The sequence below is a fragment of the Lepidochelys kempii genome, chromosome 5, assembly GCF_965140265.1.
Source record: "Lepidochelys kempii isolate rLepKem1 chromosome 5, rLepKem1.hap2, whole genome shotgun sequence".
Taxonomy (NCBI): Eukaryota; Metazoa; Chordata; order Testudines; family Cheloniidae; genus Lepidochelys; species Lepidochelys kempii.
In genome coordinates this window covers 123,782,595-123,926,773 of record NC_133260.1, presented here as the reverse complement: position 1 = coordinate 123,926,773, position 144,179 = coordinate 123,782,595, and positions in this window count along the sequence as shown.

The following is a 144,179-nucleotide window of genomic DNA, read 5'->3' as shown; positions in this document are numbered from 1 at the left end:
ATAAGAGACAACCGTTGGCAGGGCCGGTGCAAGGAGGTTTCATGCTCTAGGCGAAACTTCCACCTTGTACCCTCCCCTCCCTGCGGCAACTCCCCCTCCACCCTGAGGCGCCCCCCCTGTGGCAGCTCCCCACCACCGCCCCCCCAGCCCAGGGAGCCCCTCCTGAGGCAGCTCCCTGCTGCCCCCTCCCCTCAGCCTAGGGAGCTGCGTGCAGCAGCTCCCCACCCCAGCTCACCTCTTCTCCACCTCCTCCCCGAGCACGCTGCAGCTTCTCCTGCCTCCCAGGCTTGCGGCACCAATCAGCTGTTTGGCGCGCAAACCTGGGAGGGAGAGAAGCAGAGTGGGGTGGTGCTCAGGGGAGGAGGCAGAGCAAAGGTGAGCTGGGGCAGGGAGTGGTTCCCCTATGCACCGCCCCCACCCCTGTTACTTGCTGCAGGTGGCCCTCCCCGTGCCCCCCCTGCCCCAGCTCACCTCCGCTCCACCGCCTAGTTCGCCTAGTGGTTGCACCGGCCCTGATTGTTGGATCCAACAAACGGGGAATGGAAGGTAATGATGAGACAATACCGTTCAACATTCAACATGATGAACACTGGTCACAGCACACCAGTTGCCTACCATTGTCAAGTTGTTTTGTTTTGTTTATTGTTGATGAAATGGCAATGTGTTGGAACTTCGACAGTGCAATATCTTTATCAGGAAGCTGAAATTCAGGATGATTTACCCTGGCATCAGTAATCCCCTCCCTTCAGGAGAGAGCGTGATTTGCGGTTCTCGAGGCGAAAGACGCGTTTCTATGTGGACATTCGCCCATCGCACCAGACGTTCCTACAGTTCAGGACTGGCCAGCAGCACTGCCAGTTCCACATCCTCTCCTTTGGTCTTGCAGCGGCACCCGGGTTCTTCATGAAAGGGCTTGCAGCAGTAGCAGCGTAGATGCCGTGCCAGGGACATACGGTGTCCCCCCACTCGGATGATTGGCTTCTGGTGGGACAATCCTGACAAGAAGTGGTCTTCGTAATAGTTTCTTTGGTGCCTCCTTGCCACCTTAGGTGTCTGCATAAATGAAAACAAGTCCATTTTGTAACCCACACAGGTAATAAATTTCATTGAAGCAAGGCCGGACGCGATATCAGCATGAGCTTGCTTTCTAGTGGAAAGGTTTTACATGATGAACAGCCTGATCACTTGCATTGCCTGCAAGCCCCGAACTACGGTGCGTTGGTGCTGTTCCCTCTTGGGCTATATGGCTGCATGCACCTATGTGACATGTTCCACCAGGCTCTACTTGAGGTGCCCACAAGCTTGACTCCCTCAACCTACCAGTCGACCAGGGACTATATCGACTTCAGAGTCACTGTTCCCTCAGGAGTTCTGACCTCTCTTGCTTGGTGGTCCAATCTGAACAGGGTCATGGTGGGGATCCCCTTCAGGCCTCCCATGGTCAGGGGCACCATTGTAATGGAAGCCTCCCTTGGGGAGTCACTCATTTGAGCTGCTATACAGCCCAGAGAACATGGACACCATGGGAAGGCAGACTGCAAACGTACTGGAACTCAAATCAGTCTGCCTAGCCTGCAAGGCCTTTCTTCCCTGCATACACTCACTCAGCATGCAAATCCTATCAGACAGTATCACCACGGTGGTACATATAACGAATGAAGGAGCAAGACCTTGTCCCCTCTGTCTGGGGGCAGTCAGATTGTGGAACTGGTGTGTCAGAAGTCACGTTTCTGTGCCTCTCGGGCACTATACCACTAGGAGACAGACTAAGCAGAAGTCTCTCCACAGACCACGAATGGGAAATACATGACACAGTTCTGACCAACATATTTACACAGTGGAGTTCTTCTCTACAGCACCTCTTTGTGTCCCAGGCGAACAGAAAGCTTTCCATGTATTGCTCCAGGGGAGCCATAGGCAGCAAGTCACAGGGCAATGCTCTCCTGCTCCCTTGGATGGGCAACCTCAGATTTGCCTTTCCCTCTCCCCCCATATCTTCTCCAGAAGATTCACTGAGATGCAGCCCCCATCCTCCTCCTAGCACCTTATTGGCCCAGTCAGTTCTGGTTTATGGATCTCCTAAGGATGTCCACATGCCCACCCATTCCTGGGTCTCCTAACCCAAGACCATGGGAGGCTGAGGCATCCAAACCTAAGCTCACTCTATCTCACAGCCTGCTGTTTCGATAGACATCAGAAATAGAATGCTCATGCTCCGCCTCAGTCCACAAGATCCTTAACCAAAGTAGAAAAGATTCGACCAGCACATGCTACCAAGCTAAATGGTCACCCCCAACATCCCCTCACCACAGTGTGCATTCCAGTTATCCTGGACCATCTCCTTGACCTAAAAACATCAGGGCTATCCCTTAGCTCACTTTGTATACACCTAGCAGTGATTAGTATCTTCTTTCCCTGGTGGAAGGATACTCTATCTTCATGCACCTGACTACAGTGCATTTTCTGAACCCAAGCCCTAATGGGACCTTAACCTCATTCTGTCAACGCTCACAGGCCCACCCTTTGAACAATGTGCCGTGACCCACCTGTCCATGAAAGTGGAGTTCCTAGTAGCCATCACCTTGTCCAGAAGGATTAGTGAACTCACAGCCATGATGGCACACCTGTGTTACACAGTATTTCATAAAGAGAAAGTCTTCCTCTGGCTACACCCCAAATTCCTTCCCAATATGGTGTCCAAATTCCATATCAACCAATCATTCACTTACCTGTATTTTTTCCAAAACCTCACGATTCTCCTGGGGACAGGAAACTGTACTCCCTTGATGTCAGATGTGCCTTGGTGTTCAGAGAACCAAACCCATTAGAAAAATCTCTGAGACGCTCTGTTGTCATAGCGGAAAGGTCAATGAGCCAAGCCATATCGTCACAGAGCATTTCTAATTGGGTTTCTGGATGCATATTAAAATGCTATAAGATAGCAAACCTTTGCCCTCCTCAGGAGCTTACAGTAAGGAAAAATCATACACTGTAGCTAAAGATGCTTCAGAGGGTTTTTTCTGTGAGGCTCACAATCCCTCTTTGAATTCTTCTTCCAATCTCAGTCAAAATTATGAAATGCTGCCTAAAATTGTATGATAAGCTCTTTAGAATAAGAAGAGCATAGAGGACTGTACAGCATTTGAATATAAACCTGTTGTGTTAATACAATATTGGGATTGGTTTGCTTCAAGATGCAGACAGTTTATAATCAGAGATCACTAATAAATGAACGTATTTTAACTCCAGCATTTACAGTGCCAGAAAAAGAGATTGTTAATAGAGATGGACTGAAGTGAGACAGTAGCAAATGTGAATGGCTTTCTAGCACTTGCTAAATGCTTACTGCTGTAGAAGGTTACCTTGGCATTCGTTACAATTACCTTGACCTATTCTATTTATTAGAATGATACCTTGAGGCTGCTGCTTGTTTATGAGTAAGTAATCTTATCCTGGGGTGAATAAACCCTGAGAGTGAAAGCCTCTGAGTTTATTGGCTCAGGATATAGTTATTACCACGTTAACTGAAAGAAAATGTAGACTACCTTTCCGGCCCATCCCTCTATAATCCCCACGTCCCAGTCACCGTCAATTTCTTTCTGAGGCCATTGAGGTCAATGGAAGCTGTTGAATGCTCAGTACTTTGGGACAATGGAAGAGTGACGCTCTTTCATCTGTGAAGTAATATGCTTTAGCTCAGTGTTTCTCAATGACCGGTCCGTGGACTGGCACTGGTCCCTGAGATATCCTTGACACCGTTTAGGAAGGCAGCAAGCCGGTTCCTGGTATCAAAAAGGTTGAGAAACACTGCTCTAATTAATCTAAAGTCCATAATTTTAGCACTATTAGTCAGAATCACTTATTTCCCACCTTATCTTCTTTCCTCGCTCCTGAAGGTAAAGGCATTTATCTTCAAACTGTGGTTTGCATTTCTGAACTGAACCAAATTAAAAAAAGCTGCACGCAAACAAGTACTTAGCATAGTATTGTGAAGACACAAGATTTGTAGGCTCTGGGGAAGAGGGCCAAGAAGAAAGCTCTTTTTTTCCTGATCTGATTAACGTAGGTGGAGAGAGAGTGGTGTGACCCAACAAACCCTCATTTGCTTTGATGGGAGCGGGATCAAGCCTGAAGGAGGGAAATTAATAACAACACTATTTGGGAGGGGCCAGGATTTGATGGATATGGCACTAGACCTAGAGTTAAGAGACCTGACTTCTGTGGTTCAGCCACAGACTTGCTATGTGACCATGGAAAAGTCACTTGGCTTCCTTTCCCAGCCACCATTTAGATTGTAAATTACTCGGGGCAGGGACTGTCTCACATGCGCTTATCTGAGGCCTAGTACAATGAAAACCTAATCTTGGCTGGGGCCTCCAGGTATTACCAAAATAAAGTTGTCTAAAACTTTTTAAAAGAATTTCAGATGTCCATTTTTTTCTGCCTCTTGGTATTTTCCCCCTTTGTCACTGAATTTGGGGCTGGTAGTGTGGAGTTCTGGTACAGCTGTAGGCTGTGAGAATGTGAGCTGGTGAGTTTGTCAAATGGCTTGAAAATTCTGAAAGGAGGAACCAGTCAGAGTAAAGAGATTTGCATATTCTCAGTTTGGCCCTTGAGAAATAACCATACAGTTATTATGCCAATCTCTGCACTCTAGTAGCCAGAGTTCACTTGGTTCTAAGAGGCAACGAGGCTTTAAAACAGACCAGCAGGCCTATTGGGCTGTTGATTAGAGCTGTATGGGAAATGGTTTTTCTGTCCCCGGAAACTTGACATAGAAAATTTTTCCCATTCCAAATTGGAATGAAAGGTTGAATCTCAAATTTCTACAAACTGAAAATTTGGTTTTGGATCAATCAAAACAGATCATTCTGATTTCACCTTTTTTTCTTTTTCTAACCTGTTTTAATCTGAATTTACTAATATTTTGAAATGAAAAGTTGTTTTGACTTGAAAAACTGAAACCTTCTTTTCCAAAAATGTTGACAGTAGGGAGGTTCATTAAAACTGACTCTGCTTCATAACTAATTTAGGTTTTGACAAATCACCTATTTCAATGATAAAACAGTTAGTTGAAAAAATCTGTGACCAGTTCTATTACTGATTTTTGGGGTGACGTCTTCAAGCAGGCATCTACAGAGAACCGTTGAATCATTCTACTGACATTTCCAAAACACTCCTAGAATAAGGTATTTTATCAGGACCAAAGCTGGCCGGACCATGCCTCCCAAATATCATTTGTTTCTGCTTCAAGCAGTATGTTGATTCTGTAGGGGGAAAATGGCTACATCTTCTTGAAGTATTTCTACAGCAAAGGGGGGCAGAAACTTGTCAGAAGCCACAGTGAGTTTTCTCCAAGTATTAGTAATTTACTTCAGAAACCCACAACTGAAAGGCCTCAGAAACTATTGAAGTTAGTGACAGTATGAACTGCATCACACTGATTCCTCAGTTAAAAATGGCATGGACGTGGAATATAGGAAGCCTCAGGCTCATATGACTCTAGAGAAGGAAAGCAAATATTGACAAATGTTGTGAAGGACGAAAATAAGAGTGCTGAAAAAAGGGACTGATTCCACAGCAGTGAGATGTCTTTTTCAGTACCAAAATATTCCTTGTGTAATGTTTTGCTTTTCAGTGTTGCTCTCAGGAAGACTGCATTGCAAAAAAATTCTTTGTAAGAAAATGAATTTAGCTACAGTATAGCAGATAATAAAGACAGAGCATGTAAGTGAATTTTCTGAATTTTATTTTGCCAGTGTCACGGAATCGTTGCAACTTCCTTTCCTTGAAATAGTGTGTGTTTGCTTCCAAACAAATCCATTGCCGTTGTTCTAGAGGGGGTTGTGATGGTGGTGGTTCTGCACAACCTTTATTAAGGTTTTATACACCTACTGGTTCCAACTGCATTTGTTAATATAGGGGAAGTGACAGCTTCATGAAACGTGATAATAAAACCCCACAACTTAATAAACCTCTTGTTGTTGTCCCCCAAGCAATAACAACAATTGGTTCCTTTGGAAGCCCTCACACCCACACACAGTTCATGAAGGTGTTACTTCACCTATATTAACAGATGCCATTGGAACCAACAGGAGTCTAATAACTGATCACCATATGCATGAGAGAGCAAAGTAACACTTCCAATCTTTAAGACAAAACTCCTCGGTACATACCACAGGTGGTACATACCACAGGTGCAACATAGTTACCACTGTGATAAATTGCTATGGGTTTACCCTCCTAGGATGCAATAAAGGTAAATGAAGCCCTGTGAGTTGTCCCAGGATTTCGTAGTTGTAGAAACACCTGCAACTAGGGTTTTTGATTTCAAAGGGGCTGACTTTCAAAAATTAAGGAAATTAGTTAGGGAAGTGGATTGGACTGAAGAATTTATGGGTTTAAAGGTAGAGGAGGCCTGGGATTATTTTAAATTAAAGCTGCAGAAGCTATCGGAAGCCTGCATCCCAAGAAAGGGGAAAAAATTCATAGGCAGGAGTTGTAGACCAAGCTGGATGAGCAAGCATCTTAGAGAGGTAATTAAGAAAAAGCAGAAAGCATATAGGGAGTGGAAGAAGGGAGGGATCAGTAAGGAAAGCTACCTTATTGAGGTCAGAATATGTAGGGATAAAGTGAGACAGGCTAAAAGTCAAGTAGAGTTGGACCTTGCAAAGGGAATTAAAACCAATAGTAAAAGGTTCTATAGTCATATAAATAGGAAGAAAACAAAGAAAGAAGAAGTGGGACCGCTAAAAACTGAGGATGGAGTGGAGGTCAAGGATAATCTAGGCATGGCCCAATATCTAAACAAATACTTTGCCTCAGTCTTTAATAAGACTAAAGAGGATCTTAGGGATAATGGTAGCATGATAAATGGGAATGAGGATATGGAGGTAGACATCACCATATCTGAGGTAGAAGCGAAACTCAAACAGCTTAATGGGACTAAAGCGGGGGGCCCAGATAATCTTCATCCAAGAATATTAAAAGAATTGGCACAAGAAATTGCAAGCCCATTAGCAAGAATTTTTAATGAATCTGTAAACTCAGGGGTTGTACCGTATGATTGGAGAATTGCTAACATAGTTCCTATCTTTAAGAAAGGGAAAAAAAGTGATCCAAGTAATTATAGGCCTGTTAGTTTGACATCTGTAGTATGCAAGGTCTTGGAAAAAATTTTGAAGGAGAAGGTAGTTAAGGACATTGAAGTCAATGGTAAATGGGACAAAATACAACATGGTTTTACAAAAGGTAGATCGTGCCAAACCAACCTGATCTCCTTCTTTGAGAAAGTAACAGATTTTTTAGACAAAGGAAACGCAGTGGATCTAATTTACCTAGATTTCAGTAAGGCGCTTGATACCGTGCCACATGGGGAATTATTAGTTAAATTGGATAAGATGGGCATCAATAGGAAAATTGAAAGGTGGATAGGGAATTGGTTAAAGGGGAGACTACAACGGGTCCTACTGAAAGGTGAACTGTCAAGTTGGAGGGAGGTTACCAGTGGAGTTCCTCAAGGATCAGTTTTGGGACCAATCTTATTTAATCTTTTTATTACTGACCTGGGCACAAAAAGTGGGAGTGTGCTAATAAAGTTTGCAGATGATACAAAGCTGGGAGGTATTGCTAATTTGGAGAAGGACAGGGATACCCTACAGGAGGATCTGGATGACCTTGTAAACTGGAGTAATAGGAATAGGATGAAATTTAATAGTGAGAAGTGTAAGGTCATGCATTTAGGGATTAATAACAAGAATTTTAGTTAAAAGCTAGGGACGCATCAACTAGAAGTAACGGAGGAGGAAAAGGACCTTGGAGTATTGGTTGATCATAGGATGACTATGAGCTGCCAATGTGATATGGCTGTGAAAAAAGCTAATGTCGTCTTGGGATGCATCAGGAGAGGTATTTCCAGTAGGGATAAGGAGGTTTTAGTACCGTTATATAAGGCACTGGTGAGACCTCACCTGGAATACTGTGTGCAGTTCTGGTCTCCCATGTTTAAGAAGGATGAATTCAAACTGGAACAGGTACAGAGAAGGGCTACTAGGATGATCCGAGGAATGGAAAACTTGTCTTATGAAAGGAGACTCAGGGAGCTTGGCTTGTTTAGCCTAACTAAAAGAAGGTTGAGGGGAGATATGATTGCTCTCTATAAATATATCAGAGGGATAAATACCAGAGAGGGAGAGGAATTATTTAAACTCAGTACCAATGTGGACACAAGAACAAATGGATATAAACTGGCCACTAGGAAATTTAGATTAGAAATTAGACGAAGGTTTCTAACCATCAGAGGAGTGAAGTTTTGGAATAGCCTTCCGAGGGAAGTAGTGGGGGCAAAAGATCTATCTTGCTTTAAGATTAAACTCGATAAGTTTATGGAGGAGATGGTATGATGGGATAACATGGTTTTGGTAATTAAATATTCATGGTAAATAGGCCTAATGGCCTGTGATGGGTTTTTAGATGGGGTAAGATCCAAGTTACCCGGGAAAGAATTTTCTGTAGTATCTGGCTGATGAATCTTGCCCATATGCTCAGGGTTTAGCTGATTGCCATATTTGGGGTCGGGAAGGAATTTTCCTCCAGGGCAGATTGGAAGGCCCTGGAGGTTTTTCGCCTTCCTCTGTAGCATGGGGCACGGGTCACTTGCTGGAGGATTCTCTGCTCCTTGAGGTCTTCAAACTACAATTTGAGGACTTCAATAGCACAGATATAGGTGTGAGGTCTTTTTTAGGAGTGGTGGGTGAAATTCTGTGGCCTGCATTGTGCAGGAGGTCAGACTAGATGATCATAATGGTCCCTTCTGACCTAAATATCTATGAATCTATGAAACCTCAGCTAACTGACGTAGCCACTATGAAAATCCAGTTTTGAAAATCTCTCAAATTCTCATTTTGGCCTGCTCAGTAATCTGGTAGGAAACCTGTCCTACCTATCTGACCAATCATTTCTCCATCTCTGCAGCCAGGACCCATTGCAACAGCTATGGATAGAGAGGTAATATTACCTCTATTTGGTGCTGTTCACCTGGAACAAAAAGCTGTCAGAAAGATAATCATAGAAGACCAGAAGGGGTCATTATGTTAATCTAATCTGACCACGAGACTGTCACCAGCTATTGTTTCACTAAATGGTTCCTGTGTCAAGCTCATAACATGCAATGAACAATAGAGGAAGAGTTGTGAGGTGGGAGACAGAACCTTCACAGGAAGTGAAGCAAGACTATGGAATTCACTGATAGAAAAAAACAGAATGACTGCTACCCTTATCATATTCAGCACTAAGTGGAAAATCCACTTCCTTGCTAAAGTATCCCCACAAGAGTACTTTGCTTATTCCACCACTAACGCTTTTATATACAGTAATACAAATAAACCCCTATATCTAGTCCACGTCTTACTGCTAGGCACTGTAGTAACATAGAACAAAAATATGGTTCTGCCGGTCTCTTTTAAATATGCCAATTGGCCTGTTGATCAGTTTTAAATATGCCCTGAAAAGCTTAGTCTAAATTTAAGACAGGAGACAACAGGTGGATACAAGAAACAGATGGGGATCACTAGGTAATAGTGAGATAGTTTTAACCATCTGTCTGATTATTAGCAGCATACCACCTGCCCAGCCATTGTCAAGTGTTTTGTAGACATCAGTGGCATATGTTGATGTTAAAAGAGGATAATGTAGTGGCCTTTTATGGGGATGGGCAGCATGAGAGAAAGTATGACACTACTTTAAAAAAAAATTGACACGGACAATTAGAGCCAGCATTGTCGGTGGAGTGGGAGAACGGGGGGCAAGATCTCTGTATCTGTAGTGGACTGTAAGAGGTAACAGGAAGAGTGGAAGGCTAGGTGGGATGGCCTAAATAGGCTACCCTACATAGCCTATTCCTGTCTTAAAATCAAAAGAGAATTCCACTGCCACACAGACTTTCACAGACTATTTCCACCCTTCTTCTTGCCTCTTAAATGATACAGAAATACACACACAAAATCATGGCCAGGTCTTCATTTTTAAAAGTATCGTAACCTGTAGTTGAGAGAGGGATGTTTCCATTTTAAAATTATGCTAGACCTTTGGGGAAAATGGTTTATAATTGAAATCAAAGGAACCCTTGACATCCTGGAAAGTATTTAGCACAATTTTTAAAACCATAGGCCAAATCCTCACTGAAGCCAATGGAGATATACAGACTCACACTAGCTGAGGATAGACCCCAAACATCACCCTGTACAGCCACTTTGGTGGCTTCTGAGGTGCTGACTTTTAGTCCTTTGATTTAAGATGATTTCTTCCAGTGTGTGCTTTAGCACCTGTCCAGGGGCATGGCTTGATGTGAAGCTATGAGACAGGGTGTTGTGCTGAAGTGACATTGTAGGAAAGGGTGTTGTGCGGATGAGACACTGGTAGAGAGGGTGTTGTGTTGATGTGACACCTTCAGAGAAATTGCATGGGGGTCTCTGAAACAGTTAAAACCAGAGCAGGAACATATTATTAGATCTGTATGTTAGAGCTTTGGTTAAAATAAGTGCTTAGAAATATATACTAATCTCAGGGTTTTTTAATATAGTAATATGTTTTAATATAGTAATGTGTTTTTAATAGCAAAAGTACAATGCACAGGGCAAGGAGAGTATGCTTTTTGTGGGCAAGATGGGATTAAATTGGTGTATTTGCTACAGATGTAGCTGAATAGAAATGTGTGTCACCTTAGCAAGTGCTTAGCCACAGTATATACAGCCCACAATAGGCCTGATACTCACCTGCCTAAAGTTGGGCTCCTAAATTCATATTTAGGCACCTGCTTGGTTTCCAAAAGCATTGAGCTCCCAACAGCTCCCTTTGACCTCAATAACATTAAAAGGAACATCTCAGTTGGTATGGATTTAGGATCCTCAATTTAGGCAGCTGGGCTTCAAAATCTTGGCCTCTCTCTTCTCTCACCTACCACCCTTCTTTCTCATTGGTATTTTTTAGTCTAGTTCCAAATGAACATTTACCCTTTGTCATAATCAATAGAAATGCTCCTTCATAATTAACCATTATGGAGGTTTGACTCCTTCCTCCATGTTCCTAGGCACAATAACATTTAAAACACTATCCTTTAACAAACCTGGCAAACCAAGTACTGGAAGGTACCAAAGAAATGAAGGGCACAGGGTGGGGAGCCTGACAGGAAGAAGAAAAGGAAAGTGAAGGATAAGATTAGAGAAAGGAGAACGTTTCTAAATATAAATGGGAAACCGCTATCCATGTCTGGTTCTTCTTTCTGCAACATATCAAAAGGGAAAATAAATAGGTTGGGCTTTGAGGTTATACCCTGCAATAAAAGCTTGATCTGGTAGAGGACCTTGTCTGTGGCACATTGCAGTTGCACTCATGTGAATGTGGTCTTACGAAAAGGACAAAGCAGAGTTTTGGAAATTTGTTTACAGTGAAGCTGGTGTGTTGGGTGCTCTGAATTAGAAGAGGATTAAGTTCTCAGCAGGGGAATATGGCTACATACACATGATCTAAGCAAAAGCATCCAAAGACATTCCTATTTGAGAAACAATTAAGAGAGCAGAGGTTCTGATCCAAAGTCCATTGGACTCAATGGGAATCTTTCCATGGTCTTCAATGGCCTTTGACTCAGGCCCAGAGAAAGCAAGGAATTCCATGCAGCCATGAATGGGCTACCCAAAGGAGTTTGTTACATTTCACAATACACTTGGGTTTTCAGAGATTTACATGCAAGGAGAAAAGCTTTTGGCAAACAACAGAATAGCCAGACTTTTCAAGATCAGATGTCATCAGTGCATGTAAACACTCAAGGACTTTTTGAAACAAAATCTTCTCCCATTGCTTGATCCATCAGTCTTAATGTTTCTAATGCTGATACAACTAGACAAAAGAACTCCACTAATTGTGTTATTGGATAATACTCCAGCTCCCTGTTCAAGTGTAGTTTTATTGTACAATAAAATACATTTATCTGAAGCATGTCCTTGGGTTTCTTAATTGTGCTTTTTCTCCCAATCAACAGCAGAATTTGATAGACTCAAAGCAGATTATCATCAATGTGGGTTGAAGAGTCTGTTCTATACATAACTGTCAGTTAAACTTAATGGCAGTGTTGTTGGATAAAAAAGAGCTTTTTCACTCTCCTTTGAAGAACCACAGAGAACTTTCTTCACTGCTTTAAAAAACTACTCAGTAGCGCTTCGCTAAATTATTTTAATTTCAGTTTTTCCATGAACATTTTCATCAACATTTTAAAACACTGAATATTTTTTTTTCCACAAAATGTTCTGAAAAATGTTTTCCTGTTGTTTTTTCCAACTCTATTGTTTGTGTTTTTTACATTATTATATACCCGAGATGGCTCCAGTTTGTAAAGATGGGATCTCTGTGATCTTCAAATCTGAGCTTTCCCAACATTCAGGGGTTATGTTTCAATTCAAAGGTGTATCAAGACCATTTCTGATAGAGGCCACAGCCATAAAGCTTGGATCTAGTTTCAAACTCTCCCAAAGTTCAGGTGTGTTTTCACCTAGTGTTCCAGATAGGACCTATCTCTGGTGTTTCATAAAAAAGTATCAGGCTTCAAATATTTCTGTGTTTTGTCAGTACTAACTGTGTCTTAACGTATATCCATTTTCAGCTGTATGTATCACTGGAAGTGAAAACTGAGTACATCACTGGTGAAACCTGCAGAAGGAACAAAATAAAACAGTAAAGCTGTTTAAGAATTTTTTTCCCCTGTGGAAAGTTTTGATAAGAAAGAAAATTTTCATTTTCATAAAAAAGAAATGCTGATATTTTTTGGTTCTTCACTGAAAACCACAAACTGTAAATGTTCAGTTTTTGGCTCTCTCCCCCCGCCTCCCCACACACAGCCAACCATCTAGAAAAAACAAGCCAAACCAAACAACAAAACCAAACAACACCAGTTCTCTGTTTCTCAGAGAAATCCAAATATTTTCTATGAAAATGGAATATTTTTCATGAGAAGAAAAACTGTGGATATTGTTTGTGATAGAAAAGTCTTCAGACATGACTAGGCATCAGAGAGAGGTAAAACACAAAGAAGACTTGTATTATAAGTCAGCATGACAAGGAAAACAGAGGAAATACTGAGTGTGACAGTAACACACACATATTGTGGTACAACCACCACTCTGCTCGGTGAAAGAAAATAATGAGGCTCCATTCTCTGTCCAAGAACAACGAAGAACATAAGAACAGCTAAGATCAGACCAATGGTCCATCTATCCCAGTATCCTGTCTTCGAACAGTGGCCAGTACCAGGTGCCCCAGAGGGAATGAACAGAACAGATAATCACCAAGTGATCCATCCCCGTTGTCCATTCCCAGCTTCTGGCAAATAGAGACTAGGGACACTCAGAGGATGGGGTTGCATCCCTGCCCAACCTGGCTAATAGCCATTAAATGACCTATCCTCCATAAACTTATCTAGTTCTTTTTTGAACCCCTTTATAGATTTGGCCTTCACAGACATATAGCACATCCCCTGTCAAGGAGTTCCACAGGTTGACTGTGTGTTGTGTGAAGAAATACTTCCTTTTGTTTGTTTTAAACCTGCTACCTATTAATTTCATTGGGTGACCACGGTTCTTGTGTTATGTAAAAGAATAAGTAACATTTCCTTATTCACTTACTCTACACCAGTCAAGTTTTTATAGCTCTCTATCATATCCCCTTTTAGTCATCTCTTTTCCAAGCTGAGAAGTCCCAGTCATTTTAATCTCTCCTCATACAGAAGCTGTTCCATTCTCTTAATCATTTTATTACCCTTCTCTGTATCATTTCCAATTCTAATACATCTTTTTCTAAGATGGGGTGACCAGATCTACACGCAGTATTCAAGATGTGGTTGTACCATGGATTTATAACAGGCATTGTGACATTTTCTATCTTATTATTTATCCCTTTCCTGATGGATTCTAACATTCTATTAGCCTTTTTGACTGCACATTGAGCAGATGTTTTTGAAGAACTACCCACAATGACTCCAAGATCTTTCTTGAATGGTAACAGCTAATGTAGACACCATTATGTAGAGTCAAGATTATGTTTTTCCAACGTTCACTTATCAACACTGAATTTCATCTGCTATTTTGTTGCCCAGTCACCCAGTTTTGAGAGATCTTTTTCTAGCTCTTTGCAGTCTGCCTGGGTCTTAACTATCTTGAGTAGTTTTGTATCATCTGAAAATTTTGCCACCTCACTGTTTACCCCTTTTTCCAGATTATTTATGAATATGTTGAATAGGACTGGTCCCAATATAGACCCCTGCGAACACCACTATTTGCCTCTCTCCATTCTGAAATCTGACAATATATTCCTATCCTTTATTTCCTGTCTTTTAACAAGTTCTCAATCCATGAGAGGACCTTCCCTCTTATCCTATGACAGCTTACTTTGCTTAAGAGTCTTTGTTGAGGGACCTTGTCAAAGGCTTTCTGAAAATCTAAGTACAGTATATCCACTGGATCCCCCTTGTCCACATATTGGTTGACCCCCTCAAAGAATTCAAATAGATTAGTGGGGCATGATTTCCCTTTACAAAAGCCATGTTACATCACAAAAGAACCAGGGGTCACCCAATGAAATTAATAGGCAGCACATTTAAAACAAACAAAGGGAAGCACTTCTTCACACAATGCACAGTCAACCTGTGGAACTTGTTGCCAGGGGCATTGTGAAGGCCAAATCTATAAAGGGATTCTAAAAAGAACAAGATAAGTTAATGGAGGATAGGTACAGCAATGACTATTAGCCAAGATGGTCATGGATGCAACCCCATGCTCTGGGTGTCCCTAGACTCTGCCTGAACCTGGGACTGGTGACAGGGGATGGATCCCTCAATGATCGCCTGTTCTGTTCATTGCTCTGAAGCATCTGGCACTGGCTACTGTTGGAAGACAGGATACTGGGCTCGATGGCCTATTGGTCTGACCCAATATGGCCATTCTTATGTTCTAGCAAATCCTATTCCTTCAGACTTCCAAGGGAGAGACATATAGCACATTACACAATAAACTACTAAAGATAATTAGAGGCTGGTTCTAAAGACTTTTTCCCCTGCAAAAATTTAAATGAAATAAATCTATGTATTCTGTGTATATTAAGAGCCTTTATTTTACAGATACAGTTATTATTTATTCTTTTATTTGTTTGTATTATAGCAACTGGTGTGTTTATGAAATAATCCACACTACAGGTTGGCAACATGGTTTGAATTGTCAACAAAGCACTCGTCTCTACCACTTGAGCTAAAGGAAAAACCATTATAGGGCAGCATAAGTGGAAGATAAAAGTCTATGTGGGTTAGTCACTATTAGGGGTTGCAACACATGCTTTACAAATGTCATGTTTAGTTCTAGAGAAATCTTTAACGGCTTGATCTTTATCTTTGTGTGCTATCTTAGATCCAAATTTCAACTGCAAAGTGAGCTGTAGCTCACAAAAGCTTATGCTCAAATAAATTGGTTAGTCTGTAAGGTGCCACAAGTCCTCCTTTTCTTTTTGCGAATACAGAGTAACACAGCTTCTACTCTGAAACCAGTGACTTCAGTGTGAGCTGCACCCTGTTAGATGAAGCCAGAAATTAGCCCTTAGTGTACTAGGGACCCAGTAACTGATTGCACAGCAGATACAAATAGAATTAAATGCTTGAGTACTCATAGGGTGACAGAAACTCTTTATAAGCTGGTGCCAGCATTAAAAATAAAGGGCCAAATTCTGCACTGATTGACACCCCATGAAGTCCCATTGATTACTGTGTGATTGCACTTGGTGCAAAATGTGGCCAAAGCAGTTAGCTCAGCTCGGATCACAGTGCATTTTAGAGGCAGATTTTGATACTCACTAGGGTAACTCTGCATGAAACAACTTTGCATCTGTACTAATGTCATTGCTCCACCTTTAAGCTGATTAGGGATTCACAGCTATCATTTGAATGCCCTTTAAGTAAGCACTCTTTTCTTTGTGACACCCACACAAAAAGAAACAGCTAAGAAAGAAATGACTTGAGGAAGAGTTAGAATCTCAGGAAGAGTCAGAACATGATGAATATTTGAGGTTACACATTTGTTCACAGCGTTATACAAGATAAGCCTATGGTGCGTATGATACACCTATAAAAATGTGAGTTGATGCATTTAGAGTAATTTGCATGTAACACAGCGGTAGAAAGCTAAATAAATTGTAAGAATGTCGGTTATCAGCAAATAGATGCTATTCAGGGTATTATTCAGGGTTTCAATTGATATACTGTGTCTCCAAAGTACTAGTGAAGGTTTTTGGATTTGACCCATCAGATGCCTGTCATTCTTCAAAGCATTTAATTTACATCATGCTCTCAGAGTACTTAATTATTTAGTGATGAAGCCTAGGAACTTGAATAGTGGGTTTCTTGTAGGTCAGGATGTGGGTACATCAACAGATCTTTACACAGAATCTTGTGAGAAGCAGTGTGATGCATTGGCGCTAAGAATCAACCCCCCTGGGTGCTATTTCTAGTTCAGCCACTGATCTGTTGTGTAATTACAAGGACAGTTTCTTTAGTTCACTGCTGCTATTACTCCTCCTTCTCCTGGTCTCTTTAGACTGTAAACTATAAGTAGACAGGATTGCCCTTTATATTATGTACTTGTACAGTACCTATGGTGCCTAAAGATGCTTCTGTAATAATTTCGCACAGCATCTATCCACATTATGCCTGGTCATAGACCATGCAATAAAAGAACTGGTTAATGTAGAAAGCAGAGGGTTGTTGTTTAAAGTGTGTATTCTTTGTCAGGCTCTCTTTTGGGACAGGCACTCTCTGCTACTTTTAATAAATGTTACAGATTCATATAAGTCCTTAAGAAACAGTATTACCTGTGGACACCATACTGAAATAGGAGTGGTAAAGACTCAGAGGTCTATTGCTATTTTACAAGTTAATCTTGATGCATTAAATTGCAGCCACTAGAGGGTGACAGTCCCATGCATTTTAGAGATGTCGACGTAGTCATATTTACCCACTAGAGGGCGACATGCCTACATTCAAGCACATTCAGTGGGCATGCCTCAAAATTGCAGGAAGTAGGTTATTCTCAAGTATAACTACAGTTTCAAAATCCTTCTTTGCTGGCGGAGTTTGTGCCGGTGTTGTTACTGCCCACAACTAATTACAAGAACTTTTATTAGTAGCTAAATGGCTAACTAACTAATTTCTACACTTGCAAACCAGGTAATTAGCCATTCTTTGCCAGCAGTCATGGCCACAGTCAATTTGGAGCAGAGGCAGAGTTTTGCAGGATTTAATTATACCTGCAAAAAGGGAAGCTGAAATTGAATGCTGCCTCACTGTAAAGGTGTACGCCAGAGGCCTAGTCCTATCATAAACTTCTACTACATTATGATTTACAACTCCATTAACATCTATTTTGCACTCATCTAACTGTCATGAACAAAATAGCTAGCTGAGGAAAACAGATATTCTTGAACAAAAAGAATGTTTTAGTATTTTGGTCTAGATATAGTAAATTTAAGGAAAGCTTTCCATTAGGATGCCACAATAATCTGACATTAAATAGAATTTGTGTTTAAAGAATATTTCAGGCTATCAACTTGGAATTGGTGTACAAATAGCATGCTGTTGAATATATTGCATTCTGTCATACAAGTTAAAGACTAATGTATGCAAGGCCTCATAGCACTTTACTATCAATAAATGTGTTGCCAGCTTATTAGACGGTTGAGGGATAATAAGAGTTTATGCTCTCACCGTTGGTATTCATTTTTTATTCTGCTTTACCTGCTCCTCTGTGGACTGAATACACTTTTTGATTATATGAATGAATAAGTTTCAAGCTTTGTGTGAAGATCTGTATCTGTTGAAAGAAGAATACGAAGGGACTTACTAAGGCCATTTATTTATCATCACTTTTGCCTGCTATTGACTAAAGATATGTGCTATTTCTTTTAGATCCTTTACTTTCTATGTAGGACAATTCCACTCTTGTCTCCCACTTGCTTTCTTCAGCTCAAGATTAGTGAAACTTTCTCACATTTGTTTAATGTTAACGAGTGCTCCTGATATGTCTTAGATTTGCTGCACCCTCACATTCCATTACCAAGTTAGTTAAGATTTATTCCTTCTGTCATTAACTGGCAAGCTACCACCAACCTGGAAATGTGCTAATGTAGCATCCTTGCCAAAAGGTGGAAGTAAAATGAAGATAAATCAGTATCCATTTCAGTTTTGCCTAGTTCATCTAGATGTTATGATCTAAATTTAAGCTTTAGATTTTCTGGCTTGATGGAAAGCTAGCACACTGCTGCAGCCTGGAGATGTCTGCCTTAGGGTCTATGAACCCTCCTGGTCTTCTAAAAGTTGCAAAAAATCTAGACTAAGGTACAGATGCTGCTATTCAATGATTTTCACTTTCTTTCCGAAGACTTTTGTTCTGGGTGGTGGTTTTCTTGAGTGGCACAGATTTTGGAATCAAAAGGAATGGGTCAAGATTTCAAATATACATGTCCAACATTAGGCCCCTACATTTATAGTGAGGCATTCATACTGATGCACTGATTTTCAAACGGCCTGCAACTTCCTTTGAAATAAGTGTGGACAGATGGGTGCTAAGCACTTCTGAAAATCAGGACACTTATTTAAGCGTCTATGACCTTGTCTACCGGGAAAAGTTATACTGGTGAACTAAGGTATGAATTTAAACTGACATTGTTACACCACCTAATCCGCCATGTACCTTTTTCTGGTATAAGTGGCTCTTTTTGGTTTAGCCTAGATCTCTTGGGAAAGGGTTAAAGCTGAACTGAAAAAGGTCAACTTCTGCCCTGAATTACACCTGGGCAACCACATTATCTTCAGTCTATGACCTTAGTTACTCCTTGGCTTTAATAGGGTAGCACAGGTATAACTGAGGGCAGAAATTCTGCTTCTGTTAGAATATAGACGATACACGTGACACAACAGAACCGAGCACACATTCCCAGAGCTGACCCTTCCAGAAATACACAGTAGGAAAAAAACACGTAACCCAATACAGCAAACAATGATGAGAGTGAATGAAAGCTGAACAGAAAATGGTTTTCCTGGCCTGTGAAAATTTTTGAGATCTGAACAGTTTTTCCATCCTGAATCGGGATAATACCTTAACATCTAAAACAAACTTGTGAGGTGAAAATCCAGAAAAAAATGATTCTGGTCAATTGAAATGTTCTGTTTTAATAGTTTCAAACAGTTTTAAAACATTTACTATAATAATTAGCTTACATTTTTAAACAAAAATAATTTCAAACCAGAAAACCAGCATTTTTCATGTTAAAAAATGTCAATATAAAATGTTTTGATAATTTCGGAACTTTTTTTTTAAAGAGCTAAAACTCAGCAAAACTGACCCTTTCCCGTGTAAAGTTTTGGTTTCAATACATTAGCATTTTCTGACGGGGGAAAAAAAAATTGAAAAATTCCTGACCAGCTGTAGTTGGAATATACAAGGGGGTGGTCTGATGAATAAGTAGCTCTCACTTTTCAATATTGCTTTTCTAGGGCAGGATGGTGCTTTAATTAGATTCAGCAGTCCATAGACAATGGAACTGATTTTTCTCCTACAGTATGTAATATAAAGGTTAGACTGTGCATCCTCTACTCAAATTGATGAGTGATTATTGACCTGAGAAATCCTAGTGACTTCATTGGGTCTAATCGTGTGAGAAAGGGCTTGTCTACATGGTAGGGTATTGTGTACTCTACCATGGTAGACAATGGTAGGGAGGGTGATAATTCTGTTTTGTTGCCACTTTCAACAAAAGTTTTATTCTGAATTGGAACAAGACCAGAATATTTTCACGGAAGTGCTTGTGTGTCCATGTCACACGCTATGAATATGTCTCTTTGAGCTGGGAAGTGTGAGTTCCAGTTCACTTAGATGTACCCATGCTAGCTCTGTTTGAGGTAGTGTGCAAACAAGAGCTATGTGGCACAGGTGGTAGCTTGGGCTAGTCACCTGAGGACAAACCCACCTGGACCCCATGGGGACATACTCGGGTGACTAGCCCGAGCTGCTGTCCATGCTATTCCAGCCAAACTGCTATTTTTAGTATGCTAGCTCAAGCAGATAGCACAGGTGCGCCTATGTGACCTGGGAATCAAATGTAGATATACTCATAGTGCAGAGGTTCTCAAACTGTGGTTTGCGGATCACCAATGGTCCGTGAGCTCCATTCAGGTAGTCCGCAGATAGTTCCCTCTAAGGTGCAAGCCTGGGTGGTCGCACACGAGAATGAAGGGCCCCCAACCTAATTAGTGGAGCCACACAGGCGTGGCTCCACTCATTAGGTGCCTGGACCCTGGAGAAGATGCTCATGTAAAGTGAGATGGTGGCCTTGGGGGGATTCAGGAGTAGGTGGGAGGGGGCAGTGGGGTGAGAAGAGGAGGTGGGCGGAATTTGGGACATGCAGGGCTGCGGTGGCCAGAGAAAGAGGCGACTGTCCCCAGCTCCATGGCTGCTGCTGCTGGGGAGAGACCCCCTCCTTCCCAGCCCCAGCTTGGGGGCTGCCAGGGCAGGGGAGAGAGGGCACATCCATCACATTAAAAAGGTAAGACTACTGATATTAAAATATGAGTTGTGTGCTTTTATTTGTAGAACAAAAAACGTTAATTATTATTAAGGGCTTTTTTTATATAGCGCGTTTATCCAAAGCACTTTACAATAGTTAGCTAACAGTACAAAAACAGTACAGAAAGATCATTAAATGGTCCACCGAGACCCACAGCAATTTTCAAGTAGTCCGCAAAAACAAAAGTTTGAGAACCACCGGCAAAGTGTATGACCCCCTTGTCTAGCTATATTGAGGTGAAAAGAGCTGAACTCCAGGTGGGAATATAGAGTTGACCTCAGCTAGCTACTTTGAGGGAAAAACTACTGCATCTTGTCTCTGCTAGAATTTACATCATTAGCAATCTGAAGTTAGCTATACTGATGTAAACACATACTTCTTTTGCTGTTGGAGTGATGACAGAGCCTAAAAGGGTATGTCCACACAGCATTCTGGAGCCAGAGGGAGCAAGCCTCACAGCCCAGATTCATAGAATCATAGAATATCAAGGTTGGAAAGGACCTTAGGAGGTCATCTAGTCCAACCCCCTGCTCAAAGCAGGACCACTCTCCAACTAAATTATCCCAGCGAGGGCTTTGTCAAGCCTGACCTTAAAAACCTCAAAGGAAGAAGATTCCACCACCTCCCTATGTAACCCATTCCAGTGCTTCACCATACTCCTAGTGAAATAGCTTTTCCTAATATCCAACCTAAACCTCCCCCACTGCAACTTGAGACCATTATTCCTTGTTCTGTCATCTGCTACCACTAAGAATAGTCTGGATCCATCCTCTTTGGAACCCCCTTCCAAGTAGTTGAAAGCAGCTATCAAATCCCCCCTCATTCTTCTCTTCTGCAGACTCAATAATCCCAGTTCCCTCAGCCTCTCCTCATAAATCATGTGTTCCAGTCCCCTAATAATTTTTGTTGCCCTCCACTGGACACTTTCCAGTTTTTCCACATCCTTCTTGTAGTGCGGGGCCCAAAACTGGACACAATACTCCAGATGAGGCCTCACCAAAGTCAAATAGAAGGGAATGATCACGTCCCTCGAACTGCTGGCCGTGCTCCTACTTATACAGCCCAAAATGCTGTTAGCCTTCTTGACAACAGGGGCACACTGTTGACTCATATCCAGCTTCTCATCCACTGTAACCCCTAGGTCCTTTTCTGCAGAACTGCTGCCTAGCCATTCGGTCCCTAGTCTGTAGCAGTGCATGGGATTCTTCCATCCTAAGTGCAGGACCCTTTGTTGAACCTCATCAGATTTTTTTTGGCCCGATCCTCTAATTTGTCTAGGTCCCTCTGTATCCTATCCCTACCCTCCAGTGTATCTACCTATCCTCCCAGTTTAGTGTCACCGGCAAACTTGCTGAGGGTGCAGTCCACACTATCCTCCAGATCATTAATTAAGATATTGAACAAAACCGGCCCCAAGACCGACCCTTGGGGCACTCCGCTTGATACCAGCTGCCAACTAGACATGGAGCCATTGATCACTACTCATTGAGCCCAATGATTTAGCCAGCTTTCTCTCCACCTTATAGTCCATTCATCCAGCCCATACTTCTTTAACTTGCTGGCAAGAATACTGTGGGAGACCATATCAAAAACTTTGCTAAAGTCAAGGAACAACATGTCCACTTCTTTCCCCTCATCCACAAAGCCAGTTATCTCATCATAGAAGGCAATTAGATTAGTTAGGCATGACTTGCCCTTGGTGAATCCATGCTGACTGTTCCTGATCACTTTCCTCTCCTCTATGTGCTTCAGAATTGATTCCTTGAGGACCTGCTCCATGATTTTTCCAGGGACTGAGGTGAGGCTGACTGGCCTGTAGTTCCCCGGATCCTCCTTCTTCCCTTTTTTAAAGATGGGTACTACATTAATCCTTTTCCAGTCCTCTGGGACCTCCCCCGATCACCATGAGTTTTCAAAGATAATGGCCAATGGCTCTGCAATCACATCAGCCAATCCTTTAGCACTCTCGGATGCAGCGTATCAGGCCCCATGGACTTGTCCTCGTCCAGCTTTTCTAAATAGTCCCGAACCACTTCTTTCTCCACAGAGGGCTGGTCTCCTCCTCCCCATGCTGTGCTGCCCAGTGCAGTAGTCTGCGAGCTGACCTTGTTCGTGAAGACAGAGGCAAAAAAAGCATTTTGTACATTAGCTTTTTCCACATCCTCTGTCACTCGGTTCCTCCCTCATTCAGTAAGGGTCCCACACTTTCCTTCACTTTCTTCTTGTTGCTAACATACCTGAAGAAACCCTTCTTGTTACTCCTAACATCTCTTGCTAGCTGCAACTCCAGGTGTGATTTGGCCTTCCTGATTTCACTCCTGCATGCCCGAGCAATATTTTTATACTCCTCCCTGGTAATTTGTCCAATCTTCCACTTCTTGTAAGCTTCTTTTTTGTGTTGAAGATCAGCAAGGATTTCACTGTTAAGCCAAACTGGTCGCCTGCCATATTTACTATTCTTTCTACACATCGGGATAGTTTGTTCCTGTAACCTCAATAAGGATTCCTTAAAATACAGCCAGTTCTCCTGGACTCCTTTCCCCCTCATGTTATTCTCCTAGGGGATCCTGCCCATCAGTTCCCTGAGGGAGTCAAAGTCTGCTTTTCTGAAGTCCAGGGTCAGTATCCTGCTGCTCTCCTTTCTTCCTTGTGTCAGGATCCTGAACTCGACCATCTCACGGTCACTGCCTCCTAGGTTCCCATCCACTTTAGCTTCCCCTACTAATTCTTCCCGGTTTGTGAGCAGCAGGTCAAGAAGAGCTCTGCCCCTAGTTGGTTCCTCCAGCACTTGCACCACAAAATTGTCCCCTACATTTTCCAAAAACTTCTTGGATTGTCTGTGCACTGCTATATTGCTCTCCCAGCAGATATCAGGGTGATTGAAGTCTCCCATGCGAACCAGGGCCTGTAATCTAGTAACTTCCGTTACTTGCTGGAAGAAAGCCTCGTCCACCACATCCCCCTGGTCCGGTGGTCTATAGCAGACTCCCACCACGACATCACCCTTGTTGCTCACACTTCTAAACTTAATCCAGAGACTCTCAGGTTTTTCTGCAGTTTCATACCGGAGCTCTGAGCAGTCATACTGCTCTCTTACATACAATGCAACTCCCCCACCTTTTCTGCCCTGCTTGTCCTTCTTAAACAGTTTATATCCATCCATGACAGTACTTCAGTCATGTGAGTTATCCCACCAAGTCTCTGTTATTCCAATCACATCATAATTCCTTGACTGTGCCAGGACTTCCAGTTCTCCCTGCTTGTTTCCCAGGCTTCTTGCATTTGTGTATAGGCACATAAGATAACTCGCTGATCGTCCCACTTTCTCAGTATGAGGCAGAAGCCCTCCCCTCCTGTATGCTCCTGCTCGTGCTTCCTCCCAGTATCCCACTTCCCTACTTACCTCAGGGCTTTGGTCTCCTTCCCCCATGAACATAGTTTAAAGCCCTCCTCACTAGGTTAGCCAGCCTGCTTCAAAAGATGCTCTTCCCTTTCTTCTTTAGGTGGAGCCCGTCTCTGCCTATCACTCCTCCTTCTTGGAACACCATCCCATGGTCAAAGAATCCAAAGCCTTCTCTTTGACACCACCTGCGTAGCCATTCGTTGACTTCCATGATTCAACGCTGTACCCGGGCCTTTTCCTTCCACAGGGAGGATGGACGAGAACACCACTTGTGCCTCAAACTCCTTTATCCTTCTTCCCAGAGCTATGTAGTCTGCAGTGATCCACTCAAGGTCATTCATTCTTGGCAGTATCATTGGTGCCCATGTGGAGAAGTAGGAAGGGGTAGAGATCTGAGGGCTTGATGAGTCTCGGCAGTCTCTCTGTCACATCATGAATCCTAGCTCCTGGCAAGCAGCAGACTTCTCGGTTTTCCCGGTTGGGGTGGCAGATAGATGACTCAGTCCCCCTGAGGAGAGAGTCCCCAACCACCACCACCTGCCTCCTTCTCTTGGGAGCGGTGGTTGTGGAACTCCCTTCCCTAAGACAGTGCATCCCATGCCTTCCAATTGGCGGAGTCTCCTTCTGCTCCCTTCCCTCAGATGTATCATCTAGTCCATTCTCCGCATTATTACCTGTGGAGAGAACATGAAAACGGTTGCTTACCTGTATCTGCATTGCTGGTACATGGGCGCTCCCCTTTCTTCTTCTGGAGGTCACATGCTGCCAAATTTCTTCACCATCCTTCTGTCCCCGCTGCACAGCCTGCTCTGAATCTTCAGAAAGTTGTGCCTGTAGAAGCATATCCTGAAGTCTGTCCAGGAAATCTTCTGTTTCTCTTATGGAACGCAGGGTCGATACTTGTTTCTCCAGACTTTGAACCTTCTCTTCCAAAATTGAGACCAGCTTGCACTTTGTACAGACAAAGTCACTTCTGTCCTGTGGAAGAAAGACAAACATGGCACATCCTGTGCAGGTAGCAACAGCTGAATGCTCACCATCCATATTACCTTCCTTCTAAGAGCTTCCTCAGGTGTTGTAGTAACTACTCAGAGAAGCCTACAAGATGAAAGCCTCAGTGGGCTCTCCCCAGGCAAACTCCCAGGTAAACTCCCTCTTTTCGCCACTCAGCTGGTTTGCAGCTGACTGCCTTTTTATAACAGTCAGGCCCACTTGAGGCTCACCTGGAACAAAGCACTCCCAATTCACACTTTTCAAACAATCAAGCACACAGTCAAACTGACAAACTGTCCCCGCATCAGACACTCAGATACTCACCACACAGCCCCCCTAATGCAGCACTCTCGGACAGATCCCCGGCAAACTCCCTCTGTTAACTGCTCCGCTGTTCGCCGCACAGTCGAGGGCTTTGACAGATTGACAAGACTAGGGCTAGCAGGGCATGTGCCGATGCTCTAAAAGTAGCTGTATTGAGAGTCCTTTGAAGTTGTGACTCAGTAGCGTGAACCCTACTAGCCTGAATCTGTCAACCCATGCTGGAAAGCTCACTCCAAAACGCTGTGTAGACAGACCCACAGAAGCTAGTCTTTGTTTCAAAACTCCTCTTTTAAAGAAGGTGTGAGTGATTTGCTCTTTCTGGGAAATGTAAATGTACCTTTTATGTAATGCTGTTGTCATACATGATAAAGAACGTAATTCCAGATTTCAGAGTAGCAGCCGTGTTAGTCTGTATCCGCAAAAAGAAAAGGAGGACTTGTGGCACCTTAGAGACTAACAAATTTATTTGAGCATAAGCTTTCGTGAGCTACAGCTCACTTCATCGGATGCACCAGAGCAGTCTGACCAGTCTTTTAGATCTTGTGCATTGTTCTTCAGCTTAACTGGATTGCATTGGGGCTATTTGTTACTTGATTTCACATGTAAAAATAGCCAAACTAGGAGTGGGGGAGAAGGGTCCCTGACATATAAATAAGTGACATCTATAAAAATATCCCTGTTGGAGAAAAGTCATCCACTTGAATGTGCCACTGTCATTCATTAACACACACGGAAATTTACTGGTGTTATATTAGCCACAATGGAAACTCTGATTGTTCTGTGCAATGGAAACCCCGAGTACAACAAAGCCCATGGTAAAGAGCTGTAATGCCAAAAGCCCTGAATTGTGCAATCACCTCCCTTAAGGAAGAAGAGGAGATGAGCCTGATTACCAGGGGGAAAGGCTTCTTTATATAAGCAAAGGGTTTATGAATCAACTGGTAAAGCAATGGATTTTCACTTTAAAGTGCATGACAGTTTAATAGGGTTTTGGTAAATTCTGATATTTCTTGGGACTTTTCCTCTAGAAATATACTTTACTCACTGTCACCGTCACTTGGAGACTATTAAAGGAATTAGAAATGTGCAGGGCCAGGCTCTGCTGTGCACGAACTGTCCCTAGAAAGGAGGCGGCAGAGTCAGTATGCATCATGCGCTGTGGGAAAATCTCGGAAAGCCAATAAGCACAGCTGTCAGAGTAGTAGAATCCACATATCCCCATGTCATCATGAGCTTTTCCTTTCTCTCTTTGAGGTTCTGGGTCTCTAGAGGGAATTGCTGTAGCTTAACTATTCCTCAGAGTGGTCTGACTCAGAGTAACAGCAGTGGAAATTTATTCTATTGCAGTGCAACTGCAGTCACAGGAGAGCAAGTCGGCTATTAAATACCATTTGGGGAGGGGAGGGAAAACGTACTTAGGAGCCTGCTGGCTGTTCCCCTAGCTGCGTTAGGGCCTGCTGCAGTGGAAATGATATGTTCACCATTACACTGAGGGCCTAATCAGAGAGGATACCCTGCAGGGGAATAACACAGCTTCTCCAGTAGTATATCCACTGTGGGTCTTCACGAGGAAAGAAAGAAATTGGGGATGGAAGTCTGAATGTTAGCCACAGACTGATTTAGTTGGGGATTGGTCCTGCTTTCAGCAGGGGATTGGAGTAGATGACCTCCTGAGGTCCCTTCCAACCCTGATATTCTATGATTTTGTGACTGAGGAATGGTGGTAGGTCAGTGCAGAACCTAGATCCCCACATTGGAGGAAGCTTTAGTCAGCACCCATCACTCTTCCCCCACAAAACATCTGTGTAATGACTGCCAGTGTGTGCTGTGGCTAAAGCACACCAGAGGAGGAAGAGTCTTTCCTGAGCCCTGCTACATTTTAGCACATTTGCATGGAACTAATGACTTTTGATCCAAACTGACCTGTTGGTGCAAAGAGATCTAGGTCTAGTTCTCCTCCATTCAGTTCTGGGATGAAATCCTGGCTGCACTGAAGTCAGTGGGAATTTTGCCATAGACTTCCATAGGGCCAGGATTTCACCCTGGGTCCCAGATCTAGACAGCTATAGCTTTTTCAAAATTAACTTATTTCCAACACTGGCAAGTTCTAGGTTCAAAGCTACCCATATATCTTTGTCCCCCGCAGTGAACTTTTTCCAGGTATCCTCTGCTGTTTAAGCATGTCAGAAGGAGCGGTAATGCAAGGCAGATGGGTAAAGTGGATGAAGAAATGGCTTGTATATTGTCTGAACCTGCGGCTCATTTTTCAACCCCCACACTAACCACCCAAGCTTTGAAAAAGTTCATCCATCTCTGCTTTCTGAGCACCTCCACTGCAAAACAGGCACAATCCCTACAGAGTTATAGACAGAGTTATAGACATTCAGGCCAGAAGGAATCACCATGATCATTTCCTGTACTCTGACCTCCTGCGCACTGCAGGCCACAGAACCTCACCCACCCACTCCCGAAATAGACTCCTAACCTCTGGCTGAGTTACTGAAGTCCTCAAATCATGGTTTAAGGACTTCAAGTGACAGAGAATCCACCATTTACTCTAGTTCAATCCAGCAAGTGACCTATGCCCCATGCTACAGAGGAAGGCAAAAAAACCCTGGGTCTCTGCCAATCTGACCTGGGGGGGTGGGAAATTTTCTGAACCCCAAATAAGGCAATCAGTTGGTCCCTGAGCATGTCAGTAAGACTCACCAGCCAGACACCTGGGAAAGAATTTTCTGTAATGATTCAGAGCCCTCCCCATCTAGTGCCCCATCTCTGGCCATTGGGTATATTTTCTACTAGCAGGCACAGATGGGCCACATGCCACTATAGGCAATCTCATCGTACCATTCATCATTCACGCTCCCGAGTGGCGTAGCTATACCGATATGAGTCTGTTTTGTAGATCTGTTCTAGATTTCATCCCATTTTTATCACTCCAGTTTTCAAGATATCATCCTGTCTGGCAAGAACTCACTTATCAATAGCTGGGATGTGAAATCCTCATTTCTGTGTTGTTCTATCATTGTAGTCCCCATTTCCCTATTGTCTGTCTGTATAATCTCTGTCTGGTTCTGTGATAGTTTCTGTCTGCTGTATAATTAATTTTGCTGGGTGTAAACTAATTTAGGTGGTGGGATATAATTAGTTACATAATCATGTTACAAGATGTTAGGATTGGTTAGTTAAATTTCAGGAAAATGATTGGTTAAGGTACAGCTAAGCAGAACTCAAGTTTTACTATATAGTCTGCAGTCAATCAGGAAGTAAGGGGGGAAATGGGAACATGGAATGGGGATGGGGAAATTGGAATCATGCTTTGCTAAGGGGGGAAATGGGAACAGGGAATGGGCGTAGCAACACTTGAGATGATAGGCTAGTAAGTGACATGCTCTTACTAATGAGAACACTGACTGATGTAGAAATCTCTCTCACTTGGCCCCCCTGCCTACTAGACAAGGCGAATTAAAAATTGGCCTTTGGAGAATGGTGTAAGTCAGACATATTTAACCTTGTACTAGAAGGTGCAATTAAAACCTATTGAGCTTCCAGGCTGCGAATATTATGCTGTATACCTAGTTTATTTTAAGTTGACAATGGGCCAGATTCTGACACCGTATACCTTTTGGGGAGTATTTTGCTCCACGGGACTACTCAAAGTGTTTAAGTGTGTCAAAATCTATTCTGTTCTTTATATGTTCTTATACCAATCAGTAATGCATTAAGTGACCTGACAAACATCTGTCATGTGTGGTTTGTTCTTTTTCTCATCTTCACAGGGTGAATTGTGTAGACAAAGTAGTGTTTGATGTTTGGGTAGGTTTTTTAAAAAATAGATATGCACATGCTGCTCTGTGTTTATATGAGAGAAAGCAAGTTATGTAAACCCATAAAGGACAAAATCTCTTGTAGAATGAGTTCCTGGCTTCAGGGGGAGTCTGAATTCTGCAGAGTTTTTCAAGACCAGGGGTTGTGTTAACAGCTGTCGTTTCAGATGAATGACACTCCCGATTCTGTTGTTGTATTAATGGAAGCACAAGTCTATACTAACAAGTTTACATTGGCGCAGCTGCACTGCATCTGGTGAAGTTGCTCTAAGCCGATGGGGAGAGAGCTCTCCCATCAGCTTAATAACTCCATCCCTGGGAGAGGCAGTAGCTATGTCAGCAGGAGAAGAGCTGTCTACAGGGTGTGTGTTTGTTGATTGTGCTCTCCAAACAGCAAAGGTGAATCAAAACAGAAAACAATGGCACAGAGTCCTTTTCAGAATAACTAAGCTTGCTCTAAGCTACATACTTACTTCGGTATAAAAGGATTCTGTGCCATTTGTTTTCTGTTTTGATTTGCCTTTGCTGTTTGGAGAGCACAACTGAAAAAGACTCTGACTTTAAGAAAAATCTTGACAAATATCTTCTTTAGGAACAATCATGTCTCTCTATGATTAAATGAAAAAAAATAAAAAAAAAGCACAAAAGGACTATTGAGACTGTATAATTAAAATAATGAAACTCGGAGAATGTAAAGGTTGGGGGAGCTGATTCTCCATGTTCTTGCACCTTGTATTGCCACTTGAGTTTGTGCTAAATGAGTAAAATGGCTATTCATCATACTGGTAGCATTTTGCACCCACTTTGCATTCACTTTAGAATCATAGAATCATAGAATATCAGGGTTGGAAGGGACCCCAGAAGGTCATCTAGTCCAACCCCCTGCTCGAAGCAGGACCAATTCCCAGTTAAATCATCCCAGCCAGGGCTTTGTCAAGCCTGACCTTAAAAACCTCTAAGGAAGGAGATTCTACCACCTCCCTAGGTAATGCATTCCAGTGTTTCACCACCCTCATAGTGAAAAAGTTTTTCCTAATATCCAATCTAAACCTCCCCCACTGCAACTTGAGACCATTACTCCTCGTTCTGTCATCTGCTACCATTGAGAACAGTCTAGAGCCATCCTCTTTGGAACCCCCTTTCAGGTAGTTGAAAGCAGCTATCAAATCCCCCCTCATTCTTCTCTTCTGCAGACTAAACAATCCCAGCTCTCTCAGCCTCTCCTCATAAGTCATGTGTTCTAGACCCCTAATCATTTTTGTTGCCCTTCGCTGGACTCTCTCCAATTTATCCACATCCTTCTTGTAGTGTGGGGCCCAAAACTGGACACAGTACTCCAGATGAGGCCTCACCAAAGTCGAATAGAGGGGAATGATCACGTCCCTTGATCTGCTCGCTATGCCCCTACTTATACATCCCAAAATGCCATTGGCCTTCTTGGCAACAAGGGCACACTGCTGACTCATATCCAGCTTCTCGTCCACTGTCACCCCTAGGTCCTTTTCCGCAGAACTGCTGCCTAGCCATTCGGCCCCTAGTCTGTAGCTGTGCATTGGATTCTTCCGTCCTAAGTGCAGGACCCTGCACTTATCCTTATTGAACCTCATCAGATTTCTTTTGGCCCAATCCTCCAATTTGTCTAGGTCCTTCTGTATCCTATCCCTCCCCTCCAGGATATCTACCACTCCTCCCAGTTTAGTATCATCCACAAATTTGCTGAGAGTGCAATCTACACCATCCTCCAGATCATTTATGAAGATATTGAACAAAACCGGCCCCAGGACCGACCCCTGGGGCACTCCACTTGACACCGGCTGCCAACTAGACATGGAGCCATTGATCACTACCCGTTGAGCCCGACAATCTAGCCAGCTTTCTACCCACCTTATAGTGCATTCATCCAGCCCATACTTCCTTAACTTGCTGACAAGAATACTGTGGGAGACCGTGTCAAAAGCTTTGCTTTGTCCCTGTAACAAAAGAATGGGGCGCCTGATTATAGAGTTTGCTTAAAGAGTTTTGCAGTACGTGGAATAGTCTGCCGGTCTGTTTCTGGAGTGTGGAAGACCTTCCCCGTGTGACATGCAAAAGTTCAGAACTCAATTTTATAACTTCTTATTCAAAATGCAAGCCTCAGACTTCAACGTGTTTCCAGGAACACCACAATATTCCATCAAAAAAAAAAAAGAAAGATAGTGATCTGCACTTGCTGCTGTTGAAGACAATAGCAAAATTCCCATTGACTCCAATGGAGGCAGAGCTAGCCTTACAGGTAAAGCGATTTTTAGCCACGAGCACAGTACAATAAGAGAAGCAACTGTCACTGTGCTTGAAAGAAAACTTCAGATCTATGTGACTGAAGAAAGAGTGAGTTTAAACAGGATTTAGAAATTTATTTCTTAGGTTTTCCACTGCATCACTGCTTTTGAACTGTTTTGAACCCCCTTCTAAGCCTCAGAAAGAATCTATAAATATTGAATGCTATCATCTTTGTCATCAGAAAGCAATTTCCTTTTTCACTCTGGAAAATATTCAGGTTTTCTCTGTGTATAAAAGACAACTGGGGTGGCCTAAAACACAGTGCTACTGCAAGGTGTTGTGTTTTGCCAAGCCAGATGAGTACAGATAAATTATTCCTGAAAATTAAAATCCTTAGACACCACCTGGGAGTTGTTTCTGCACAGAGAGGAGACACGCATATGCCTAATCTAAAAAGCAAAGGAAGTAGGAGTGAGCAAAAATGGTTACATGCAAAGGATACAAAAGGTTGTTTAAGCCAATACGTATCCTTCTGATAAACGGAAATCCAGCCTTTCTGAAGCCAATGAAAAGGATCATAAACTCTGGAAAGAGATGGAAGACGGAATTTTGGATGTATAAGAGGTATTTTGAAGAGCAACTTGTCAAAGGTTAGAGCTGGATGAAATTTTTTCCATCGAAACATTTTTATGATTAAAAATAGCTTTTGCATGAAATGGAAATGTTTGTGAAAATCCTATTTTCACTGAAAATCTTTGGGGTTTCATCAAAAACCCATATGTAAAGAAAATTTCCATTTTCATCGTTTTTTTTAAAAAATTGTGTTGGAATTTTCTTCAGGCAAAAAAAGATCATTTTCTTAGCAGCCACACTAAAGACATAATGTTCACTTGCTAAATGTTTTCACCTATATTGAAAAATGTTTATTCAGGCTGTGAAGAAGAAATTTGAAAAAATACACTTGACCAATATACAACTGATGAGTGGGAGTCCTTTTGGCTAACTCCCACTGTCTTTCATTTCAAACCTCCTTTCATCTCCTAATGGATCCTGGCCCAGAATACATGTCCCCAACATTCTTCAAAGTTCCATTAGCCCCAGACCACAAGTACTAGAAAAGCTTTTTTTTTTGTTGGCCATCATCAGCCATCAAACCTTTGTAAGTCCTGACAGAGATTCAGCAAGGTTATCCATGTTAATGATGAGGATTTCAATAATGGAAATGGCTTTGGAATACTGCCTCAGTCAAATGGCCTATTGCCTCACCACCACCAAATAAATGGAAGAAGAAAACAAACCTGCTGTTGACTCCGAATTACAACAACATCTTTCGATGGTAATAGCTGGTATGCAGAAAGAATACTTCTAGATGCAATACAGAACACAGTAAATCATTGTAACAGCCTTCAGAATAACCTAAAGCACTCTGCGTGGGCTGCTTATGACTACAAACCCTTGTGCATTAGAACAATAATCTGCTGCTGAGTTCAGTTTTATTATACACCGCCAGGCATGCAGCAGGGTGATTCTTCCTATATATTAATGAAATTTTAGTCATTGTTATATAACCTCCCCTCCTGTTCACTAGCCCAGTATGAGGTTGTTCAAGATACGGGAAGCCTGCCTTGCGACTTTACACAACTTTGGGAAACTGGGCCTGCGGCTGCTTTGTGTGGTCTGTGCCATGTGTCAGTGTGTATTCCCCTTAGACCAGACCCACTCAGACGAACCACCAGGAACAAGGCTTTATTCTGTAAAGAACATAGAACAGGGTTACAGTCCAGCAGCCTCCTCTCTGCTTGCCTGCTGGGTGCTCCCAGCTCAGTCACTGCTGAGAGCTCCTGCTAATCCCGGCAGGACCCAGGAAGTTCTCCCAACATGCCGCAGTTTGTAGTCCACAACTTGTAGTTCCCAGGCTGCTGCTGAAGCACACTGGGCTACAGTTAATATCTTATGGATGGAGTTTTGATATGCAAAGTACGCAGCTGCGTAGGGCACCAGGAAATTTGGGGCACCACAATTCCTGGTGCCCTGCGCAGCTGCGTGCTGCTCTGCTTCTTCCCCAAAGCCCCCGCCCCTGCTCCCCCCAGCCCCGCCTCTTCCCACCCCTGCTCTGCCCCAGCCCCGCCCCCACTCCCCTGAGGACTGTAGCAGGGCCGGGCCTGTACTCACCGTCAGCAGGAAGTGCAGTGACCTGGCCCCAGCCGCGCTACCAGGCGGTTCCCCCCTGTCCTCCAAGACAGCCCCCTCATGTGGATCCCTGGGGCCAGCTTCCCCCACCCCCAGCGGAGGCCTGGGGCCCCACACACACACCCTGCGGGGGTGGGGGGGTTGGGCCCCGGAATAGCTAGGGAAGACCCTGAGTTTTGCACCTTCTCAGAGCCCCACTGAATTGCATGGACCTGTGTAGATGCTCAGGGGTCCACTTGGATAGATTCAGTTGTAGGATCAGAGTCAGGATTGTGTATGACCTGTCTTTTAAGAGTCTCATGAATAATATCCTTATGTGGTACATCTTTCTGTTTGCCTATATCCTCTCAGTAAACACAGGAGAAGAAAGCACCTGCCCTTAAATTGATGTCCTGTGCTTGAGTCAAGTTTGTTTGTTTGCTGGTTGTTTTGTAATGTCTGCCGTTTGTTAACTTGTAGCCTGCTGTATACCATAGAAAATGGTGATATCTCAGAGAGCACCTCAGACTGTCTTAATGAGATGCTGCATCACAAGTCAGTGGTAGCCAGAGAGTATTGAAAACAACCACCACAAGCCCTGAGGTCTTTTTATTTTTAAGGAAAAAATTCTCTTCTGGTCTGCTAACAGCAAGGGCAAGAAGCAAAACCTGGCTGCTTCAGCTTTTCGTTTTCTTGTACGTTCTGTTCCAGCTGAAATTAACCACAGGGATGGTGGTAATATCTGGTTGATCTTATGCAAGCAGTGACTTGTATCTACAGACAACAGTCCCTTTTTTACTTGAAAGAACTGCTAAAAAGCTTTCATCGAATAAGTCTGGTGATGGGAACAGGCTACTGTTGGAGTAGGAGCCAGATTCGTGCAGATTAAAGACCTCCATTCAGACTGCCTCTGGCCCAAGAACAGTACAAGGGAACTATAAAAAGAACTGCTAACTGGTGGGCTTCTTTGGTATCCGCTCACCCAAGGATTTAAATTTAATTATATTATGGTCATTATTACTGAGCAGCTTAGCTATAATCACCTCTTGGACCAGATTCTGTGCTTCACTTAGGACTAAATCAAGACTTGCCTCTTCCCTTGTGGGTTCCAGGCCTAGCTGCTTCGAGAAGCAATCATTAATGGTATCTGGAAACTTTATTTCTGCATCTGCAATACATCTTGGTGGATTCCCATAAACTATGGCAGAGAATTCACTGCATCAGGAGAACAATTTCTCCCACTGTCTGAAACATGAGAGAAACATAGAGCAGATGCTTGCTGAGTTGAATTAAGACCTGGAGATACAGAAGCAAAGATCTAAATAATTTCTATTTTACTTTATATGACACGTTTGTGAATTACATGCTCATGCATTTGTAATTAGAAGGTTAAACAGATGGTGAAGGCTTAGTTAAAAAAGAAAATATTTATTTTCAAAAATAGTGCTGCTAAGAGATTATTTACTACATCGGGAGATTATTTTCCCCTTCCAAATGTTGCAGAGGTTTTGCTTTGTTGAAATACTAATTTGGAATGAAGCTTGACTTTTGTTAACTGCAAAAGAATTTCCACTGGAACTCCATTCAACTGGAGTGTTAGGACTTGTCTACACTTAACATGCTATGGTGGACAGCCATGCCACTGCAGCTGCACCATTGTAGCGGATCAGTATAGATGCTCCCTATACTGACAGGAGGGGTTCTCTTGTCAGCATAGGTAATCCACCTCCCCAAGAGAAGAATTCTTCTATCAACCTCGTGCTTTCTACTTTGGGATTTAGGTTGGCTTAACAGCGGGGCTTAGGGGTGAGGATTTTTCACACCCCTGACCAGCGTAATTAAACTAATCTAATATTCGAATGTAGACCAGGCCTTAAACAGAAAGGGCCAGATCTTGGTCACCAGTTTACTCTCTTTGTTGCTATTCCAGTGACACAAAGGAGATGGAGAGCTGACATAAAGAGCCAGCTGGGGAACCCTTTGCAGGGGAATTCCCATGTAGCATCAACCTCATACAGCAGGCTCTATGCCACCGACTGCTGGACCCTCTCCCTCTTGCACAGTGAGTATGCTGAAAGTAAGAAGAGATGTGGCTAGAATACACATTCCTGGACTGGTGGAATAGCTTGTTCCACCTGGCACATGTTAGAAATAAAGATGTCCCGTATAGGAGCTGTAGTTTTGCTAACCTCAAACATTCAGACATTATGAAATAGCTTTAAAAATAATCAGATTTTTAAAAAGATAAGTGCGGGGTTCTTTTTATTTTTCTTCTGAATTGTGAGCCCTTAGAGTGCGCTTAGGTTTATGTTTTCTAATCCCTATCATGGGCGAGAAACTTGCATTTTTTTTTAATGGAAGCTGAGATGATCACAAAATCAATGTTTCCAGAAGCTGGGGCTTTGGGTAAAACAGCAAATATTGTGGTATTTATGATCCAATCATAAGAGTTGGAGAATGAATAGTACAGCTACTGGAAGGACTGACTGTGATTTGCTATGGACTCTCCATTCCTCATCTCCAGTAGCTCGTTTTTCCTTCTTTTATACTTTGCTTTTGAGCCATAATGGATCACATAAAAGGTTAGTCTGCTCCTTTAAGGGTCAGGAGACCTGGGGATAGTCACCCCAGTTGTGTTAGCCCCGCCCCACTATGCCTGTGCAGGGTTTGGGACTTAAAAGGAGGAAAGGCCAGAAACTGAGGGCTGGCTGGGAAGGAAAGCGGACAGGCTGCTCTGATGTGGAGGCCAAAAGCTGGGCTGAGGACCCTGGTAAGAGGGTGGACCTGACCCAGAGGGTTGGGTTGATTAGTGCTAGGAGCTGGTGGTTAGACAGTGAGACAGGCCATTGATCCTGAGAGCCCACCTGTAACGAAGGGGGCTTAAAGCTCTTCCGTTTTGATGTTGGTTTTGGACTTGCACTAAGGGACTCTGTTACCCCAGAAGGGCTTGCATGCTTTAAAATGGTTTGGCCAACATATCGAGTCACCTCTAGCACAGGAGTAGGCCAAAGATCCTTGTGCAGAAACTGAGGTAGAAGTGCCGTAACACTGGGTCTTGCTATGAAGGGGGTGCTTCAGGCTGGTGAATCACAGTGCAGATGGTTTAATTGGAAATATAAACCACATGGTATGTTACATACATCACAATAGGGAATTTTTAGGCTAATTTCCAATGTAAATACTCATGTGTGGGCACCATGGGTCACATTTGCAAATATGCCTGCATGGCTTAAGAGCAGGGTGCATAAAAATCATGGTGTGTTTTTTTCAAAAATCATTTTTTATTTAAATCTACATTTTTTTCTATTTGCATTTTTATTTACATGTTGTTGCTTGTTCTTTACCTTCTACCATTTTAATAGTCTTAAATTGCTAATCAGGATGTTTTTAATACTTGTTTCTCTAATTAATTTCCTAATTGTTAGGCAAATTTCAGATTTTACATAGAGATTATTTCTATTAAGGCATTTCATGCTTAAAATGCTCATTTATGCTGGAAAAGACATATCCAGTCCCTCATCACCATCCTTACTGGGAGAACAGTAGCAACTAAACACAAAACTGATAGGCAAATAGCCCATTCTATATATGCAAACAGTACTTCTTACTGATACATGCAATATCCACAAGTCAAGTGTTGGTAATGAGGACGGGCACCACCGATATATGAAGCATAGTATGAACATGCAAAAGCAATTTAATTATTGCAGTGTCTGTACATCAATGTAATTTAGGTCGACATAATTTTGTCATGTAGACATACCATGGTCACTATGGGGAAAAATATTCAATAGTACAAAATTAGATGGCGGTTCTCCCTAATGGATGTTGTTTCCAAACATTTTGCATGACAAAGAATGCATTTCTGTTTTTTATAGTGGGAATCTGCCTAAATAATTCTTTTCCTTTCAGTTGAGAAGAATTGTTGTGTATTGGGATTTCCAGTCACAAGTGTAGGGTAGGTTTGGATTTTTTTCTTCTTATTGGAAAAAGTGAGTATAGTACTGGATTGATAGCTCCTTAGGCAGAGGTCCGCTGTTTAATCACATAACAGGTACAATATATATAAACTTCTCCACACTGAAGGCCCGATGCTCGGATGGTATAAATGAAGTCAATGGAGCTACATCCATTAACACCAACTGAGGCTCTGTCCTATTCTCTCCATTTGTCTAGTTTTCTATAAGGTTGCCCATTATTTTTGTATCTGAATGCCTGCTGCTCACCCTGGTATCACAAGGTACCATTGCCTTGATGTGTCAGTGCTGACATAAAGTGACATAAAGTGTGAGGGTAGTTGAATCTCCAGACAGCTGCAGCAGCACAGGGGCTAGCAAACAGAGCTGTAAACAGGGGAGTTTGAGGGGGAGTTTGAGGGGGAATTTGAAAGGGGAGTTTGTCTTGTGGTGCTTGTTTGGTGGTGGGTTTTTTTGTTTTGCTGTGTGGGGTGGTGTTTTGGGTGTGATTTGTGTTTCCCAGATTAACAGGTCTAGGTGGGAAGGCTGTGACAGATACAGAGGCAGCAGTGGGAGTGACCCATGTTGCGGAAGACACACTGAGGATGACTGGATGTGGAAGCTGTGGTATGTCGATGATCCTGGAGCGGGCACCTGGTAAGAGTTTTGTCTGTATGAAATGCCGTCTGATAGAGCAGATGGAGGAAAAGATCCGAGGTTTGGAGATGCAGGTGGAAAGTCTGGCAGAGTTTAGGAAGGGGTTTGAGCAGATTATGGTGCAAAGACATGAGGTATCTGAAGGGAAAAGCTCAGACTTGCAGGTGGAATCAGGGCTGGGGAATTCTGAAGGGAGACTGTTGGGTGAGGAAAGTGGTCAGTGGAAGCATGTGACTAAAAGAACCAGGCAGAGGAAAAGAGGGGCTAGTGAAGGAGAAATAGAGCTCAAGAATAGGTTTGCAGAGTTGGAAAATGAAGAAGGGGCTCAGCAGGTAGTCGCCGAAGGTGGAAGGGCAAGGAAGAAGAGAAGAGCGGCTAGTCCTAAAGGGGAAGAGTTAATGGAGATTACACCAAATATGAGCCCCAGGAGGATACAGGATGGGGTAAAGAGGATTACAAGGGAGAATAGGAATGGAAAGAACTTGCAGCCAGAGGGAACAGGGGATAGACTGGAGAATAGCACCGTCACCAGGTCTATGTGGATTGGGGACTCTTTACTGAGAAGAATAGATAGGCCTGTAACCAGAGCTGATCCGGAGAATAGGAGGGTGTGCTGTCTTCCAGGTGCTAAGATACGGGATGTAGACCTAAGGTTGAAAAGGATTCTAAAGGGAGCAGGAAAGAATCCCCTAATTATCCTTCATGTGGGAACAAATGATACGGCTAGATTCTCGCTGGAAAGTATTAAGGGAGTCTATGCTAGGCTGGGGAAGATGCTTAAGGAAATGGAGGCTCAGGTGATGTTTAGTGGGATTCTGCCTGTTCCTAGAGAAGGGCAACAATGGTGTGACAAGATTATGACTATCAACAGATGGCTCAGGCAGTGGTGCTATAAGGAGGGCTTTGGGATGTATGGCCACTGGGAGGCATTCATGGACAGAGGACTGTTCTCTTGGGGTGGACTTCACCTGAGTAGGGAGGGAAATAGACTTCGAGGATGGAGGCTGGCACAACTGATTAAGAGAGCTTTAAACTAGGAATTTGGGGGAGATGGTTGGGAGATGTCCAGGTAATCTCCACGCCAGAATTTAGCATTGAGAGGGAAGAAAACAAAGTAAGAAAGGATACAGCCGTGGGTAGGAGGAAGGGCAGTGTAGATACCAGTCGAATAGGTTATACTGGCTGTAGAATGACTGTGTCTAATAGGGTACAGAATGTGAGCGAGGCCAAACAGCAAAAATGAAGATGTTTGTACACTAATGCGAGGAGCCTGGGTAACAAAATGGAGGAACTAGAGCTACTGGTGCAGGAAGTAAAACCAGATATTATAGGGAGAACGGAAACATGGTGGAATAGTCGTCATGACTGGGCTACGGGTATTGAAGGGTCTGTGCTGTTTAGGAAAGACCGAAATAAAGGCAAAGGTGGTGGAGTAGCACTGTATATCAATGATGAGGTAGAATGTAAAGAAATAAGAAGCGATGAAATGGATATGACTGAGTCCGTCTGGGCAAAAATTACATTGGGGAAGAAAACTATTAGAGCCTCCCCTGGGATAGTGCTTGGGGTGAGCTATAGACCGCCGGGATCCGATCTGGATATGGATAGGGCCCTTTTTAATGTTTTTAATAAAGTAAATACTAATGGAAACTGTGTGATCATGGGAGACTTTAACTTCCCAGATATAGACTGGAGGACGAGTGCTAGTAATAATAATAGGGCTCAGATTTTCCTAGATGCGATAGCTGATGGATTCCTTCATCAAGTAGTTGCTGAACCAACTAGAGGGGATGCCATTTCAGATTTGGTTTTGGTAAGTAGTGAGGACCTCATAGAAGAAATGGTTGTAGGGGATAGTCTTGGCTCAAGTGATCATGAGCTAATTCAGTTCAAACTGAATGGAAGGATTAATAAAAATAAATCTGCAACTAGGGTTTTTGATTTCAAAAGGGCCGACTTTCAAAAATTAAGGAAATTAGTTAGGGAAGTGGATTGGACTGAAGAATTTATAGATCTAAAGGTAGAGGAGGCCTGGGATTATTTTAAATCAAAGCTGCAGAAGCCATAGGAAGCCTGCATCCCAAGAAAGGGGAAAAAAATTCATAGGCAGGAGTTGTAGACCAAGCTGGATGAGCAAGCATCTCAGGTGATTAAGAAAAAGCAGAAAGCATACAGGGAGTGGAAGAAGGGAGGGATCAGTAAGGAAAGCTACCTTATTGAGGTCAGAACATGTAGGGATAAAGTGAGACAGGCTAAAAGTCAAGTGGAGTTGGACCTTGCAAAGGGAATTAAAACCAATAGTAAAAGGTTCTATAGTCATATAAATAAGAAGAAAACAAAGAAAGAAGAAGTGGGACCACTAAACACTGAGGATGGAGTGGAGGTCAAGGATAATCTAGGCATGGCCCAATATCTAAACAAATGCTTTGCCTCAGTCTTTAATAATGGGATAATGGTAGCATGACAAATGGGAATGAGGATATGGAGGTAGACATTACCATATTTGAGGTAGAAGCGAAACTCAAACAGCTTAATGGGACTAAAGCGGGGGGCCCAGATAATCTTCCTCCAAGAATATTAGAGGAATTGGCACATGAAATTGCAAGCCCATTAGCAAGAATTTTTAATGAATCTGTAAACTCAGGGGTTGTACCGTATGATTGGAGAATTGCTAACATAGTTCCTATTTTTAAGAAAGGGAAAAAAAGTGATCTGGGTAATTATAGGCCTGTTAGTTTGACATCTGTAGTATGCAAGGTCTTGGAAAAAATTTTGAAGGAGAAGGTAGTTAAGGACATTGAAGTCAATGGTAAATAGGACAAAATACAACATGGTTTTACAAAAGGTAGATCGTGCCAAACCAACCTGATCTCATTCTTTGAGAAAGTAACAGATTTTTTAGACAAAGAAAACGCAGTGGATCTAATTTACCTAGATTTTAGTAAGGGATTTGATACCGTGCCACATGGGGAATTATTAGTTAAATTGGATAAGATGGGGATCAGTAGGAAAATTTGAAAGGTGGATAAGGAATTGGTTAAAGGGGAGACTACAATGGGTCCTACTGAAAGGTGAACTGTCAGGCTGGAGGGAGGTTACCAGTGGAGTTCCTCAAGGATCAGTTTTGGGACCAATCTTATTTAATCTTTTTATTACTGACCTTGGCACAAAAAGTGGGAGTGTGCTAATAAAGTTTGCAGATGATACAAAGCTGGGAGGTATTGCCAATTTAGAGAAGGACAGGGATATCCTACAGGAGGATCTGGATGACCTTGTAAACTGGAGTAATAGTAATAGGATGAAATTTAATAGTGAGAAGTGTAAGGTCATGCATTTAGGGATTAATAACAAGAATTTTAGTTATAAGCTAGGAACGCATCAATTAGAAGTAACGGAGGAGGAAAAGGACCTTGGAGTATTGGTTGATCATAGGATGACTATGAGCTGCCAATGTGATATGGCCGTGAAAAAGCTAATGCGGTCTTGGGATGCATCAGGAGAGGTATTTCCAGTAGGGATAAGGAGGTTTTAGTACCGTTATACAAGGCACTGGTGAGACCTCACCTGGAATACTGTGTGCAGTTCTGGTCGCCCATGTTTAAGAAGGATGAATTCAAACTGGAACAGGTACAGAGCAGGGCTACTAGGATGATCTGAGGAATGGAAAACTTGTCTTATGAAAGGAGACTCAAGGAGCTTGGCTTGTTTAGCCTAACTAAAAGAAGGTTGAGGGGAGATATGATTGCCCTCTATAAATATATCAGAGGGATAAATACCGGAGAGGGAGAGGAATTATTTAAGCTCAGTACCAGTGTGGACACAAGAACAAATGGATATAAACTGGCCACCAGGAAATTTAGACTAGAAATTAGACAAAGGTTTCTAACCATCAGAGGAGTGAAGTTTTGGAACAGCCTTCCAAGGGAAGCAGTGGGGGCAAAAGATCTATCTGGCTTTAAGATTAAACTCGATAAGTTTATGGAGGAGATGGTATGATGGGATAACATGGTTTTGGTAATCAAATATTCATGGTAAATAGGCCCAATGGCCTGTGATGGACTATTAGATGGGGTGAGATCCGAGTTACCCAGGAAAGAATTTTCTGTAGTATCTGGCTGATGAATCTTGCCCATATGCTCAGGGTTTAGCTGATCGCCATATTTGGGGTCGGGAAGGAATTTTCCTCCAGGGCAGATTGGAAGAGGCCCTGGAGGTTTTTCGCCTTCCTCTGTAGCATGGGGCACAGGTCACTTGCTGGAGGATTCTCTGCTCCTTGAAGTCTTTAAACTACGATTTGAGGACTTCAATAGCACAGATATAGGTGTGAAGATTTTTGCAGGAGTGGTGGGTGAAATTCTGTGGCCTGCCTTGTGCAGGAGGTCAGACTAGATGATCATAATGGTCCCATCTGACCTAAATATCTATGAATCTATGAATCTATGCACAGTCAGTCCTGTCTGCTGAGGTTTCCAACAAGCCTACAAGTCATGGTGATGGCTTGCCAATTACAAAGTGGACAGAAAAGAAGAAAACAGAACTGATGAAATGAACTCCTGGCATGACACTATTGACTTAATTACTTCACAGATAAATTTGGACTACCTTATATATAGCACTATGTATTTATCCAAATTCACTTGATCCCACTATCTTAAATTGTACTGCAATGCATTGTCACAGGAATCTCTTGGCTTCATAGGGCTATAAACCAGCTAATCTCCAGTCATATTTCTCGCATACTTTGGTTAAAGTTATATCAGTTCCACTCATCCCTAGTCCAGCCAAACAGTTATCCCTGTTTCACTGGTGCAAGCAGAAAGGCTCAAGTGGATATGGAAAATATCTTTTTTTTCCAGTGGCTATGAACGAGAGAAGAAAGCACTAATGGCTAGAACTCCCAAGAGATGTCTCCAGGTGTGGAGAGAGGCAATAGATAAATGAGACCGAGAGAGAGAGAGAACACGCTGGTCCAGATCCTTAGTGGTTGTAAATCAGCATCTCTCTGTTTTGACCTACTCCATTTATTGAAAAGCTGCACTTTGTAACTGGCTTATGGTTTGGAACAGTCTATGCTTCCTTATGCAGCACACATAAGGGTACATTTGTTTTAAAATGTAAGGAGAACAAATGTTAAAATAGCTTTATTTGGCTGTCCTACTTTTAAGTTTCGGCAGAGTATTTTATAGACAGTGAGCCAGTTCCTTCCCTTGATTAAGACTGCTTAGTGCTCATCCAACAATACAAAGCACCCTTAAATTACTTTTAATAGATTACCTAGAGATTCTGCTGACCTAGTGTAGTGTAAACTATAGAAGATTGTGTAGACTCACCATAGCCATCTTGTCCCAGCACACACCGCCCTGGAGGTGGCAGCTGTGGTTACTCTGTAGATTTGCTCCAGAAATCCTCAGCTGCCAGAATGCCAAAAATTGCTCTAAGTTATTCCTCAGGTCCAGGCCAGCCCCCAGTGGTATAAAGATCAGGGAGCCACTAAGATGGTGCACAGCCTCTCCTTCCCCAGGATACACAAATGGCCAGACACAAGGACTCTTGTTTTAATTTTCCCCTAAAGTTTGGTGATGTTTAATGTTATGCCAGAGTTCTTGAACTGCAGGATAAAGGAGGGTGAGATTCCTTCATGTCTGAGGGAAACTTTGCTGGATATGTTCCTGATTCTTCTCTCAATTGCACCAGTTTTAAACCAGTGTAACTCAGTGTAAATGAGAAGCGAATCCAAACCTCAAATCTCTTACCCTGAAACTGTTAACTAGTTTATACTCAATTCACCTTCTATAATACAAGAAGTATAATTAAATTAACTATAAATACTTAAACTAATATTGTCAGTAGGAAAAAAATCTATTTATAAAACTAACCAGCCTGTATTTGCTGGTTTCAAATGACTGTGAATACATTACTTGGGATATGGACAATGTTTACAGTCCAGAATACATAATAATGTCTGGACAAAAATCTAGTTAAAATGTTATCAAGGCTAAAAGTTGAGTGAGTCATTTACAGCATTAAAAAAAAGAGAATTGAAACAATAATGTAGCTATAAAAATACCCCAAGAAATGCACACAAATCAGAATGAAAGTTAAACTTATAAGAAACTCAAATATTTGGAAATATGGAAATGATCAGTTTAAACACCCAAACTACTTTAGCTCTGCTGAGCCTTGACAATAAACAGAAGTTCTGAGACTCTCTCAGTCCATCCACAACTAACCATTCAGTCTCTCCTGTGACCACCAAAGCTAAAATGCCTTACTGTTAACTGGACCAATATTATACCAACTCCTGATTTTTTTATATAGAGAAAACTACACAGACCTCAGAAAGACACATTCCACATATTTTGGTGAGATAAAGAGCAAGCTGTAGGCAATCTTTCCTACTCATTAAGATTTCACGTTCCAACAATTATACAAGTGTAATCTGACACTAAGCTAGCATACCTAGATAGATAAACCTTCTACGCCCAGCTAATGAAAATACAGCATTTCTAGGAGAAGAATGAACAGAGTACTAATCATCCTAGGTATAATCACCATGTATATGTACAATCAATGTACTGTGCACAATTTGGCATTCCACCAACAAGTAGTACCACTGAAGTGATTGTCTTCAAATTTGTCATGTCGACAGCAAAAGACAGCCGCCTTCTTAAAGCCTGCCCAGATGTTAAGTGAGTCTGGGAGATGACAAAGGGAAGATGGGGAAATGGTGGTGACATGATCACTGCATCAATGCAGTGACATGATCACTGTATCAGTGCAGTGTTTTTTCTCAAATTAAAAAGTCCCCAGGAAAAAAGTCCGTGAAACAAAATCAGTAGCTAAAAGAGGCACATGTTAAACACAAAAAAGATTCTCGATTTAAAAAAAAAAACTTGTGTATATAGCTAAGAAACTGTAGTGCCTTCTGATTTGTGTATTGCATATATAACATATGTTAGAACTGTGTCTACATGGAGTTTGGCGTCCACTGTTCATAGAATTGCTGCAGTCCATCATACATACACTGTGCTCACTTATGGAGACTTCTTTCTTGCTGTTTTCCTCTGAGTCAACATTTTAGGCTGGAAAAATCATACCTTTCCTGTTTGTGTATGGAAGCACAACATAAAGTAACTATGAAAGGAAGGAATGTTGATCACTCAAGAGACTGCCCGCTTTTTCCCCCTAGTTCCCAGTGCTTGTGCCGTGAAACAGCTGTTTTGCGTGGCTGGGAGGGAGGAGGGGGAACACGGCGAGGGGAGGAGGTGGGGCCGGGGTGGGGATTTGGGGAAGGGGTCCAATGGGGCAGGGAGGGGGCGGAGACTTTGGGGAAGGGGTTGGAATGGGAGCGGGGCGGTGTGGGGGGGCATGAGCAAATCCCCCCCCCGGTGGAGCGTCCTCTTTTTTGAATGTTCAAATATGGTAACTCTGTATATTAATAAATATTAATAAGCATCAATATTGATGCTGGATTTTCTTTCTGAAGTGGCTCCCTACTAATTATCCCCCGCATTAATATTTCAAGACCAGCAATATGGTTAAATATGGCCTCTTGAATACTTAAGCAAAATCTGTAAGCACATTAAGAAACGGATGATCTCTGCCAGATAAAGAAGCAACAGCTGTTATTCAGCTAAAAAGAACTTTTACCTTTTTATTATTTTGTGTTGTAGATGCTTTGATGAAAACTCCTCCTCTTGGCTTCTCAGTTTTTAGATTATTTCCCTATGAGTTTGCACTTTTTTGAGATTTAAAATAATCTTCCACATGAGTTCTACAACAGATTCATTTTTTCCTTCTAGCTTGCCATCAGATGCTACTTCTGAATTTCATTTTGTTACTGTAAATGTAGTTATTGATTTAATCCATAACACTAAACCCACTTCAACTTTGAGAGGTAGGGTAGTAGTCGTGTAAAGAATATGAGAATTAAGAGCTCGGTCTTTCATTCTTTATGCATCTTTAAAACACAACTGTCTTCAGATTTTTGACTGTGCAAGAAATGCAAAATCGGCTTTTAAATCTTACTGTGTGTAGATTTTTCTTGGGAATTGAAAGTCTGCTCATGCTGACCCAACCCCAACCCTCCCTCCCCGCCCCTGCCAAAAATCTGGATTTCAAACACCCAAAATGTCAGAGTTGTCAGATCCACAAGGTTGGTTTTACCCATTATAATAAGAGGTTAGTTTTATCCATATAAGATATATTTGGAAAATTTGGGTCTGGATCTAGGTATGCATTTCAACACCACCCTCTTCCTCTCCCCAGAGTTCAGGAGGGTTTCAGTGGTTGTAATTTGGATCCATCTGTATTGAGAATTTATTGGAATGATAGCATTGTAATATCATGGAACTACTGCCATGTAGATCTCTGTTCCAAAAATCTGCCAATAATATCTGTTACCAACAAACTTCTGGCTAGCACTATTATAATAGAAATGTCTTTGGGGTCTGGTCCTTGTCATCTTAACTATCTGTTAAATATCTATTACCTGTTGGGGTACTACAAATAATAATGAATATTAAAGGTGAAAACTCGCCACCATTTTGTTTCTGTGTCCTCATGAACAGGAAGGAAGGTCTTGTAATGAAAGAACTGAAATCTGGGTTCTGTTCTTGACTCTGCTATAAACTCTTTCTGTATGACCTTGGCAAGTGACTTTATCCTTCTGTGCCTTGGTTTCCTATCTGTAAAAGGGAATAATAATACTTCCTTTCTCTCATGTCTTGTCCATTTAGATTGTACGCTCCTAGGAGCAGGGATTCTCTCTCCACATATTTGCGTAGAACCCAGCACAGTGAGGTACCTATCTCACTTAAAGCATTACTGTAATACAAATAATATGATAGTTATGTCTCATAAATATTTCATGAGACTAGGAGCAGCAGGTTAATGGAAGAAAAATATTTCCTGGGTTGCTCATGGGGCTAATCGTATTTGGGAGACATGTATAAGAAAGATAAGGGGAAGCAAACATTGCTCTAATTTAAAAATAAATGCATAAACGCAGACCAGATCCCCTTGTGAAATACTCTATCAGGGGAAAGTCCTCTGTCTGAGACTGTTGAGTAGTTTAAATTTCAACTGGACATTTCTTTATTTATTTTGCAGAAGGGGTTATTGTTTTTGATGCTTTCATTTGATTTATATATATATATATATATATATATATATATATATATATATATATATATATATATATATGAATGAGGACCATGATATAAGGAAATGGAGCTCTCTGAATTATTCAGTAAAAATAAGTAAGCTGCAACTGCATAGACTCCCTCTTGTCCTTATTCTTCCAAGACTGGTTTGGGGTGTTATTTCAAATTAGTCAACTCATTATACATGAGTAACAAAAATGCCAGCACTCCTTCAAAAGTCAACAGTACCCAAACTTCACTGAATCATATTGACAGGTTTCAGAGTAGCAGCCATGTTAGTCTGTATCCGCAAAAAGAAAAGGAGGACTTGTGGCACCTCAGAGACGAACAAATTTATTAGAGCATAAGCTTTCGTGAGCTACAACTCACTGAAGGTGAGCCACTCACTCTCTAAGGTGCCACAAGTCCTCCTTTTCTTTTTATGAATCATATTGGTTTATCTCTAGAACGTTCTTGTTTTGCTTTATTTTTCCCTGCTTTTTTTTTCAAGTTACTGACTGAATTCATTATGTGCAATAATATGACCGTATTTAATTGGATTTCAGTTGTGTATACAATTGATGGATTTTTTAAAAAAATTGTCAAATATCAACATGGACCAAAGAGATAAGCAGAGTTGTGTGTTACTTTTAAATTAATTACTGTGATATAATAAATATTAGCACCCTGATTAGTTAGAGGCATTTTGCTAGAGTGCTAATGAGTGAAGTGGCTGGAACCATTTTGATTGTGCAAGAAGTTGTTTAGTTTAAGAATATTTCACATAAACAAACTGGAAAAAAAGATTTAAACCACATTATGACTAGCTTGCACACTGCCCCACAAGAGAGTAAAGGCTTGATCCTGTACTATTGAGACCAGTGGGAATTTTTCCATTGACTTGATTGGGACCAAGCTCTGAGTCCCCCGTCCACAGCCATTTTAGGGTTCCTCCTACCTTGGGTCTGAGTCCTGGGGTCACTGCCACAGCTTCACTCAGGAACAGGATATGCGGCTGTGAATCTTACCATCAACTCAGGTCCAGCATCTGCCTTTAGCAATTGCCAATCCCTGATGCTTCAGAGGTCAATTAAAAAACAACAACAACAAAACCCTATAACATTACTGTTTAATACTCCAGCACTCTACCTGGGTGTAGGAAACAGGGAAAATTCTGACCCCTTCTTATCTTGTGCCTTTCATTACATTGCATTTACCTATATAACTACAAATGTTGGACAAAAATCTGAAAGCCTTACTCAGTTTTAAGTGATTCAGACTCAGGCAAAAACTCCCATTGGCTTCAATGGGAGATATGCCAGAGAAAGGAGTGAATAAATCTTGAGGACTCAATTGTGCAAAGTGCATTCAGCCTAAAGAAAGGGGTGGGTGACTCTGCACCATCCTTTTGGAGCTTGGGGTGGAATTCTGATTCAGAACAATGGCCAGGCAATTATTAAAAAATGCAGTAGTGTGTCCAGTTCAGGGCATCATACTTCAGGAAAGATGTGGACAAATTGGAGAAAGTCCAGAGGAAAGCAACAAAAATGATACAAGGTGCAGAAAACATGAGCTATAAAGAAAGATTGAAAAAAATGGGTTTGTTTAGTCTGGAGAAAGAAGGCTGACTAGGGACATAAGTCTTCAAGTACACAAAGGTTGTTATGATAAATTGTTGTGATAAATTGGTCTCCTTATCCAGTGAGGACAGGACAAGAAATAATGGGCTTCAGTTGCTGCAAGGAAGATTTAGGTTAGATATTAGGAATAACTTCCTAACTGTATCGGTAGTTAGGCACTGGAACAAATTACCTCAGGAGTTTGTGGAATCTGTCATCGGTGGTGTGTAGGAATATGCTAGACAAATACTTGTCAGGGAAATTCTAGACCAGTGGTTCCCAGACTTGTTCCGCCTCTTGTTCAGGGAAAGCCCCTGGCAGGCTGGGCTGGTTTGTTTATCTGCCGCGTCCGCAGGTTCGGCCGATCGTGGCTCCCAGTGGCCGTGGTCGCTGCTCCAGGCCAATGGGAGTTGCTGGAAGCGGCGCGGGCCGAGGGACGTACTGGCCGCCACTTCCAGCAGCCCCCATTGGCCTAGAGCAGTGAACCGCAGCCACTGGGAGCCGCGATCGGCTGAACCTGCGGACGCGACAGGTAAACAAACCAGCCCAGCCCGCCAGGGGCTTTCCCTGAACAAGCAGCGGAACAAGTCTGGGAACCACTGGTCCAGATAATACTTAGTCCTGCCTCAGTGCAGGGGACTGGACTAGATGACCTACTGAGGTCCTTTCCATCCTGCATTTCTGTGATTCCTATTTCTATGACATTGAAGACTGTTTGCTCATATACAGTACTTCGTAAAAAGCTATATCATTCATCATCACATTGGTAGCATATGATCATGAAGGGGCTTTTTGGGGCCTGGAATCTGTTAGTTTTGTATCTATAGTATTTATTGGAGACCATCAAATCAAATCACGTGATACTCTCTCATACATTGTTATTAGATGTCAGATTCACAGCAAGGCAAAATACAGTTTCAAGAAATTCTTGATCTTAAATGTGCTTGAATACAGATCACCTAGTGCTTCAATTTGCTCCTTGCCTTTTTTCAAGGTTAGTATATTGTGTCTCCATAAATCAGACACAGAGCATATAATGATGATTATATAGTAAGCAAGCCTGTATTCTATCATTTATCTTCCTAGTTCCATCTCTCTTCCTCCACTCACCCCTCCAAAAAAAAGCGTGTAAATCCTGTTTCAGCTTTCTCACTACACACTTACAGTGGGTTTTATCTGTGCTGATGCTATACCCATGACAGCTACACCCATTCTGTGGCTCTTCAGTACCTGACATTCCCGTTTCTGCCTCATACGTATACGGTCTCATAACAAATATTTTAACATTACAAGGCAAATCCTCTCCCGGCTAGTACAGAGATGGAGAGCAGAGAAGCAGTATGGTCTGCTCCATGAACCCTGCCAGAGTATGGAAATACTCCACTCTGTGGGCTGGTGCAATGAACTGGGTGGTGCCCTTCTGAATGTCTAGCATGTGCTGCTGATGGTAGTATATAATCTAGCTGGCTATATCCCCACCGACACACAGACTGTGTTCACTTGGAGACACAGGTGCAGACTGGTGCTTTAACCAGCTGTACCTTCCAGTGTTACGTTCATGGCATACGCACAGAAATGATGTAAAACATAAAATACCTTGGTGAGAAGGTTGCATCATAATGTAATAAAAAAGACCCCCAAAGACAGAGTGTCAAAGCAGACTGCTCCCTAAAACAGAGGTACAACTCACCCCACCTTTCTATAGGCTGGCTGTCTACAGATTTGCATGCATTTCTAAAGAGCCCCTTATCCTGCAAGTGGGACCCAGAAACCTTCTTTCTGTTAAAGTGATAGCTTGCAGGTGATAGCTTGCAATCCTCAATACACCACAGACAGAAACTGACGGCCACTGTAATAGGGAGGTATCCTTCCTGACTCTAACAAAAGGGGAAGAAGGTTCCCTATTTCTCTCTCTTCCCTCCCCTCCGCCATTGTACACAAACTCTCACCAAAGTCAATGAAAAGATTCCTAATGAGTTTACTGGGCTTTGGATCAGGGACAAGAAAAGGGCTGCACTTATCCCTAAATTTATATATCCTACCTCACCTGTACTTTTTACAACAATTCAACTGTTGAGTTACAAATACCAGAGTAATCTTATCTGAGGGGAAATCAGCAAGATTAAAGGCAACAATTGTAAATATTTGTAAAGTGCTTTGAGATCCTTGGATGAAAGTGCAAAATATTATCAGTTACTACCCTGCTGTCTGCTGTGCTTTCAGATGTCACTTGTGAGCCAATTACTTCTAAATGGTCAGCTAAATTATGCCCACAAAAATTCTACCCATGTATGCAGCAACACAGTTGCGTTTCTTGATTTCCATGTGTAACTGACTGTGTTTGGGCCAAAAGTGAGTTTGAACCAGGAATCTTCAACATAAGCCTCTTTTGCTTCAGCTAAAGGCCTAACTCCCTTATCTGATAAGTGTAGTACAATGGTTAATTTCTTATGTAGACTAGTAGATAGGGTCTAAAACTCACAATATCCTACTGTAAATTATGCATGTATCAATGTCTATTTGAATACACCCAATAGCTGTTTGCACCAAAACTGGCATATACGGTGGCTTTTAGTTTCGGCACTTTTAAAACAAATCTCTATGTATGTGTTTATAATTCAGTAGACCTAAATGCTAGAGCTGCGCAAGTGATTTGCAGTCAAAAATATCTATCCAATAGCTTTAGCCTGTTTTTCTGATCATGCTGAATCTGCAATCAGATCACCATCCCACCAGATTTAGTCATTATTGGAAAGCATTAGACAATGTAGATGCATTTTTAAAACTTCATGAATTGACTATAAGGGTCAAAGCATATTCAACATCACTATGGGTAATATGCTGGTTCATCAGGGTTAGTCATAAGTCACATGACATCGTTTCTGTTTCCTCATTGGATAAATGTATCTGGTGCTAAATACGCATGGAAATGAAAAGAATTGCTTTCTGTGAATTGCCATGCCATGCATGCAGCATTGGAACTCACTTCCTGGATGAATTCTTGCTAGTGCCACTGTTTCTTTTGCAGTTAGAAAGGACAAAAGTTCTCTGAAACAAAGTCATTTAAAAAAAATCAAGTGAATATTTAATTAATTCTCATTTCAGTTTCCTTCAGCTTTTGTATGTACAGATAACCTACATTATTTTCTTTAAGGCCCCGATCCAGCAAAGCATGTGCACAACTTTAAGGACCTGAGTAATTCCATTGACACTGGTTGTAGGAGCAGCACTATAGTTATCTTCCACATTTCCAGGCAACGTGTAATGCTACTAGCCAAGTGATAACTTGATTTTCTTTCAAACTGCCAAAGACCAAATCCCGGGTAGCAGAAAAATTAAAAGAGCAGAACATTCTCATTGGGAGGCAAATGATGTCTTAAATCTAAAACAAGTTTTGTTGTTCAACATTTAGAGTATTGACGAAACCAAATAAAGACAAAAGGTAACGTGTAGGACCCCTCATCTTCCCCTTTGACTCAAAAAGAAAAGGAGTACTTGTGGCACCTTAGAGACTAACCAATTTATTTGAGCATAAGCTTTCGTGAGCTACAGCTCACTTCATCGGATGCATATTGTGGAAACTGCAGAAGACATTATATACACAGAGACCATGAAACAATACCTCCTCCCATCCCACTCTCCTCTTGCTAATAGCTTATCTAAAGTGATCACTCTCCTTACAATGTGTATGATAATCAAGTTGGGCCATTTCCAGCACAAATCCAGGTTTTCTCACCCTCTGCCCCCCCCACACACAAACTCACTCTCCTGCTGGTAATAGCCCATCCAAAGTGACCACTCTCTTTACAATGTGCATGATAATCAAGGTGGGCCATTTCCAACACAAATCCAGGTTTTCTTACCCCCCACCTCCCCTCCAAAAACCACACACACAAACTCACTCTCCTGCTGGTAATAGCTTATCCAAAGTGACCACTCTCCTTACAATGTGTATGAAAATCAAGGTGGGCCATTTCCAGCATAAATCCAAGTTTAACCAGAATATCTTGGGGGGGGTAGGAAAAAACAAGGGGAAAGAGGCTATCTTGCATAATGACTTAACCACTCCCAGTCTCTATTCAAGCCTCAATTAATAGTATCCAATTTGCAAATGAATTCCAATTCAGCAGTTTCTCGCTGGAGTCTGGATTTGAAGTGTTTTTGTTGTAAGATAGCAACCTTCATGTCTGTAATCGCGTGACCAGAGAGATTGAAGTGTTCTCCGACTGGTTTATGAATGTTTTAATTCTTGACATCTGATTTGTGTCCATTTATTCTTTTACGTAGAGACTGTCCAGTTTGACCAATGTACATGGCAGAGGGGCATTGCTGGCACATGATGGCATATATCACATTGGTGGATGTGCAGGTGAACGAGCCTCTGATAGTGTGGCTGATGTTATTAGGACCTGAGGTGGTGTCCCCTGAATAGATATGTGCGCACAGTTGGCAACGGGCTTTGTTGCAAGGATAGGTTCCTGGGTTAGTGGTTCTGTTGTGTGGTATGTGGTTGCTGGTGAGTATTTGCTTCAGGTTGGGGGGCTGTCTGTAGGCAAGGACTGGCCTGTCTCCCAAGATTTGTGAGAGTGTTGGGTCATCCTTCAGGATAGGTTGTAGATCCTTAACAATGCATTGGAGTGGTTTTACTTGGGGGCTGAAGGTGACGGCTAGTGGCGTTCTGTTATTTTCTTTGTTAGGTCTGTCCTATAGTAGGTGACTTCTGGGAACTCTTCTGGCTCTATCAGTCTGTTTCTTCACTTCCACAGGTGGGTATTGTAGTTGTAAGAATGCTTGATAGAGATCTTGTAGGTGTTTGTCTCTGTCATAGGAGTTGGAGCAAATGCGGTTGTATCGCAGAGCTTGGCTGTAGACGATGGATCGTGTGGTGTGGTCAGGGTGAAAGCTGGAGGCATGTAGGTAGGAATAGCTGTCAGTAGGTTTCCGGTATAGGGTGGTGTTTATGTGACCATTGTTTATTAGCACTGTAGAGTCCAGGAAGTGGATCTCTTGTGTGGACTGGACCAGGCTGAGGTTGATGGTGGGATGGAAATTGTTGAAATCATGGTGGAATTCCTCAAGGGCTTCTTTTCCATGGGTCCAGATGATGAAGATGTCATCAATATAGCGCAAGTAGAGTAGGGGCGTTAGGGGACGAGAGCTGAGGAAGCGTTGTTCTAAATCAGCCATAAAAATGTTGGCATACTGTGGGGCCATGCGGGTACCCATAGCAGTGCCGCTGATCTGAAGGTATACATTGTCCCCAAATGTAAAATAGTTATGGGTAAGGACAAAGTCACAAAGTTCAGCCACCAGGTTAGCCGTGACATTATCGGGGATAGTGTTCCTGGCGGCTTGTAGTTCATCTTTGTGTGGAATGTTGGTGTAGAGGGCTTCTACATCCATAGTGGCCGATCGGTGATCTTCCTGATAACACCATCCTGGCCACTATGGATGTAGAAGCCCTCTACACCAACATTCCACACAAAGATGGACTACAATCCGTCAAGAACACTATCCCCGATAATGTCACGGCTAACCTGGTGGCTGAACTTTGTGACTTTGTCCTTACCCATAACTATTTTACATTTGGGGACAATGTATACCTTCAGATCAGCGGCACTGCTATGGGTACCCGCATGGCCCCACAGTATGCCAACATTTTTATGGCTGATTTAGAACAACGCTTCCTCAGCTCTCCTTTTCTTTTTGCGAATATAGACTAACACGGCTGTTACTCTGAAACCCTTTGACTCAGGCATTCTGAACTCCCTTTGATTTCAGTGGGCATTTGACCAATTAGGAGAGCAGGAAATGGACTTTAGTTTGTTTGTACCAAATGGGGGCTTTTTTAGTCTCAAAATATGAGCCTGGCTTACACAACTAGAGACAGTTGAAAGCTGCTGTAAAAACCACTGGAGAACTCTGCTCTAACAACTCTTAGAGTACCTATATCTTCCACTGAACTCTCTCCAACATTCCCGAGTGCATTTCCTCCTTTGCTTTCAGTATGTGTAATCTGCATGAGAAACCATTACTAAGATGATGTTCCCAAGTAGATATGTTGTGAGGAAGGTCAGCTGCCTTGAATGTCCTCTTGTATCCTTCTAGAGAAGAGGGGTTTATTGCCCTTGCTATTCCCCTGCCTACCTACTGCTTCTGTTTCCTGCATGAGGAGTCTGCAGTAAGAGTGAATCTCAGGGCATAAGCTGCCCTTTGCTTCCCACTACCACCGTGCCCTCAAATGACTTCATGATCAGAAAGTAAGGAAATGGCTTGGAGAGATGGCTCTCTAACAAACACACATCTGTACGAGTGGCAGTTTTGAGTGAGATGGAAGGCATCAGATGGGTTTCACAACTGCTCCCAGTATATTGAATTGAACAGTTCTAGGGTAAACGAATTTACAGTACCAGTAGTCTCATATTTTATATTGAAATTTCTCTTCTTCCTTCCCACCCGCACACAGATGCCTGTTGGTCCTCTCCTAGTTAATTTCAGTTACAAACATTGAGGTAGGGAAAAATAGGGAATGACAAAGAAATGTTGTCAAATTCTTCTATTTTCTGTATTTTGTGCCACTTGCTGTTTTCCTCTTTACTCACTCTTACTATACACTTGTTCTAATCTTGGCTGGCAGACAAGGTGGTTTTCACACCCATTCAATTTGAACTATGTGATATTTAGAAAAGTGTCATTGTCTGTCTGGTTCTTTAAAATGAACCCCTCCTCTAACAATGACATTATTTGGCCCATGTTAGGCAGGAAGTCAGATTAGATTAGGTAACAGTCCCTTCTGGCATTAAAAAAAAATTCTGGGTCATCAAGAAGAGACTGAGCCTTGGAACTTTTACACTCAACCCCATTTCGTTACCATGGGAGCTAAAGGGGTAATTCTGTCAGCCGATAGGCATTAAGGGGCCAAATTTACAAATGTATGTAGATGGCTAGTGGGATTTCCAAAAGTGCCTCAAAAGCTTAGGTGCCTAACTCCCAGGAACGTCAATGGGAGTTGAGCACCTAACCTGCTTAGGTTCTTTTGGAAATCTCATTAAAGACCTACATGGAGCTTTAGGTGCCTAAATACCTTTGTACATCTGGCTCTAAGACAGTGTTTCTCAAATGTGGCCACCATGATTGCACGTGGCCACCAGGAGATTTTCTTGCGGCCACAGCCTCCTGGGTGGTGATTGTGGGGAGGGGTGGTGACGGGGGGGGACACAAAGCAGCAGTTTGGCCCTGACCGCCCTGGAGCACCAAATGTCAGAGAAGCAGGCAGCCAGATAAGTTTCCCCACCTTCCCAGGGGCGGTGGGGCCCAGGCTTCCAGCTTCAGCCCTGGGAGGTGAGCTGCAGGCTCTGGCTGCATGGCATCAGGCCCTAGCCCTGGGCTCACCACCCCTCCATTGCTCCTGACCCTCATTGTGTCCTCTAGCTCCAGTCCCTGGCTGCAGGGCTTTGGGCTCCCACCGCCTTCCCCAGCTGTTATACCAATAAAATAAAATCCAGCAGGATCTTTTTAAAGGGGATAAGACAAAATGTCACATATATTGTGAATACAAAAAGAATCATAGTAGGCAGTCAGTTATAGCTATAACATTTCATTCAGTTTCACATTCATTCACACATTCGTTCATACACACACAGGTTCTGCAACTGCTGTCTAGTTACCAGTCCTGAATGTAGCTTGAGTTCATGTCTTGGGTTCGTAGCTTGTGGCGGCTAACTGGCCAGGAAAGCCGGGCACAAGGAAGAGCTGGGTCTCTGTTGGGCATGCACCGATGCCCTTCCATGTTGGCAGCAGAATGTTACCCTCCAAGTCTGCCATCTCACCCATCCTTTTTGTAGGCTTTAGTTTGAATCCAGAGTCTATAGGTCTTGCTGTGTCACACTGCCTCTCTGTCCGGTGTGAATACTTTGAGGTGAATACCGGTGCCACACTTTGAGGCCGCCAAAAAAGTTGTTGCAAGCACCCCCTGCCCTAAGGCCCCAATCCTGCACACAGCAATGCACATAGTTAACTTTACACATCTGAGTTAATACCAGTGATTTCATTGTAACTACTCAGTGCACTCAGTTTAGTTCGTACTTCACTTCTTGCAGGAACAGGGCCTTTTGGGTCATGTCAGTCACAAAGTTGCCATCTCTCATGATTCCCCCCCCCCCCCCAACCTTCCTACCAGCTAAAATCAAGAGATTGCATGGGCATTTGAGTTCCTTCTTCTTTTTTTTTCTAAATGAAGTGTCTCATCCTTGTGGTTGCAAAGAAAAGCTTGAACACATGAAGCAAACTTCACCCTAAAAGGCTCAAACCAGGAGGGAATAAAGAGAACCCTGAATTTATTGGCTTAAATAATCTGATTTAAGGCAATCTTATGAGTCAGACCCCCCCCCAGCAAAAGTCATGGGTTTTGAATGCTTGGAGCACGCAATACTGCAACCTATATCCTATCTTTTCATCCTGAGGGCCACACCTATTTCAAAAGGGACGAGCAGCCATTCTCAGCACTTAGGGACAGCTCCTTGAGGAGACACCACCTTGAGACACCTGACAGTGGCCAGACTTTCAGAAGATGGAAGAGAAGCAAAGCAAGGTAGAAAAGAAAAGACCAAACCCAAGTAGGTCCCATTTTTGACTCCTGTCTCCACTCTTTTCTTCTAGTGGGCTGTAGGGAAAGACGCGAAGCACGAACACTCAACTATTTCTGCTCCCAGGGAAAAGAGATGTGATTCTTTCTCCCTTCTCTATAGTGCTTCTTGTCTCTGGGCCCAAGAACCTTATTGACCTTTCTGTTCTGCTGCTAACTGAGAAAGAAGCATGAGGAGTCTCACCTCAGGCAAGCAGAATGCTGCTTTGACTGGTCCTTAAGGCCACCTGCACCTGAGGAAGCCTGTCTTCACAGGGGCTTTCAGTGTTGGTAACACAACTGTTTCATGGGTAGTAGCAACAGTGGGGAAATTTAAGCAAATTCAGAGACGTCTTCTTCCACTCACCCTGAGGGTGAAATTCATGACTCTGGTTCTTTAAATGGTGTAAGGCTTGTGAGAAAAATGAAATGCTGAAGGCAAGTGGACATGCTAACACAGGTTAAAACTAGAACTGCCTTGTCTATACTAGTATTTTATCATGTCCTAGTGCCTTTTTTCCTAGCAAAGCCAAGGCCCAATTGAGGAATGTGCAGCAGGAACAGAAAAAATTATTAGGGCCAGATACTCAATTGCTGTAAATCAGAGTCATTCCAGTGGCGCTACAAGTTACACCAGCCAAGGATCTGACCCGTGAAACTCTTCAGATTGTTTTTGCAGACAAATGTGCCAATAATTTAAAAAAAAAAAGAAAAGAGAGTGAGAGAAGAAAAAATATAGGAAATGTGTGAGCAAAGGTGTTTCTAAATTGCTTTTATTTCAGGTTTTTCATGAGGCATCTTGAATAATATTCTAGCCTCTCACAGTCATGGATTTCAGTATGCAAAGCCACTGATTACTCTTTTATTGCCTAATTTCTTAACCCCCTAATGTGCACTTTCAATGAAAAGCGTCAGAAGTCCAATTTGTCAGCTTGTAGAAAGCTATCACGAGCTTGTAAAAATTGTCCATTTTGTTAGAGATTGATGGACTCTGACTTGTTGTTTACAGAGAAGCAAAGCAGGCATTCATGTCAGCGCAAAAGGGACCAAGTCGCAAAGGTATAAATCAAAGTTAAAGCATCGTATCTGATGAAGGCTGCACTCCAGTTCTCCACTGCTGCTATCCCTTTATTGTAACTCAGGTATTCTTTTATGACCTACATCAACGCACACATATCCTTGTTCCAGATTTTGTAATGTGTAAATTGAAATGGAAACAACAAAAGAATTTTAAAAAGGATATGCAGAGTAGAAAGGAAAGACTTTTAAAGCGCGCACTCTCTCTCTCTCTCTCTCTCTCTCTCTCTTTATATATATATATTGTGTATTGTGTATAATATCTGGAAAATAGTTGGGATTTATGAGAAAAGCAATAGCATATTTTATATATATAAATATATAATAAGCTTTTCTCATAAATCCCAACTATTTTCCAGTTGTTACATTTCTGTGGCTGCTATTGAATAATAAAATTAACCTTACAAAGAAAGATGTGCTATTAAAATTATAATAGATCCCTAAAAAATTTAACATTTCCTGGGTAAAGTATCTTTCCACTGCAATCTCCTTCTTCATAATCTGTTAATTCTCTACCCTGCTCTTCCCTACAAAATGGACCCTTCCACACCTGTTTGCAGGCAGGCCTTCCTGTGAGTCGGACTGGGAGGAATGAAGGCTTGGGGTCTCACAGGACATGTGATCATGTCACCTGAACTGGAATCCATCTTTAACCTGGTGCTTTTCCACTGAGAAGGAGCGGTGGGAACCCAGAGGGACAAAGGATTCATACGTTATGCAAAAGATATATAAGTGGGTGGAACAGAACAAGAGAGGGAGCCATCATGAGGAATCCCCTAGCTACCACCTGAGCTGGAACAAGGACTGTACAAGAGGAAAGGATTGTGATCAGACTAGGAAGGTGTCCAGCTCCAGCCTGTGAAAGAAACTTATTGAAACATCTCTAAGGGTGAGATTTTATCTGTATTCAGTTTTTATTACTGTACTAGACTTAGACTGGGGTGTTTTATTTTATTTTGCTTGGTAATTCACTTTGTTCTGTCTGTTACTACTTGGAACCACTTAAATCCTATTTCCTGTATTTAATCAAATCACTTTTTACTTATTAATTAACCCAGAGTATGTATTAATACCTGGGGAGGGGGCAAACAGCTATACATACCTCTCTATCAGTGTTATAGAGGGCGAACAATCTATGAGTTTACCCTGTATAAGCCTAATACAGGGTAAAATGGATTTATTTAGGGTTTGGACCCCCATTGGGAGTTGGGCATCTGAGTGTCAAAGGCAGGAACACTTCTTAACTGGCTTTCAGTTAAGCCTGCAGCTGTTAGGGGATCTGGTTCAGACCTGGGTCAGGGTTTGCAGCAGGCTAGCGGGTCTGGCTCAAACCAGGCAGTGCACTGAAGTTCTGAGCTCCTAGGGCAGGAAAAAAAAGGAGCAGAAGTAATCTTGGCACATCAGGTGGCAGCTCCCAGGGGGTTTCTGTGATCCAACCCGTCACAACTCCCATCTAAGTCCCTTTTAACTAATTCAGTATAGCCCTACATGGCCACAAGATAAATGTTATAACACTGAATCTGCATGAGACGTCGTGAGTTAGGACAAAATAATTAATTATAAACAATGTATTCAATACATTTCACTATTTTCCTAGTTGCTAATTGCTCATTAGCTTCAGTAGGACCATTTGTGGTGTGAGGTAATGTTGAACATGAGTAAAAGTAGCAGAATTGGGCTCTGTATATCTTTTGAAATAGCACGGGATGGTGTAGATGTAGTGTGGTACTATTTTAATTTCCTGGCTGGATGACTTATGCAACTAACCAACAAGAGCATGAATTTGAAATTGAATGCTTGAGTGTTACTTTTGAAATTTGTCTTCCCACTGGTTAGTTATCCAATCTGAAATTCACCTTGAACAATTAGTCACCCTAGTAAATTTGGAATACTCACGGCAAAGAAAAGACAGAAAACGGTGCGAACACAGTCTAAGCAAATTCAATTAAAATGAATGGTCAATACGGTATGGCATAGTATGGTAGTATTCATCACACATTTCTTTCACTTTCTTGGAGCCATCATGTTCTTTTCTTTTTAATTAATAGGTTTGATACAGCCTGGCAAGGAGAAGTGGCTTCCCACGCACTTAATATCTGATCAGAAAAGAGTGATCCAACAAAAACTCTCTGTATTCTCAAGCAGTTAAGAATATAATTGAAAATATATTTCCCTGGGGTGTAGCTTCTCTTAAATGTAAGACATGTTGTAAAATACCAGCTGATGTTTCCTGATGATGTAGAAGCTCAATCAAAGGATGTCTATGGAATACCTAGGGGAAAATGATTTGATGTGAACCAATATTCAGCCTGGATCAGTGGCATTGGAACAATCTTTAGTGTGTGGGGGTGGGGGGGGGGGGCAGGGGGAAAGGGTGCTGAAAGTTGTTGAACAAAACTATATATGATGGAAACCACGTCAAGCCAGAGGGAGCTGCTGCCTCCCCAACATTCCTAGTTCCCGCACCCCTGGCCTGGACTGAAAACGATTTTTGAGGCCACTGAAAACAAATTGGCTTTATTCTTCTCAGTCTGTGCTTAAAGTAGATGTTTCTTATTTTGGCCATATGCATGATTCCTTTTGGTCTTATACCACTCTTGCATTTTATTAGTAAGGAACCTAGAACGTTTGTCCTTCATGGGCAATTTGAAGTTCTGAATTTGCAGGTGACACTTGAGTGGACTGCCTTTATGCTGCTGTTACTGAAGATCTTGAGTAACACAGCACTGAAGTAAACCACAGCTTTGTACGTCAGTAAAAGAGAAAGCAGAATGGCTTTTTGGCTCTGTTCTGTGGTTGTAAGCTAATAATATGGAGGGAGCAGTGAGACGGAAAAATTTTACAGCAGGCCCCGAAGTATTTAGTTTAGTCAAAACCAAAGAAGACTATGGTTAGGTCCCTTTGAAATTCTCAAACTAGGGCACTGAGCAAGTCAGTGGCAGATGGAACACATGCAGACAAATTAAAGGAACAATTTATCCAGCATTATAATAGTAAAGGTTTTAAATTAAGAGTTTTGGGAAGGATATGAATCCTCAAGATTACAGGCATACACCAATAACTAGCTCCTGGAGGCTAGGAGGAAAATGTCTTATCCCATGATTGCCCTCTACAGGTTTCTTGCAGTTTCCTTTGAAGCAGCTGGACCTGGCCATTGTCATAGACAGGATACTGAATTCTATGGACCTCTGGTCTAATCTATTATGGGGTGGCAATCCATATGTCCCTAAGCCCATTGACCTTATTAGTGTTTCATTAAACTTTGATAAATAGATTTAAGAAATCACCCATATTTTATCTGTAGCTATCTGAGCAAGTAAATGACTTGTCTCAAAAACACAGATAACGATCAGGCTGGCTGGTCATTAGGGGCTAATGAGGTCAAGCTCTACCAATAATATTCTCACAGCTGTGTGTCTCATAGGGTGCTGTATCATCTATTACCAGTAGGGGGGACTCTTCTGGTCCTGCAGCACAGGAAGAAAGCCCATAAACAGGGAATGCAGACTTTGGTGAGGCTAGAGTACAGGGCTGCCTGTCAATGCCCACCACATCCTCCTGTCCCTGTAGCACATGGGCTGCAGACAGTGAATGGGAAGGAGGAGTTTAGCTGGTGGAAGGACTTCTGAGACCATGACGGTTGTCAAATAGAAGAGGGAATAGTGCTGATTTGAGCTGGTTGGGAAGGGAGTACCTTACTCCTGAATACATTGTTACTTTCAGCAAAATTGTCAGGTTTTTGTTGGGAAAACTGAAATGATTCGGATTAAAACCTTTTTTCACGAAAACCTTTTTTTTTTTTTGACAAAAACAGTGTTTAGTGAACATTGTGGTATAGTCGAAGAGCCATTTGCCACTGAAAAATGTTTGGCCTTGCAGATGGTATTGGAGTGTCTCTGGGAAGAAGGAGCAGAGACTGTTCTGCACCTGGAAGGGCAGAGTGGCAGAGGGCTGAATTTTTATTGAGCAATGGAGTAGAAAGAGAGAATTTAAAGAGGCTGTGGCATGGATGTGTTTGCAGGTGTGTGTGGAGGTGGTTTCTGGCTGCTGAAGCTTGGGTTGGAGGGAGCTGATGGGGCTGGGAGATATTTTGACTGGCAAGGGGGACAAATTGGGTTGGTAGGGTTGAGTGGAGGGGGGAATGGAGTCCATTGCTGAATTGGATATCAATGGAGGAGTTCCCAAAACACAACTAAAACCCGCAGTAAGAATCAGGAAGCTTGTTTTCCTTAAATATTCTAAAATCAGTACTTTGCCTTTCCCTTTTCCAGACTCCATAAAGTCTGTTGACATAGGAACCAGCTGCTGACCCCCTAACCAGAGTTTCTGATCAACCCATTTATTTTCCTTTCCAACTCCTTTCCCTTCCCCCAGGGTATCTTGCTCAGCAGAAGGTATTTACTTTGTGAAAACACAGGGAGGAGGGAGTTGTGTTTTCAGCTGACAATGATGAAGGTCAGAGTGAAAAACCAGACAAATAAGCAGGAGCAGGGGGTGATGTGTTTCTGTTTTATCCAGCACTCACAACAGAGCCCTTATTCCCTGCAGTTTCATTCAGTTTTGCACAGGCAGAAGCAGATCCTTGTGCATCCTCTTTCCTAGGAAAGCACAGCTAAAGTCAGAAGTGTGTGTTAGCAAGAGCAACAAAGCTGATAGCAAGGGGGTGGGGAACAAGTGCAAAGGGAGTTTCAGTAGCCTTCTCACTTCTCTTCTCTTCCTCATCTTGTTAAGGCAGCAACTAATCCAACCTGGCTTTGAACTAGTCTCTTCCATTCCCCCTGACTAGCTGCCCCTTCCTACTGGTTCTTCTCTCTACATTGCAAAAAAAAGCACACAAAATCCTCCCCTCTATTCAATGACATTGGTGTCTGTTGCTTCCTTAGAGGTGTATCAACGAGCAGCTGGGGCACTAATTGAGTCCCTCTCTGACTCGGCCCTCTTGTGGTCTCATTAGAGTAGTAAAGGAAGCCTGATTCGTCACAAGAGCAGACTAACTGGAGAAAGACGCGGGGCGGGGGAGTGTGTGGAAAGTCCTACACCTAAATAATGCAAAAGATAAAAACAAAGCAGTGATACTGTGAAAATTGTGGGCGATTCATTGAGATGAATTTTGATGCATTGTTGGTGACTGATATTTAAGGGCTTAATTGTTGCTTGGACTACATCACTGTGTGGGGGCATAAGAAGAGAATGACACCCTGCCTTATTCTCCTGAGCAAATTACCCAGACCTTCAGTTCAGACAGGCAGAAGTAAACAGGTGATACAGGCCTTGTATTCCTCCACATCCTTACAGTTGTGTGATTTGGAATGGGTGGAACCAAGGGGCCTTCCAATGTGGCAGCCAATACAGAAGAGCAGGCTGTGAAGGTAGCAATTTGTTGACGGCATGAACCAGTGAAGTCAGCAAGGAATTATACTTCCCTGTAGTACGATTCCTTCCCTGTGCCACTTATGGTGTGGGTTGCCTATGCATTGCCCCAACTGTGTAAGAAATGAGGCACCTGAGATAGTTTTAAGTGACTTCATTTCACCTCTTTCCTACAGAATGCTGTCGGTACCTCTGTGTGCCGATAGTTGGCAATGCCCTTTTCATTGCCAATATTCCATACACATCAAAGATGATGGATCTGGGCCACAAGTGGTTATATTGTGTCAGTAAGGATTTAATAATGATGGTCAGAGACAGTAGGATATTTAGCTCTTTTATAGGGCCTTCTGGCAGAACATCTCAAAGCGTTATCCACACATTAATTGAACTTACTGCAGCCTCTGTGAGGATGGGTACCCAGGTTTTCATTTTAACTACTCTTTAAACTCGGCATGACATCATCCAGTCCAGCTGGCCTGCCCCATGCAGAAAAGAAAGCATACCCAATCTATGGACCAATCCCTGTCATTGATATGTATCATCAGCAGTGGGGCCCCATTGTGCTGTGCATTGTCCAAACACACATGAGGAGACAGCACCTGTGCCAAAGAATCTGGAATCTAAATTACACAAAAGGGCCATGAAAATCCAAACTAACGCAAAACTATGGCGCTTTGGCAAAATTAAAATTCAATATAGTGTTTAATTTAGGCTTCCCTGACTCTCCAACCAGCTTCTTATGGAAAAATCAAGCCGTCACTGAATAGGAGTGGAACTATGATGCAACCAGGGAGCCCTCCCTGAGGAGCCCTCTGCTCTGTGGGAGAGTACCGGACTGTAAACAGCTTCCTCTGAATATCTTGCTGCCCCACTGGGGCACTGGGATGCCAGAGCCTCAGACAGGAAGTGTGATCTTGTTGCTCAGGAGCTAGCCTTGGATTTGGGAATCAAGGGTTCAATTTACTGCTTCATCACAGATTTCTGGTGTGACTTTGGGCATATCACCTAGAGTAAAGTTTTCAGCTTATTTCAATGGGAGTTACACTTACATATCTTTAAGTATCTGATCCTAAATTACTTAAGAGCCTTAGATTTAGTTTCAAAAAGTCACTTAGGCACATAAGTCGCCTTTAGGCCAATGGGACTTAGGCTCCTAAGTGTCTGTCACTTTTGAAAATGGGACTTAAGCTCTGAAGTCACTTACGGCGCTGTTGAAAATTTTACCCATAATATCTCCGTACCTCTGTTCCCCATCTGTATGACTGAGACAACAGCACATCCCTACCTCACAGGGGTGTTATGAGGAGTGATACATTAACCAATTTTAAGGTGTTCAGCTACTACGATAATGGGAGGCTGTATAATTACCTGCGATGGGTAGAAGACAACATGGAGATTTGATTGTCTGTGTGACAATGAGCTGCCTCTGTCAAGTACATTTAGGTGGTGTCATAAACATAAAGGGAAGGGTAAACCCCTTTAAAATCCCTCCTGGCCAGAGGAAAAATCCTTTTACCTGTAAAGGGTTAAGAAGTTAAGGTAAACTCGTGGGCACCTGACCAAAATGACCAATGAGGAGACAAGATGCTTTCAAAAGCTGGGAGGAGGGAGAAAAACAAAGGGTCTGTGTCTGTCTGTGTGCTGCTTTTGCCGGGGACAGAACAGGAATGGAGTCTTAGAACTTTTAATAAGTAATCTAGCTAGGTATGTGTTAGATTATGATTTCTTTAAATGGCTGAGAAAAGAGCTGTGCTGAATAGAATGACTATTCCTGTCTGTGTGTCTTTTTTGTAACTTAAGGTTTTGCCTAGAGGGATTCTCTATGTTTTGAATCTAATTACCCTGTAAGGTATCTACCATCCTGATTTTACAGAGGTGATTCCTTTACTTCTATTAAAAGTCTTCTTGTAAGAAAACTGAATGCTTTTTCATTGTTCTAAGATCGAAGGTCTGAGGTCGCCTATGCAAATTGGTGAGGATTTTTACCAAACCTTCCCCAGGAAGTGGGGTGCAAGTGTTGGGAGGATTTTGGGAGGAAAGACGTGTCCAAACTACGTTTCCCAGTAAACCCAGTTAAAGTTTGGTGGTGGCAGTGGAAATTCCAAGGGTAAAGGGTAAAATTAATTTGTACCTTGGGGAAGTTTTAACCTAAGCTTACTTTTACCAGCTTAGGAGGTTTTCATGCAGGTCCCCACATCTGTACCCTAGAGTTCAGAGTGGGGAAGGAACCTTGACAGGTGGCATGAAACTGCCAGCCACGCAGACACAATGGGCGGGGTAGTTTTTTTTTATGCTTATCCTTTTCTTGGTGACCTGCTTGAAGCAAAACACCAGCTCTTTATGCAGCAGCAGCAAATGACTGTATCTATTTTTCATTACAACTTGCCAACATCTCAACCCTTCTGGTAAGAATTATTTCTTTTGTTGCCTCATAATATTTCAACACCACCAAGAAATATGGTACATCTTTGACACAATACACTCAGTTCCAGCTACAAGAAAAATATGGAGCTACCTTAAAGGTTTGCTGGTACCCCTGCAATTATTTCAAATCAACGGCCTTGGTTACTGAGATGCAATGCGTCAAACACATCTTAACTTTTTTCTAATGTATATGCTTCTGCAATGGAGTAAATCATTCTTGTGAACTACTCTTAGAAATATTACGGATACTAATGATTAACTGGGACATAAAGCACAAGAAACACACTTGAAATAAAGAGCAAAGCCAAGCCGAGCCAAACCTAGCATGGTTTCTTTTTCAGATAGAACCTTGTAGTATGTGTCACGCTACTTGGATTTCAGCAACAAAAGGGTCTTGCATATTTCATCATCATCATCATCATCACTTCCATAATCACATTGGTCATTGGGGCACCATCATTGATGAGCATTCCAATTGTCTCCACCCTTGATGATTGTGGTCAGTGCTTGAGTCTCTGTGAAGTCCATTCCTGGCCACACTTTTTTGTTGTCACTCCGTCTCTTCTTCTGTCTACCCCTTCTTCTCTTCCCCTGTCCTGTCCCTTGGAGGATGATATTGGATAGGCCAGATGATCATGGCTGTACCACTTACATATTTAGTGTTTGCTAAAGGGACAGGTGCTGATGTCTATGAAACCCCATTGATGTCCATCACTAATGATTAAACAGAGGGAATGAACAGCATGTCAGGGAAATTTGCAGCTGATTGAAAAAAATTGGTGCACCAACCCTCTCTTCACAGGTCTTATGCATCATGATCTTTCTCTCCCTTTCCACACATATAGGGGAACTGCAATGACTCCAGTGTACCTAGCACCATGTGTGCCTACAGAAGCTGGAGCCCCACAAAGAAATGGTTCAGTTATGTCTACAATGAGAATTCATGTCACTTTCAGTTGTAATAGGCTAATTAAAATAACAGGGAACAAAAAACTTCTTGAATGAGGCTTGTCACTGGAGCTGGGCGAAATATTTTTGGTGAATAGTAAATTCACCTCAAAATGCATTTTCAGGGCATCAAATCTTTACAAAAGTGGGTCAAATTGGACAAATAGTTTCAGCTGAAAAAATGGTGGGTGGGGGAGAATTCAGAATGATCAAAATGTTTCATTTAGGGAAAAAATGAAATGAGCTGTTTTGAATTGATATTTCAAAAAATAAGTTGAGTCCACATTTGAAATGGTCTGTTTTGACCCGTACAATAATCCTTTCTTTTTTTGGCAAGAAAAATCAAAACAATTCAGTTTTGTTTTGGAACTTTTTCCTCCTGGGTCAGCCACCGAAACAAAAGTAAATTACTTGCTACGTTAACTTGTGAATTCCTTTCATCTCCATCAAGATGCAGCAGTGGTGTAAACACAGCTAGTTTGTTACTGTACCAGGAGCGTTTATAGCCTTTTCAAGGAAGGTGTTCTTACAAAAGGTACACATTTCTCACTACTACGCACCAACAATGAAGTTGAAATCCCTGCACTTCTATAAATTAACGCCTAGCTCCCATGTTTCTATATGATGGGGACCAGACAAATGCTTTAGACAGATTGGTGCCTTTTCAATGCCTAATATATAAGAAAGTGACACACAACAGTTATAAATGTTCTTCAGGGGGTTGATAATTTATTAATATAATTGTTTTATGAACTGTATGATGATGGTGTTGGGCAACTTCAAAAAAGGCAAAGTTTAGGCTTAATCAGATCAAGCACACACAAAGTGTTTTAATAGTACTTGTCCTGGATTTCATCTGCACAGCCTGGATTTGTCCACTGCAGACAGGTTTTGAAGGGTTTTCTTTACTGATTTATGCACTGTCACTGCCACCAATCAATCTGTATTATCTCTTTGGGGCAGAGTGGAAGTTCTTGAGATCCTTCCTGTACTTTTTCTATTAATGTAGCATGACTGGAAAGTAGACGGAATTCAGCTATGCTCCCTTTGCTTGCAAGCTATCCTCCAACAGGGAAACATAATCGTATTATTTGATTTATTTACACCAGTGTTTTCATTCCCACCCAAGGGGACAATGTGTGTAGGAGAACACAAGGATAAAGTCAATACAGGAAAACAATACAAAGTACACATTTTCTTCTTCTTTTTAAAAATATATGATTAAAAAAATAGATTCAGGAGCCAGAGAGAGGGCTTACCTTAGCACAGACTTCTATACTGTGAAACTCCCTTGATGTAAACTGATTTGCATAGAACAATTGAGCCCAGTGTGTGTACTGATGTAATATACACAGCCCTTTCAATACATTTCTCTAGTCAGGAAGAGAGGCAGAGCCCTGGAAACAGCTTATTTGTGACAAGATAAGGCTTGGTGAGTAAATGTTAGTTCTTTCAAAGAGGAAAAATTCATACCTTTTAAAGGTTTCAGAGTAGCAGCCGGTTTTAAAGACTTTTCTTCTTCCTAGGTTCATATGTCCAAACAAGAATTTGACACCCTTGCAGGTCAACAGAGAGCTATGTCAAATGCACAGCCAAGTCTCTGATTCACCAAGAGGAGTTGACAGTTGAGGTTAAGTGGTTTAGCAAATATTAATATATGAAAATGAATCTTTTCTGGCCTTCGTTAGTTTGGGTAGGCAGGTGGCTGTGAGCAGCCTGCCAAACTCCATAATGACATGGAGATTGTCTACCTTCACTTTTGCAAAGTTAAGAGTAGGTATGTTATGCATACTGTTAGTTTTATGTTCTGTTAGTTTTATGTGATGTTTTCAGCTTTTCTCTAGTTGCCTCAGATAGAGAGAAGTCAGTGCAGAAGAACAGGTCACCACATTGGTGGAAAATTTACTATATTATATGCAACCTTGCTGGTCAAATATTACAAGATTAGAAACTTAGGTTCAGACAGGGAATTTTAAATTTTTGTTTTATAATTTGTTCATGAGACACAGTCTGTATAAAGAAAAGGAGTACTTGTGGCACCTTAGAGACTAACCAATTTATTTGAGCATAAGCTTTCGTGAGCTACAGCTCACTTCATTGGATGCATACTGTGGAAAGTGTTAAAGATCTTATTATATACACACAAAGCATGAAAAAATACCTCCTCCCACCCCACTCTTCTGCTGGTAATAGCTTATCTAAAGTGATCACTCTCCTTACAATGTGTATGATAATCAAGTTGGGCCATTTCCAACACAAATCCAGGTTCTCTCACCCCCCCCCCCCCACAAACTATTATGCAAGGCACTGCATTTAGCCATATGGCGTTGAAATCTATCAACTGCATGAAAAAGCTTGTACAGATACAGACAGACATCATCTTCCTTTCCAAATGCAAACAGATGGACATCGTACCAAAAGGACTGAAAGTAAAAAATCCATTACAATCTACATACCACACAGACTATGCTGACAGCTTGTGCCACACGCTCTCAAAGAAACTGCGGAATCACCTGATCAACATCCTCTACAGCAAACAGGGAAAGATTAAGAATGAGCTCTCAAAAATGGATACTCTCATAAAAAAACAACCTTCCACACAAACTTCCTCATGGCTGGACTTTACTAAAACTAGACAAGCCATTTACAACACACACTTTGCTTCTCTACAAAAGAAAAAGGACACTAAACTTTCTAAACTACTACATGCCACAAGGGGCTACTGCAATGGTTCCCTCAACCCACCCAGCAATATTGTTAACCTATCCAACTATACTCTTAGCCCAGCAGAAGCAGCTGTCCTACCTCGGGGCCTCTCCTTCTGCCCCTCCACCCCCACGAACATGATACAGTTCTGTGGTGACCTAGAATCCTATTTTCGACGTCTCCGACTCAAGGAATATTTCCAACATACCTCTGAACAACATACTAATCCACAGAGACCTCCCTACCAACACTACAAAAAGAAGGATCCTAGGTGGACTCCTCCTGAAGGTCGAAACAGCAGACTGGACTTCTACATAGAGTGCTTCCGCCGACGTGCACGGGCTGAAATTGTGGAAAAGCAGCATCACTTGTCCCACAACTTCAGCCGTGCAGAACACAATGCCATCCACAGCCTCAGAAACAACTCTGACATCATAATCAAAAAGGCTGACAAAGGAGGTGCTGTTGTCATCATGAATAGGTCGGAATATGAACAAGAGGCTGTTCGGCAGCTCTCCAACACCACTTTCTACAAGCCATTACCCTCTGATCCCACTGAGAGTTACCAAAAGAAACTATAGCATTTGCTCAAGAAACTCCCTGAAAAAGCACAAGATCAAATCCGCACAGACACACCCCTGGAATCTCGACCTGGGATATTCTATCTGCTACCCAAGATCCATAAACCTGGAAATCCTGGGCGCCCCATCATCTCAGGCATTGGCACCCTGACAGCAGGATTGTCTGGCTATGTAGACTCGCTCCTCAGGCCCTACGCTACCAGCACTCCCAGCTACCTTCGAGACACCACTGACTTCCTGAGGAAACTACAATCCATCGGTGATCTTCCTGATAACACCATCTTGGCCACTATGGATGTAGAAGCCCTCTACACCAACATTCCACACAAAGATGGACTACAAGCCGTCAAGAACACTATCCCCGATAACGTCACGGCTAACCAGGTGGCTGAACTTTGTGACTTTGTCCTTACCCATAACTATTTTACATTTGGGGACAATGTATACCTTCAGATCAGCGGCACTGCTATGGGTACCCGCATGGCCCCACAGTATGCCAACATTTTTATGGCTGATTTAGAACAACGCTTCCTCAGCTCTCGTCCCCTAACGCCCCTACTCTACTTGCACTATATTGATGACATCTTCATCATCTGGACCCATGGAAAAGAAGCCCTTGAGGAATTCCACCATGATTTCAACAATTTCCATCCCACCATCAACCTCAGCCTAGTCCAGTCCACACAAGAGATCCACTTCCTGGACACTACAGTGCTAATAAACGATGGTCACATAAACACCACCCTATACCGGAAACCTACTGACCGCTATTCCTACCTACATGCCTCCAGCTTTCACCCTGACCACACCACACAATCCATCGTCTACAGCCAAGCTCTGCGATACAACCGCATTTGCTCCAACCCCTCAGACAGAGACAGACACCTACAAGATCTCTATCAAGCATTCTTACAACTACAATACCCACCTGTGGAAGTGAAGAAAAAGATTGATAGAGCCAGAAGAGTTCCCAGAAGTCACCTACTACAGGACAGGCCTAACAAAGAAAATAACAGAACGCCACTAGCCGTCACCTTCAGCCCTCAACTAAAACCCCTCCAACGCATTATTAAGGATCTACAACCTATCCTGAAGGATGACCCAACACTCTCACAAATCTTGAGAGACAGGCCAGTCCTTGCCTACAGACAGACCCCCAACCTGAAGCAAATACTCACCAGCAACCACATACCACACAACAGAACCACTAACCCAGGAACCTATCCTTGCAACAAAGCCTGTTGCCAACTGTGCCCACATATCTATTCAGGGGACACCATCACAGGCCTAATAACATCAGCCACACTATCAGAGGCTCGTTCACCTGCACATCCACCAATGTGATATATGCCATCATGTGCCAGCTGTGCCCCTCTGCCATGTACATTGGTCAGGCTGGACAGTCTCTACGTAAAAGAGTAAATGGACACAAATCAGATGTCAAGAATTATAACATTCATAAACCAGTCGGAGAACACTTCAATCTCTCTGATCACGTGATTACAGACATGAAAGTCGCTATTTTACAACAAAAAAACTTCAAATCCAGACTCCAGTGAGAAACTGCTGAATTGGAATTCATTTGCAAATTGGATACAATTAACTTAGGCTTGAATAGAGACTGGGAGTGGCTTAGTCATTATGCAAGGTAGCCTATTTCCCCTTGTTTTTTCCTACCCCCCCCCCCAGACATTCTTGTTAAACCCTGGGTTGGTGCTGGAAATGGCCCACCTTGATTATCATACACAATGTAAGGAGAGTGATCACTTTAGATAAGCTATTACCAGCAGGAGAGTGGGGTGGGAGGAGGTATTTTTTCATGCTTTGTGTGTATATAATAAGATCTTCTACACTTTCCACAGTATGCATCCGATGAAGTGAGCTGTAGCTCACGAAAGCTTATGCTCAAATAAATTGGTTAGTCTCTAAGGTGCCACAAGTACTCCTTTTCCTTTTGCAATACAGACTAACACGGCTGTTACTCTGAAACCAGTCTGTATAAACTGTAGCATGGTTTATTGTGTTATATTTTTTTCAAACTGAAGGGAGGAGTTTTGCATTTTCCTGCTGCAATCCTGCTTTCTTGCAAGGTTTCCCTGAGAGCATGGGCGGCATTGCAAACTCAGACTTTTCCCATTTAGCATATCTTAACATACAGCTAGCCACTGCACGTATGTCTGTCTTCACTACAGGGGAATATTGCTGAGGTTGGCATCAAGGTTTTGAATGAGAAAGTGAGAAGAATTTTGTGCTTGTGTTGAGTTTGGAAGTCTGCTCACACCTTTAGGCCATGTCTACTTTAGGGAAAAAAAGGTGTACGTTTAACATATGTTAAAATGCTAGTGAAGACAAGGCCAGTTGTGGGTTCAATACACATTGGCAGGGGGTTGAATTAAGCCCCAGTACTAGACTCTAGGTTTTGCCTTGACCAGTTAACATGTATTAAATCTACAACTCGCCATGCCTTCACTCAGATTTGAATCTGGCTGGAATAGGGATGCTAAAGTGACAGATATATATAGAGTACATGTTGCTAAGAGTCTTGTAAAAAACTAGAAATGGGACCAAATCACACCCCAATATCCAAGCATCCCCAAATGTGAAGGAGTGTGTGAGGATGGGGTAGAGCTCAGAATCTGAACTCAGATTGCATTTTGTTCTTTTTAATAATGGGCTGAATCAACACTCCAGGTTTAAATCATCAACTTCTCTTGGGAATTACAAGCCTAATAGAGCTTGTCAGGGATTTTCTGTTAAAATGATTTTTCAGTAGAAAATGTGGGAATTTTTCAATTTGAATTGTTTTGATGTTCTGTCAGAAAAATCAAGGTATTATGGTTTGAGTCAGTTTGATCCAATTCTAAATATTTCAGTTTGTTGAACTGTCACAGAATGTTTCATTCTAATAAGCTCAGAATTAAACTGCATCTGCATAAACTGCCATCGGAGCCTCACTGGTGCTAATTTGGTTGCTTTGTGCCCCCATTTTCTGAGCCAAGATCTGTGGGCAGTCTGCATCTCCCAGGATGCACACTAATCCCCTGTCTGACAGACCAGTCTGATACATCATGGGAGTCACCGGACTGCTGTGTAACATGGGAGATGTAGTTCAGTCAGGGTGTCTAGCCAACAGGAAAAGACGAGGGCATGATGAAAATTTTATCCTCAACGGTGAATTATTTTAAAGATAGTGTGTGAAAAGCAGTGTGTTATGTAATGGGCTTAACAACTCTCTAATAGCTGCTGCTGGAGGCTGTTCTATCTAGAAAGCTACTATTCAATGACTTTCCGTATGGCTGATAGTCCTTTGGTTCTTTAAATAAATGGAAAGAATGTGTTTGTCAAATTGAGTAGAAAAAAAGGAATTGTATATAAACTGGTACATCCACTTTTTGAAAAGAGGGTGATGACCTGGCATGATGGGTTTCAGCATTGGTTGCACAAGCCCACCAGACTCCCGCCCCTTCCTCCTGAGTACATACTCACTTGTATATCTGGAGCTAAAGTCTGTGCGGCCACATCCTCTCTTCTGTTTTTTAGCAACCTAACTAGAGTTCAGCTAGCGTGGGTACATCTACACAAGCTGGAAATCGCACCCCAGGTTGCAGTGTAGACATACTTGCGGATCACCATACCTACCTTCATAGATCCAGTAACACCCACCAAACACACCAAGAAATCTGTTACTATAGCTGGGCACTCAGATACAACAGAATATGCTCTGAGGAGAAAGTCTGGAACATACACCTTAACACACTCAAAACAATCTTCACCAAACAAGGACACTCAACCAGAGAAGTAGATTGCAGCTTTGAACAAGCCACCCAAATACCCACAAAGAACCTGCTTCAGTACACAAATAAAACCACCTCCAACTGCACATCCCTAGTTGTCATCTACCACCCTACTCTGGAACCTATATGGGGTATCATCAAACAGCTACAGCCCATAGTCGATGGGGACCCCATCCTGAAAGAAATCTTTTCTGAGCCCCCCCCCACCCCGTTCTGGCCTTCAAGCAACTCCCCAACCTCTCCAAGTTCATCAGAAGCAAGCTCCCCACAGGCTTGGTCCCACCAACTCAAAGCGGCACCAGATCCTGCCAGAACAAAAGATGCAAAACCTGCAGACATATCTCCACTGCTACAATGATCATTAGCCCCCACCACGCACCTTTCAGGATCCATGGGTCCTACACATGTCTATCCCCACATGTGGTGTACCTCATCCAGCACACGAAATGCTCCAACAGCAACTGTGTGGGTGAACCCAATCACTATGCTTTCAAATGAACTCACACGATAATAAGACAAAAACACCCTATCACCTGTGGGTGAACACTTTTCACAAAGCGATCACTCTGTATCTGACCTATCTGTCCTGATCCACACAGGAAACCTGTACAACACTTTCACTAAGCTGCATCTCGGAGCTTAAATGCATGACTTTGCTAGACATTAAAAATCATGGACTGAATAGAGACACTAGATTTATGACAGGTTTCAGAATAGCAGCCGTGTTAGTCTGTATCCGCAAAAAGAAAAGGATTACTTGTGGCACCTTAGAGACTAACAAATTTATTTGAGCATAAGCTTATAAAGTGAGCTGTAGCTCATGAAAGCTTATGCTCAGATAAATTTGTTCGTCTCTAAGGTGCCACAAGTAATCCTTTTCTTTTTACTAGATTTATGGTTATTCCAACAATCTACACCCCACTAACAAAGCCCTTCACCAGCTGCTTTCCCCTGCCCTCCCCCCCACACCCTTCCTTTCCTCCCTGTGGCTGGAGCGGTGTTAATGGACCGCTTCACCTTGAATGGTCCCTTGATATATGTGTTACCGACTTATGCTAAACAGTCTGTTCCACTCTGAGTACGTTTCCCAGACCTGAAGAAGAGCTCTGTGTAAGCTGAAACGCTTGTCTGTCTGTCACCCCAACAGACGATGGGCCAATAAAAGGTATTCCCTCACCCACCTTGTCTCTCTAATACCTATGGTAAGGCTATGTCTACACTGGCACTTATGTCGGCAAAACTTTTGTCGCTCAGGGGTGTGGATAAAACCACACATCCTGTGCGACATAAGTTTTGCTGTCATCAGTGCTTGCGTCCACAGTGCTATGTTGGCGAGAGATGCTCTCATGGAGCTGGGTTTACTCTGTCACCAGGAGAGCGCTCTCCTGTCAGCATAATGTAGCTACACGAGTGCCTTGACAGTGGCACAGGTGTATCAATACAGCTGTGCCGCTGTAAGCTTGTAAGTGTAGACATGGCCTGAGACGCCCTTCATCTAATATAATGTCAGAGACCATGTACATTTGTGTAACTTACATAGCCAGATACTAGCTGAAATTGGACAGTCTGCTTCATCTCACGCCTTCTTGCACCCTCCTGTTAGTATCTACGCTCTCTCTTTTGGTCTCTCAACATGTAAATTATTGTATTAGATGGCCTTGGACTTAGATGCCCAAATTTAGAGCTGCTATTGTATGGGGTGGAAGTTACAAGTTAATAAGTGGGTGTTAGCCTAAAGATGCATATGTTGGAGCAACTTAATGATGATTGGTGGCCCCCAAAAGAGGCACCTGAGAGTCTTTGTTTTCTGTAGACTCAGCTATGAATTTTGCCCTCTCTTGGTCTTTTATATCTACAGATATATGATCGATTTCCCCTAACCCGCCACTGATTTTTTTTTTTTAAGGTGAAGTGGAGGAGAGACATTACTCAGCAAATTGACGGGCCAAATTCAGCCCTGGTATAACTCCATCAATATGTAGAAACGTCAGGAACTCTACATAGGCCTTAGGTTTATAGTTAACCCATCAGCGATACTGGATATTCAGCAAAATTAATTGGAATCACAGAGAATGCTCTCTCTGGGGTGTGGGGAACGACTGTATCTTCCTTGGTGACACTGCCCCATTGCCAACACTTTTGGAAAGAAACAAAACCTTGGGTGAACATGATGCTAGGTAATGTTGTATCCACCAATCCAAAGACTGGACCCGGCCCTGCAGGTTTTACTCACATTAACAGGGCTCTTCATCTAAGTATGGGGGGTAGATATATAACAGCTACGAGTAGATCTCAGAAACAGCTCTGTTGAAAGCATCATTAAAAGGGACAGATTATTTTAAGAATGTAGGAATCTGCCAGTGGTTTGAGTATAGCTGATGACAGAGACAAGGATGTTGGAATCTCTGGGAAAGACTTCATATAGTTTGAAAGAGAAGAAGAGTGCTGGGATTTTTTAGAGCATTTATTCTCAGCCTTATTTTAGTCTCTATTAAGAATACAGCTCTAATTAATGAATTTGAAGTAGTTTGTACTGTTATTTATATTATTTATTATTTGAACTGTGGTAGCAGCTGGGGGCTACATGGATCAGGGTGCCACTGTGTTTGGTACTGTAGGAACACGGAAGCAAAAAACATAGGCAGTTGTCTCTTCTGTGCCTTTCCTGACCTCACATAGATTGTTTAAGGGGAAAGAATGAAATGTGACATGGCTGAAAAGCTTAACCCACTGACTTTCTGAAGCCCTTTGAAGAAGGAACAGATCCAGGCCCATACTTAGCTAAAAGAAAAGGAGTTCTTGTGGCACCTTAGAGACTAACCAATTTATTTGAGCATAAGTTTTCGTGAGCTACAGCTCACTTCATCGGATGCATACTGTGGAAAGCGTAGAAGATCTTATTATATACACACAAAGCATGAAAAAATACCTCCTCCCACCCCACTCTCCTGCTGGTAATAGCTTATCTAAAGTGATCACTCTCCTTACAATGTGTATGATAATCAAGTTGGGCCATTTCCAGCACAAATCCAGGTTTTCTCTCCGCCCCTGCACACACAAACCCACTCTTCTGTTGGTAATAACTTATCTAAAGTGATCACTCTCCTTACAATGTGTATGATAATCAAGGTGGGCCATTTCCAGCACAAATCCAGGGTTTAACAAGAACGTCTGGGGTGGGGGGGGTAGGAAAAACAAGGGGAAATAGGTTACCTTGCATAATGACTTAGCCACTCCCAGTCTCTATTCAAGCCTAAGTTAATTGTATCCCCTGGAACCCCGACCTGGGATATTCTATCTACTACCCAAGATCCATAAACCTGGAAATCTAAGGTGCCACAAGTACTCCTTTTCTTTTTGCGAATACAGACTAACACGGCTGTTACTCTGATACTTGGCTAAAGTAAGTGCTTCTCTGAAAAAAGAACAGGAGGACTTGTGGCACCTTAGAGACTAACACATTTATTAGAGCATGAGCTTTCATGAGTTACAGCTCACTTCATTGGATGCATTCAGTGGAAAATACAGTGGGGAGATTTTATATACACAGCGAACATGAAACAATGGGTGTTACCATACACACTGTAACAAGAGTGATCAGGAAAGGTGAGCTATTACCAGCAGGAGAGTGCTGGGGGGGGGGGGGAGGGGGGGGGCTTTTGTAGTGATAATCAAGGTGGGCCAGTTCCAGCAGTTTATAAGAACAGTAGGAGGGGAAATAAACAAGGGGAAATAGTTTTACTTTGTGTAATGACACCTACACTCCCAGTCTTTATTCAAGCCTCTCTGAACTCTTCTTTCTATTTGGTTGGTCTTGGTGTGTTTAAAAATCAACATCTGTCTTAGCAGTGGCTGTTCTGGTGGGGCTGTGATGCTGGCAGACCAGCTCAGATTAAAAGCAATAGGCAATTCACCTGTGTATGAACCTCAGAGCAATGTCAAGAGACATTATAATGTGTTCAAACCAACCCACTTGTGAGATGTAACTCTATGGTTAAGTCTGGCTATATCCTGGTGTTTGTTATTATTCATGCCCTGTAGTAAATGACCCTAGAACAAAAGGAAATACTAATGTTGTTACATTTGCTTGTCTATGAACCTGTCCGTTGCTAATGTTGTATCCACTTGTTAGAATGAAACAAAGGGGGATGTTGTCACATTGCCTTTACATGGCGCATGCCCTGGTAACTACATTTACATTTACATTTACCAGCAGGACAGTGGGGTGGGAGGGGGTATTGTTTCATGATCTCTGTGTGTATATAAAGTCTGCTGCAGTTTCCACGGCATGCATCCGATGAAGTGAGCTGTAGCTCACGAAAGCTCATGCTCAAATAAATTGGTTAGTCTCTAAGGTGCCACAAGTCCTCCTTTTCTTTTTACATTTACACTAACTTTACCTGTGATTGCTGTCTTTGTACTTAATAATCCTAGAACAATAATGTGTGTTAGTATTGTGAATTTATCTGATATGAAGGCTAATGTTTTTGGCTATCACATTCTTCCCATTTAGCTACACCCATGTGTCTAAACTGCTCAGCAACCAGGGACACTGGCTTCAAAGCATGGGGCATTGTGCGTTCAACACTGGAAATCTATGGACCCATGCTGTGCTAGGATACTTGCCAGATTGCGATCAACCATAAGAAGGCAGGCTGGGAGTGATCCTTTCATCGCTGATTCACCTGAACGCTGTCAAGGGGCATTTCAGAGAAGACAGAGGACCTCAAAAGCCATTTTGGGGAAGCCCTGAGGAATTTATGGAGAGGCTCTAAGGGCTTGTCTATGCTACTGCTTAGGTCGATGTAAGTTACATCGCTCAGGGGTGTGAAAACGGCACCCTCCGCCCCCGAGTGATGTAATTGACATCAGCGTAGCGCAGCGCGGACACTGCTTTATGTCAGCGGGAAACGCTCTCCCATTGGCACAGCACATTTTCATCAGACGGGCTACAGCAATGCAGTTGTATTGGTGTAGCTGGGCCGATGTAGCACGGGTATTGTAGACCAACCCCAAGAGACTGGCAGAGTACTACACCTCTGTTATACTGTGCACTATAAACGCTAATACCCTTGTAATGTATTTCAGCTGCTTTAACCTTTTAAATAACTCTCATTTCTTTTTCTTGGCTATTAAATCCGTAGTTTTAGTTTACTAAAAGAATTGATGACAGGAATTGATTTTTGGTAAGATCCTGAGCATCTGGTGACCTGGGGTGAGTGACCAATCCTTTGGGGTTGGAAGAAGCTAATGTATATGGTTTTTGGTTTTAATAACCTTCTATAACAAAGTCTGGGTGGTAAAGAGAAACTAGAGTCTGTGACTCCATAGTAAAACTAATATAGTGACCCAGGAGTACACTTGTGTTACTGTTTTGGTGAAAGGTCATGATAGAATATATTACCAGTGTGGGGTGTCTGCCCTGGTTTCGGACAGTCTGACCTGAGTTTGGCACCCTTAGCTGTGAGCCACTCCAGCTGCAAATAAGGTGGAACAATGGAACTTTGCCTCCAGGCTCTAATGTGGAAATGTGTTTGTTATAGAACTAAAGAATGAAGCTGTCACCAAGAGCCCCAAACAAAACCAATATGATACCTCTGAAACTTGTGTGTCATACACTGGCCTGTAATTGTTTTCCCACCTCTACATCTCTTCGTCTCTAAGCTTTCCCCAGACTCCGGATTACTGCATCCTGGCACCACCTTCTAGCAATGTGTGCCTCATGCTTTTCACTGAATGATCAGCACCGGGTCCTGTCAACCCCAACCAAGTGTCTGAACTCTGCACTTAGTTTTCTCTCTTTGGAATGGCCCAGCAACAGGCCATGAACCAAAGTTATCTTAATGATTAGTAGAAACTAATCTACACTCTAAGAACACTCTACAGGGACTTTATTCCCGGCTTTGCCACTGATCTGCTTTATGATCTTGGGCAGGTCACTTTGCCTCTCTCCCCTTCCCCTGTTGATTTAATTTGTAAGGTCTTTGGAGCAGGAGCTGTCTCTTATTTTATGTTTGCAGGGAGCCTACCACTGGGGCGGGGGGAGGGCTTACCTTATCTGGTGCCACAATACAAATAAAAAATGAAGAAAATAGAAGTTGAACAAAATAAACCTCGCTGAGACGAGGAGAGGCATAAAGTCTAGCTTGCTAGGATAAAATCTGGGGGTTAGAGAGCATATCTGGGAAAGTTTACTTGCACAGGAGTTCTTTATGGAGCTCACTAGGAGAGACCCATTCCAAAGTCCTTGAACACTGTGGACAATTTCGGGCAGTGGAAGCAAATTTTTGCAGTGCTATGCATTGTGTCCCTGTCCCACCCCCTGCACTAGTGTTTGTGCTGAGATGGCTGTCACAAAGCAATGGCCTGCAATGCATGGGGAGAACTGAATTCCTCTGCTCAATCTCTCACCTTCCCCCGAAACAGACTGGTTCTACTGCCTTAAAGGCTTCTGTGGGCAGTCTGAGGGCTGCAGGATTCAGCCCATTCACACAGCCCATTAGAAACACAATCAGAAAAATATTATAAACATGATGGGCCACCTAGTTCTGTCTCTCATGGTCTCATCTATCATAAACCACACACTATATGAATATAGGAGCAGAATAATTATAAGCCTATCTGACACCTGATTTCAGATGCCTTGGTATGAGTCTGGGTTCACTGATTTTAATTTCTGTAACCTTTCAGGTCTCCCTGGAGATAAGAGGTGCTCACTAACAGTGAGGAACAGGGATCATTATCGGTTTTGCCCAAATGGTTTAGCTCAGAGTCAGTGTCCTAGACAGAAATTATCTTTCAAATAACTTATTTTGGGGGGAAAATAAGAGAGAGGGAGAAAATTCTTTAAATCTAGTTTTTCTTCCCTTCTCCAAATTTTGAATAAAGGAAAGGGTGATTCATGGGTGAAATAAATGATCCATTAATTAACTAATGTTACATGATAATAGTATCAATGTCTAAAAGGTCCCTGAAAACTCATATCTGGGCCAGCCCTAATAATAATAATTTCTAGTGCTTTTCACCAGTATGTCTCAAAGCACTTTACAAAGGAGGTCAGTAGCATTATCCTCATTATACAGATGGGAAAACTGAGGCACAGAGAGAGAAGGTGATGTGCCCAAGGTCACGCAGTAGGTGAGCCAGGAATTGAACCCAGGTCTTTTAAGTCCCAGGCCAGTGCTCTATCCACCAGGAAACACTGCCTCCTTAAAATAACAGACTCTTATCAGACCATCTTTGAATGGAGGATTGGAGCTGAGGATGGACAAATTAGTTCTCTTTAAAATAAGACCCAAGCTACAGCTTGGACCTCTCCAGAAATGTTTAAAGCTATTAAAAAATTCAGGGCCCCTTCCTTGTGCCAGAGTCTGTTTCCTTCCCCCATTCAAACTTCCCCACACCCAAGAGGCAGGACTAGCTGAAGTGAATCTAGGATCCTATGCACAACCTCATATGAGGTCCCTGCATCTTCCCCCCCCGCCACCCTCCAGAGCTCTGGCCTGGCCCGGCCCAGCCCTCACCTCATTGCATCCCTGTCCCCATTGTATCCCCATACTTAGTTTAGTGGTGGCAAGGTCCCCACCCCCAAGAGCCTTTCGCTGGAGTGGGTTGTGAGAGGCACAGTGTCCCTTCTCCTCCCAGGTGAGGGGAGCCCACAGAGCCTTCTCTGTAGGGGATGATGGTGATGGTCCCCCGGAGAGCTGTGTTTGAGGGATTTGTGGATCAGCCCCATCCCAGGGATCGCTGTTTAGGTGAGGGAGCCTCCCTCAGAGTCCTTTGCTCAGGCGGTTGAAAAGAGGACCTGACACTCTCTAGTCAGATTTACTGACAGAACACCCAAAGCCTGGTTACTGTGGGAAGGGGAGGTACCGGGTCTTCACCCGTGGCAGCCCTAACTAAGCTGGAGCAACCTCCTACATGCATTGGGTGGCTGCAGCTCCCAGCCTCGGCTATGCAGGAGAGTTCCTCCCAACCCGGGGGGGAGGCGTGGATAGGGGGCAGTGACTTGGCCGGGGAGGGGGCAGGGGAGAGAGGGAGGGCCTCAGGAGAGGTTCCAGCACTCCTGCTGCAGTTTCTGTTTTTTTAAATATTACAAAGTTGGCAACTCTAGCACTGGCAGAAGGCACAGTGTCCTTCTATTGCGGTGCGGGTTGGAGGGACTACTCACAGGCCTCCCTTGTTCCCTCAGCCTAACTCAAGAAGGAAAGGCTGAGGATGCAAACACTTGTCAGCCTCTGGGTTAGTGGTGGAGTAGCAAGACCCTCACCCCAGCAATCTGCTTTTGTGCATGAGGAAGCCACAAAGATGTCATTACATGCTCACGAGCGTCCTCAAATCAGGCATGGGCCTATTGTTCCTAAGGCTTAATCCAGCCTAGTTAGCAAGCAATCCCATCCTCACTGCACACCCCCCAGTAGACTGTAACATGCCAGCTTCCGGTCTCCGCCCCTGCTTGTTCCCTTTCATTGACGCCTTAAGCTCCTACACAAATGCACACAGGCTCACTAACATTCATGCCTCATCTCAGAGGCCAGCAGATCCAGCGGCACACTGGGGGTGGCTGTCCCAAAGTTCAGCTTCAGTGGGCGTGGGAGAGGGTCTCCAGGCAGAAAAGATCTGTTTTACGTAAATGTTGATTCGCCACTGGCATAACAGAGATATCGACAGAAGAATGCTAACACCATTGAGAACCCTGGGAAATCTATTTAATTTTCAATGGATTCATAATTTTAATGACCCAGCAGATTTCTATCAATATGTGGGTGTGGGTGTGTCTGTCTGTCTAAATATAGATAATGAAAAACAACCCCTAGCAGCATAGCTTGATTTTTGGCAGCAAAGGTGTTGGATCATATTATAGAAGTTCTGTATTAAAATCACAAATGAGTTTGGTTTCCCATAGTTTAAATTCCAGGGTATTACTAATTAAGATGTCTCTTGTTTTTACTATTTCTCTCCCTCTCTGTGTGAAACTGGCAAGCTGCTAATTGTGTTAGTACATCCTAAGACAGAGTCTGTTCTCAAAGCAATACTTTGTAACAACAACTACTCACACAGAGACTCCCCGCCCTTTTGTTGTATTTATCTCGCTTTGTTAACAATTGTGATTAAAATAGAGATAGAGGATGTATGTGGATGGATGCTTGGTGTGGATAATAAATGAATGATCAGGGAGGTGCCAGCCTAAGAATCCAGTGTCAATCGGCCGAAGAAGGCGTCAAGCGGAAACAACCAGAGGACCCCCGGAGGGCAGACTGGAATCCACCCAACAGCCTCAAGGATGGGAGAACCGAAGAACAACACGGAGTCGTCAGGAATGTGCCATCTGCTGATTGATTCAGCATCATCATGATGAAGCAATTCCCATAGACTGGCATAGGAATAAATTCCTATAAAAATGGACTCTAGAAACTGAGAACTTTGGGGTCTGATTCTGCAAACCAACTTCCAGGAGCATCTGATGAGCATCTGACAAGGCCCTGCTCCCTCCCCGTGTCCAGGCCACCTGGCCAGTTGCTTGGCACGAGCAACTCTAAGGCTGGTAATTATGATAACAACCTTGCAGAACCTCTGTGTGTGTGTGTGTGTGAGAATGAATGTGTGAATAAATATGAAATTGAATGGAATGTTGTAGCTATAACTAACTGCTTACTATGATTCTTTCTGTATTCACAATAAATGTGGCATTTTGCCTTATTCCCTTTAATAAGATCCTGCTGGTTTTTATTTTATTGGTATAACAAAGGGACGCCTGGTTATTTCCATCATTGCAAATAATAACTCAGAGGAATTCGAGAGTGAGGAGGCTGTCAGTGTGACCGTATCTCTCTCTTGCTTTCACAGAGCTGACAATATAAAAAGGATGTCAATCATAACTTTCTCCATTCATAGATATTGTAATAATTTTTTCATACGTATGCTGGGCCATAGGAGCAAAAAAAGGCAATTATGCCATGCACAAGAACCAGAGCAATACTCCTGTTTAAGAAAAATAAAACCCAGCCCCACAAAACAAAACAAAACAAAACAAAAGACCCACTAAAACCCAACCACCGGTAGGTTCATGGTCTCTTAGAAATATTGATGGCTCTGCTGAAAACCAACAACCAAATATCCTATTATGTTGTTATGCACCAAAAGTGTGTAGTTTCGAGAGGTGTTTTTAGCAGACAAAAAAAAAGGAGCTGAGAAAAGTCTAATTAGTGTTAGGCATAAAATATTAGGGCCTTGATCTTCCAAGGTTTCAGAGTAACAGCCATGTTAGTCTGTATTCGCAAAAAGAAAAGGAGGACTTGTGGCACCTTAGAGACTAACCAATTTATTTGAGCATAAGCTTTCGTGATCTACAGCTCACTTCATCGGATGCATACTGTGGAAAGTGTAGAAGATCTTTTTATATACACACAAAGCATGAAAAAATACCTCCTCCCACCCCACTCTCCTGCTGGTAATAGCTTATCTAAAGTGATCACTCTCCTTACAATGTGTATGATAATCAAGTTGGGCCATTTCCAGCACAAATCCAGGTTTTCTCACATACCCCCCCGCCCCCCCCCCCCACACACACCCCCAATCTTCCAACATTCTCAGAGATGGGCTCACTACATAAAACAGATGCTGTACGAAACCCACCACCCATCCCAAAATCTCTGTGCCTCTGACCACTCCTGGTGGTCCAAAACCACAGTTTGAGAACAAGTGACTTACAGTACTGAGGCACATTTAGTAGCTGCTCCATTATGCTAGAGACTGTACAAATATAATCATCCATATTACTGGGCACAATACATGGGTAGCTGGGTGACAGTCTCTGGTCTGTGCTCTGCAGGTGGTCAGACTAGATGAGCAAATGGTACCTTCTGGCCTTAAAAATCTATGTCTATGAAGAGACAACGCCTACCACAGCTCTATGCATTAAGACAGACAAAAGGTCGAAGAAAGGAAGAGCTATTATTTTAATTGTACAAATAGGGAATGAATGCCAACCCTAATCATTGAAAAAAATCCTGAATCCAGCTCCCCCGCCCTCCAAAATCATGCATTTTGAAAAAAAAAAAAAAGATACTAGGTTCTTTGTAGCTGCCTTCTGATTTTTTGAGCCTTTAGTGTGTACTCAGGCCATATTTTTCAAGCTTTTCTCTGCAACTATGAGAGTTAGAGTTCTTGTAATGAAGTTTGAGATTCTTAGGTATATACTTGTCTGCACGATCTAGGGCTTTAAGTAAAACACCAAATATGGCAAGGCTTAGATAGCACAGGAAATCTGGGGTAGAACCTGTCTCCTGGCTTGACTTCCAGTTCATTTAGTGCCTTAACCACATGCCCAGCCTTTCCCTCTTGTGTACTATAGACGTCATTTCTGCCCCCGCCCCGCCCCAAGAACATGGCAGTAGAGTAGGAGATTCAGAGCTCTGGATAAGGCTACATCAGAATCCCGTTCCACCTCCCCCCCCCGCCCCCCGTCCCCCAGTCCTGCAGCACAGAAGTCATACTATAGAGGAGACCGTCCTGGCAGACCCCAAGGCCCTTGGGGGCTGGAGGAATAGCATTCTAAAATGGAGGCATGTTGCAAGTCTTGAATGCAGTAGGTAGGAGGGGAGAACTATGGAGAGTGTCAATGGGGAAAGAATCCCCTCCACTCAGGCTACTTTCCCCTCAGCTTGTTGCCAATTGTTAGGAACGTTTGTCAGCTTTTAACGATGTAATATTCCCAGACATAAAGGTGATGGGCATAAGGAAAACTAGTGGAAGAAATACACAAAAGTAATCCTGATTTACACCAGGATCCTAATTTTCATATAATACCAGTGTATCTTATTCCCAATAAGAAGTAAAATTCAAGTCTCAGGAGAGTCAGCCAAATCCTGCACTCAAAACAGCACAAGTCCATTTCCCATTATATTAAGTGTTTTCTCTCTCTCTCTCTCTCTCACACACACACACACAATATTGTAACATAGGCACAAATTCTGCACTGATTTAAACCCTGTACAATTTCACTGACTGCAATCGGCTTGTACAGGGTATAAATTACAGCAGAGCTTGGCAAACCATGGTTTGAAAGCTCTCTAGCTGTAGTTCTTATCACAGTAAATGCCTGCTGGATGACACTACCCTGAATTCTTAATGGGAAGTTGGATGTGTCTGGATTGGAAAGGTACAAAATAAAGTAAGATAAAGCATTAATAATGAATCTCAAGTTCTCTGCCATTTTTGTTTTTTTAACTCAAAAAATCCAATACATTGCTGGTAATTACATGTCTAAATCTGTAAGAATTTCTCAAAAGATAAAAGAAAACATCTTTTGTGTACAGCAACATAAAATAGTCAAGACAGAATCTCTGCCTGTCAAATATCAGCAAATTCCATAATACTCAAAAGACATTCATATGCTCAGCTGCTGTAAACTGGCATGAACCAGGTTACACCAGCTGAGGATCTGGCCCAGGTAGTTTAGAGATATCTGCCTTTACCAGATAGTTCATTTTCTCCCTATATTTTCTTGGAATAATCACCAAGCATATTCTTCGTTTAAAATACACAGACTCACATAAACTTGAGTCCTTCATAAATTTGAATTCCCTTCACAGTTGTGTGTGGGTCTGATCCAATGTCAATGGGCAGCCTTTCCCTTGACTTCAATTGCCCTTGCTTACATTCTCCTGAAAAGTCTGTATGAGGCCTTTATGCTATTGCCTAGTGGTCACATTAACCAGGAGCATTTCCTACCTCTTCTTTTTATTAGGAACAAATAATGGCAAGCACGAGGCAATCACTAAGAAAGCAAATCAGCAATACCACAAGTCCAGACACCCAGGGCCATCCTTAGGCATACGCAGCATACTTGGCTGCGTAGGGCACCTGAAAATTTGGGGCACCCCTGGGTCTTAGTGTCCACCCAATCACCTCTTCCTATCCCTGTTCTGACCCTTCCTGCAGGCTCCCACAGCTAGCTGCTGCAGCCTGGTGAGTCTGCTTCCTGAGGGGATCTAGCACTTAACAATGAAAAAGCCTTCCAGACCTATTAGCACAACACTGAAACTGCTAAAGTGCCATTCAAATGCTAATGAAGCCATTTAACAGGCATTTGCCAACCCTCAGTTATATGCTGTCCGTTTCTGAATTTACTGACAAAAACAGTTGTGCATTTACATGCGGCGCCTCATGGTCTCGGACACCATCCGATGGTCCAGGGACATCTACATCGAACACATCACTGGCCACCGACAGTACCAGGAGGTGTGAGCCGGTACGACATCATGCATCCACTATGGGAAAGGGACTGAGAGGCTTTTTCCATTGGAACATATGAACTGGAACCATAAACTCACTGAACATTAAATCCCACCAAATGAGGGTAGATCCATCCCCATCATCGTATCCGCTCATTATACTCCACACCTGAACATAGCCATTATATGGACAACATACCCCCATATCTCAATGTCTGTACTTTGACCAGTTAAACTTTTACCCCCAATTGGGGAGATTGCAGATTATGTATTCCTTATGCCACCCGTTCCTAAACCGAATTTCGCACCCCTTGATAATCTGTACCTTATTCCCTGATAACCAGAAACTTCTATGCCTAAACTCTGTACCATTTTCTTTTTATTTCAACACTATCTTAATAAAATTTACTCAGAACATGGTAGTCTACGGGACCTTAGTTTAAAATTTGCTTTAAAAATATTTCATTAGTGTGTTGCTGAAGATGATAAAATCACATCTCTAAAATATCCTTACATAGATTTTTAGATGCACAATGGGAGTATTCATCTTTAGCCTTAAATGCTTGGATGGGCAGACATATCATTTTTTTAAATAAATCCTTCAAAGAACCACCCTTATCTAATATACACATTTTAATTTTAATTACTATAGTACAAAAAACTTGCTTCCAAAGTCTTCCTGTCCATCTCTTTCTCCCTTCAGCCTTCTGTCAAAGAGAGCCCTTAAAGGGACGACACCCCTTTCCTGCCAGATAGCTGGACAAACAAGTTTCCCTTTCTTTACTTCTGACTATTTGATGAACTAGTTTTTAGAGAACCCTCTAGCAAAATCAGTACCTTAGTTAGATATAAAAGCCTTTTTATGGCTAAAATCTTTGGAAACATATTTTTTAAAGTGGGTGAAATTTCATAAACATGTCTGTTGTTATGGAGAGCACACAAAGTAAAGTCACGTTCCCGTTTTCTAAAAGCAATGAACATTGTTATGAACACACTAAACCACTGTGACTGATTAATTTAAAATAATGTCTTTATTTAAGTGAGTTAAATATGAAGTAATCTGGAATGATTACTTTATGAAGGCTTAAGAGTACCTTTAAAATATAAAATCAGCTTAGAAACACCGATTAAGAAAATATACAAGAGAGAAGAGCTCCATCACCCAAGGACCTAGGGATGACAGTGGACGAGAAGCTGGATATGAGTCAGCAGTGTGCCCTTGTTGCCAAGAAGGCCAATGGCATTTTGGGGTGTATAAGTAGGGGCATTGCCAGCAGATCGAGGGACGTGATCATTCCCCTCTATTCGACATTGGTGAGGCCTCATCTGGAGTACTGTGTCCAGTTTTGGGCCCCACACTACAAGAGGGATGTGGAGAAATTGGAGAGAGTCCAGCGAAGGGCAACAAAAATGATTAGGGGTCTGGAGCACATGACTTATGAGGAGAGGCTGAGGGAACTGGGATTGTTTAGTCTACGGAAGAGAAGAACGAGGGGGGATTTGATAGCTGCTTTTAACTACCTGAAAGGTGGATCCATAGAGGATGGATCTAGACTATTCTCAGTGGTAGAAGATGACAGGACAAGGAGTAATGGTCTCAAGTTGCAGTGGGGGAGATTTAGGTTGGATATTAGGAAAAACTTTTTCACTAGGAGGGTGGTGAAACACTGGAATGCGTTACCTAGGGAGATGGTGGAATCCCCTTCCTTAGAAGTTTTTAAGGTCAGGCTTGACAAAGCCCTGGCTGGGATGATTTAGTTGGGGATTGGTCCTGCTCTGGGCAAGGGGTTGGACTAGATGATCTCCAGAGGTCCCTTCCAACTCTGATATTCTATGATTCTATGATTCCACCATATTTAATGTTGTATTCAGCAGGACAGCTGACTTGCTCTTACTACAAAGTTTTTGCAAATAAATCATTGACAACTTCCGGGTATACCAAAAAACCCATGACTGACATTTTGTATTCTCAAATTTAGTGCTTTTAATCAGGTACCATCTGCATATCCAGTCTTCACCTTCTGGCATGCAGTGGAAAACATGCTCCATTTTCTTAAGAAAGAAATGGCAGACGAGTGTTTTTTCCAAATGTCATTTGCTTCATTTGGTTTCAGGGATTTGGCTGGAAGGGGGTGAGCCGGGTGGGGGAGGGAAGAGAGGAGGGAGACAGTGGGGAGAGGGCGGGGCCCAGGGAGAGTGGGGGCGAGCCTGGGATGGAGCAGGAGTGGAGTACGGGCGGGGCCACAGGCAGAAGAGGTGGGGTGGGGAGCTAGCCTTCCCAAGCAGCAGCTTCACCCACTGCCCATGACAGCAGGTAAGTTGGCTCCCGCAGTGACTTAGCAGGGGCCGTAGTCACAGAGCCAAATGCACCAACGCCACAGATTCTGCATGAGGGAGAGAGTACGGGGGTCTCTGCGGGGAACTGTGACTCTCCCCCGCTGTGAGGCGTGCCGGGCGGCTCAATATCCTTTGCTGCCTCGCCCCCCCCTTTCCCCTGGGCTGCAAGCCTGGGCTGCCGTCGGGCATAGGGGCACCCGTTTAATAATACTGCGTAGGTCCCCAGAAATCCTAAGGGCGGCCCTGCTGACACCATTGGCCCATATTACTTCTGTTAATGTTCCAAAGGACTGATGCCAGCATTAGTTCACCCAGTCTCAGAACGTAATCCAATTTTTCTTATATAATGGTACACATAACTCGATTCAAAACCGTGTATTCTAGTTGCACTAACCCAAGACCATTTATAAAGCTGCAAGCATAACTGACGGCCTTAGCAAGGCTGTCAATAAAAGCTATTTTAGCCAGATTACGGCCTGAGACAGAGTAGTAGACTATTAATTTCATTAAACAGGGAAGGGCGCAAGGGAGATATCAGTCAACCTCTCATCCCAAGTTCCTTTGTCAGTGACAAAGTAATGTCTATTCTGAGCAGAACTATGCAAATAATTGCCAGCAAATAATTTATTGACCAAATTTACCCTTGTTTCTGGTCACAAAGTATCCAGTAGCAGTTGGCAGTCATTCAAAGTTATAAAGAATTATACTCTTGGCCCCTTAACTTTCCAATTTCCCTTTGCTAAGTGAGGCTTTCCTATGCTAGGAGTCTGATTCTCCACTGCTGTGTACTTTGTGTAGCCATTTACTCCAGCACAAAGTGAATTGAAAAAATGCCTGAAAAAACATGACCATTATGATCTGATAACATTGCACTGGTGTACGTGGCTACAAGGTAAAGGCAAATGACAAATCAGGCAAAGGACAATCAGGCAAAGGACAATCAGGATCTAAAGGTTTAGAATAGAAAAGACCTGGAGATGCTGTGACAACTGCCTCGGGAACAAAATTATTTAGCCGTCAAAGGCAAAAGTGGGAAGTTTCAGAGCAACCACTGCATTTGGATTAAAATGATACCAACAGTTCTTGGTCTTTCTTTTTGCCCAAGCAGTTTTCTGCAGATATTCACTATTTCAAATTCAATCTGTTGGTTAATTTGGAATGTCATTTTAGGTCATATTCCCCAGATAGTGTACATCAGCGTGACCTATGGAAGTTGATGAAATTTTAAACTGGTCATTGGGAAGTTTAGGCTTGAAATTAGACGAAGGTTTCTAGCCATCAGAAGTTCTAACCATCAGAGTGAAGTTTTGGAATAGCCTTCCAAGGGAAGCAGTGGGGGCAAAAGATCTATCTGTCTTTAAGATTAAACTTGATAAGTTCATGGAGGAGATGGTATGATGGGATAACATGATTTTGGCAATTAATTGATCTTTAAATATTCATGGTAAATAGGCTCAATGGTCTGTGATGGGATGTTAGATGGGGTGGGATCTGAGTTACTACAGAGAATTCTTTCCTGGGTATCTGGCTGGTGAATCTTGCCCACATGCTCAGGGTTCAGCTGATCACCATATTGCGGTCGGGAAGGAATTTTCCTCCAGGGCAGATTGGAAGATGCCCTGGAGGTTTTTCGCCTTCCTCTGTAGCATGGGGCACGGGTCACTTGCTGGAGGATTCTCTGCTCCTTGAAGTCTTTAAACCACAATTTGAGGACTTCAATAGCTCAGACATAGGTGAGAGGTTTATTGCAGGAGTGGATGGGTGAGATTCTGTGGCCTGCATTTTGCAAGCGGTCAGACAAGATGATCATAATGGTCCCTTCTGACTTTAATATCTATGTATCTATGTAAATTGTGGGGATCTGGCCCAGCAAGTCACCTGGTATTATTTATTTCCCTATATTGGATGAATGTACCTCTAGAATCAGGATTCTGCTGAAAAGATGTGCATACAAGTTCAAAATTCCTTTTCTGCAAATAGTATCTCATACTTAATGAAAACGTAGTCATTTTGGGAATATTTGCTAGAATTGTCTTGAAAAAGGAATGCAAAAGGGTTGCAAACACAATTGTGCAAACACAATTTACTTTTTCATCCAGTTAAATATTGGCAGAGGTGTTTGTTGTTGTTGTGTGGTGGTTTTGGTTGTTTTGGGTAGGATTATTTTTCCACCTCTGATTCTGAATTACATTAAGAGATTTTATTTTTCCAAGTGTAGTGTGAATGGCAATCTTCTGACAGATGAAAAAACATGGAAAAATAGATGCCATAATTTTCAGTCATTTTCACTATGCAATTTAACAAGGGTCCTTTTATGCCAAAACTTTTTTTTAAAAATTAGTATATGGGGGTGGAAAATGAGGTACTGTTTTCATGATTTAAAGATGGTGAGTACTGCCCACCCTCCCCCCACCAAGTCTTCTGCCCTTGTGTGGGTTCTGAATTTTGTGTCTGCTTATTCCAGCAGAAAAGCCCTAGTAGACACAAGAACAAAAGTTGCCCAATCCTGTAGCCAGGGCCGTCCCTAGGGGGGTGTGGGGCCCAGAACATAGGCGCAGAGTTTCTAATCTGCCGGGGGGGGCGGTGCTCCACCCCAGCTCCGCCCAGGCCCCACCCCCACTCCACACCTTCCCCCAAGGCCCCACCCCTGTGCCGCTCCTGCCCCACCTCCTCCCACCCCTGTTCCGCCTCTTCCCCGCCCAGTTCCGCCCCCTCCCCTGAGTGTGCTGTGCCCTTCTTCCTCTCCCCTCCCCCCCAGCGCCTCCTGACACCATGAAACATCTGATTCGTGGCAGATGGTAAATGCTGAGAGGGAGCGGGGGGCACTAATTGGCAGGGCCCACCAGGGGGCAGGAGATGCAGGGGGGAGGGGAAGGTTCTGATAGAGGGGCTCCTCCTCGCCCCCCCCGCCTGCCTGCCGCTCGCCTCCCCATTTGCCTCCTCACCCCGCTCACCGTCCCGCCTCACCTCCCTGCCTGCCTCCTCACCATTTTATCGAAGCGCAGGGCTCCCCAAAGTGCGGGGCCTGGGGCTGTTTGCCCCAATTTGCCGAGCCCAAGGGACGGCTCTGCCTGTAGCCCTGGCGCTTGCAAAGCTCCCATTCAACAGGGCATGTCTACAGAGCATAGAAGGCATGTCTACAGAGCAAGAGCTGTGCATGCATTAGCCTACCCAAGCTCGCTTGAGTCCAGCCAGGATGGAATACAGCAGTGAAGACAGTGCAGTATAGTCTTCAGAGCAGGCGACAAAGCTGAATAACTGCCCAGGGTAATTGCCACACTTGTACTACCTACAAATAATTTTCATTGTATATCAGTGCCAGTGCAGAGTAATTGCAATGGCAACAATCTCATGACCCCAGCCTCCCCAGAGTGGTAATGTAGACTCACGGGCATACGACATGCATCTAACTTATGTCAAACAGAAAATATCATAATGCCACTATATAAATCCTTGGTGCACCACACCTTGAATAGTGTGTCTGGTTCTGGTCACCCCATCTCAAGGAAGACATAGTGGAACTGGAAATGGTTCAGAGAAGGGCAACAAAGGTGATCAAGGGTATCCAGCAACTTGTCTACAAGTTGAGACTAAAAAGATTAGGGAGGTTCAGTTTAGGAAAGAGACAAATTAACTGGGACAGGATAAAACCTGTACAATCAGGAAGAGTGTGGGAAAAGTGAATAGAGAAATGTTATTTACCATTTCCCACAATACAAAAACCAGGGGGTCACCAGATGAAATTAAGGGGCAGCAGGTTTAATACAAACTAGAGGGAATACCTTTTCACACAACACACAATCAACCTGTGGAACTCATTGCCATGGAATATTGTTATGGTCTAAAGTAGAACTGGGTTCAAACAAGAACTAAATAAGTTCATGGGGAATAGGTCCATGAGTGGCTATTAGCCCAAGATGGTCAAAGATGCAGCCCCATGCTTGGGGTGACCCAAAACCTCTGACTGCCAAAAGCTGGCAGGGGAAAACAAGGATGGTTTCTCCAAAATTGGCTTATTCTGTACACTTTCCCTGACGCTCTGGCAGTGGCTACTATCAGAGACAGGATGCTGTGCTAGACGAACCATTGGTCTGATCCAGTGTGGCAGTTTTTATGTAGCACAAGTCCACAAAACATGTGCTGAATACATTCCAACATCATCCGGACATCCTCTGATTTACACCTGAAGGGTACATGCACATCCTAAAATTCTTTGCTGTACGATGAGGATGATAATGCGTGACATGAGACGGTTACTCACCTTGTGCAGTAACTGAGGTTCTTCGAGATGTGTCCCTGTGTGGGTGCTCCACATTAGGTGCTTGTGTGCCCCTGCGCTCGTAATCAGACTTTTGGTAGCAGTGCCTGGTTGTGTCGCACATGCGTGATCCCTGTCTTGTGCCGCCTCAGGCGGTTAACTGGCACTGTGCCACCAACCCACCTCCCGTCCTGTTCCTTCTCTACTGCAGAGACTAAGGCAGAAACTCTGAAGTAGAGGGGAGGAGGAAGGGTAGTGGAGCACCCACAGGGGGACACATCTCGAAGAACCTCAGTTACTGCACAAGGTGAGTAACCTTCTCTTCTTCTTCGAATGCTGTCCCTGTGGGTGCTCCACTTTAGGTGACTTCAGAGAAGTGCCCTCTGATGGAAGGAGGGGGTTTTGGAGTTGAAGTCGTAAGAGAAGACAGGACAGTGAGCCCAAAGGAGACATCAGATGTTGCCTGTTATTGTAATGCAAAATGCGTAAATGTATGGACTGGAGGCCCAGGTTGCAGGCTACAGATGTTCATGATGGCACGTTGTTAAGGAAGGCAAAAGAGGTCGAAAGGGCTCTGGTGGAATGCGTGTGAATCCCTGCAGGGAGTTGCCGGTCACATTGATGGTAGCATAGTTTTATGCAACCAGAGATCCACTTGGAGAGCCTCTGTTTGGATATGGCACTCCCTTTGAAGCGTTCATTGAGGGAGATGAAGAGTCTGGGTGATTTACAAAATGATTTTGTTCTGTCTATATAAAAAGCCCAAAGCCCTCTGCACGTCCAGAGTATGACGTGTAGTCCAGTGTAGTGTGCTTTCTATCCTTGTGGTGTTTAGGGTAGAATGTCTGTAGGTAAATGGGTTGATTAAGGTGGAAGGCTGAGATGACTTTAGGTAATACTTGGGGTGCAGTCTCAGGGATTCTTTATTTTTAAAAAAGACAGTGTATGGAGGGGGGATCAGCCATAAGAGCACTAAACTCTCCTACACATCTGGCCAATGTAATGGCCACTAGAAACACCACCTTCATGGAAAGGTGTAGGAGTGAGCATGTAGCCATGTGTTCAAATGAGGGACCGGTGAGGGCCCGAAGGACTAGACTAAGGTCCCGTGGCATAGTAGCATCGTGTAGTTATGGGTTGACATTGGTGTGGCCTTTGAAGAAACATTTGGTGAGAGGGTGAGCAAAGACAGCTTTGATCCACCTTGTGATGAAAAGCTGTGATAGCAGAGAGGTGAACTTGTGTTGAACTCATGGAGAGGCCTGACCTTTTAAGTTCTAAGAGGTAATTGGATATTGAGGGTAAGAAGGCTGTTTTTGCTGGCACAAAGCATCAAATCTGCCACTAGAGTATGTGTGTGCGATAGGTAGTTACTCTGTGACTATACAATAATCTGTTTTGTACATCTTCCGAGCAGGTCATCTCAGATCCCTTGAACCCTGGAGGAGCCATGCTCTGAGATGGAGTCGTTATGGATCCAGATGTGACCTGAGTCCTGGGACAGCAGATGAGGCAGAATCAGGAGCGTGATTGGTGACACACCACCATCCTGAAAAGGTAAGGATTCCAGGTTTGTCAGGACCATGCCGGAGCTATTAGAATTACTTTTGCTCTGTCCTGACTGATTTTGTGGATCATGCAGTTCAGGACGGGAATGGCAGGGAAGGCATATAGGAGGGGAGTGTTCCACTCGATGAGCAAGGCGTTGCTCCAGGAATGTATGCCAAGACCTGCCCTGGAGCAAAAAGGGGGTATTTGGTATTTTGTGCAGTTGCAAAGAGGTCTATCGGTGGGAACCCCCACTGTTGAAATATGCATAGGAGTATGTGGTTGTCTAGCTCCCAATTGTGGTCATGAGAAAAGTGCCTGCTTTGTGTATCCGCCGTGGTGTTCTGGCATCCAGGTGGGTATGAGGCCGAGATGTGGATATTGTGTCTGATGCACCATTGCCAGAGTGTCATGGATTCCAAACATAGGGAGTGTGATCAGGCTCCCCCTTGTCTGTTTATGTAAAATATATAAGCCGTGTTGTCCGTAAGGATCTGAATGGCCTTGTCTTTGCTGATTGGTAAGAAATGAGAGCAGGCATTGTGGACAGTTCGTAGTTCTAAGAGATTTATATGGAGAAGGGATTCTGCAGGGGACCTGCGACCCTGGACAGAATGCAGATGCAGGTGTGCCCCCATCCAAGGAGCGAAGCTTTTCTGGTGGTAGTTAGTGTTGGCATCTTCTGAAGGAAGGGCAGCCCCGTGCAGATGTTGTCTGCGTATGTCTACCAGAGTAGAGAGTCTTTTATTTTGACCAGCATCATGAGGCATTTGTTTATGCTCTGTTTGTACGAGATATAACATATACGGAGCCACCCTTGGAGGCAACGCATGTGTAATCTCACACGTCTGACGATGAAAGTCGTGGCAGTCATGTGACTGAGAAGTTGTAGGCAAGTCCTGGAAGGTGCCTGGGGACTGCTTCATGTCATGGATATGAGACTGGTTGGAGAGAGGAAATGTTGTAGTGGCAGGGAGGCTATGGCCTCAGGAGAATTGAGATGGGCCCCAATGAATGCCAACTCTTGCACTGGTGTTAGAGTGGACTTTTGTGCACTTCTTTGAAGGCCTAATCTCATGAAAAGGGTCACCGTCTGTTTGGTGGCTTGTAATGCCAGTTGCCGTGTTGGTGCTTTAAGCAGGCAGTTGTCCAACTACAGGAACATCATGATTCCATTTCTGCAGAGGGAGGCCACAACCACTGCTAGTACCTTTGAAGAAACCCGAGGGGCTGAAAGGAAGAACCTCATATTGGAAATGTTCCTGGCCAATAGTAAATTGGAGAAACCTCCAATGGGAAGGATGGATCATTATTGAAAATACTCATCCTGGGGGTCGAGGGCTGAGAACCAATCTCTTCTTTCTAGTGCTGGGATTAAGGTGCCTAGTGTGACCATCTTGAATTGTTGTGTCTTGACAAACTTGTTGAGTTGGCTTAGGTTGAGTACTGGTCTCCATCCGCCCGACTTTTTCTTCGTAAGAAAATAGCGGGAATAAAAGCCCCTCCCTCTGTGTTTTGTTTAAACCAGTTCTACTGCTCCTAGATGCATGAGGTGGATTACCTCCTGACACAGTAGAGGTCTGTGAGAGGGGTCCCTGAAGATGGATGGGGAGGTAGGATGGGCAAGGGGTTTGAAAAGAAAGGGGATGGAATAACCAGTTTATACGATTTCTAGCACCCATTGATCAGATGTGACGGTTTTCCAGATTGGATAAAATGGAACTAGGTGGTCTCCAAATGGTCAGGAGAGAGTAGAAGTCTCCAGCACAGACAGACATAGCATTCTCAGGCCCTTGACCAAAGCTTGAAATTTCTTGCCTGGATGTTGATGGCTGTGACACAGCTACAGGAGGAGTAAGCTGTCGTCTCCTTGATGGCCTCTGTTTGCGACCCTGTGACTCATACTGCCAATGCTGTGACTACGGAGTATGGTGGTACCATTGAGGAGCATAATAACTCCTCTGTCTTTTCTTGTGTCTAGGCATATAGTTCCCCAGAGTTCGCAGTGTTGCTCATGAATCTTTGAGCATGTGAAGAGAGTTGTCGGTCTTTTTGGCGAAGAGTTTGGGCCCTTCAAATGGTAAGTACTTGACTGTGGATTGTACTTCCCTAGGAAAGCCTGAGAGATGGAGCCATGAGGTCCTTCACATCACCACTGTGATTGCCACTGATCTTGCAGCTGTGTCTGCAGAGTCCAGTGCAGCTTGGAGGGCTGTTCTGAAGATGAGTTGTCCCTCTGATACAAGTGCTGTGAATTGTTCTTTCTTGTCTTCAGGAATAAAATCAATAAATTCAGAGAATTTTGTGTAGTTGTTGTAATCATATTTTGCCAGCAAAACTTCATAATTGGCTATGTGGAGTTGTAGTGTAGCTGAAGAGTAAGTCTGGCTGCCAAAAAGGTCGAGCCTTTTCCAGTCCTTATCATAAGGTATGGTCTTAGGCGGATGTTGTCTGCCACGTTCATGGACTCTGTCGACCACCAGTGACTTGGGTGTCATATGGGAGAAACTGGCACATAATATTTTTTGTCAGACCTCTTGCAGGTTGGAGGAGCAGTTGCAGAGGTCTGCCAAATGGTTTTGACAGGTTTCATTATCATGTCATTCATTGGCAAAGTGATTTTGGACAAAGAGGAGGTGTTCAAGCTGTCCACCAGTTTGTGTTGTGTGACCTAGACCTCTTCCAGAGAGACGTCTAGAGAGCTAGCCACTCTTTTCAATAGGTCCTGGAATTGTTTGAAATCATGGCGGGGAGGCATGATGGTGTCATTCGAGGAGGAGGATGAAAGGTGGGTAGGTGGTGCCCCTTCCTGGTATGGGGTTCTTCTTCCTCTTCCTCACCTTCCCCAGCTGGTTCCGAAGCTCCAGGTAATGACGGTGCAGGTGATTGCTTTGTGCTGAGTCTAGCTGTGGTGGGCAGTCACTGTTGTGCCAGGTACATGGCCCACAGGTTCCAGTATGCCCATTGGGATGGAAGTGGACCCCAGGGTTGACGTACCACTGTAGATGTTTGGGATCAGCGTAATACACCCCCCTGAAAGGTTCTGATTTAGGCTGTTCATGGTGGGCAGGAGATTGTGGAGGAGAATCTATTTGTCCCTCCTTGTCCTCATCCTCGCTTGAAAAAAGTGGAGCAGAGTGCGGTGGCATAGCAATGAGACGTGGTGCCAAATGTGCCAGGGTTGTGTCAGTGCCAAGGATGACAGAACAAGGAATAATGGTCTTAAGTTGCAGTGGGGGAGGTCTAGGTTGGATATGAGGAAACACTATTTCACTAGGAGGGTGGTGAAGCACTGCAATGGGTTACCTAGGGAGGTGGTGGAATCTCCATCCTTAGAGGTTTTTAAGGCCCAGCTTGACAAAGCCCTGGCTGGGATGATTTAGTTGGCGTTGGTCCTGCTTTGAGCAGGGGATTGGACTAGGTGACCTTCTGAGGTCTCTTCCAACCCTAATCTTCTATGATTCTATGATTGGTGAGTCAGGCGTAGATCTGATGAAGAGATCTTTGTGCCGTAGGAGCTGCTGTGATGTCTGCATGATATGCACCGGGGGCTGTGTGAGCAGCGGAGCTGGGAGCTGTGGCATATATGTTGTCACTGTAGGCTGTGCCAGTGTGTGTACCGAGCATGCATTGGGGTTCAAGGAGTGAGCCACCGGTGCCACGCCACAGGGTGTTGATCGTGGCTTTGGCTGAGTCGGTGCCGAGGCATGGGGTCTCAATTTTCCCTTATCGCCTGTGTCTGAGCTAGCTCTTTTAGAGTCCTTAGCTCTTGTGGTACTGGAGGTGCCAGATGGTCCTGCTATCTTGGCTCCGGGCACTGAAGGTGTGGTCAGTGCCGATGCAGTTTGTCCGATCATGGAACGGCACATATATATTATATATATATATATATAATTTTAAGAAGAGGTGACTGGGTACAAAGAAAAACAAATTAACTATCTGTCTAAACTAATAACAGTAGTGAGTAGGCTAAAGAACAAAGTAGCGAGCTGCTTCTAAGTATTCCAACTCGTAGAATACTCGTAGTTGTCCCTCTGATACAAGTGCTGTGAATTGTTCTTTCTTGTCTTCAGGAATAAAATCAATAGATTCAGAGAATTTTGTGTAGTTGTCGTAATCATATTTTGCCAGCAAGACTTCATAATTGGCTATGTGGAGTTGTAGTGTAGCTGAAGAGTAAGTCTGGCCACCAAAAAGGTCGAGCCTTTTCCAGTCCTTATCATAAGGTGTGGTCTTAGGCGGATGTAGCTAAGGGCAGTAGAGAAGAAACTGAGTGGGGGTTGATCGCACAGCGCCAGTTAACTGCCTGAGGTGGTTCAAGACGGGGACCGCACCTGTGCGACCGAACCGGGCACTGCTACCAACAGTCTCCGATTACGAGTGCTGGGGTGCACGAACACCTAAAGTAGTGCACCCACAGGGACAGCACTTGAAGAAGAACCATTGATTTCTATGGGAATGGCAGATCCTCGGAACCTCTGAAATTCAGGCTGTAAGTGAGTTGGTGTTTAAATTCCTTTCCTTACACAAATGGACTAACATGGAATTTGAAAAACGGAAAGTGAGGGTGCTCTTGTGGTTAAAGCACTGGCCTGGAACTCACAATATCTGGATTCAATGACTTACCTTGTCCACTCCTCCTTGTGCGACCAAGTCACTTAATCCCTCTGAGCTTTAGTGATCCATCTGTAAAGTGAGAATAAAGATGTTTTCTCATCTATTTAGAGCATGAATTATATCAAACCATGTGTTTGTACAGTGCCTTGTACAATGGGGCCTCCAATCTATAAAGTAGTAATATAATAATGTAAGACTAATATTATTATAATGTAAGACTGAGTTCAATAAAACAAGCTAGTGTTTCCATGATTATCATAACAATTTTTCACAGACTGTTCATATTTTTGTGTGTAAATTGACCTCTAAATGGCTACACGGTGGTAAAATATCTACGAAAACAAACTTTCCCATATGATTATAATAATCAGTGTTTTGCCGTTCTGCATTTATTATCCTATCTCTAATATTTCTTGTAAAGAGATATTCAACATTAAGCCAAAAAATGCCACAGAGTTCTCTGTGATATGCTTAGAAAATGACTAGGAAGACATCACTGGCCATGTCTACATGACAAAAGTACTCCAATTTTACAGAAGTCGATTTTTGGGAACAGATTGTATAAAGTCGAGTGCATGCACCCACACTAAGCACATTAATTTGGCGGTGTGTGTCCACAGTACCATGGCAAGTGTCGACATTCCGAGCGGTGCACTGTGGGTAGCTATCCCACAGTTCCCGCAGTCCCTGCTACCCACTGGAATTCTGGGCTGAGCTCCCAATACCTGATGGGGCCAAAAATGTGTCATGGGTGGTTATGGGTAAATGTCAGGAAATGTTGAAGGATAGTCACTATACTATACTATAGACTATCCTTCAACAAAAAAATCTTAGAAAACAGACTCCAATGAGAGACTGCTGAATTGGAATTAATTTGCAAATTGGATACAATTAACTTAGGGTTGAATAGAGACTGGGAGTCGTTGAGTCATTATACTAAGTGAAACTATCTCCCCTTGTTTATTCCTCCCCCACCCCTTGTTCCTCAGACGTTCTTGTTAACTCCTGGAAATGGCCCACCTTGATTATCACTTCAAAAGGTTTTCTCTCCCCCCACCCCACTCTCCTGCTGGTAATAGCTCATTTTAAGTGATCACTCTCCTTACAATGTATATTTTTTCATGGTCTGTGTGTATAAAATCTCCTCACTGTACTTTCCACTTTATGCATCCGATGAAGTGAGCTGTAGCTCACGAAAGCTTATGTTCAAATAAATTGGTTAGTCTCTAAGGTGCCACAAGTACTCCTTTTCTTTTTGCGAATACAGACTAACACGACTGCTACTCTGAAATCAGTTAAAGAGGAATGATACTTCCTGAATTGTCTCACTTTCCAAAGTTTGTTTGTTTGTTTGTTTTAATCAGTTAAAAAAAATCCATTGGTGACTCCTACAATGGTATTCTTTTAACAGAAACTTTTGCAATTAGTAACAATACAAAAGACAATACTCGCCATACTTTAAACATGTGCCGGGATTAAGGAACCCATGGGTGTTCAGAAAATATACAACCCTTATTATTAATCCACTTTTACTAATTAGTACCTGAAACATTATGCAAATTGAACTCACTGGCAGAAAATCGTAGTCATTGCTTGGAGGAGAGGCTCAATCTTAGAACTTATAATTAGATTTTGAAAATGAAATGAATCATTTGGTAATTTTTTTAAAACTAGATTTTCCTCACATGGTTTTGAAATCCCTGGTGCTAATTAAACATTTTTGGATGGCATGTTTATTAATTAGTCAGATCTATTCATCGATAATTAGTCACGAGAGTGGCAAATTACCATTTCACTCATGGATTTTATTCTTCACGGTTCATGTTATTGCTGAGCTAGATGATCTATTAATCCATCCATCCTGATGATCACTGATACATGTTACTCTGTGCAAACACAAGAGATAGAGGAAAGAATATGGAGATCAGGGGCATATATCAAAGTAATCTAACTATTTTGTTTTCCAAAATATGCTTTTTAAAATTTTATCTATTTCAATAAGATCATAAAAATACATCTATCCAAGGCTCTGGGCTAGCTAACATAATTAGTACTACAAGTAATCCCCAGAAGCATTAAAATGATCATTTCACTAGAATTTTAAATCAAAAGTTATCTCAAGTTAGCTATCCTGATGTAAAAAATTTTTTGTTTGTTTGTTGCAGTGAAGACAAAGCCACATTGTTAAAAGTTTTTGACCAAAATTTTACACTTGTATTTTCTATTTTTCCAAACCATACTCCAAAAAAATCTCCCCACTTTGTTTTATATTTCATAAATAACACAACTCTGGAGTGGAATCATATGTTGTTCCCATTCATTTTGGAGTGATATAGAACCTGGGCTGAAAATTAAAATATCATTCTATACGTATACAAATTTTACCTGCTCACATCTCAACCTACAAACTTCCCCCAAATAATCTGCCTTTAATTCTGCTTTCCATTTTTGCCATTGATCTCCTAAAATACCCCTCATGACTACCAATCAAGCCCAATGTAAATTAAAATTTTGTTTAGATACAATTGGAGCAGTAACCATTCCAATGTCCAAAACATTCAAGGGATGCTCATCTCTCATATTTACATTCAAATAACAAGTCAGCAAAATGAATATCTTGGATATTATACTGCTTTATCATTCAACTATATAAATAGTCACCTATCAAAGACCCCTACGATAATAACAATGGCCATGATCCAGCAAAGCATACTTGAGTATGTGCTTAACTTTAAACATATAAGCAGTTCTATTGAAGTCAATGGCACTACTCATATGCTTAAAGTTAGGCATGTGCTTAAGTGCTTTGCTGTATCCGGAGTTTAGCCACATTTCCCTAAAAATGTAAAGGTAATCTAAGTGTTATGTAATGGTCCTAGGAAAATTGATCATGATCAAAATTCTGGATGAACACTTTCTCCAAATTCTAGGCCTTATGTTTATATCTCATAAGAGTGATCCATGTAGCCCATGAAAGCTTATGCTCAAATAAATTTGTTAGTCTCTAAGGTGCCACAAGTACTCCTGTTCTTTTTGCTGATACAGACTAACACGGCTGCTACTCTGAAACTATGTATTACAGATCCAGTAGTGAGAGAGCAGAGAATGCAGCTCAGCAGATCATTAGAATTGCTTTATCAGATGCTTTTTTCCATTTGGTGAAGACTTGGACGAAATCAATATTGCCAGAGTGGTAGCTGTCATAAATATAAAGGGAAGGGTAATCACCTTTAAAATCCCTCCTGGCCAGAGGAAAAATCCTTTTACCTGTAAAAGGTTAAGAAGCTAAAGGTAACCTCGCTGGCACCTGACCAAAATGACCAATGAGGAGACAAGATACTTTCAAAAGCTGGGAGGAGGGAGAGAAACAAAGGGTCTGGGTCTGTCTGTGTGATGCTTTTGCCGGAAACAGAACAGGAATGGAGTCTTAGAACTTAGTAAGTAATCTAGCTAGGTATGTGTTAGATTATGGTTTCTTTAAGTGGCTGAGAAAATAGCTGTACTGAATAGAATGACTATTCCTGTCTGTGTGTCTTTTTTGTAACTTAAGGTTTTGCCTAGAGGGATTCTCTATGTTTTGAATCTAATTACCCTGTAAGGTATTTACCATCCTGATTTTACAGAGGTGATTCTTTTTTACTTCTATTAAAAGTCTTCTTGTAAGAAAACTGAATGCTTTTTCATTGTTCTTAAGATCCAAGGGTTTGGGTCTGTGGTCACCTATGCAAATTGGTGAGGCTTTTTACCAAACCTTCCCCAGGAAGTGGGGTGCAAGGGTTGGGAGGATTTTGGGGGGAAAGACGTTTCTAAATGACTCTGTCCTAATAAAAATAAACCCAGATAAAGTTTGGTGGTGGCAGTGGAAGTCCAAGGGCAAAGGATAAAATAGTTTGTACCTTGGGGAAGTTTTAACCTAAGATGGTAAAAGTAAGCTTCGGAGGTTTTCATGCAGGTCCCCACATCTGTACCTTAGAGTTCAGAGTGGGGAAGGAACCTTGACAGTAGCTAACGGATTTTTTTCCTGTTTGACTAGAACTTCAGTACTTTGGCTCATTCACTGGGGTTTTGTTAGTGCTTGTGTTTACACTGCAGGTTTCAATACTATCACAGGACCTGGGAGCACCGTGTATCCCAATTAAAGGGCTGAGTGTGCTATTGTAGTAGTGTGGAGTTTGCAGCAAGCAGCAGTTTTCAACCTTTACTGCTTTATGCCTCAGTATTTATGAACTCAGTACCAAAAGCCAACAAATATCTTTTTGCCTGCGGGCTCTGTGGGACTCATTCCAATGTGATGGTTTATCCTAGATGTCATTGTCATCTATGAGACTGTCTGTGCAAAAAGCATTAACAGGCAGAACTTTCCTGTTCATACAGATGGATATGGTCTGTATGGTTTTCCAAGGTGACTACTGAAATACACCAACTGTATCTTCTTGGCAACACGGAGATGACAGTTACACACATAATTAACTTCTAAGCTTCATACCATGTACTTGTCAACAGATATGATTCGTTGTGATGGGAATGATTCAATGGTAGTAGAGAATAAGCATTTCCTGTCCTGCTGACCTTATGCACTGATTAAAGGACTAATTGAAGCGACTCATGAATAATCTTGACAACACATTGTTCTTCTGTTATGCATAAATTTCTATCTGCAATTCATAGTACTCTACAAATCTGTTTTTTTTTTCCTTTGCTTAATCTGCTTCAGGATTTTTTCATTAGTTCTCTCTTAATTGACTCACAAATCTCCCTGCTGTGTTAATGGGTATTTGAATGTATTACTATTGTTTTGCTTTCTGCAAGAAACAGAAATTCCATTAAGTCCTATATATTCAATGATGAAAAGAAATCTATGCTTCTACCATGTGGGTTACAAAAGAATATAAAGTTCTTTAGCCTATTTTTCCATTTTTTTTTCATTTTGGCAGGTTTCAGAGTAACAGCCGTGTTAGTCTGTATTCGCAAAAAGAAAAGGAGTACTTGTGGCACCTTAGAGACTAACCAATTTATTTGAGCATAAAGCTTATGCTCAAATAAATTGGTTAGTCTCTAAGGTGCCACAAGTACTCCTTTTCTTTTTTTCATTTTGTCATTTTTATATCAAAAGATTATTTTAAATGGCATTGAACTTGATAAGGCTATTGCTGGAGAAGGCCGTTCTCTAATAAAAGGATGTAGTTTAAACTTTGGTGTAAAGACACAGTCCTTCCTTTAAACATTTTGCTTAATCTATCCTTTAGATAACACAGCTCAGTCTGAAGTCAAGGAACCCGAGCCTTTTAAATGGCCAACTTTTAAAAAAATGTTGCTCTTAATTCTAACAAAAAAGATGGGTTCTAAACTAATAATGATTTAAAATGTCTTTAATGTTTAAAAATGAAACAGTATTTTCAATGATCTAACAAGTGTTCAACGTTAGATTCATGTGACTGCAAACACTCACTCTCCTCTAGCTAAAATGCTCTTTTCCAAAAATATCAAAGTGGTTCCCTATATTATCTATCTGAACAATAATGCAAATAATGTGTGGTGGTAAATAACAAAGAGGATGGGTTACAAATACAGAGCCATCTGAATGTTTCGTAAACTGGTTGTAAGTTAGCAATATATGATTCAATACAGCCAAATGTAAAATCATACATCTAGGAACAAAGAATCTAGGCCATGCTTACAGGATGGGGGACTCTATCCTGGGAAGCAGTGATTCTGAAAAGGACTTGGCAGTCACGGTGGATAATCAATTGAACGTGAGCACCCAGTGTGACACATACAATCCTTGGATGTATAAAAAGGAAAATGTAGGAATAGGGAGGTTATTTTACCTCTGCATTTGGTACTGGTGTGACTGCTGCTGGAATATTGTGTCCAGTTCTGGTGTCCATTATTAAAAAGGATATTGATCAATTTTGAGGGGTTTCAGAGAAGAGCCACAAGAATCAAGGCTTGGAAATCAGGACTTATAGTGAAAGACTCAAGGAGCTCAGTCTGTTTAGCTTAACAAAGAGGAGGTTAAGGGGTGATGTGATCACAGTCTATATATACCTACATGGGGAACAGAAATTTGATAATAGAGGGTGTGACGTTGCACTCCATATGCTTTAGGAAAATATGCTTATGAATGTGAATATGATGTAACTGAAATATGCTTTATACAAAAGGGGCAGCCAGTCATGAGAAAACCCCTGCTTTCCACCTAAAATGCCTGCTGGAACTCACAAGGACTGTATGGGGAAAGGATTGGGCCCAGACTAGGAAGGAGTCTAGTCTGTGAAAGAAGCTTATTGGAACATCTCTGAGGGTGTGATATTACGTGTAATCAGTTTCTTAATGTATTAGGCTTAGACTTGCATGGTATTTTGCTTTATTTTGCTTGGTGACTTACTTTGTTCTCTTTATTATTACTTAAAACCACTTAAATTCTACTTTTTATACTTAATAAAATCACTTTTGTTTATTAATGAACCCAGAGAAAGTGATTAATACCCAGGGGAGCAAACAGCTGTGCATACCTCTCTATCAGTGTTATAGAAGGCGGAAAATTTATGAGTTTACCCTGTATATGCTTTATACAGAGTAAAACAGATTTATTTGGGGTTTGGATCCCATTGGGAACTGGGTGTCTGGGAGCTGGAGAGGTAACCTGCTGAGCACATCAGGTGACAGTCCCAAGGGTGTCTCTGTGACTGTGACTGAACCTGTCACAAATGGCTTTTCTGTCTAGCAGACAAAAGTATAACAAGATCCAGTGGCTGGAAGTTGACACTAAACAAATTCAGACTGGAAATAGTCTGTTAAAAACACTAATTTGTAACAGTGAGGATAATTAATAATTGGAACAACTTACAAAGTGTTGTGGTGGTAGATTCTCTATCCATGATAATTTTACAATCAAGGTTGGATGTTTTTCTAAAAGATATGTTCTAGTTCAAACAGAAATTAAGGCAGAGAAGCCCTATGGCCTGTGTTATACAGGACATCAGACTAGCTGATTGTAACATGGCCTTACCCATTAATCTAACTCAGAAAGTGATGTCAACCAACCTGTGGTAGCAGGTACTGAGATGGTGTCTCAAATGTAGTGTTTTTTTAAGTGGAAAACATAGTTTTGGTGGTATTGTAGGTAGAGAAATCAAGATACAAGATTTTTATTTCACAATAAATTAGTGACTAAGTTTCATTTACTTTAAATAGTTCTGACTTTGATTCACCTAGTCAGTCCCTATTCAGCTCAGCACTTGAGTGTACGCTTAACAGCTTTGCTGAACTGGGGCCTGTGAGAGTCCTTATAGAATTGCATTTAATGAGTCAGTATAGTTTTCAAATGAATGCACTGCACAGAGCTTTCAAGTGCTCTCATATAAAGTTCAGGAATAATTAACACCAAAACAAAACAAAAAAAGATTAGGTGCAAGGGACCTAAATCAAGGACACCATCTCAGAAAAAAAGAGTGCAATAAAGATTGAAAAATTCCGTAATGAAAGCAGCTCTTCATTAGAAAAGCAAAAGGAAGCTGTTGATAAGGAACACTCAACTCACTGCTCTAATCCTTCTAAAATGACACACTTTAGCAAGAGAAAAAGATAAGGTGGAAAGGGGAATTTTCTGTTTACTCAGGGAAATTAAAAGCAGTTATAAAATAAAACAGAAGCTCTGGAATTTTCCCCCATACTGCTGCCCCTATATCTATGTATTAATCCCACTTATTTTGCTGGCAGCTTTACCCCACCCTGACAAGGTAAAATGGATTTGGAGCAGCTGGCAAAAAAATGCCCTTTTCTTTCCCCCATTATGTCAACTTATCATAGAATGTCAGCCTCCACTTACAGTAAATGTGAGGCCAAAGGGACAGAGGTTCTGGTAATTTTCATTTAATCTCACTGAAGTGAGTAAACTCCAGCCATACCAAGTTAAAATCTGATATTAGTGAGCAGATATTCCATGCAGAATTGCCCTGCACCACTTTAAATAATGAGCCACTTACAGATTGAGCCACAAAGCTTTCAACATCTTTGGCTATTTTAAAAAAAGTCCTCTATACATTAATAGGGAGACTGTTGACCCCCATTCTTTCTGCAGTTTTAAGACTTGGGTTGGAATCGGAGATTACATGTTACATTTCTGAGAGATTATATAATTAAGTCAAATCAAAGAAAGGCTCTTTCTCAGAAAGCTGTATCTTAATCATATTGTTTGCCGTGGTATAGCTGTGTTGATCCCAGGATATTAGAGACACAAGGTGGGTGAGGTTATATCTTTTATTGGACTAACTTTCGTTGATGAAAGAGAGAAGCTCTCAAGCTTACACTGAGTTCATTTTTAGAATCTGAGCCGCTTGGTATTGATTGAGAACTGTTCATGTTGGCTATTTATTAATCTCTAGTAATTGGTCACATGGTATTTTTCCTTGTCTTTGATTGGGTGACTGAAACTTTAACAGGAAAAGAGCTGACAGTGAATAACGAACAGCAAATAATGAACAATGCTGAATTCACTGAGCTTTCAGAACTCACATGAACTCTTATTAACCAGTCAAGGAGATATTAGTGATAGCATCTTCTAGCTCCAAAATGTAAAAGCCTCTTGCATATGGCACCTTGGAAAATGTAGCTGCAGATTAGTTTTAACCTGGGGTGCTTAAAAGTAGGTATTTACATCCATATTTAGGAAGTTAGACAATTGGCCTTATTTTGCAAAGTGCTGAACATCCATAACTACCATTGTCCAACATTTGGGACCGCATTGCCCTGATAATCAGGCCATTTATTTAAGTGCCTAGATATGGACATAGGTGCTTCACTTTCAGCACCCTAGTTTGAAATTTTTGGCTTTCAAAATCTTAACTGAATTTCTATGTAATTTTGCTTATTAAATTTTCTCCCTCAATCATGATGCAATCCATCCAGGGAACAGTAAAAGATTTTCTTGGATAAAATAATGAAGAATGTAGTTAAATCATATATGCAAGACAACAACATATTTACCATCAACCAATAATAAATCCAGTAACTGATTTTAAATTGATTGCTGTGTCTATCTCATCTAACCCAATCTTTTACCAAAATGTACAGTGATGACTAGATTAGTAAGAAAGTAGCGGTAGTTGTATTAGATGTATATCCTTTTATAATATCAATTCTTGCATTTTAATTCTTAGCAAGTGTTACAGATCTTATGGCTTTTAATAAATATGCTCGTCCAAGAAGGAAAGATAGATCAGAGGAGAATAAGACAACACTTCTGGATATTTGTTTTGTTTCGTAACAGTATAATACACATTGGAACAGGTTTGCTAACATGGCTAGACTATTTTGTCCTGTAGCAAGCTGTAATTGGCTGTTTTACAATTCTGATATCCTCCAGCTATAGATATTCCTGGTTGTTGGACCAAAATGAGATTCTTTGTATCCCATGCCTTGTCGATGGGAGAATACAGGATTACGGACTAAAAAAATTGGATCATCGTGACCTTACTTGAAGATGTGTATTCCCACCCATTAGTTGGGCTCCATCAAAATTCAGGTCCAGTTTAAACACTCTGCTTTCATCAGTTTATGTAAATTGATAACTTAGTATGGAAAGCAGAAGCATTATTCATTATTCTTGCTCTATGGGAATAATCTTTTCAGGGAGACTTTTTCATTCCCAAGGATAGACAGCCAAAAGTGCTTGGTGTCCATAGAATCAACACATCTGTTTCACCATATGTTCATTTCACTACAGGAGCCAAATTTCAGCAGACACAGCAGAAAACCTAATAGTAAACAACAACTGTAATGAAATTTGTTAGTCTCTAGGGTGCCACAAGTACTCCTTTTCTTTTTGCGAATACAGACTAACACGGCTGCTACTCTGAAAACTGTAATGATGTTACTTAGCTCTTATATAGTGCTTTTCATCCACAAATCTCAAAGCATTTTAGAAAAGAGAGAGAGAGAGTTTTTCATATATTTTTTTTTATTCTTAGTGATTATGTCGTATATTTATAGGGGGTGGGACTTTCAAAAACTCAGAAGAACATTAGGAGCACAGGTCCTGTTGTTTTTCAGAAGGATTTGTGCTCCTAAACTAACTACAATGTCTTTGAAATTCAGTTGCTCCTGGTTTACACTGTTACAGCTGAGAGCAGAACTTATCTTGGACGATTGTAGGCAGTTTACAGTGAGAGGGATTGACTACAAATGAGACCAACATGCAAAATTCAAATGCATATTTGAATGTTTTTAAAAATCTACCTACATACCCAGTTGGTTTGGAGCCAAGATTTTTATTTGGCTAATGATAAAGAGATACAAGTTGTGGAATTCAAATCTGGACCCAGCTTCAGATTATGCACCCCTACAAAATTTTGAGCACTCTGCAAACGCAGCATTGAATATGGTTTTATATTACTGTATGCTGTCTGGGTGAAATCTTGGTCCTATTGAAGCTGATGGGTATTTTGAACTTAGCTTCAGTGGGACAGGATTTCATATTATGTACAGAAGCATGGATGCAATCTTAAATTTCAGATATTTGGCACAAAAAACAGGAAATGCAGAGAGTTGTTGTTGTTTGGTTGGTTTTAGTGTCACAGAATTCCCTTTCTTTTTCTGTAGAATGCAGAATGAAGGTTGAGTGATCAAGCTTTTTTTGCTGTTAATATTTTAACCCAAATTTTTCAAACCTCAAAAAAAAAAAAGCTTGATTTTATTTTGGTTCCAGTTTGGAGCAAAATTTTAGATCAGTACTGATCTTGCCTAAACTGATTTACTCATCTCCGTTATAAAATATAATAGTACCATAGCTCTGTCTGTCAGTTTTCAGAAATGTTTTCTTAAGAATCTGAGGTCAAACCTGTCCCAGTTTCAGAGTAACTGCCCACATGTGTTCCTCCATTCATTGTCCCGCAATTACACCACTAAAGGTTTCAGGCTCCCAGCCACCATCTCTCTTGGGTGGAGATCTGCATCTTTTCCTCCTGACTAGGAGTTTTAAACTGCACAGACCCCTGTGAAATCCCCAAAAAGCCAGTCCAGCTAAAGGCCAACACATGGGCTTTGCTTTCTCCCCGAGGGCTACGACAGGCGTGATGTGTCAGTATCCAAACAGCTCTTTCTAAGCAAGCACATTTATTCATAAAGCAAAAACATTATAGAGAAAACACATAAAAACAATAAACAGATTTAAACACATACTAAACATACCAGGAATCACCCATCAGTTTTATAGGACCTAGCAGGTCAAAGCCTTTCCTACCACTCAGCAAGGGTTGGGCATGTCCGTTTAAACTCAGGCTTTTATACCTTTCTTTGTCTCTGGAAAACCGAGTGTGAACCAGCATATGCAAGTCACACTAGGGAGTGGAACGTCTCTGGACTTGTTTACAATCCCAGGTGTAATCACCCCCCACTTTTTTAGTTCCTGGAGGAGCTGTGGTAACCCTCCCCGATGGAGTAGAACACAATCATACAGAAACCATTCAAACTGGTAATACAGTGGTTCCCAAAGACACTGCATGGGATTGCAATATCTGTCACAAAACCTTTGGCAAATTACATACAGATCATCTCCTCAACTGGTGTAAATTGCCAGATCCTTTGATGTCAATAGAAATATATCAGTTTACACCAACTGAGAAGCTGATCCACAATCTTCAATACAAAACTAAACAAAATCTAGTTTCACTCATTCTAGATACCCATAAAAAACATAAGAAAATAGTCATACGGGGTCAGACCAATTGTCCATCTAGCCCAATAATCCTGTCTTCTGTTAGTGGCCCTTGTCAGATACTTCAGAGGGAATGAAGGGAACAGGGAAATTATCGAGTTATCCATCTCCTGTTGCCCAGCCCTGGCATCTGGCAGTTAGAGGCTCAGGGAAATCCAGAGCATGGGATTGCATCCCTGACCATCTTGGCTAACAGTCATTGATAGGTAAATTCATGGAGGATAGGTCCAATTCTTTTTTTGAACCCAGCTATATTTTTGGCCTTCACAACATCCCATGGCAATGAGTTCCACAGGTCGACTGTACATTGTGTGAAGAGGGGCTAAAGTCCAGTGGTCTCTGTGAGGGGAGCGTGTTCGAGATGCTCCATCCCAAATTCCATAAAACACACAAGAGTGAGCCAGAATCTAGCCCAAGCTCAATCTGGAGAACTAGATTTTCCGCTGGTGGTTGTGTCCAGAGGCATTAATGTCCAGAGGCATTAATTAAAAAGGAAAGTTTGCCGGATAATTGAGGATGGCCATTATTCCACATTACTTGCATGCTTACTGGAATTAGGCAACATTTGACTCCTCTTTAAGGGAGTATTAGAGAAGCTAGGGATCAAAGTGTCTCCAACTCCCTCTGCGGCCTTTTGCTTTTGTTATAGAATCATAGAATCATAGAACATCAGGGTTGGAAGGGACCCCAGAAGGTCAACTAGTCCAACCCCCTGCTCAAAGCAGGACCAATTCCCAGTTAAATCATCCCAGCCAGGGCTTTGTCAAGCCTGACCTTAAAAACCTCTAAGGAAGGAGATTCTACCACCTCCCTAGGTAACGCATTCCAGTGTTTCACCACCCTCTTAGTGAAAAAGTTTTTCCTAATATCCAATCTAAACCTCCCCCACTGCAACTTGAGACCATTACTCCTCGTTCTGTCATCTGCTACCATTGAGAACAGTCTAGAGCCATCCTCTTTGGAACCCCCTTTCAGGTAGTTGAAAGCAGCTATCAAATCCCCCCTCATTCTTCTCTTCTGCAGGCTAAACAATCCCAGCTCCCTCAGCCTCTCCTCATAACTCATGTGTTCCAGTCCCCTAATCATTTTTGTTGCCCTTCGCTGGACTCTCTCCAATTTATCCACATCCTTCTTGAAGTGTGGGGCCCAAAACTGGACACAATACTCCAGATGAGGCCTCACCAATGTCGAATAGCACGTCCCTCGATCTGCTCGCTATGCCCCTACTTATACATCCCAAAATGCCATTGGCCTTCTTGGCAACAAGGGCACACTGCTGACTCATATCCAGCTTCTCGTCCACTGTCACCCCTAGGTCCTTTTCCCCAGAACTGCTGCCTAGCCATTCGGTCCCTAGTCTGTAGCTGTGCATTGGGTTCTTCCGTCCTAAGTGCAGGACCCTGCACTCATCCTTATTGAACCTCATCAGATTTCTTTTGGCACAATCCTCCAATTTGTCTAGGTCTTTCTGTATCCTATCCCTCCCCTCCAGCGTATCTACCACTCCTCCCAGTTTAGTATCATCCGCAAATTTGCTGAGAGTGCAATCCACACAATCCTCCAGATCATTTATGAAGATATTGAACAAAACCGGCCCCAGGACCGACCCTTGGGGTACTCCACTTGATACCGGCTGCCAACTAGATATGGAGCCATTGATCACTACCCGTTGAGCCCGACAATCTAGCCAGCTTTCTACCCACCTTGTAGTGCATTCATCCAGCCCATACTTCCTTAACTTGCTGACAAGAATACTGTGGGAGACCGTGTCAAAAGCTTTGCTAAAGTCAAGAAACAATACATCCACTGCTTTCCCTTCATCCACAGAACCAGTAATCTCATCATAAAAGGCGATTAGATTAGTCAGGCATGACCTTCCCTTGGTGAATCCATGCTGGCTGTTCCTGATCACTTTCCTCTCATGCAAGTGCTTCAGGATTGATTCTTTGAGGACCTGCTCCATGATTTTTCCAGGGACTGAAGTGAGGCTGACTGGCCTGTAGTTCCCAGGATCCTCCTTCTTCCCTTTTTTAAAGATTGGCACTACATTAGCCTTTTTCCAGTCATCCGGGACTTCCCCGGTTCGCCATGAGTTTTCAAAGATAATGGCCAATGGCTCTTCAATCACAGCCGCCAATTCCTTCAGCACTCTCGGATGCAACTCGTCCGGCCCCATGGACTTGTGCACGTCCAGCTTTTCCAAATAGTCCCTAACCACCTCTATCTCCACAGAGGGCTGGCCATCTCTTCCCCATTTTGTGATGCCCAGCGCAGCAGTCTGGGAGCTGACCTTGTTAGTGAAAACAGAGGCAAAAAAAGCATTGAGTACATTAGCTTTTTCCACGTCCTCTGTCACTAGGTTGCCTCCCTCATTCAGTAAGGGGCCCACACATTCCTTGGCTTTCTTCTTGTTGCCAACATACCTGAAGAAACCCTTCTTGTTACTCTTGACATCTCTGGCTAGCTGCAGCTCCAGGTGCGATTTGGCCCTCCTGATAACATTCCTACATGCCCGAGCAATATTTTTATACTCTTCCCTGGTCATATGTCCAACCTTCCACTTCTTGTAAGCTTCTTTTTTATGTTTAAGATCCGCTAGGATTTCACCATTAAGCCAAGCTGGTCGCCTGCCATATTTACTATTCTTTCGACTCATTGGGATGGTTTGTCCCTGTAACCTCAACAGGGATTCCTTGAAATACAGCCAGCTCTCCTGGACTCCTTTCCCCTTCAAGTTAGTCCCCCAGGGGATCCTGGCCATCCGTTCCCTGTTCCCTGAGGGAGTCGAAGTCTGCTTTCCTGAAGTCCAGGGTCCGTATCCTGCTGCTTACCTTTCTTCCCTGCGTCAGGATCCTGAACTCAACCAACTCATGGTCACTGCCTCCCAGATTCCCATCCACTTTTGCTTCCCCCACTAATTCTACCCAGTTTGTGAGCAGCAGGTCAAGAAAAGCGCACCCCCAGTTGGCTCCTCTAGCACTTGCGCCAGGAAATTGTCCCCTACGCTTTCCAAAAACTTCCTGGAATTGTCTATGCAATCGTTCTTCCAACACAGAGTGTTTCAGGCATCCTGTTCCTTTTCCTTCTGCCCATCCATACACAGAAATAGAATAAATAATGGGGTAAATTCTTTTTCATATTGATTTTCACTTAAGTATTATTTAAAAATAGGCCAGCATTGAAGTTCTTGTGAAATCTCACCCATTTTAGCAAAAACCTAAAATCTTGGGGCATGTGAGCCTTATTCTCCACTGCCTTGTCCCTGATGGAATCATTTTCACTTATGCAAATTAGTGTTCCATTCGGATCTGGTAGCATTTTATGTCCACTTTTCAAAGGCATAAATGAATAGCGGAGCAAGGTAGTGGTGAAACACTGGTGAAATCAGTGAAATCCTGGCCCTACTGGAATTAATGGCAAAACTCCCATTGAGCTCAATGCAGTCAGGATTTCACCCTATATATTTAACCAAAACTACCTGCTGCATTACTTGCTATGCAGCTGCTCCAAGGTCATGTTTGCTGAACTATGCCAGTCCAAGGCAATGTTTCCTCATTTCAAATGCACCTGCGAGGTCATGTTGCTTTTCCTCAGACAGACCGTTGCTTTGCCAGAATACACTAGTAGAGAAAAACTGTAATATAAAATACTATAATTCAGCCACTTAAGAGAAGCATATCTGCAGAAACTACAGCCAAGACATAAACCTACTAGACTAAGACGAAGCATTCCTAGCTCACTGGTAATGGCTACTGCAGGGATCATCTAGGAATCATGTCAATTTCCCTATTTACTTCCTATTTAATAATTCATTGTTTTCTCAAAGGAACTATTTTTCACACCTACAGAATCTTTTAAGACATTATTCTCCCTTATTTCAATGTCTGCCCGGGAGACTGAAGAAAACTCATTATCTATAATGAGAAGTGCTGCATTGCTTACGGCTAAAAGGCTCATTTTGCGGAAACTGAGATGACAAATTGCAAAACCTTTTCTAAATGGATAAATGTGTTGGTCCTTAAAGTCTTCTCTAAACATACATCATATAAAGTGTTGAATATAAAAATGTGATCCAGCACATTGCAATCTACCTCTGATAAGATATATCAGTATTTATCTCTGAGACATGCTATAATATCCACTCCAAATTGTTCAGATAGCTTTCTTTATAGATTTTTCCCTCTACTAGGAATTTTCATTTGGTTTCTTACACCTTTTTTCACACACACTCTCTCTCTCTTTTTCTCTCTCAGGTTGGGATTGAAGATATAGCTCAGTGGTTTGAGCATTGGCCTCCTAAACCTAGGGTTGTAAATTCAATCCTTGAGGGGGCCATTTGGGGCAAAAATTGGGGATTGGTCCTGCTTTGAGCAGGGGGTTGGACTAGATGACCTCCTGAGGTCCCTTCCAACCCTGATATTCTATATGTTCACCTAAAGTATATGTATAAGGGTGAATCACTTGAAAATCAAACTGTATTCAAAAACATAAGGCTGTTAAACTATTCTTTTCCTCGTGCTGTTGGTTTGATTTCATGTCATCTGTCATTGTCTCACGACTGCTGCCTTTGCCAGATTCAGTGGAGTGATAAGTGATGGGCATCTTACCTCTGCAGTGTGGAGATGCAGCCACAGACTCTATTTCACCTCACAGATGGCCTTCTCCAGACTCCCAAGGTGATTTGACCCAAAATTTCTCTCCTTCCAGGGAAAACAAGAATTCACACAAAAAAAACAGGCCCTCTCAAGGTTCAGTTTTCTGACTTCCAGGGTCAGCCTTGTCCTTCTCCTTTTTATACATAGGGGACTAAACCTCCTGACCTCTCGAAAAGTCCTCTCTGGGGCCCCTAACTACAGGGCCTCAAGCCCACACCACTACTACATTGTCCCAAGCCTTTTCTGTCATGTTCTTCATCCTTCTAGCCTGCTTCAAGGGTGAATCCATAGCATGGGTTCAGGGACAAATTCCCCATTCCCCCACAGTTGGCCATTAAAAACTAATGCTCTGGGCTCGTTTCCCTGCAATTTTTAAGGTTACAGTCCTGCTACCAATTCCTTGCTTCATCCCCTCCCCTTCCCTTCTACTGATTATACTATGTGCAGAAATTGGTATACATAAATACATATAAAACCCTCTTTTTTTTCCAGGATATATATATATCCTGGAAAAAAGAGGCTTTTTAAAAATGTATTTATATATATATATATATATATACACACACAAACCATAGTCTCCCATAGTATTCTTGTCAGCAAGTTAAGGAAGTATGGGCTGGATGAATGCACCATAAGGTGGGTAGAAAGCTGGCTAAATTGTCGGGCTCAACGGGTAGTGATCAATGGCTCCATGTCTAGTTGGCAGCCGGTATCAAGTGGAGTGCCCCAGGGGTCGGTCCTGGGGCCGGTTTTATTCAATATCTTCATAAATGATCTGGAGGATGGTGTGGATTGCACTCTCAGCAAATTTGCGGATGATACTAAACTGGGAGGAGTGGTAGATACGCTGGAGGGGAGGGATAGGATACAGAAGGACCTAGACCAATTGGAAGATTGGGCCAAAAGGAATCTGATGAGGTTCAATAAGGATAAGTGCAGGGTCCTGCACTTAGGACGGAAGAACCCAATGCACAGCTACAGACTAGGGACCGAATGGCTAGGCAGCAGTTCTGCAGAAAAGGACCTAGGGGTGACAGTGGACGAGAAGCTGGATATGAGTCAGCAGTGTGCCCTTGTTGCCAAGAAGGCCAATGGCATTTTGGGATGTATAAGTAGGGGCATAGCGAGCAGATCGAGGGACGTGATCGTTCCCCTCTATTCGACATTGGTGAGGCCTCATCTGGAGTACTGTGTCCAGTTTTGGGCCCCACACTTCAAGAAGGATGTGGATAAATTGGAGAGAGTCCAGCGAAGGGCAACAAAAATGATTAGGGGACTGGAACACATGAGTTATGAGGAGAGGCTGAGGGAGCTGGGATTGTTTAGCCTGCAGAAGAGAAGAATGAGGGGGGATTTGATAGCTGCTTTCAACTACCTGAAAGGGGGTTCCAAAGAGAATGGCTCTAGACTGTTCTCAATGGTAGCAGATGACAGAACGAGGAGTAATGGTCTCAAGTTGCAGTGGGGGAGGTTTAGATTGGATATTAGGAAAAACTTTTTCACTAAGAGGGTGGTGAAACACTGGAATGCGTTACCTAGGGAGGTGGTAGAATCTCCTTCCTTAGAGGTTTTTAAGGTCAGGCTTGACAAAGCCCTGGCTGGGATGATTTAACTGGGAATTGGTCCTGCTTTGAGCAGGGGGTTGGACTAGATGACCTTCTGGGGTCCCTTCCAACCCTGATATTCTATGATTCTATGATTCTAAACACACAAATATGAAAGAGAAGACAAGAGAATTTGAGAGGAATGGGGTATAAAAATAAAGCACACTAACAAAAACGAAGAACACCGATCAGCTGGTGTATTTTTTTCTTCTGTGTGCATCTTTCACCTTTTGAAAAACTTGGGTCAAAACCCTTATTTGTGGGTTGTGGATTTGTTTGTTTTCCTTTTCCTCTCAGCAGATACTTTAGCCTGAGCCATGTGAATTTCAAATGAGAATACCTCAGCTAAGAGAAAGAACAAAGGCAGCGGGAGATTTTCTCTCTTTAAATTGTCTGCTGTATTTAAAAAGATACAATATTTTAATAATTGCCTGAAGAATAACGTTTATGTAAAACGGTTTCACTTTTACCTACTACTTAACCTTGACAGGACCATGACAATTTCAAAACAAGCAAGAAATGATGAAGGTTTGAGTTGGATCAAAGGTGGGAAATTACTTATTTTTAATCCTATCCTGATTTGCTGACTATATCACAGGCAGCCTAGAAAATTAATATTGATCATGTATAAAGTAATGCTAAATTGGAGCTGACTTTTAAGGTCTAATCTTAGTTCTGAAATATAACAACATCAGCAAGGGGCACCGCTGTCATAGGATGGGAATTTCAAAAGCTCCTAAATGATAAAAAGAAAAGGAGGACTTGTGGCACCTTAGAGACTAACCAATTTATTTGAGCATGAGCTTTCATGAGCTACAGCTCACTTCATCAGATGCATGCCGTGGAAACTGCAGCAGAAGGCCCAGATCAGTGAATTCAATGGGAGTTAGGTGGCTAGATAACTTTGATTATCTGGGTCTTGTGTGCCTAAATCACTTAAGTGTTGAAACCCTCCCCCCGCATTATATCAGTACTGAAAGACCTTATACTAAAATATTACAAATTAAAAACCTTGCAGGTCATCAGGCCTCCAAATATTTGCTTTAATTTCTTTTAAATCAGAACTGCCATCCTGGATCTGATGACCTATCTATTTTTCTGGCATCCTGTCCAGAGGATTGTGGGAAAACAATGACATTTCCATTCAGGATTCTGCAAACACTTATGCACATGCTTAATTTTACTCATGTGAGTAATTTAATTGAAGTCAAATTTGCCATGCTTTTCTGTGGGGAGGACAGATCCTTCCTAACAGCGTCTGAAGATTAGTTGTATATCCTGGAGTGTAAGACTTTATATGCCTCATCACTTGTTCACCTAGCTAGTGTAATTCTGTCTACTCTTTTATTTGTATAAATGGCTATCCCTTTTGTGAATACTGCTAAATCATTTTTTCCAATAATGTCTTGCATCACTGAATTCCTCAGCTTGATTCTACACTATTTTAAAGGACTTCTGTTTTTCTCATGTCTATCCCTTATAAATATGACTATTAACGCCTAGTTTGCTCCTGCTATTGCATTATGGGACAGGGCAATAGGAGTGGCTTGACTGGCTTTCACTATAGCATTCTTTAGTTGATACAGAGCTATCATAGTCCCTCTTACTCTGCTTCTTTCCAAACAAAGGGCCCTAAGTTACACACGTGCAACTTCCATTGATGTCCATGGGAGAAGTCATTAAAGGAAGAATTTGACCCTCAATGATTCCCAACATGTTCTGCCCTAGCCTGTAATAAATTTAGTATTCCAGGGGGTGGTGCACTTACAAATAGGAGGGGCGAGAAACAGAAGGTGTTATTTATTTGTTTTCCCATGTAATCAAAAATGCTTATCGTAAAGGTAAGTTTACTGTATCTTTATACTGGTAACAGGAAAACCGTCAGGAACTGGACTGGAGAAGATATTTGGCAGAACTTTCTATGGTGAATCAAGAAGAGATAAAGCAACTTTAGGGATAAAACCATTTAGCTATTCTAATAATGTTCCTTGTTCAGTATTACCTGCAAACTCCTCATTCTGTGCTTCTGTACCATTGTCATGTGATATTTTCCAAGGACCGTTTTTTTGTGTGTTTGTTTTTAAATACCTGGAGAAATCTGGTCTATTTCAAATACAATCATAAATTAAATTAAACTAAAATAAAAAATGGTTGTCTGGGAGTCACGACGATAAGTTGTCTCTTTGACCAGGGTGATTTAGCAGCATCCAGAGACAGGAGTATCTTCCTCAGAGCCAGGGACATTACTGGAATCCTCCCTTTAGAATTCTAACAAGGATCTTTTGAAAGCCGCCTTTATGTATCACTTTGTTACATCTTTACTACATGGTAGCTGAACAGTAGAACTGCTTATCGTGATTTGCATATTTCCTTTCCTTGTGGATTAAAAATATTTATTTTCCTGTCTCTTCCTGCACTATACTTCCTCTAATTATAACACTATGCTATCAAATCAGACTGCAACCACAATTCTGTAATGGGCAACGGGAGGCTTGAAAGTGACAAACCTCAAGAATAGAATAATTCTTTGATCTTTAAAAGACTTGTAAATGAGGATAATACCCTTGAATACACTTTCTGGAACCAAAGATTTGGAGAAAATCAGAATTTACTCTCCAGGCTACAGGACTTTGCCTAAGTGATTCACATTAGTACACACTCCAATTTAGGCAACTCATATATTTTTAAAAGCAACCTTGCCCCAAATTACTAACTTGACACAAGCTTTGCTGATTGTTTACAAATGTGCTGATTGCTGGGAGAGATCATCTGTTAAGCTGAAGGCCAGCAGTCATTTTATGACGTGAAGTAGAAAATTCTGTTCTGTTTTTGGCAATATTTATGAAAACATCTCAACTGAGGCATAAACTTGTCCATACCATGGCAGGCCTGTGAATTTATGTATTCTAATATAATAACTGCAGACATCACAATTTGCTGTGTTTACTTATTCAGCTCCAAATATCTACTACATAAAAGAGTATCCATCCCAAATTCTGGGAGTCTTGACAAACTTTTAAATTGCCGAGACTGTCAGCCAGATTCTCAGTGACACTGTCATAGTGTAACAGTGCCTTAATATAGCTCTTGTTGGTATCTAGAAGACTGCCTAAAGCCCTGGCATGAAGATCCTAATCAACAGTGCTGCTCGTAGAGGGCCAGACAAGGGTAAAGCTTGTCTGTGTGGGAGACAAAACTTCCTTGGGGTCCAATCTGAGACTGTGGACTGAGTTCCCCCACAGGAACAAAGGACCATCACAAACCTCACCACCTTCCACTTCCAGTGCATGTTTCTCCTAGCAACGTGTATATTTTAAAAAACAGAACAAACACACAAAAACTTAAAACCCTGCCAAAAACAAGACACTCCACTGCTCATCTCCCCCTGGGGAGAGGCTGAGAGAACAAGCAGATGCGTAATCACAATGGTTAATGCACTGTTGGAAGGTGCTCAGATACTACAGTGATGAATGGGGTCTAAGGACGCACACAGAATACCCCCCTGCCAGCAGCAGCTCTACCGATTTTGCTGCCCCGAGCAGTCGCCGCCGAATTGCTGCTGTGGGACACAGACTGCCACCCCATTCTAAATGCCGCCGCTGGTGCCTGGAGCCGGCCCTGCCCACTGCCCGCTGCCAGACTGGATTGACTCCAAATGACAATCAGGCCCACATACTCCAGTGTTTACTCACAAGTCTCACTAGCCCTGAAAGAAGGGAAAGAAACACAAATGTGGTCAACCCTACTAACAGAAGCAGCACCAGAGTCTCCCTCCATCTCATCATGCCAGGAAGAAGAGAGATGGCTTGAAACATGCAGATCAAGGCAGGAGGAGAGGGGAAGTAAGTTCCTAAGGTACAGGGCCCTAACGGAAAGTCCCCTGCCAGAAACACCCTTTCTATTATGTCTATGGGGTTTACCTCGCCTGAACACAACTGTGGCAGTATCTTAGGGTGGGGGGAGAGATAGCTCAGTGGTATGAGCATTGGCCTGCTAAACCCAGGGTTGTGAGTTCAATCCTTGAGGGGGCCAGTTAGGGATCTGGGGCAAAAATTGGGGATTGGTCCTGCTTTGAGCAGCAGGTTGGACTAGATACCTCCTGAGGTCCCTTTCAACCCTGATATTCTATGATTCTAAGAGGCAGTCTCTGAGGTAGGTAGCTCCCAGGCCACTTAGGATTAATAGTGTCACTCCATTGTTGCACTATTACTACAGAACAACACAGGATTTTGAATAAAGGCAAATTTTCCCAGGTTCACTAGGATTTCAGTTGACTGATCAAAGCAGGGCTAAAGAGCAGTCCAAGTTAAAAGTTGTATTTAAAAAAAAACAAAAAACTTTGTCTGCCTAATATATATGCGTGATGATGTGACTTCATTTTGTAAAAGTAATTGCAAGACAAGCTGAATGCCTGTTATACTATGAGCTGTCAACTCCACCACAGAATGTCCTTTACAACAAAGCAGCAGATCTATAGAAAAACCTGTCTGATGTATTCCCAAGATATATTACAACAGGTTCTTAATTAGGCAACTCAGTGGAAACCCTGTAGACAATACCAGCGTAGCATAATGCTTTCCTTTAAGTTATACCTTTCCACTCATATGCATTGTTCTAATTCCAGCTACAGTCAGGTGGAATTTCTGCTTAATGGTTTCTCATTCTTTTCTCTGGAGAATGTGTCAGAGACTACAAGTCTCTTCTAGTCTTAAAGTAGACCTCTGAGTGAAGCCAGAATATGCTGGCAGCAGGTTTATGCATAACGTTGTTCAAGTGTCAGGCACTTCGTTTCGTCACTTATACTAGTGCAAAGTGGGTGTAAAATTATTTTATTAGTAACAGGGTGTAGCCGTGTTAGTCTGTATCCACAAAAAACAACAAGGAGTCTGGTGGCACCTTAAAGACTAACAGATTTATTTGAGCATAAGCTTTCGTGGGCTTGAAGCCACTTCATCCAGATGAAGTGGGTTTTAACCCATGAAAGCTTATGTTCAAATAAACTGTTAGTCTTTAAGGTGCCACCGGACTCCTTTTTATTTTATTAATAATTGCGTTTATTTTAGTGCTGACTAGGAACCAGCCTCCATTGTGTTAGGCGCTGTACAAACACAGAGCAAGTGACAGTTCCTGCCCGGAGGAGTTTACAGTGTAAATAGGCAAGACAACCATGGGGAAGAGGTATAAGATACAAGTAGCATGAACAATGTATTGACCACAAATGTCATAGTTCCTCGTATTTTGGAATATGGGTTGAATTAGGTGGGGATAAGCTAAATGGAAGGGAAAGTGGGAGGGGACCTGAGAAGTAAGAAGATAGAGGGAAGGAAGGAAGGCAGAAGTGCATGTGAGTGGGGTTTAGGTAAAGAGACAGAGTGAGGGTGGGATGGAGTTGAAGCAAACAACCAATCAGCACAGGGGAGAGAGAATGTCTATTGCAAACAATTCTTTGATGATATCATCAGTGTCCAAGTTTGTTAGGGTTCTGATTTAGATGCCCTTTGCAGTGGTGTAACTGACATCACAAAGGGCAAGGCAACAGAGCATCTGATCTAAGACGTTTTGAGCTGCATGGATGAACAATTTACTTAAAATATTAATAATTAATTCATGAAAACTGCAAAAGCTTGTTTATTTTGATTTGTGGTAGTTCAGGTGAACATTTACTTCAGCTTCAGGTAGTTTGGGTTTGCAAGTCTTCTTCAGCACCTGCCCTGACTTCAACATGCAAGAGCTTTGCCCTAAGTTTCAGTCAAGCTCAATGCCTCAAAGCATAATTCAGATGAAATGATCAGGTCTCGCCATGGAATCATGTAAAGCCAACAACATGTCCATGAAAACCAAAACCCTTCCGAACAGCACAGCCTGCTCCCCACAATGTACCTGGCCTGCTCCAGTGCCACTGTGGAATGGGGACAATGGAATGGGGATCTCCCATCTCCAAGCCTCTGCTTTCACCCACTGGTGTGTCTTGTACAGCAAGGAGCATGGGTAAGGTGCTTGGGGGCCTGCAGCTGACGATGGATGCAGTGTGAAGGATGGGCAGTACCAAGGAGAGGGGTTGGATGACAGTAGTTCAAAGACAGGAGTTCCCCGGTCCCTGAAATACCCGCCCTAGTTCCCATCCCTCTTATCCGTATATGGAAGCAAACTCTGTTCACCTGCCAGTGGGAGCAGAGAAGCCAAGAAAGGGGCTGATATTTGGAGGCTGATAGGGGTCTCTCTCTCCCCTCCCCTTCACATCACATCATGACAGGGGGACCTTTGACCTACTTTGACCAGGTCTTCTATTTGACAGCTTCATTTCAGAGCTGTCTGACGGGCTGGCTCATTGACCCATTCTGTGTAATCCAGTCCCACTGGGGATCACTCAGTCAGGGATGAACCCAAGACAGCTTGCTTGGACATGTTCACTTGGATGCAAAGAAGCCCTGCCTCTCCCCACATCATCTCCATATGCCCCAATGACCGTATGGATAAATGTGGTTCTTATTTACATAATTGCACTGATTTGAGTGAAGCTATACCAGACAAACACAGCGATATATCAGAATGGAATTTGACTGAACAGTGTCACTGCTTGAGAGAAGTTACAGAGGAGTGGCCATACTGCCATCTCAGCAGAGTCTGCCTTGAGGAACAACTTCATTCTCTTCAGCAGCAGAGCTGGCTGAGAAAAGAGCCTAAGCTGGCAGCTACATGCAGTGGTCACCACTTTGGCCAGGTATTTTGCTACCATCTTCAATTATGGTGGGGCACAAATAAGAAAGCAAAGTAATTTCAAGCTCCATTAAAAGCACGGGTAAAAATCAATGGTCTATAAAGGTTAAGCACAAAAGCAGTAGGGAAAGAAATGTTACTTTCAAGGATATACAACAACCAATAAAACAGGTAGAAACTATTCTAAAATGACTTGACAATGCGGTTTGAAATATGCATTTCTTTACTATTGTTTTGTTAAACCGGATATATAGTGGAACTAAGAATTCCCTCCCTTTCTTATAAACGTCACCATGACATCCTTCCTAATCTATCCCCAGACACCTAAAGAAATACAGTTAGCCCACTCTCTTTAACAGCTAGTGGAAGAATCGATCCGGTAATTTTATACAAGTTTAAGGCTGCTTTCTTAAAATAATGCACTTGTTCGATAATAAATATTCTCTTTAAGATGCAATTTCCTTTCACTGATAACAAAGGAAACAATTTTTAAGGCTACAGTGTTTTATAACCGTTTCTTTCCCTTCCTTCTGTGTCTAAGTGTTAGCTTGATGTGCATAAGTGTTGAGGGCCCCTTGCTTTCCCCACTGGGAATTGTCTGATTCATTTGATCTTTTTATTCTGAAGAAGTATTCATTCTTTTTATCTTTGCTTTGTATCTGGAATCCCTTCTTTATAGTTTCTCTTTCCTTCTGTGTCTAGTCTCTCTTTCACTCTTTTTTTTTTTTTTTTGGCAGCTCACCTCCATTTCCTTCCCTATCATGTTGTAATTTTTCTTGCATCTTAGCACTATTTCCTCACTGACCGCTTCGTTTTTCACTCAGTTTCAAGGAGAATCCCATCTTCCCCCTCTCTATATATCACATATATGTTTTTCTTACTTACCATTCTTAACCTTCCAGGAAATGTCTGGTGCTAACATGGATTTCTGAAAGGGCTATCATGCAAAACATGCTGCTTGAAGCAGAACCCCATTGCAAATGTTTAATAGGTATGCTTAAAGGGTAGGTTGTAAATTCTAAAATTACATCTGTACGGCAAACAGTGTGTGCTCAGAAAGATACTATAATCAAGAAGAACAAAAATGAAAGTATATTTGGTTGGATTTAAAGAATCATCTTTCAAGTTTGTTTTTAAGTGAGTTCTGATCAGCCCTAAAACCATCAGTATCTATCTCATACCCTTAAACAGGATACAGATCTGGAACTAGTGAACTCTTTGGGAGAAATGGGAAAAATATTCATTACTAGTCTTGAATGTGTTTTAAAGTGCAGGTTGTGTACTCTTTTCTGATGAGATTGGAAGGTAGCTTGATTCTGATTCTGCTATAGTCCAAACGTGCTAATTATCTCAGAATGTGAAGAATAAGATCTACAGTGAACGAAAAATTTGGAGCCACATCCTGCAGTCCTGAGACAGGAATGTAGATACTCCACTGATGAAGGGTCTATAAGGGTACCAGGGTAAGCCATTACCCATTCAAAGGTCCTATTGACTTCAACAGGGATTGTTTGCCTCACTGGGAGTGTTTGCCTCACTGGGAGTTTACCTTGAGAAAGGACTGCATGAAATGAAAGTCTATCTGTAAATTCACTCTATGTATCGATTCTACACCCCACTATATCTCATCCTCCTTTTCCCTTATCTAGCTAGGACCAAATTCATCAAGGTACTTAAGCATATGCCTGACTGCAAGCGTGTGAGTTAGTCCCACTGAAGTCAAGCAGGTACTGCAATTACCTTGCTGAATTGGAGCACTGGGAGCTCATCCAAAACTCACTCAATAGAAGATTCTCATTGACCTCAGTGGGCTTTTGATCAGGACCCTAATAAACACAGTATTGTTTATATAGCTCTCTCTTGATTGTCGTATTGTTTTCTGTACCATATAATTTGAAGTAGTTATAGCCCATGAAGCCCATCTCCATTGTATCCTCCAGTTAGTCACTGACTATATGGTGAGATCTTCTTCCTCTCTAATACAATCCTGCCCTATCATGTCACATTGTCTACGGTCTGTGCTAAGAATGTTGCAGTGATAACAATAAAAGGAGGTAAGCCGCTGGTATTATTGCAAAACTCCAGATTTTACCTTCTTTTCTTTTTTATTGATTCACGTAAAACATTAACGCAATGCTCCCTACCTATCCCCCCCCCCCCAAAAAAACCCACATGTTTAAAGGGAAAAACAAATCAATGATAACATGAACCTTTAATTCACAAGCAATTTTATGCAGGACAATTAACAACCAAGCAAGCAAACAAAAATAGAAATACACTTAAATTTTAACCTTTGGTGGGGTGATTATTGGGGTCTCTTTTTAAGTTTGATTAGGGCCATGGTGCCGGATGGACAGCATTACAGAGAAAATTCCAGATTTCTAAAGTTCGATACTCACAGTTGTGTGCAATACTTTGTGTTCTGCCAAATACTTGATGTGCACATAAGGTATTTAGGAGCACACCTGGTCAGGTAGGTGCCTATTCCCCAACATGTATGCATGAAAACTTCATCTCTGTATGCTATGCAGATACATAAATAGGGTGTGTGACAACATATGTGTGCAACTGCCTGTACTTAACTTTGAAAGTCTGACCTTAATTTTCTCTATAAAATCCACTGAAGAGGTCCAGCCTGGATCCAGGCCATTAAAACATCTCTTATCTCGCCCCACAAATACGCTAACTGCTCTGGACCAGATCCTCAGCTGGTGTAAATCAGCATCGTGCTCATGACTTCTATAGGGTTAAGCTGATTTACACCAACTGGGGATTTGCCTTTGTTCTGAAATGACCATTTGTAGGCATGAAAAAGGTACTTCATAATCCATGCCCCAAATACCCATTCAGTCCTTGGTCTCTCTTCTGAAATTAACAAAGGTACCTCTTACGATTATGGTGACGTGGCCATTATCCATTAATAAATGCACTAAGATCCTTCAGCCATTTCACACCGATTACTGGACAGTAACTGTGACTGCTCTCACTACCAACCTGAGTCCGACTCAGGAAACAGCAGTGAAGGTTTCTGCCTCCCATCGCCAGTCCTTTGAGCTATCCCATTTCTTGCCTTCATTTGGAAGGAAAACAACCCACCAAGCAAAACCCTTTCCTCCCCCTTTTCAACATAGGCTGTAATTAAAAGGAACAAATATGTTCATCCAGAGTTAGCCCCATATTTACAGTTCTCAGCAGTACGAGGTGACAAAATAATGGTGAGTGCAAACTAGAGATGTCAGCTACCAAACCAGATAACTAAGCACAATACAGTCTAGTGCTGCAAAGAAGAAAGGTTCTGACAGAAATCCCTAACATATAAGGCATCTCTGAGCAAGTGAATATTCACAGGATGTCACCATTTCTTCATTCATGTGCAAGTCGCAATAACAAAAACCTGATTCTAAAGAACTGCGGCAGGCTACACATATTTAGATAACATGGGGTGGTATGCGCAGCTGAAGATCATACTGCTTGAAATATTTCATTACATAGACAGGAAGAAATTAATGGGATTTTCCCATGCAACTTCAGTCCTTAACATTTGAACTCTAATATGTACATTTGTCATGCTGGTTTCTGGGATGAGCAGCCACATGATGTCTTGTGAATCTTAATGGCAATTGAAGCATCTACACTAGCAGGTTTTTAAAAGGTCATGATGTAACAAAGGAATTTGTACTCCATGAGTGCCAATGGAGCCTCATGCTGGGCCTAGACTGGCATACAACATATGTCAAAGACACCCCTAGCAATCATATTTTCAATTTCTCATTACAGAGCTGTTAGAAAAATGGCTAAGGGACACAGATGCCCCTTTTAGGCATAGATCAATGCCTGCCCCACTAAAGACCTACTGGATGAATGAGTCACAGGTTTTGCTGTGAAAAACCAGCTTGTATAATATTTTCCATTAATGTGCAGGAACCTCAGCGATACATACAGATTTTTTCACCCAATATATTGTTATGAGCTGGGTGAAACCTTGTAATCGGTGGGGTTAAAACCCCATTCAGAGTGATAGGTATGACCTCACTCTTCAATTAACAAGCATAAGTTCTCAAGTCAAAAAATGGGCCTGAACCCCTCCAGAAGCTGAATATTGTTTTGGGTAGGTATATGTGGGAAGCGAGATCACACAGAGACTGAGAACAGAACAGACCACAGAGAGAGGGGCAATAAAAAGCCAAATGTGAATGTCAAAACACAGTGCAACTAGTGAAATCTAGGGAGACAGCTTTTGGGTCTGGTGTTGGCTAAAGAGGCTTTCGGGCAGTAAGCTATGAAACTGTTCCTTTTATTCTTTCTTCCTTCAGAGACACAGGATTTGTACATACTTGGCATTTTCTTTGATGTCATCTTGTTTATTTACAAGCCTCCACCAATTCCTAATTCCAACTGAAACATCCCCAAAGTCTCAAACTTCGACTATCCCGGACAGGTAAAAAAGGGGCAATAGTACAAACACAAACACACACAGTATGATTCACTACTGTGGGGGCAGGAGGTGCCTGTGGCGACAGGGGCAGTCGGCAGAGGGTAAAACTGCTCATCCCACACCATTTTTCTGGGATAAGCTGCTTTAAACTCCATTTAAGGCTTCATAGTCACTCCCCCACCTCCCCATGAAATCCCTGGGAGACGTGTTCCAAAAGATTCATGTCCTGGATGCCCTGACACTGCCAAATCTGCTTTAAAATTATTGTCAGCTGTTAACTACTCCCTGGAGTCTATTTATTAGAACGGTTAGAACTATTTAAAAAATAATAATCGACAGAAAATTTTGCTTTCCCCATTTCGCATCACAGTTTTGAACTTTTCATCATTTTCAAGCCATGTCTAATATTTATATTTAAATATCCACCAGGGAGACATTTTAAAATACAGATACTAGAGTCATTATAAGCCATCTCAACAACAAACATTCCCCCCTCCCGCACTTTCTTCTGGCTACAAATGACATTTCACTCGCAAGGAGTGTTCTTCGATCTCTGCTGACATTACGGCCAGTGCTGAAGCAGAAGTAAAGCACATAAAAAAAGCTATGCCCGTTTTACCAGGAGGATCAGAAATGTTTTTTTTCTCTGTTAATACAACAGTTACAAAACAGATAAGCACAAAGTGCTCGGGCAAAAATTTACTTTCAAACCTCTAATAATAAGCCGAATGATACAATTATATGTGACAACAATTTCAGTGCTATAGTTCACGGTGTGTTCTCATCTCCTGAGTGAATGTACTGGTCATGAAAATGAGAGTCTAATAAATAGGGTTTTGTGTTTGTTTGTTTTTCCATCTTTTTGGGGGAAGGAGGGAGAAGGGCTTTGAAAATTTGGTGACAACAAAATGTTTTGTGAATTTGGGTCAGGTTAGCTGAATTGTTTCTGCCAAAAGAATTGCTGAAAAGTAATCAAAATGTTCTGTTTTGACTTTTTTTAAAAAAAGAAATGTTTCAGGGTTGTTTTTTTTCAGTTCAGAATGACCTTTTGTTTCATAATTTCCTTTTATTTTATTATTTTAAAATTAAAAATGTAAAAATAGGCTCAAAATCAAACTGAAATATTTTGTTCACATTGAAACTTTGTTTTATTATTTGCTGAAATTTCAAACAATTTGATTTTTGGTTCGACCCAAAACAATTTTTTTCAATTGGTCAAAATTGCCTGCAAACCAATAAATAAATACATAAATAAATCTGATATTTGCACAGCTCTACTAATAAGTCTTGTATGAACAATGTGAGTTTCCCGAGAAAGCTTTGCCAATGATCATCAGTCCTAACCCATAACATGGTAGTCCAGGCCTGGGCTGCCCCCTTCTTCTACTTTTATTTTATTTTTTTCCTCAACATGGACATATGAGCTAGGCTTAAGAAACCACATTTCCAGTTGTGAAATGATGGAGGATTTGAACCCTGTTCTCTAGAACCTCATAAAAGGGTAAGACACTAAACCAATGTGCCACATAGGCAAAGAGGGACCAGATATTGTCAATAATAAACAACTATGAAATAAGAAAATGAGCGATTATTGGCTTTCTGGCCCATGGACCTCGATGTATAAATCAAGCATGCCATTGCAACAAGAGAAGAGAGTTAGTATCAGTGAATGATATTATTTATGGTTTAGACTAAATTACTGTGTATGTGGGGGGGGGGGGGGAAGAGGGGAAGGGAAGAGGAGGAAGTGAACCTGACCTTCACTGAAGCCAATTGCAAAACCCTTACTGACTTTCATAGGGACAGGCTGGATTTCACCCACTTTTCCAGCACTGTACATAAGGCAGACATTTCATTGAATTGAATGGAGTTATTCAGATTTACTCTGGCATAAGCCAGAGCACAATTTGGCCCACAGGGCCCATTTCCATCAGCCACTCTGAGATATAGTTCATTTTGATGGTGAATGCAGAAAGAGGCAGTGATTCCTAAAAGATTTGGATATATAGATCTGGTCTCCCAGGATACACGTTTGGTCCCTCAATCCTTTTCAAAGATACTGCAATAGTTGGCGGGAGCAATATTTGTGGACATACTGGACCAACATACACAATACAAGCAAGGTAGTGTGGATACTCAGGATCAATTCAGGGGCAAATAGCTATAACCAATTAGTTGGACTGTTTAGCATTGAAACGATGCAGTTCTTTAGTTTAGATGAGCCTTGATTCCCTGTCTAGAGTAGAAAACTGTTTGCTGAATTGTGTTTATTTGGTTTAAACACAGTAGGACATCCACATATTCTGATCAAATCACACTTAGACCAATGTATCCTGAACCAATCTACACCTGTGTTTTAAATGAATTAAGCAAACATGATTCTTCATCCCACATAGACAGGATCTTAAGGCTAAATGCTACCATCAGATAGCTGAAGATTATGATCAGGTACATAGTTTGAATGAAATATTTGAGGGGAATAAATATGTCACTAGTGACCCCCGCAATACTCTCAGATTGAGAATAGTGATCTGTGTTCATGTTTTGTTTTGCGTCTTGCATCCCCTCAGCAGGGGTGTAGTTTGGGGAAATTTTTACTTGAGCACCCCACTAACAGAAAATGGATTTCTCCAGACAAGAACAGGCTTAAATTTCAGATGAAAAAAAATGTATTCTGAGTCCTGAGTAGGAATAAGTGAGGTACAAACACCACGTCAGCTGTGGAGACAACAGGCAGATGAAAATGACAAGGACCATTTCAGTAATACAAACATATGGAAATACACAATATATTCTCAAATTAAACATGGTCTGGCACAATTTCCCATTTTAACAATATTTTTGGACATCTATAATGTAACGCTTAGTATTTAGCCCTGAGATAACACCGTAATGAACACAATAGAAATGCATGGACACAGAGATCTGAAACTTTTGAAATGGACAAACAGACATCATCCATTTCTAAATGATCCTAATGAAATCTAGATATAAACAAAGTGGGACTAACTTGCATCTTATTATGGACCCTCCCCAATCTGTACATTAAATCAATTTAAAATACCTAGGACAGCATCTGCTCTCAATTATACGTGTATATCTGTATTAATTCCAATGTGGTCAGTGGAATTATTCTAGATTTAAACCAGCATAGACTAGCTAAGAGCATTAGCTAGTCTATGCTGGTTTAGATCTTTACATTAATTTTGATTTAGGGCTTGTTTACATACAAAGCTCTGAGCTAAAGCAAGATTTAAAATTGATTTAGTTAAGCTGGCAGAAAAGGCTGTATGGACCCTCTCAACACAATATAAATCTGGCTCATGTGGTGTTAGTTGTGAACATTTAGAGCAGAGGTGGGCAAACTACGGCCTGTGGGCCACATCTGGCCCGCGGGACTGTCCTGCCCGGCCCCTGAGCTCCTGGCCGGGGAGTTTAGCCCCTGGCCCCTCCCCTGCTGTTCCCCCTCCCCGTAGCTACGACGCCACGTGGGCAGTGGGGCTGCAAGCTCCTGCTGCTCTGAGCGGCATGGTAAGGAGGATGCGGCGGCACGCGTGCGTGGCAGTGCGGGGATTGGGTAGCAGGTCCCGGGGGCAGTCAGGGGACAGGGGGTGGTTAGGGGTGGGGGACAGGTAGCGGGGGCAGTTGGATGGGGCGGAGGTTCTGGGGCAATCGGGGTTGGGGAACAGCGGGGATTGGATAGGGCATAGGAGTCCCGGGGGGCCTGTCAACGGGCGGGGGTGTGGATAGGTCAGGGTAGTGAGGGTACAGGGAGCAGGAGGGGTTGGATAGGTGGTGGGATCCCGGGGGGGGGTTGGGGGGGGTCCCAGGAGGAGGCAGTCAGGGGACGGGAAGTGGGAGGGGGTGGGGAACAGGCTGTTTGGGGGGCACAGCCTTCCCTACCCGGCCCTCCATACAGTTTTGCACCCCGATGTGGCCCTTGGGCCAAAAAGTTTGCCCACCCCTGATTTAGAGCCACTATTCAGGATGAAGAGCATATTGGTAAGAGTCTGTATAAAGAGGATATAAAGATAGTGTGCCATTCATCCCAACCACAGGGTCTCTGTAATCGCTAGTGTTTATATCATTTAACTTAAATTGATTGGGATGGTACTTGAATTGAACTAAACTAAGTCACTCTTGAACTGAAATTATACGAATACTAACAATTAATAAAAACGACTATGGACAGGGTTTACATCCGTTTAACTAACTCACTTAAAGTAATTAAGTTAAACCAGGCGACTTCTGTGTGCAGGCAAGGCCTTACTTCGTAAGGCCACCATGCTACAACCCTTACTCATAGTTAGTTCAAGTAAATACGGCCCCGTAATTGCAGTATCTAAATGCAAAGCAATTAGAGTGGGCCCAATGGCTCAGCACTTCTATCCCACTGGGTCAGGACACAAGTTTCTGAGAGGTCATTAGCTCAGCAGCTTTAGCATGTCAAGGCACAAGCCTCTTGAACTTCTCGGGCTGATGTGATACCACAAGTCTACACAGCTGGGGCAACTTCAAGTCTCAGAACCCAGGCTGAAGGCTCTGAGCCTGACCGCTGCAGGCTGCTGCTTGCCGTGTAGATGTACCCTGTGAGGTTACTGGCTCAGCCCTTTTCCCCTCCCATAAACATACATAACAGGGCCAGATCCGCAGCTGGTACCAGTGGGCACAGCTCCATTGAAGTTAAAGAGCCGACGGGCTGCGTCCAATGAAGTCAGTTGATCAGGCCCTCAGTATCACCACACAGGCGGTATAGGACTCAAAGCAAATGTACTGAGGAAAAGCGCACACAACTGAAAATCTCCTATCCCCTTAGAATGAGAAACATGAACAAAACTCCACTTGTAAAGGGAAAAAACCAACACTGGGCCCAAAGTGTGAGCACTGTGCTTCCATTGTATTCAATACATCCTTTCAGCTTGCTCTTACTTTAATCATAGTTCACAATTACCCACCCTAACGAACATGCTTATGCCCACCCATCCTTTCCAAACATTTGGGACAGGAGATGACAGAGCACATACATATTCTGGCTGGAATTTTCTGATATGCCTAAGGAAGTTTGATGCCAAATTCCCTTTGACTTTCAACTGGAGTTGGGCACCTAACTCTTAGGCCTGACTGAAAATCTCAACCTCTATTTTTTATAACTCAGGGAGTCATTTTAATCAGCTAACCACCTTTTATTTATTTATTTAAAATAGCCAGAGCTTCGCGAACCAGCTGAGCGGCGGAGAACCAGCTGAGCAGCGGGGACAGCAGAGCAGCACACAGCAGGAGTTTGCCTGGGACTGGTAAGTATCCGAGTCTGTGTTTGTTTGCTTGCTGAGGAAGTATCCGAGCGTGTGTTTGCTGGGGGGGCAGTGTGAGAGCCTGAGTGAGTGTCTGATTGGCTGCTAGCCTGCAGGGGGCGGGCAGTAGGGTGTCTGTTTGTTTGCGACAGGGAAGCCTGGCTGTTTAAAAATAGCCAGAGCTTCGTGAACCAGCTGAGCGGCGGAGAACCAGCTGAGCAGCGGGGACAGCAGAGCAGCACACAGCAGGAGTTTGCCTGGGAGTTCGCCTGGAGGGAGCCCAGTGAGGCTTACGCCTTGCAAACTGCTCTGAGGAAGCTCATAGTAGGAAGGTGATATGGAAGGGGGGGGTTCAGCTGTTGTGACCTGCACTGGATGTGCCATGTTTGTCTTTCTTCCACAGGACAGAAGGGACTTTGTCTGTACAAAGTGCAAGCTGGTCTCCATATTGGAAGAGAAGATTGAAGGTCTGGAGCAACAGATAACAACCCTGCGTTGCATACGGGAAACTGAGGATTTCCTGGACGAAACTCAGGATAGGCTTCTAGGGGCACAAAGCTCTACAGATATAGAGCAGGTTGCACAGAGGAGCCAAGAGACCAGTGAAGAAGCTTGGCAACATGTGACCTCCAGAAGAGGTAAGCGGAATGTCCGGGTTCCAGTAACACAGACACAGGTAACTAACCGCTTTCATGTTCTCTCCACAGGTATCGTTGCGGAGAGTGGACCAGATGATATGTCTGGGGCGAGAAAGCAGAAGGAGACTCCGCTGGTTGGAAGGCATGAGATGCGCTGTCCTGAGGTTGGGGGTTCCATGACCACCACCCCCAAGAGGAGAAGGCGGGTGGTGGTGGTCGGGGACTCTCTCCTCCGGGGGACTGAGTCATCTATCTGCCGCCCTGACCGGGAAAACCGAGAAGTCTGCTGCTTGCCAGGGGCTAAGATTCGTGATGTGACGGAGAGACTGCCGAGACTCATCAAGCCCTCGGATCGCTACCCCTTCCTGCTTCTCCACGTGGGCACCAATGATACTGCCAAGAATGACCTTGAGCGGATCACTGCGGACTATGTGGCTCTAGGAAGAAGAATAAAGGAGTTGGAGGCGCAAGTGGTGTTCTCGTCCATCCTCCCCGTGGAAGGAAAAGGCCTAGGTAGGGAGCGTCGAATCGTGGAAGTCAACGAATGGCTACGCAGATGGTGTCGGAGAGAAGGCTTTGGTTTCTTTGACCATGGGATGGTGTTCCATGAAGGAGGAGTGCTGGGTAGAGACGGGCTCCATCTTACGAAGAGAGGGAAGAGCATCTTTGCCAGCAGGCTGGCTAACCTAGTGAGGAGGGCTTTAAACTAGGTTCACCAGGGGAAGGAGACCAAAGCCCTGAGGTAAGTGGGAAAGCGGGATACCGGGAGGAAGCACAGGCAGGAATGTCTGTGAGGGGAGGGCTCCTGCCTCATACTGGCAATGAGGGGCGATCAACAGGTTATCTCAAGTGCTTATATACAAATGCACAAAGCCTTGGAAACAAGCAGGGAGAACTGGAGGTCCTGGTGATGTCAAGGAACTATGACGTGATCGGAATAACAGAGACTTGGTGGGATAACTCACATGACTGGAGTACTGTCATGGATGGTTATAAACTGTTCAGGAAGGACAGGCAGGGCAGAAAAGGTGGGGGAGTAGCACTGTATGTAAGGGAGCAGTATGACTGCTCAGAGCCCGGTACGAAACTGCAGAAAAACCTGAGTGTCTCTGGATTAAGTTTAGAAGTGTGTGCAACAAGAGTGATGTAGTGGTGGGAGTCTGCTATAGACCACCGGACCAGGGGGATGAGGTGGATGAGGCTTTCTTCCGGCAGCTCACGGAAGCTACTAGATCGCATGCCCTGATTCTCATGGGTGACTTTAATTTTCCTGATATCTGCTGGGGGAGCAATACAGCGGTGCATAGACAATCCAGGAAGTTTTTGGAAAGCGTAGGGGACAATTTCCTGGCGCAAGTGCTAGAGGAGCCAACTAGGGGGGGTGCTTTTCTTGACCTGCTGCTCACAAACCGGGTAGAATTAGTGGGGGAAGCAAAAGTGGATGGGAATCTGGGAGGCAGTGACCATGAGTTGGTTGAGTTCAGGATCCTGACGCAGGGAACAAAGGTAAGCAGCAGGATACGGACCCTGGACTTCAGGAAAGCAGACTTCGACTCCCTCAGGGAACGGATGGCCAGGATCCCCTGGGGGACTAACTTGAAGGGGAAAGGAGTCCAGGAGAGCTGGCTGTATTTCAAGGAATCCCTGTTGAGGTTACAGGGACAAACCATCCCGATGAGTCGAAAGAATAGTAAATATGGCAGGCGACCAACTTGGCTTAATGGTGAAATCCTAGCGGATCTTAAACATAAAAAAGAAGCTTACAAGAAGTGGAAGGTTGGACATATGACCAGGGAAGAGTATAAAAATATTGCTCGGGCATGTAGGAATGTTATCAGGAGGGCCAAATCGCACCTGGAGCTGCAGCTAGCCAGAGATGTCAAGAGTAACAAGAAGGGTTTCTTCAGGTATGTTGGCAACAAGAAGAAAGCCAAGGAATGTGTGGGCCCCTTACTGAATGAGGGAGGCAACCTAGTGACAGAGGATGTGGAAAAAGCTAATGTACTCAATGCTTTTTTTGCCTCTGTTTTCACTAACAAGGTCAGCTCCCAGACTGCTGCGCTGGGCATCACAAAATGGGGAAGAGATGGCCAGCCCTCTGTGGAGATAGAGGCGGTTAGGGACTATTTAGAAAAGCTGGACGTGCACAAGTCCATGGGGCCGGACGAGTTGCATCCGAGAGTGCTGAAGGAATTGGCGGCTGTGATTGCAGAGCCACTGGCCATTATCTTTGAAAACTCGTGGCGAACCGGGGAAGTCCCGGATGACTGGAAAAAGGCTAATGTAGTGCCAATCTTTAAAAAAGGGAAGAAGGAGGATCCTGGGAACTACAGGCCAGTCAGCCTCACCTCAGTCCCTGGAAAAATCATGGAGCAGGTCCTCAAAGAATCAATCCTGAAGCACTTGCATGAGAGGAAAGTGATCAGGAACAGCCAGCATGGATTCACCAAGGGAAGGTCATGCCTGACTAATCTAATCGCCTTTTATGATGAGATTACTGGTTCTGTGGATGAAGGGAAAGCAGTGGATGTATTGTTTCTTGACTTTAGCAAAGCTTTTGACACGGTCTCCCATAGTATTCTTGTCAGCAAGTTAAGGAAGTATGGGCTGGATGAATGCACTATAAGGTGGGTAGAAAGCTGGCTAAATTGTCGGGCTCAACGGGTAGTGATCAATGGCTCCATGTCTAGTTGGCAGCCGGTATCAAGTGGAGTGCCCCAAGGGTCGGTCCTGGGGCCGGTTTTATTCAATATCTTCATAAATGATCTGGAGGATGGTGTGGATTGCACTCTCAGCAAATTTGCGGATGATACTAAACTGGGAGGAGTGGTAGATACGCTGGAGGGGAGGGATAGGATACAGAAGGACCTAGACCAATTGGAAGATTGGGCCAAAAGGAATCTGATGAGGTTCAATAAGGATAAGTGCAGGGTCCTGCACTTAGGACGGAAGAACCCAATGCACAGCTACAGACTAGGGACCGAATGGCTAGGCAGCAGTTCTGCAGAAAAGGACCTAGGGGTGACAGTGGACGAGAAGCTGGATATGAGTCAGCAGTGTGCCCTTGTTGCCAAGAAGGCCAATGGCATTTTGGGATGTATAAGTAGGGGCATAGCGAGCAGATCGAGGGACGTGATCGTTCCCCTCTATTCGACATTGGTGAGGCCTCATCTGGAGTACTGTGTCCAGTTTTGGGCCCCACACTTCAAGAAGGATGTGGATAAATTGGAGAGAGTCCAGCGAAGGGCAACAAAAATGATTAGGGGACTGGAACACATGACTTATGAGGAGAGGCTGAGGGAGCTGGGATTGTTTAGCCTGCAGAAGAGAAGAATGAGGGGGGATTTGATAGCTGCTTTTAACTACCTGAAAGGGGGTTCTAAAGAGGATGGCTCTAGACTGTTCTCAATGGTAGCAGATGACAGAACGAGGAGTAATGGTCTCAAGTTGCAGTGGGGGAGGTTTAGATTGGATATTAGGAAAAACTTTTTCACTAAGAGGGTGGTGAAACACTGGAATGCGTTACCTAGGGAGGTGGTAGAATCTCCTTCCTTAGAGGTTTTTAAGGTCAGGCTTGACAAAGCCCTGGCTGGGATGATTTAACTGGGAATTGGTCCTGCTTTGAGCAGGGGGTTGGACTAGATGACCTTCTGGGGTCCCTTCCAACCCTGATATTCTATGATTCTATGATTCTATTTATTTGCTGTAGGTGGGGTTCTAGTTATATTCCGTGACATTAGATTTTTTTTTATTAAAGCATCTTCTACCCTTTACGCACATTTGTGAATATTAGGCTACTGCCAATGGACAACAGCCCTGCTGTTATTTAAAAAAAAAGAGAGGTATTTACCAATTTGACATTAACCATTATCCAACTTTAAACACCATTCTGCATGAACTGTTGCTTGCAGCTGAACATAGAGAAGTTACCTTGAGGTAGAACACATCCGCTGTGCTCGTAAATCTACTACAAACTGTACATCCTAATATTCCATTCATTTCAAGGGAGTCTTGGGAAAACATTGGCAGTACACAGAGGCTAAAATGGAGGAGCAGCAGCCTAACGGCTCATTTAGAACACAATACGAATGGTCTTCTGCAAAAAGAAAAGGAGTACTAGTGACACTAATGGTCTTTTGTGTTTGTTTGTTTTAGATTTTAATCAGGAGGCCATTCTCTGAGAAGGGAATCGATCCATTTTCATGCGGCTGATTTTTAAGCCAGACAGTAAAGCAAACGAAAGGCTGTTTGTCTATAATGGATTAACCATACATATGTTGGGTTGGATGTCTACACAACTGGATGCTTTTGTAGGAGACTGCTTTAATACAACCACAAGTTATTATGCTTGATGCAGGACTCACTGGGTGAAATTCCCTGGCCTGTGCTCTGCATAAGGACAGACCAGGTGATCACAGTGGCTTCATCTTGCCTTCAAAATCTATGAATATGTGCTCTAGATTTTTTGCCCAAGGAATCTTTTTTACACAAGCCTTGAAATCTGCTTTCCATGTGACATTTGACTTCATGTTAAGGAGGAGTGAATCTGTTGAGGGGGAAAAAAGCCCAAACTGATCCAGAACTTTGCTCAGAATTAGTAATCAATAAAAACATTAGTGGAGTTATGTACTGTTCACTGACAGTCAGGGTGTCATTATCTGGCCCTACAAGTGGAAACTCCCACAGGGCGCTTCCCTTTCCAACTTCTAGAAGTAGACTGAGGGCTTGTCCACACTTAAAATGCTGCATCGCTGCAGCTGCGCCACTGTGGCCTTTCAGTGAAGACACTACCTAAGCCAACGTAGGTTTTCTGACCTAATTCCCCAGTGTAGGCCAGGCCTGAGCCTTTGTAGCTGTCCTGAGGAAAGAACCATGCATCGTTTCCTATATCCCAGGTGCAACTCTAGAAAGCAACTCAGTGTCAGTTCCTTCCTTTTTTCTCTAGGTAGGGGAAGTAAGTAGCTGATTCCCCCTCTCATGGATGGATACTTTTACTGGTTGGTAAATAGGGTGGGTGCAGAGCCAAGGCTCTGTTCCCTCCCGACTCCTCTCTATCCATTTGCTCACACTTTAGCAATACCTGAATACCAGGGGCATCACATCAGACCTAGATCCAAGATCTGCGTAGGCTGAATAAGGGAGTTGGGGGGGTGAGTCTCACACCCTATACTCCCCTGCTCAGCCAAGACAGATAAGGGCACAGCTTAGCCCATAAATGATTTGTTTGAAATACCACAACTATGAGAGTTATCCAGGGGCTAGAAGGGATAGAATACCACCGCTTGAGCATGTTTCATTGACAATGAGGCCCTATTAGGCCAGTAAAGGGGAAGAGATGGTGATTTATTGTTAAACATATCCTTTTAATAGCTATTTCACTTTTTTTCTGTTTAGAGTTAATTTGCTTAAGCTTTCACAAGGGGCACTAGGGAAGGGCTGACTCAGCCAGCCAACCAGCCATGCAACATGGCTTATTCTTTTCCCCCTCCAAATTGGATTTTGATGAGATGCACCAACATACAGCAAATTGAATAATTTCTCCTATGGAAATTCCATGTGGAGGCAGGCACATGCCCTCTGGATTTTTGCAACTATCATAGGAGAACAATCAAATTTCCCTCGTCTTACCTTGTGGGATGGATAGATGGGCAATTCTGTAAACACTGAAATCCCCAGTCTGTGCAGGGCTGCAAATGGAAATCAGACAGAAAAGAAAGCTTTAAAAATCATTAACATTAAGTGTTCTATGTAGGAGGAGGAGAAAGAAATATGGCGTCTTGAGAGTCATAGAATTGCAAGAAGAAAATTACAGAATAGGGTATATTGAACCAGATGTGCCTGCTGACTGGTAGCAAGAAGCTAAGCAGTGTCTATGAGTACTGAACTGGGTATAGCACAGCAATTGCACTCTGCCTATTGGTTGATAATCATCCCCTGGTGATGGGTAAAGATCTTTGCTGACATTACTCATCCTATCTCAGTGGTCCCCAAACGTGGGGCACACGCCCCACGGGGGCACAGAGTAATGTTCAGGGTGGCATGGTAGGGTCTGGGGCAGGCCCCATATGGGGGAGGGAAGGAGCGCTACCCAGCCCCATTCTGCCCCAGCTCCACCCCAAGCCATGGCTTCTGGTTCAACCTGAAATAATTTTTTTGTCCCAATTTTTCTTTTTTGAATTGTCAGTGAGCCAAAAAATCCATTATTCGCACAGCTCTATTTAGGTCATTGCTATCAGTCACCATCTCTTCTGTCCTGCTCTACAGGGAAGCTCCATCAGGAATCTTAATACACTGCTTTCATCTGTTCACTTGACAGAGTAGCATCAACAAGCTACCTACGTGTTATGGAGTGAGGACTGGGAAGACTAGGACTTGAACAGCCATCTGGCAACAACAGTGACAACAATTTTACAGGCCACCTTCATAGGCTTACCAGTGCAGTGAAACATATAGCAAAGAGAAATGGAAATAAGACACCAAAGTGGTTTGTAGGTAAGGGTCGGAATTCTGCTTTACACGTGCTTGTAAGAAGGAGTTTTGGCTGTTAGACTAAAATCCACATTCTAGAGTATGCTTCTCGCAAGCTGAACAATACATCCCACCAGGACAACATTTAATCAACATGCCACTTCCACCTGAAGGTGGGGAAGACTGGGTGAATGGAAAGTTTCCTAGACCTGAAGTCTGGGCTTTAAGGATCCCTGGCATTTGGGTACCTCTGAAAAGCCCAGATGAAATCTGTGCAAAGGGAGCATTGGGCAAATCTGATGTGGGGCTTTAGAGGGAGAGGCGGTACATAATGTACTAGAGAGTCCATCACCCTTTTCTTGCAGCACTGATGAGACCATATCTAGGGCCAGATCCTCAGCTAGTATAAATTGTCATAGCTACATTGGCTTCCATACACCAAGCTCTGGGCCCGCAAACAAACTGCATTGAGTTCTTCTAACCTCAGTGCCAGAAAGATTCAATAGACAAACTGGAGTGAGTTCAGAGAAGAGTAACAAAGATGTGGGCTGGGAGCTTTCTTGGTGGTCTAAGCAGGAGTAACCACAATAGAAGAAACAGGATGATAAGAAAAGGAAAATCCAAAGGAAGTGGTGGAAGCCCTAACGGTTAGCCTTTAAATGCACTCTGGACAAAACACTAGGAAATACACTCCTTTGGGCAATCCTGCCTAGAACTAGCCCACCTAACCTCAGTGACTCAGTTTGTTAAATGGACAAAGACAGTGCATACCAAACACTAGGGCTTCTTTCATTAATAAAGTGAAACCTGTCAAATTGATTACTTAGTAGAGGTTATCTTTAACTAAAGGTCAAACAATATTGTACGGCTAACCTCAGCAATATTTTAAAGAGGTCACTTAAGACTATTGGTAGTGAACCTCAATGCAGGTTGAAACTGTTTTTGAAAAGCACTTTAATTTTCTGGATAAAAGGCCTCATAGATGTGCAAATGATGATAGAGTTTTCTTAATATGCTTAACTAAGGCATTTTACAGCTGAATTTAAATCAGTTGATTGCTGGACCGGTAACATTTGATGTGTGCTGTGACTGATTTAGTTAATTTGCTCAGCCTCTTTGAAATTAAAAGTGGTAGGATCTATATAGAATGCTTTGTGTGGTCATAAATAATTTTTGTTTTCTTGATTCATTTTGCAAAAGGCCGTAGATACATTCTACAGTGTGGAAGCTATATAAAAATTAGGGCTGTCAATTAATCGCAGTTAACTCACGCGATTACCGCAAAAAAATTAATCGTGATTTAAAAAATTTATCGTGATTAATCACACTTATAACAATAGAATATCAATTGAAATTTATTAAATATTTTGGATGTTTTTCTACATTTTCAATATTGATTTCAGTTACAACACAGAATACAAAGTGCACAGGACTCACTTTATATTATTAGTTTTGATTACAAATACATGTACTGTAAAAATACTAAAAGAAATTGTATTTTTCAATTCACCTCATAAAAGTACTGAAGTGCAATCTCTATCATGAAAGTGTAACTTACAAATGCAGATTTTTTTGGTTACATAACTGCACTCAAAAACAAAACAGTGTAAAACTTTAGAGCCTACGAGTCCACTCAGGCCTACTTCTCATTCTGCCAATCGCTAAGACAAACACATTTGTTTACGTGGATGGGAGATAATGCTGCCTGCTTCTTATTTACAGTGGCACCTGAAAGTGAGAACAGACACTTCTGTAGCAGGAGTCACAAGGTATTCACATGCCAGATATGCTAAATATTTGTACGCCCCTTCGCGCTTCGGCCACCACTCCAGAGGACATGCTTCCATGCTGATGATGCTCATTAAAAAGGATCATGTTAGACCTTTTGGCCACAGCATCACATTGGGAACTCATGTCTTTGTACAGCACCTAGCACAATGAATTCCTGATCCTGACTGGGGCCTCTGTGTGCTACCTTACTTTAACTCTACTAATATTAGACTTTTTATAGAAGTTCCCTCAAACAAAACTCTATGACCACATGAAATTTAGCTAATTGTTACTAACCTTCCAATATTCCCATTAACTCTATCTTATTGTCACCAGCAGAAATATCATTTGAATTGCAGTAGCAACTAGAG